A 144,179-nucleotide genomic window follows, 5' to 3' on the forward strand; every position below is an offset into this window, starting at 1 on the left:
GGGTAAGGTGATATCACAGAAATAAAGCAGGGTGTGAAAAGTTGTGAGAGTAGAACTGCTGACCCATTTTTGATCTGACCATGTACTAGTTTGTCCCATCCATGCACTGGCTTATGGTCTCTTTCAGATTCATTCCAAGAACTTGACCCATGAGAATTCAAGGGAGGTCAACTCATTTGGCACCCAGGGCAGAATATTTCTAAAGTTGATTAGCATCATTGATTGACTGAATATACAGTAGTGATTAGTGTTAATACAATTAGAAGTACTCTTCCTAAGGGTAAGAGCAGCCCTGTGAGTTGTGTACAAGCACCTATTCCAACTTTTATATGAATATTTATCCGTTGTTGTGATGTCTTTACATATGGTTATTGATAAGCACATGGGGAATTTCTGAGTTCAGTGATCTTATAAAAACATGAATACATATGAGAATTTTCTAACCCTTTTAAGTCCAGAAATTTGGCAGCTTGCCAAGTAATGCAATTTTCTCAAAAGGAATATGGTAAGGTCAGCTCAAGAACAACTTTTCTCCAAATTATGTAGTCACTCCACCATATGCTGTACATAAAATGTGCTAACTATCAAATTGGTGTCAAGTCTTAGCTTAGATAGATTTTCTCCAGGACAATAAAGAACCAAACAGGTTCTCTAGATCTTCCAGGACAATCTGGCCCCAGCCTGATTCTTTAGATCTTCCAACAGTGCATTCATTCCCACTATAATTGAGTCCATCCATCTTGCTACTGGTCATTCTCTTCTTCTCTTTCCTCCCACTTTTCCTAGCATTATAGAGAAGTAGGTCTTCTCTATAATGTGTCCAAAATCTGATAATTGAATCATGTGTATACACACATATACACAAAAGCAAACTGTTATCTTTGCTATCATTCACTGCCTAAATTTTAACTGATTTTTGCTCTTCAGAAACACATACAACTCAGTAAATGTATCTCTTGAGCCATGCAAGAACATTGTTGAATTCTGCATCAACCTCTTTTCTCCAGGATCTCTTTTCTAATGTTAGACAGACAGAACCCAGGGCATAAAATATTCTATTAGGAAAGAAGTAAGCAAGCAAATATTCCTTGGGGCAAAATTATATTTAGCCTTCAGAATTCCAAATGGCAAGTATGGGTTTGTTCCTGAGATATATAGTTACTTTTGTTCTAGGTATTTAAACAATAGGTCAAATAAATAAGGAGTTGAATCTAGCAATAAAATGCAATATATATATATATATATATATATATATATATATATATATATATATATGAATAAAAATAATAATAATCTCCTTAAAATTCATTGAAGAGCTTCATGCCTGCTTAGGTAAGGATATTTTGGGCAATCCTGTTACAGAAACCATTACTTTTATTCAACTTGGAAATTCATAATAAGCTCTCTAGGGAAAACAGGAATAAACCTAATACATATACAGAACTTTAATTCCAATTTTGTGTGCTTACCTCCTGGAATACCCTATTAAAAATGTAGAAGCCCTTCTTTGATTCTTAGCATCTTAGCAAAGGATCTTTATAAAGCATTACACCAATTACATAACATAGCACCATTGATCAAGACTTTTTGGAACTGCTGAATGCAAGGTCAGAGTAAAGTTCTGTGTATTGCAACCAGCAGCTTTTATGCTGATCTCAGGCAGGCATCTGACAATAATGCTTTTTCTATCCAGTACAGAGGGAGAAGAATCCACCCTTTTATTTTCTACATTGTAATTCTGTTCCGATATTGCTCTTTCCTTCCAAGGATGAAAAAGATGACTGAAATTCTTTAATGAAACACAGTGTCTTTATTTACTTTCTTTTACACTATAGTACAGTATCTTTAGTTTGGTATTTGACCTGTATACACTTTTTCTGTTTTGCTTTGACACCCCTTCCTTATCCTCATATATTTAAAAAAATCATACTATATTTGTGGATAATTCTCAGTGTGAAATTATAGCTTTAGGCTATGGCTAAACTGACAGACTATTTTAATTAGTTCATGTAAATGGGCTGACTCTGGAATTTATTAAGTTTACACACATGCACACACTTCTTCCTGAGTTGTGAAGATACAGGCAACTTTGTCAGAACAAATTCACCACTTTCTGAATTATTTCACCTCACAGAGCCCTAACTATCTTTGCACTGAGCTCTCATTTCATTTGCTTTAATTGGGGGAAAAAACTGGCACAAAAAAATGGAGGCTTATGGGAGGGGCTTTTGATTGGTTTTGACAAGGAGCTTTACACTGGAATAGCAACAGAAGTGGCCCTGTTGAGACTAGGAGGCGATTAGATATGTCAGAGAGTAGATGCTGGGTTGCCTCACAGGCTTCTCTTGCCTCCTTCTCTAGCCCTTGCAAAGAGCCTTTGACCTTGAGCCAGTTCAGCCTAGTGGTTAAGGTGCTGGTCTAGAAACCAGAAGACTGTGAGTTCTAGTCCCACCTGAGGCACAAAAGCCGGCTGGGTGACCTTGGGCCAGTTGCTCTCTCTCAGCCCAACTCACCTCACAGAGTTGTTGTTGTGGAGAAAAGAGGAGGAGGAAGGAGTATGAAGTATGTTCACCGCCTTGTGTTCATTATAAAAAATAATAAAGGCGGGATAAATAAATAAATAAAATAATTGAAGTGTAGCGATTATCTTATTTTCATGCATATGGATAGGCACATGCCAACTTCAGCAAATTTGGGCAATGCATTTCTTCCTCTTGCTCGATACAACGGATTATCCATCTATAGTGATATGTTACAGGAATCAGCTCTGGGTTCAATGTGAGAGTGTGACTGGATCATGTGCATTATATGCTGTCAGGGCATGATTTGAATGAATGACACAAATACAGGCACAAGTGCTTACAGTATATATGCCTTTGCCTTCTAACCCACTACTCTGAGAATGTCTCATAACTCATCTTATTTCACTGTGACAACTGTGTATCTTATGTTAAGGTGTTTTACATGAACAGAATGATATAAGTGCAACCAGATTTAGTGTGACTCTTTGTTCAAGGTGCTCAATAAAAGAGGTTTGTGTTAGGGCTTTGTGATGTAAGAGCTGTACTATCAGATTTGTTACTCTGTTAACTGTTGTGTAACCATGATGTGTCTGATCACTGCTGCTCATATATGTCACAAGCACTGAGAGATATACTTCAAAAGTGTATATAGCCACACTTGAGAAATCTCCTCTCCTTTTCTTTTGCATACCTATACACATCTTAAATTACCCAAATTCCTTTGATGCAAGGATAGGCAGTACAGTCATTGAAAGACTCTCAAGGAAAACAATTCTGTAAGAACTTGCATGCCTGTTAAAATCATTGATGGAAACTCTGTAAAATACACCTAGTTCGAATCAAGAAATAAGTTTGCTCTGTGGGTCCACCCAGTTCTACTATCCCTTCCCTGGGACATGCATTGTCCTTCTCTCGAACAATTTCAGCAGAAAATCTTCCAAGCTATTATCTTTAGATCTGGCCATTTCAAGGTCTTATTGTTTCTGCCTAAACCTGAGCAGACTTAGGGACCATCAAAGGCCATTTTCCAAGTCCCCTCACTTTTTAAAGTTAAGGAAGGATTAAAGAGATGGATGTCTGAGGGTTCTTCCTGTTGTGCGAGATGTACTCCCAAAGAAATTGTTACGTGTTGAAAAAACAACAAAAACACACAAGTGTCCTGGTATTGCTGCCTGAGGCAAAGAAGGAATTGCAACAGTTATTTCATGCAGAAAAGATGACTTGACTGCTTGCTGAATCTTACTTTAATAGCGGGAAGGTGCAGTATATTTCAGCAGACTTGAAAGCAGTAGGCTTTAAGCCAAATGGCAGACAGTTCTCTCCATTTGCTGTATTTCAGTATAGGATTGCAACTTTGATTACTTCTTTAAGAAATATATACTTTAAAACAATCATTAAAATAACTACTGCATTGATTCATACACACATTTTCAGATGCAATATATGCAGCCATGACAAATACATCATACTTATCCAAACACACTAACGTTTTTTTAATTGCATTTATAAGTTTCAAAAATAGCTTGAAAAGAAAGCTTTGAAGCTCTTGTTCAGAAGAGATGTTAAATAATAGTAATTACAACAAGCAAACTCATGTCTATGTAAAGTCATTAGCATTTTATTTTGAGGTTGATATTCAAGACGGTAATCTTTTAGCTTCTAAATTAGCATAGTTCTTCTGGGAGAAATAAAATTGAATGTTCAGAAGTTTAAAAAGACTGGAAAATATTTACAGGGAATGATTTGATATTTCTCGTTAGGAACACTGAGACTTTTTTTTCCCTGATAAATGTTACATCTAGCATTAATTATGTTTAGAATAAGTCCATTGAAATAAAGAGATAGCCTAGTCATGAAACTAAAATAGTCATGACAAATTTGTACCACTGATTCTTATGGGCTTACTCTAATTATTATTAAAGTTGGGAAAAAATACATAGATCAGAGTTGGGGAACTTACATTCCTTCAACTATTGTTGGCCTGCAACTCACAGCAGCCCCACTCAGCATGACCAATGATGACCCCTCCTGGGAATTATAGTTCGACAACATTTGCAAAACCACAGGCTTCGTACATCTTATGTAATTAATTCCTAAGCAGTCATTTAAAGCTACCTTCAGTAAACTCTGTAATTTTGATATATCTGTAGTAAAGGTAAAGATTTCCCTTGACGTAAAGTCCAGTCGAGTCCGACTCTAGGGGGCGGTGCTCATCTCCGTTTCAAAGCCTTGGAGCCGGCGTTGTCCGTAAGGACCCATCCGTGGTCATGTGGCCAGCATGACGACTCGGAACGCCGTTACCTTCCCGCAGAAGCAGTACCTATTGATCTACTCACATTTGCATGTTTTCGAACTGCTAGGTGAGCAGGAGCTGGGATGAGCCACGGGAGCTCACCCCGCCGCGCGGTTTCGAACCGCCGACCTTCCGATCGGCAGCTCAGCGGTTTAACCCGCAGCGCCACCGCGTCCCTGATATATCTGTACATTTTATCTAATTTGAATCTGTGACCACTTACGTAAATAAGCTGACTTCCCTTCCAAGTAATGAGTAACAAAGACAATGAGGCTGCCCTTGGACAGTGCCAGAAAAAAGTAAAAAATATTACTTAAGAATACATACTACAGCTTAGAACACTTCAAATCTGTCTCACTCATCGGTTGGGGACAAGATGAAAACATTATAAGGCCACAGGAAAAGGTGATCTTTACAGAGCACGTATCTGCCATGATTAGGTGCAAGTCAGGATCCACCGAGAGTTTTCTTAATGTCACCCTACTGTTTGAGATGTTTGCTACAACCTATCTGTATAGTTTGCATAAAATGAGAAAGCATTTATAAATGGTACTATAGTATCCCTTCCATGTGATTTGCATGGGACACTATTTTATATTGAGTGACTCAGATCCAAAATTCTTTTGTAGGGATAGAAATTCTTAATGATGTGAAAGGTGAAAGGTCCCCTGTGCAAGCACTGAGTCATGTCTGACCCTTTGGAGGGACGCAGCTTTTGTGACATTTTCTTGACAGACTATAGCGGGGTGGTTTGCCATTGCCTTCCCAAGTCGTCACCTTCCCCAGCAAGCTGGGTACTCATTTTACTGACCTCGGAAGGATGGAAGGCTGAGTAGATCTGCGCCGGCTACCCGAGAGAGAATCCAGCTTCCACTGGGATCAAACCTGGGTCGTGGGGAGAGTTTCGGCTGCAATACTGCTGCCTACCACTCTGTGCCACTTAATGATAGTGAAGCCAAATAAAATACTGAGATAATTTAAAACAAAATAAACTACCAATAAATCAGTTAAATCAAGTATATCACACATATGTTACCACTTTAATTAATAAATTAAAGCAGTGTTTCTCAACCTTGGCAACTTTAGGTTGTGTAGCTGGCTGGGGAATTCTGGAAGTTGAAGTCCACACATCTTAAAGTTGCCAAGGTTGAGAAACACTGCATTAAATAATACATGGTTGTTGTCATGAGTAAGGATGGCGAGCAGGGGGCTCCCATCCAGACTGTCAAGCGCATGCGTAGCACTGAGGAATTGTTCAGCCATTCAAAGAGACACAGATCGGAACCGCCTTAACCCTTGGGGGTTATATGTCTGGGTTTTTCCCACGTTTCTTCAGTTTGTTAGGATTCCTGTTAAGTACTAGCAATAAATATTAGAGACCAGTTCATTGTCTCAGTGTGTTTCCTGGTTGTTAGGACAGTTGTGCTGAATATATAATTGGACATTGTCTATTTGGGAAGTTTTCACTCAGAAGAAGGAAAATTCAGGAGCTGAGTATATTTGGGAGCACTGTCCTAATGTTTCAAGGGATCTGCTGCACACCATATAAGACAAAAGGGTTGTTTTTGTCCATGTAATCCTGCTTGCCAGTAACATAATGACTTCCAACATCAAAGATATGATAGATGTTTTGTCAAATTATCATTCTTAAACTGTTGAATTATGTAACTTGGTAAACTTTTTTTGGTCCTTATTTATTTATTTGTTTGTTTATTTCTCTATTCAATTTTGTTTGACTGCCCATTTCAACAAGTGACTTTGGGCGGCAAACAAAATTAAAAATAAATAAAAACAATTGGAATAATACAAAAATTAGAATACTGTACATAGCGGTTGAGAAAATATCATATCTATATTCACTAATACATCCACGAAATGGGTCCCTGCACACAGTTGGGGGGACAGGTCCAGGCACAGAGGCAGGTCTTTAAGGACTTATGAAAAGCCAGCAAGGTCAGGCCCATTCTGATCTCTGGAGGGAGAATGTTCCATAAGGCAGGTGCTACGGCAGAAAAGGTACATCTTCTAGATCCCTCCAACTGGCATTTCTTAGCTGACGGGACCCAAAGCATGCCCCTCCTGCTTGACCGCATCAGATAGGTAGAAAAAACTGGGGAGAGATGGTCCCTCAAGTAACCTGGTCCCAAGCCATGAAGGGATTTAAAGGTGACAACCTGCACCTTCAATTGCACCTGGAAGCAAACTGGCAACCAATGCAGCTCACGGAGTAGAGGTGTTACATGTGCCGAATAACTGGCACCATTTACTACCCATGCTGCCACATTCTGCACCAACTGAAGCTTCTGAATACTCTTCAAGGGCAGCCCCATGTAGAGCTGATAGCAGTGGTCCAGATGGGAGGTCACAATGGCATGAGTTGTCAGTGAGCAGGGCATCCCGGTCCAAGAATAGGTGCAACTGGTGCACAACCCAAAGGGGCACAAAGGCTCTCCAAGCCATGGCTGCCACCTACTGTTCAAGCAGGAGCTGTGAATCCAGGAGAACCCCTGGATTGCACACCTGGTCTGTCTGAGGCAGTGCCACCTCATCCTTCTGTTAACATTTGAATGTCTTCTAAATCCTTTGTTGTTCTATTTTGCCTTTCTCAGGGATAAGTTTCTAGTCATATTGCTATTCCAGTTTGTATGTTACTCTAGTGTTTAGCCTATTTTTAATGTTAATTTTTAATTAGGTATTTTCTTTTTAATAATGTTGCTTGTATTTTTATTGTTAATATTGTTTCTTCGAAGCTTTTTTTAATGCAAAAATAAATACGTCAAGCCAGCTTTCTTCCTACTTGGTATCCTCCTGATAGGCTGGGATTGGAGACTTCAATGACTGGTTTATTCTGAAAGGTTGACAGAATTAGTGAAGAACATAAGGGTGATGACAGGTTCCTTTTCTTTGCAGTCTCTTGAAACAATGACCATACTTTTACCCACTTTGTTATATGGAAGTGAGAGTTAAATATGTCAGGAGAAACATACAATGGGAATTGATTATTTAAAAAGTATGTGTGTGTGGTGAAAGGAGAATAAATTGGTCCTTAATTAATGTGAATATGAAAGTGAATGGGACAGAAGTATATTGTGCTAGTCTGATCATACAGAGGGAATGAAGGAGGACCAGGTCACAAACACATACCTATATTTGGAAGTAGAGTGAAGGGACAGATATGAAGGGGAAGATTGTGGTTGGATGGAGTAGATGAGCTCCCAAGAACAGAGCAGTGAGAAATCTGAAGAACAAAAAGCAATGTATGGATCAGTCAACAGATATGGTTGAGGCAAGGATGGTTTGCAAGGAAGGACAGAGAAGTAGGGCCTGGTATAATGAATGTTTTTGGTGTAAATTAGGTGTAGCTACATTTCATTCTTTTGTCATACTGTACTTGTAATTTTCTTTGTCCACAATTTCTTCTGTTTTTGCATTTTACATAGCACTGCTTACCCCAAAAGGGAATAACTTATCTGCATTTGATTTCATGTGATTCTGAATAATGAAGGAACTAGTCCAAACGTAATATAAACAGACTGTAGTTTATTAAGGTAGATTCTTTAAGAGCAGTTTTAAGACCTATAGTTCTCTCCTTATGACACAGCCACCCCGGTCTCTTCCTTGTTTTCTCTTCCTACTTCAAAGTTCCCTTCCTTTGCAAGGTCCCTTCCTGATCTTCTGAGCTCATTATATATTGTTACACACCCAGATGGCACGCTCACACAACATGCTAGACCTGGCTTGGGATAATTACTGGGTAACAGGTTTACCCATGGAGTGCTTACTGGATGACACTTTTTGCTAGCTGTCTTTCCTCTCAGATGGTCTCCTAGACCATTTTGCAGTGACTGGCGGATAAAATTTCTTTTTTTATCCCAAGTAACTCAATTATGGCTACAGCAATTAAACAGAGCAGAAAGCTGAGTCGCCCAGCACTCCATATTGCCTTTGCTTATCCAGTATGGACAGACGATAAAACTCAATTCAAGAAAATGGAAGGCACTGCAGTTGGATAGACCGTACGTTTGGATCAATTACAGATTATCTTCCTCACTCCCCAGTGCTTGTGTTAGGACAACACAGGGCACCATTCTTAAAAGCAAGTATATTAAACACAAGGATGGGTCCAAATTGTGGTTAAGTTGTTCTACCTGAATCAAAATTTAATCCATGGTCTGGGTTTTGATGTCAAACTAAGATTAACAACTTCAAGGCCTAGCATGGCATGCAAAGCAGGTTCAGAGAGGAAGGAACATGACCTTGATGGAAATATACAAAAACTGTTATTTAGGCAAAAGGGGCTGAAACATTTTTTTTATGCTCAGAGAAACAACACTGTACTGGGAAGTGGCTCAGGCAGATTCTTCCCTGATTCGTTGGAGTATAAGAAGGGGAAGGCAACTGGGAAGGTACAACACAATCAGACTTGCAAGATTCTGTTATTTTAGCCAAGTAATTTTAGTTGTCCTCTGGAGCTGATTTCCTGGTCTGGTCTACCTAGTGGGGCTGACATCTAAATATGCTCCTAGGTCAGGAATTAGAGCAGTGTTTCTCAATCTCAGCCACTTTAAGCATGCTGGCTGGAGGAATTCTGGGAGTTGAAGTCCACCCGTCTTAAAGTGGCTGAGGTTGAGAAACATTGGATTAGAGTGTTTGTGGAGCCCGTCAAGTCTTTTTGAATGTCACTGTTGCGGTTTTTCACTATGTTCTTAAATTCTGTATTTGAAATATTGTAAGCCACCCAGAGGCTTTTTAGAGTTGGGCAGCCTTAAAAATCCAGTAGGTAAATAAATATGGCTTGATTGACTTGGGTTTAGTACACTGTGTGAACCCACACCCATACGTTTATTCAGTAAGCTATGATTAAATGATCCATGATGCAGTAAAATATCTAAAGGGTTCACATACAGAATCAAACTGAAACTGGGCAAACCAAACTAAATCTTATGCTACATAAGCTAAAGATGAAGATACATTCTAAGTAACATAATACTGTAGATAATAAATAGTGAATTATCCACTTCTGCTACCCATTAACTCCAGTAGAGAGTAGACAGCCATTCCTGAATAGAGGCAGCTTAGTTCAGAAATATTCCACTGTTGCGTACTTTCCTTGTTCACTACACTGGTAACATAATGATAGACTTGTAACTACATTTGAACATGGAAGGAATTTCTTAGCCATGTGAACTTTCAGATTAATGGGCTGCGGAAAAGTCAAAAGGTTTCTTTTTTCAATTTTGTACAAATACTAGTTGTTAACAGAGCAGGAAATAAAACTTTTCACGTGAAACAAAAACCACTGGAGGAGGCAAGAGAAGTAAAATGTACATATTAATTCCTAAGTAAAATAATGTCTGTGAAAAAAGCGAAGTTGATGCCCAGAGAGTTAAAAATAAATTGGTTAATCACATGTATTTAGTGATATAGTCCTTTGAAACAATGAAGAGTTTTCACAGGATACCACAGTAATATCCATCCCTGTTATGGTAATATGGTAACACGGGAATACAGATGGAGAAAACATCATCTTTAAGTCAAGCTCAACTTTTGCTGACTTAATCTGACACAACTATGCAATTTGCTTGGGAATGGTTTGTTCTTACCTTGTTCTGAAACATTTTACTGACTCTCTAATCTGGCCTTCAGCCCTGGGGTTACATGGTGATTTCCTTTCCAGGTACAGACTAGCCCACCCACTTCTGTGCTTTCTAGATCAGCCAAGGATAGCTACACATCCAATTTTCCCCCTCTAATGAATAAAAATTCATTTCCAAAATGTGATTAAAAATGGAAGAGACATCCCTACAAACACCACTGTGCATTCAACACAGACTGACAGAAATTAAATGAGACATATATTGTTTGAACTCTTTTAAAAAATAAAAGCCAACAAGAAAAAAGTTGGTATGTTCCATTCAAAATTGAACACACACACACACACACACACAGAGTATATACTGTACATACCTGGTTGAAACTAAATAACCCTAGCTGAAGATTAATATAGAACTGGTGACTTAAATAGTTGTAACCAAGACTATCAACTATACTTCTCCAGTGCCTTAGCAGCCTTCATCTGGGATTAGCCCTATCTCTATTCCCCAAACTCTTCTGACAAAAAAACCCTTCCATTTTCATCTTGTTCCAAACTAACCTTTCCAGTTAGGGTGGCCACAATTTGTTCAACTTTCGCTCTCTGACTGATAGAGACATTTTCTGGCATAGCTATAACTGGTTAACATTACACCAATTTAATTTCTGCAAAAATGAAAAACAATGTAAATTCTGAACCTTCTAACCTCTAAATTATGGTGAAAGTGGCAATATGATTACTGTATCTGGTTATCATGCCATGTTTCTACATCTAGAACAGGTAGAAGACCAAAGCTGTGAATAAATACATTTGTGAATAAAGTACTGGGGTGGGGAAGGAAATGATGCATAAAACCAGCTTGAATTTCTAATCAAAAACATCAAGAACACTTGATTTTTTCTGCTTTCACAGATGTTGTTTCAGTCAAGTTTGACAAGAGAGCTCAATGAGTTTTTTTTAAAAAACTCTTTTTCTACCTTTACAGAAGCTGTAAACTGTCTGTGTTATCTCACACAGCAAAATAAATATCTCATTGAATTTTCCAAAATTTGACTTCAACTCAAAATCTATGTGTTTCTAAGAAACAACATCAGGAAATAAAATATGCACCACACATTGTACACCTTCCAAATTTATTGTCACTAATTCTGTGGCAATTCTCTACTTCCTACAATGGCACCGTCACTTACAGCAAGCGTTATACACACAGACTGAAGACATACCTTTATTGTAGAAAATACTGTAAAAAGAAACTAACAGACTCACAAGTGATACACTCAAAATGAGTGGGAATCCCCATTGGAACAGACAGAATACATGTCTTTGTATACAAAAATCTGTTAAAAAGAAACAATCTTCAGCCTGTGTATTGTGTTCTGCAGAATAAAGGGATTTGTTTAATGAATTTTTTGAAAGGTATACAATATTGGGAACCTGTTATGTGGATATGTCCTGACTTCCAATTCAATGTGTTAACATACAACTGGATCTCATACTTAGAAGCCACCCATATAATTGCATATCCTATGCTAATCTAGAAATGGTTATTGTTGGTCATACTGGCAGAAGGAACAGGCTTTATACCTTTATGCACATGAGTGCATAGGATGTATGCTTTTGATCCTGGAACTGCATATTATGAAAACCATCTTAGTTATTTTATTATAAGTCAATGTAAAAAATGATTGCTTTCCCTATGGAAATTTTCTTATATTACTTGGTAAAATTGTTTATATTGCTGGTTAACAATACAGGGAAAATAATAAAAATACTATTCTTTCCATGTCAAACAATCTCCTAATTATTTACATCAAACAAATTTAAAACTATTCTCAAACACTTCAAATCACAAAGTTTCATAAAACATTGGGGGGGGGGTAAGGAATACAGTGAGCTTGGTTAAGCAATTTAAAACCCCATTAATTTAGTAAAATACGTAGGCATGTACTTCACACTCCTTAAAATAAGTTGACTAATATTTTTTTCCATCTTTTAAAAAGTTCCAACGAAGAGTGGAATCCTTTGCATATTTATGCAGAAGTCTGAATTTAAGACTTACTCTCAAGTACAGTATGTGTATTTAGGATTTCAGCTTAGAAATGCTTGTTATAAAGTGGACATTATCAAGGTAGTTGCAGTAATCACTTCCCAAACCCAAATCTGTATTAGCTGAAATAAAAGGAGAGAGCAGCAAAAATTACTTCAGCCTTCCCTTAATACAGAAGCGCTAGCACCATCAAGGTAATGATTCTAAAATTCCCTGTTAAGTCTGTCCTTTTTAGTAACTAAAATTATTTCTCAAAGCAAACATGTTATATACAAACCAGCGTATTGTAGATTTTACAGAATTTACTTTTCCTTTTGCAACATGGGGGAAAAAAAATTAGGACCCAACTGACGTTAGCCTAAAACTCGAACAAATTTTATTGTAAGTTGGGCAAGAGTTCTGATCAAAGGACAAATCAACAATGAGTTCCCACAGAGGCAAATGTGGACATTTCACGACGTATAGTACTAAACGGGGACAGTTCAAGCTCTGTAGTATATTCATTGTCATTATCGTCACTCGTTACTGTAGAAGACTTCTGAATGCACTCATCACAACAGCAGCAGCAGCACTCCAGGACAGCTCGGCTGAAAGGTTTACAAAGACAGAAGAGGAGGACCGGAGTTACGCATGATTTAAAGAACAAAAGAAACTGACTAATCAGATGGAGAAGGTCCATAGTCTGCTGAGAAACCCCTGTGGACATGTAGGCAGTGACAATATTGCAAATGTTTTCTGGAATGGTGCAAAAACCATACAAAATGGTCAGTGCCACCACTGTGCAGTTCATTTGGCTTTCCAGCTGAATCTGCCGCTTGTTCCCCCGGGTGCAAGCTTTTTCCACCTTTCGGATTTTCCGGGCAGTCACCAATGAGCAAGTGATGGTAAAAAGGGTCGGCAAGCAAAAGTAACAGCCAAAGTACCACCAGAGCCTTGCACCATCATATGTCAGTGCTAACACATATATTGTGTCAGGCAAGTGGGGAGAGATCTTGACCACACATCGTTCCACAGGGGGGTTCCCACTGATTTCTGAGTTTTCTTTAGTCAATTGGCGCAGCACCACTTCAGGAAGAGCCAGCAGTAAAGCCCCAATCCATATCACTGCCAGTTTGGCTGTTGTAGATGTACAGTTTTCAATCATCTCATAATACATTTGCACGTTAGTGGCAGCACGGAATCGGTCTATGCAGAGGGCACACAATGTGAAGGTTGTTACTCCAAGAGATGCTACCTGGATAAGGAGGAAAGAATAAATCAGAATTTAGATATGAAGGTGGTGGGAAATGCACAATTTGATACAGAACACAAAGTATCCAGATTTTCAGAAAATTCCCAGCCTAACCTATGAACCTGTTATTTTTCATTACTGGAACGTCTATTTATTAGTGGAGCACTTCCTTGAAATGGCATGCACATTTCCCCTTCCTCTCAATACCAAAATAATTAAAATACAAATGGAAACTTCTTAAATATATTAGAAATTCAACGGAGGAATAAAAAAAATTCAGATGGAATAAAAGCTTAATAGTATTCTGTTAAGATTTGTTTTAAACCTGACACCATGATAATTGGGGTATGTAACTAGCATCTAAAATTGAATAGGGAGCCAGCCACTTGTCACAGATTGTATGGGAAGTATCTTGGACCAATGAAAAGGCATTACCTGAATTGAATTTAAAGCTGATTCTCGTCTGCCAGCAGCAGAAAGTCAGTGTAATTGCATTTTTTTTAAAAAAAAAATCATGCTATGCTGCTATGGTATATTATCCTGTCTCTGTTAAAAGATGTCCTAAAACAAACATCTACCATCAGGTGAAAGCAAATTCCAGCCATGAGCTATTTAAGGAATAAAATGCTACCTTTTCCCCAGTCAGATCATTAGTCCATTCGGCAGAATGTCATCTGTTCCCAAAGTGGATGACCTTTTGGAATGCAGGGTCTGAACAGAACAAGGGGGGTGAGAGTAGGAATTGGGGACTGTAAAGTGAGTAGAACCAATCGCATATGCAGCTGGGTGGGTTTGGGGAGAAAAAATATTTTTCTTGGTTTTGTGTTTGCGGTTACGTGCCTCTTTTAGGGCAAATGCTGTAATTTTCATCTCTTCCACCAAGAAAGGGCAGGAAATTGCTGTCAGCTTCATGGTCAGAAGGTTGTGAAGGATGCAAAATAAGGCTTTGGGGACTCAGGCTGCCACTGAGTCTGCAGTAATTAGCAGATCTCCAGTGTTTACAATCCAGATTTTTCCCAGCGTTGCTTGGAAATACCAGCGACTGAACCCTGAACCCTCTATGGTTAGAGCATATGCCGCATCATAAAGCATTAGACCCAATGATGTCCATTTCTTTCAACCTCAACATTTATGCTGATTTTCACTGAGGCTGGTTGTTCTTCCCAAAGCTTGCTTTTAAACCTGTCTCCATCATGGTACTCTGGAGCTCTGAAAGAAAGGAGTAAGAACTAGAATAGGGAAAAACATTTCTAATGTTCATGTTTCTTCGTGACTTGACTTTATGATCTATAAACTCAGTATTTGCTTATTATACTGTGTGTGCATTTGTGAAACCCAGAAATATTAAGCAATTGACTGTAATTTTTGCATATTTCAAATTCAACTTGTTTCCCATCACAGTTCTGAAATAGTTGTAAATGTCTCACATAAAATGTTCCGCAAAGACATGGGGTGAAATTATATGCAGTTATATACATAGTGACCTTTGGCCTTAAATGATCATATTTGATTGCTAAAAATCAGTATCTGAACTTTACAGAAAAACTGGTAAGCCTGGTTTGACTGAGTGATTCTCTGAAACATCTTCTTGTCAATCTTAGGAGGCCTATTTAGTAATAACACAGCAGGTTGAAGTGGATTAAAATTCTAGCCTACTGCTCATAACCATAATGCTAGTAAAGTGATACCACACTGTGAAGCTATTCTGTGCTAATTATTACTGCCCAGATTAAGATTTGATTTTAATAATTTCTTGATTCAGAAACTCTTTTAAATATTTATTAATATTGTTCCTTCATCATCACTTGTTTATTTATATAGGTGTATATCCAACTTTTCTGTTTATGCAACACTCAAGTTGGCTTATGGCCATTAAAAATAGAAATTGTAAGATGTAAGATTAAAAATCAAGATGAAATAAATATCAGTATTATTAAAATCAAGATGAATTCAACTAACTATTAAAAGCTTGATGAAAGAGATGGGTTTCTTCCATTTTCCTAAATATTTGGAGAATGGGGATCAAAGCCATCTCCTTGGAGAACGCATTCCACAGCCTAGGGGCCACACAGGAGAAGACTCTTTCTTGTATCAGATTATGGCAGCAGGAGGACCTCTAAAAGGGTCTATCCCGCTGAACTAAGTAACCTGGCAGGTTTATAGTAAGAGAGGTGGTCCTTCAGATAGTCTGGCCCTAAGCTGCTTAGGTCTTGAAAGGTCAACAACAGCTCCTTAAATTGTTCCCAGGAGGCAGCTTGCATTTTGAGCAGATCTTTCAGTTCATCTAATTGCATGATTCCTTGTGCCAGTCAGCACCATAGACACTTACAAAGGCAACTCCTAGTAAAGCACATTGCACTTGTCATAACAGGTTGAAATCAAACAGTGGCTAACAGTCTGAATGGTTCAAGAATTACTGTAGTGGGCATATTAACTGTAGTTGCCTGAATATCCTCTCTGCTACAGCCATCCTAAGTGCAACTTTCAACAGGGAACAAAAGAACTGGATTTCATCAGCATAATAATAGCACTCAATCTGAAAGGTCCAGAAGATTATCCGCAGCAATTCCATACAGATGTAGGGCACATAAAGAACCCCACAGGTCAATGACATGTGTCAAACAGGAGTTTGGTAGTACCATCTTCTAGGTGCATCCCTACAGGAAGGAATCTGAAACAGTGCCCACAGGATCCAACCCTACCATAGGGCCCAGAAGAATACCATGGCTAATGCTACTGAAAGCCAGAGAGGAGATGACACAAGCAGTGTCATATTCCCTGCATTTAGTTTCTTGTGTAGTCATCCATCAAGGTGAACAAAGCATTCTCAGATGTCCCAGATGAAACTCAAGTTGAAATAGGTCAGATATTTTATCTAGACGTATCTGGCACATTAAGGCTATCACCTTCTCTAGGAATCAAAGACTGGAGACTGGCTTATAATTATAAAGACCTTCCAAGGCTAGGGATGGTGTTTTCAGTAAAAACCACATGGCTGCCTCCTCAAAGAAGTGGGAACACATCCTTCACTCAAGGAAGCAACAACTACCATCTGCAATTATGGGCACAGCACCAACCTAGCCGATTTAACCAGCCAGGTAAGATAAGACTCAAGCAAACAGATGATAAGACTCAAGCAAATCACCTCTAAACACAGCTTGTCTATGTTAAGATCTACAATATGAAAATAATCCATATGAACAGGACAACCTGTTTCCAAGGTTATCTCCCTGTGACCTGTCCCAATACTAGAATCAATGTCAAGACAAAGCCAGTCAACCTTGCCTGCTTCTCTGATACAATAATGCAGGTAAACGTATTCCTTCTGACTGAAGGATCCTGTTGGAATATGAAATACACATACATATCTGGATCTACAAAACTGTTTCAAATGTGCTGTTAATATTATTTGAATCATAAGCTACTGAAGTACAACAGTCTTTTTCAATTTGGCACCCTCCGTCCTTTCTAAATATCAGAAGGAGTTCGGTGGCACCTTTTCGGACTTACACATTTAATGAAAAATGAATAGCTTTTGTGAGCTACAGCTACAATTCACGAAAGCTCATGCCTTTTAATTAAATTTATTAGTCTGGAAAGATGCTACCAGACTCCTTTTGATTTTTGGCTACCACAGCCTAACACATCTCTCCTCCTACAATCCATACTTTCTAGGAATTCTAAAACTTACAGTCGCAAGACATATGGAGGGCATCAGATTGGGGATGAATCAAAATTGTCAGCACTGTTGCCTTTTCATATTTAACAATAATGTCTGTCACCATTTATTGTGTAAACTCAGAAGGGAGTTGTACCCAAGGAAGAATGGCCAGAACTAATTTTTATAGCAGCAAGATAACAAATGTAGCTTTTGTTATCCTCAAAACACTGCTGAACTCTGTTTTCTGCCAAGTCAAAGACAAATTCCTTTCTGTTTTGAAACCTCACAGTCAGGATTTAGGGCAGATACAAATGTTTGTGGACCATTTTTGCCAACTCCAATGTTACCTTTTCTCACTTGCATGTAGAGGCAACTGGGAAGTGACCAACAAGACAAGCATTTCTAATTCTAATTCTAATTCTAATCCCAATGGGAGGAGACGGGCGGGGACAAATTGGATAAATAAATAAAAATAATTCCAGGATGACCAGAAACAAGGCTGACCATTTGACCAAAGTCTGATTGGCAAAACGTCTGTATGCCTGTTGAGAAGCATATGTGGGTCCCAAAGCTTTTAAAGGAAAAGAAAAAAAGAGGGATGTAGAATGAGCAAGTTTTATTGGTAGGGCAATTGTCAATGCTTTAATTTCATGGCTTTCTGATGTGCAGACCTGCACTGGAAGCTCAACCTGCTTTCAAGTTCACTTTGACATTTCCAAGACATACTCAATTCTTTTGTAGATTTGTTCCACTGGGAAAGAAAGTTTAATTACTGTGAGGAAAAAAAAAAGGTGAATCTAAACAAGGAAATTTCATTGCTTATATTGGTACGGTGTTTGTTCCACAGCACGTATATACTGCCCAAATCATCAACTCTGGGCAGCTCACAATAATATAGGCAAGAACAATCATGCCTCAGTTATTTTTTTTATTATTGAAATGCCCGTGCTCATAATGGATGAAATTGAAGTGTGTCGAGGAAAGAACATTCTCTGCAAAAATTTGATCGGATCACTCAGGGCTACAAAAATCTTGCTGAGCACAAGTCGGCAGCAAAGGGATACAGAAAACTCTCTTTGTTGCCACTGATTGGTCAATCAGACCTTTACAGTCCAGATACGGTAGCCCTTGTTCATCTAAAATCCCTTTCTCTAGACCAGTGTTGCTGGCTGGGGGAAGTCTGGGAGTTGAAGTCCACACATCCCAAAGTTGCTGAGGTTGAGAAACACGGGTCTAGACAACCTTTAGTTCTAGCATTATAAAGGAAGGGAGCAGGGTCGGAGGAAAGCTATTCGCCACCAGTCCTCTCATTGCTATTAATCGCCTATGGTTATATGCAGTGGCATCACACTTTCTCTGTGAGGAACGGCTTTCAGGCTAAAATAACACTTTTAATATGAATAGGTTGCTACAGTTACAATTGATAACAATGTCAGTATAAGAATGTACAGCTCAATTGGAATCTATTTCCTTTTCGGTTTATATGTGCTTGATCATAAATGCATCCCAAGCACTTGCAACATTAGGCATTTTTTTAATGCAAACATGTTTACTTTATTTCTATATCCAAATGGCTCTTGATAGTTGGCTTTTGTTAGTCAATGCATATTTATATACTGTTTTGAACTGAAAACTATTGCAAAGTCCACAGAATGGGATCTGAAGTATAGCCTTGCTGACTGACATTGTAGTCTGTATGGGGGCAGGGGGTCAAAAGGAGTATCATTACCACACTGCTGTTTAACACTGCAGAGCGAAAAGTGTGATGTACATTTACACACAAGAAAAATGTGGTTTAAAAAAAACATACTCAGAGCACATTGTTAAGTTACGTCACAAAGAATTTTATGAGATTTTAACATTGTTTCTTTTAAATCTGTTACTGATTTGTGGCATCATTTACTTCAAATCAGTTGTATAAATAGATAAGAAAAATGCAAATCACTGCCTTAAGAATATTAAACAATGTTAAATTGGATTAGTGAAGTTCTAAGCTAAATACACGCTTGTAGTGTAATAGGCTGATTAACCTGCAGGTTTATAAGCTGACCCTGATGATGAAGCAGTCTATCTGTAAACAAGAATTGCCATGTATTTATTGTCAGTAAGATATTATATACCATAGATGTGAGCCAATAACTGTACTAATATGCCATTAAATAACTAACCAAATAACTAACTTGTCACTTTAACACTACTGTTAGTTTAACACACATGCTGCTGTATGGCTATAGTACCAGCTAAGTAAGAACTTGTCACATCAGACTTTACTTGTTTGAGGTTACAATCCATAACGTATTTACTGTGGAGATTTCAATGGGTTTATTCTATAAAATGCATGCAGTAAAGCACATCGCCTTAAACATCACAAATATTATCTCTATTTAATCCATGGGAGCAGTTCTATTAAAATCAAGAGCACTAATACAAAGAAAATGTATTTCAGAATAAACGAAAGAAAATGCAATTTCTTCCAACTTCTAATTTACAATATATGCTTTCTGAATTACTACATAGTAATATAAATAATATTTCAATCAGGATGGCCATTTTACTATATAGCTTTAAATTGCTGATTAAAAGCCAATTCGCAAACACAGTAGAAAAGAAGAGGTTCCAAATTAGAAATGAAGATGCAGCAAATGAATATAATTGTTTTAACAGCAAATTAAAATTCTGCAATGCATCTGGAAGGTATGACTAGAAATTAAATTGCTGTTACATAATTCCTTTATGTTTTATGGTAGCTATGTGCAAATTAACACAAAACTGGGTTTTAAGTCTTTAAAGAGACTCAACAAAATGCTTTCCTTCTTCAATAGAGAAACTTAGATTTTAATACAAATATTCCTAACAGATTAGCCAAGATGGTGTGAAAAGATTCATACTGAGCATAAGCCACAAGCCACGGGCCATAATAAATCTTTATAAGTTAATAGCATGCAATTAAGATGAAAGCCATATTTTCCTCTTTATAAAAGGCTAAACTGAGCCTGGACCTTCAGGGTTCTTTGCTTTGATTTACAAGACCATGGTTTCAACGTCATGTGCAGTGTTGTTTTAGTTTCCTCCTCATGTATTAAGATCTAGCTCAGTAGATATGTACACTTGAATATGTTTCTCATCCTATTACAATTCCATTGAGCAGCACCATGGGCATAAGGTACCAGATTAGGACTGGAGGAGTACTTAGCTTTGAAAGCTCATTCTCTCTCACTGAAACCTACCTCACACAGATGTTGTTGTGGGTATTAAAATGAAGGGCGGTTCCCTGGTAAGCTACTTTTACCTCATGGAGGAAAGGCAAGGTATAAATTGAACAAATAAAACAAACAGAAATAAAATAATTAATGCATGAATGCTTTGATCAGGTGGACAAGAAAAAGGTCACCTGAGAACTTTCTATATCAGCATTCTTCTTGCATAAGGACCACTGATGATGCTCACAGAAAGCATTCATGTTACAATCCTATCCACTTGATAAAAACTTCCATATATTACTGTGAGTGTGAGAAATGATACTTCCTGAAGATGGAGAATACATCTACTAAGCAACTAATACTAGGATCAGATTTTATTTATTTATTTATTTGATTTCTATAGCCACCCATCTCAGTGAGATACTTGTTGCTGTCATCTGATGAGTTACAATGCTTTGCAAAAAATGCAGATGTTCAAAAAAGGCAGGCATTATGTTCAGTTCCATAATCTTTTGACATCTAGATATGGGCTGGCAATGCTACATGCTTCAGAATTCCCTCTAAATTAGATTATAACAGAATAATAAATATAATAAACACAACAGAGTAAACCTGTGAACTTATAATTGTCATCTATAAAAGATAATTAGAATACACTAAGTTAGACATCATTTATTTAACAATATTTCTACCTCAGTCCTTTTCTTTGGGTGGAGTACAAGGCAAACAATATTTTTAAAAAATCCATCATGCAATAGTAAAATGAGCACCCATAAAACTAAACAAATTGAATTAAGGGCCGAATGCATGCTGGAATAAGATTGCTTTAGCTTGCTTATAAAATGCCATCTGTACTTGCAGGCCCATGCCCCGTGAATCTCATGAGAAAGGGGGACTGGCACAGGTCTTCTCTTGATGACTGGATCAGATGGACAGATTTAGTTCTCATAAGGGACAAGTACTCTACAAAGCGGGGCTGCCATTAAGGCCTTCTTCAACTCATTAATGTTTTTATAAAATTTGCTCCAGAAAAGAACTACACCTTCCTTTTGAGTTTTGTCGCATAGATTTATCCCTTGTCTTACCTAATAAACATTGTTATGATGTTAAATTCACCAAATTTCTTAGATTAAGCAGCAATTTTTAAATTAGCAATTTTTTATTTCAGTTTATAACATAATTTGAGTAACACTGGTTATACTTGTTAATAACTTTATGACTTGATTTTAACCTAGCCTTATTTTAATATTGCCTTAAAAATTTAAATTGATGTAAATTATTTCAGTGTACACATTTAGATAAATGTTATTTTGAAATTTTAGATAATCTCACATCTTATATCTACTTTTTGTTATTTTTATTTTTCTCTTGTTTTTCCTTTGACTGTACAACTAGACATAATAAATAAAAAAGAAAAGAAACCACCTCTAGAAGAAAATTAAGAGTTTTATTCCATTCTGTATGCTGCTGAAGTCAGACTGCTATGCTATACCTGGAAATAAGTACCATTGGGCTTACTTCTAAGTTAGTTTTAAACTTCCTGGAGCAAAGTACATATTGTAAAATAACACATACACTGCTAGCATTATAGCAAGGGAATGGAGAGTTGAGATGGCTCCACAGTTTGTAATATCTAATGCTATCTCCTTGCCTTTTAATCATAATATTGTTTTTAATTGCATTTTTTTTAATATTGCTATTTTATAGTTTTTATTATATACCGCCCAGAGTCACATTTTCTGAGATGGGTGGCCATATAAATATGACAAATCAATCAATCAATCAATCAACAGGACCACTTGAATGATGCCTTTACAACAGACTTGCCATCAGCTTTTTGTATGGGAATGCTTACTTAATAAGCGCCTATTTTCAAAGAACTTATATTTAGGCTATAAGGTAGTTCTTTAAGTTGACTGTTTGGCAATATCAGATTTAATAGATTTCTCAGTATCATGAGAACATAGTAAGTAATATCGGAAGATGGCAAAAATTGCCTTTTTTCCCCTCCAACATGGAAAAAAAAAATCTCCGCTGGTTTGGAAAAACAGAAGACTAACAGCATTACCATATTCACTCTTAGTTCAAAGAAGTAATCAATGGCAAACCATTCTGAACAGCTGTCAAGAAAACTCCACCAACAGGTCCATAAACTCACCAGGACTTGACTTGAAGAAGACTTTTTCCTGAGGAACTATGGGGCCCTCCAGAGATTACTGAGCTACAATTCTCAGCAGCTTTCACCATTGCTGATGCAGGTTAAGGCTTCTAATGCTTGTAGTTCCACAACCTCTAGAAGAGCACTATTATCCTGCTTTACAAGGGATTAGGTGAACATATGACAGATACATCAACTAAGGCTTATTTACCTTCAAAAGTTCAGAGATAACACACCTCTGAGCGGTACGCTTGGTTTAAAAATAAGGAAGAATCACTGCTTTCATATAGTGTTCTAGGGCTCTACAGAATGTTTTGATGATGAAATGTTCTGAGCTCAAAATGGCCATTGTCAGTGTTCTGAATGTGAAACAAAAGGCATGTTATGAGAGGTTTGTTCCAAGTGCGAAACAAAAGGTGGCTGTTTTGAGAGGCATAGTTTTGAGCAGAAACACACAAATCGTTCCTTCTTTGAATTGTTCCAACCACAAAATAGTTTGGAGTTTTCCAAGCTTGGAACAAAATTTATTTATTTATTTATCCAATTTGTCCCCACCCATCTCCTCCCGTCGGGGGACTCTGGGCGGTTTACAACAATTGATTAGAAACAATAACCATAAAATACACAGAATAAAATACAATAATAAATCATATAAATAAAGGTAAACATAAAGAATCCAGGTGGTGAAGAATCTAAAACAGTCCAAGGGTGGGAGGAGTGGTCTATAGCAACCATCCCCATGTAGATCTATTCCCCTCTCCACCCCAAGCGAGGCGGCAGAAAATACATCTTCTAATTTACTGAACACTACTGAACATGATGCTGCAATTGAAGACATCCAGCAATACTTGTTTTAATACATTCTCAGTATCACACCTGTACTTTAAAAGTTCTTGATCCAACCTCTAAGTCACAGAAAAGAATTCTAAGTTTACATGTTAATGTAAGGCAGCCTTTCTCAACCTTTTGACCCTGGAGGAACCCTTGAAATATTTTTCAGGCCCTGGGGGAACCCCTGCACATTCAGGCTCAAATATAGGCCAGAAGTGACAAAATTATTATATTCGTTTCATGGGTAGGCCTGTATAGATCCATTAACAGTCTTCTTAAACTAAAAATAAACTTACCTCTTTAAAGTTGCCTGAATTTGAAACAATTTTTTTAAAATAAATCGTGATTCCCCAGGGAACCCCTAGTGACCTCTCACGGAACCCTAGGGTTCCACAGAACATGGTTGAGAAACCCTGATCTAAGGTGACGCTGCAAGCTCTGTGGTGAGGGATTCTGGGAGCTGTAGTTCATTGAGAGTGACAAGTTCCCCATCCCTGCTTTAACCCCATTATTGTCTGTTAACATAGTAAACCTCCAATACAAACTGACAGGTTGTTACACTGACATCTAAAATTTATAATTGGCTCTAGGTCTGTCATGTGTTTTATGGGAAGTTCTATAGTTAAGGGTCATACCTTACAGGCACGCTTTTAAACTTACAAATCAAAGTGATTTATTTGGGCAATGTATTTCCATGCCATTGCACTTTCCACTGTAAGAGAACCTTCTTCTCCATTCCCTGGCATGAATGTAATTTAAATACAATTCAAGAAATAATTTTCTTGCCTGACAGATTGTCCTTTCCTACTGACTATGAGCATCCCTTTTCCTTCAATCATCCCTCTGCTGTTAATTAAATGAATATCAAGCATACTGTCACACACAGAGTTACTCCACACTATCAACCCGGTTTAATCCCCCTGCCCCCCAGGAAATAATAAAAAAAAAAACAATCTGAAGAGTGGAAAGGATTCTGTCCAAGCTGGCTGAATGTTTGGGTAGCAAAATATCTGTTTCCTTGCCAAAAGGCAAGGATTTAATCAGAACCTGGAATATTTCAAGGAGTAAAAAAACAAAGCAAGGGACTCAAAACTAAGTTAATATTAATATTAACACTATTGTTAATATTGCTCATGTTTGTGGCTTTCAGGCTATAACACCACATCTTTCACTCTATCATCTTTCAGCTATAGAAAGAAATGAGGTATTTTCTTCTGTAGTAAATCTGATAAGACATGTAAAAATGCAATTTTTCCTCCATCCTTTTCTGTGACATTTATAAAACACAAAACAGAGCACCCTGTACTATACATTATGCATACAAGCTTGGATGCAAACAAAGATTTAACTTCACCAATTAGCCTAGAATACTTGGATACAAGCCAGTTGACAGTTTCTAAGCCCCAGTAAGTTAAAAGCTGGAAGCAAATATTACAGCTTTTAATGCAACTTATTTCATAAAATAAAGACAAATGGTTTATATCAGTTATGCCTAATTATTTCTCATTCGTAAATCAAAATGCAGCAGGAAATGTAGAAACACCATTTTTAATTTCAAATGCAACTCTTCAGTTCTGAAAATGTTATCCGCCTATTGAAGGTTGCACAACCCTTTTAACTGAATACTTAAGGGATAGGCAACCTAGTTCCTTCCAGATGTTTAAGATTCCAGCCACCATCAGCTGCAGCCAGCATAGCCAATGGCAAGGGAGAGTAACAGATTGCATGCCCTTGGAATAAACTAATGGAGTTTGTAGAACAAGAATGGACAACGCCTATGCCTGAGATCTGAATATCTAAAAGTAAATCTGGCATCTTTCAACCGACTGATAGTCACACTGCATACTTCAAGTGGAACTAGTCAGCAGATTAAGAATTGTATATGCTCTTAATTTGTACCACAATCAAATAAATAAGCTGAAATAGTTCATGTCCTGAACTTAACACAATAAATCCCAGCCATATCAAGGAGAAGATGCAAAAAGCAGACACACCAGATGTAAGGAAAGGGAGCACCCCCAACTTCTGATGATCTGGCAGAGTCAAAAGATCTTAAGTAATTATCTGTAAATGCGAAAGCCCTGAGAAAGCAATGGGATTTTGATCCCAATTCATTAGGAAAGTATTGGGCCCATGAACCCAATTTCGTGATCCTCTTTGAAACTAAAGGAATGTGGCATTTATTATACTTACCTCAATGTAAGGTACAATTTTGCAAGAGAAATCCTCCAATAGCCACTTTTTAGTGAGTTCTTGAAAGATCACCAGAGGCAGGCAGAAAAAAATGATAAGGAAATCCCAAAAGGCTAAGTTGGCTAGCAAAGAGTTGGAGATGCTCCTCATATAATAGTTATGGCAGACAATGCACATCACTGCCATATTCCCCATTATCCCAATACCAAAGATTACTATTGACAAACACATGACTGCATAGGCACCATAGGACTCCTCAGTCAGTGGGTAAAAAGGGTTCTTTACATGAGGTGGTTGGAATGTCCCATTCCTGAGGGCCCCAGGTTCTCTTCCGGCCAAGTGACTTGCTGAGCCATTCAAGGGTAATGCCTGGGGGACAGCATTCCCTACAACTCCATGAAAGAGAGTTGTTGGACTATCCACTGAGTTATTGAAGACACTTATGTAGTGTCTGTTCTTGAAAGTTTTAGCTTTTCCTGCTCCTCCTGAATCCTGGCGCTCACGAGTCCCTCGCCTGCTTCTTGTATGTTTCCTCTGGCCAATTCTTGCTCTGCTCTTCTCCTGTTCTTCAGCCTGAAGAGCACTTCTGGACCTCAGGGCAACAGAAAAATCTTTCTCCAAATGGCTTTTGCCATTTCTTTCCAAACGACCACCAGCCTGATGCACGTCTTCTCCCTGCCTGACAGTCTGAGCGACACCCCAGTCCTTGCTGGCATGACTGTAATCCTTCAGTGGAGACCAGCCCTCCTGAGCTCCAACTGTAGCCTTGAATCTGACTAGACGCTCTTTCTGTGAGGAAATCCCAGGAATGCCGCCCAAATGACCCACAACCCAAGCTGCTTCTTGCTTGTGGGCCACTTGGAGTACTGGAGAAGCTGGCTGGCACCACAATTCACACTCCGGACCTTTTCTGCCAACACCATCACCGTTCAATGTTGCTTGGGAGAATGTTACCTGGGCAAAGGCAGACAGCACACCCATAAGCCAAAGCCAGCCATATATTGTTTGGAGAAGATGCATGGTTAGCGAAGGACCTGGGGCCCTCCAACTGCAACCCGTATTAACAGTTTTTGCCCAAGCCAGTACGGCTGCCACTTAAACACATTTCACCAACTTACTCCCAAGCAGAAGAAAGGTGAGAAGTCATCCAGAGTACCTTTTGTCGATAAATAACACTGCTTATTTCCTCGATAGGCATCAAGTTCGAGTCATGCCCTCAGCATACTGATCCACTACCGTTTCAAGAAGGTGCAAGCAAATATGAGGAACTAAACCACTCCGAGGAAAACAGTAACAACACGAAATAAGAAATTCCCTTGCCGGGCGGGAGTTTTCTTCTGCACCCAAGTTAACCTTTGGGGAGAAATCGGGAAAAGTTGCATCAATTGCGACTTCGGGATCGCGCTCTATTACTGAGAGAGGAACGTGCCGCTGGAGATACACCCCCACCTAGCACGGCGAGCGCTCCGCCTTTCCCAGCGCCCGTTGCCTTGGGGTGCCCCGCTTCGCCGTCCTCTCGAGGCTGCCACTAGCCACTAGCCGCTCGCCGGCGGGCGAGGGACGATTCCTCGGGCAAAGGCAGGCAATCGCGCCATCGCCTCGCCAAATCGTCCGGAGGCGCCACGGAGCTCTCTTAGGCACTTTCCCGGAGGCAGGTGGAGCCGAAGGGCCGGCTCTGCGAAACCGACCAGGTGCTTGAGGCTGGTCCTTGTGGCTGGGGGTCGCCGGCAGTCCCCGAAAGGGCAAGAAGGGGGCGGGTTGTTTTTTAAGGAGCAGCTCTCCCCCCGCAAAGGGGGAGCCTGCAAAGTTGCTTCCAGCGCCAGTTGCGAGCGGGCTGGGGGCAGCGCCGCTCGGGAGCCAACAACGTGTTGCTCCTTCCTTCCACCCTACCTACGCCCGCCAGCTGGGCACGAAAGAGCAGCCTCCGAGTCTGAGGAACGCAGGCAGCCGGAGAAGCAGCGCGCGGGGGCTGAAGTGCGGGGGGACACGAGGCGGCGGCTGCTGTTCTACCGCCGCTGGGGGAGATTCTGGTCTCCTCCCTTCCCTTTCTCTCGCCCTTTTCCTCGGGCTCCAGAGGCTGGCGAACGGCTTCCCCTGGCGGCTGTCGCTCCGCTAAGCCGCACGCAACACCCACTCGCGCCGGGTAGTGGCATCGAGTAAAGGTGGGGAAGGGAGGGGACGGGAGAAGAGGTTGGAGGTCTCAGAGTGCGCACGCGCACCGCTTCGGGCAGCCTAGCGCTCCTCTTTCTCTGAACCTGCCCAGGCTCCGGAATGAAGCCAGGGTGGGGGTCGCGGGGACCCTTGTTGCGCCTTTCCTTGCCTCTAAGACAAAAGCAGGACCTTTTTTCTTTCTAGCTGACATTTTCAGAGGCGGTGACCCCCCCATCATCCCGCCTGGTAATAGAGGAACAAAGCGCAGGCCCCGGCGAGCCCACCCCGGGGCGTAACTGTTCGAGCCAAGGCGCAGCGGGGCGAACTCCCCGGAACCTGAAGCGCGCGCTCTCGCAGCCAGGAGCGCGTGAAGCCCTTACGTTGACTCAGGCAAGCCCAGAAAGTGGGGCGGGCGAGTCCCCTCGACGTAGCGGGAATTCCTGATCCTTATCTACACCACACTTGCCGTACTCTCTGCCTGGCGCTGGGCGTAACTGGCTGGAGTAAGTTCGTGGAAATCTGGGCGTGTGAGAAGTACATCGGCGAGGAATTATAACAGCAGCTGAGTTCACACAAGTGAACGTTCGCAAGTCTCGCTGTTGCATGCTAAACTCGGTTAGTGTTAATTTCGCTTAGGGGTTTTCTTTACGTCGGGAGGCTGCACCCGCTCATGACCGAAATCGCGATAGCTGTAATAATACAAGAGTTACCCAAATCAGACAAGACCCAGTAGCTGCATTTGTTCAACACGTATGCTAAGCTTGGTCTTTGTTTCTTCACGGAATGAGTTGAAAGACACTAATATTAGGTCGTGTCACCTCCACCCCTTTTGACTCCTTCATGTAACGATCTTTCAGATATTTGCAGACCACTATTACATTTCCCCCTAGTCGTCTTTTTTGCAAGCTAAATGAGCGCTGCTCCTTTCTCGGTTCTTCACAGGGTTTTGGTATTAGCCTAATAGCTGTCCTTTGAACCTTGATGCCCCTGTGGGGCCTAGAACTGGACACAGTACAATCTACCTAATGGAATATTTAGTGGAATCACAGAAGAATGTGACCTTCCCTGGTTTGATCCGTGTTTTTATTAATGCAGCCCTCCTCTTACTCAGCTAGTGGTTCACTAGTACCCCCAGATTCTTCTCATATGCTCTGCCACCCAGCCACAGCTTCCCAGTCCTGTACCGGTGCACCTGATTTTTCCTCCCAAGAAGCAGGATATTACATTTGACATGAGCGAACAGCAGCCTGTTGAATTGGGTGTGGTGTTCAAGCACATTGAGATCATTTTGAATTGTTCTTTTGTCCTGTCAAGGATTAGCCAATCCCTGTATTACTGACAAATTGGAAAAAGATCCCTTCCGTTCCACCCTGTAAGCCACCCATAAAGAAGTTGGGTAATCCTGGGCTGAGCCTGGAGCCCTTGGGACCCCACCCGTGCTTCCGTGCAGAACCATTTATGAGTACATTTGGGATGAATTTGCTCAAGTTGCAAATCCAACTGACCAGTCCACTTGATCCTTCTTGGCCACAATCTAATGGGAGGTCTTGCTTCATGCTTCACTGAGGTCAAGGTGCACTAAATCCACAGTATTCTCTTTGTCTACCAAACCAGTATCTCTGCCATAACTGATTCTGGAAACCTAAATTTGTTTATAAATTTCTTTAAGGTTGCAAGAGGGCTCCCTTCCTATACCTTTATCAGTTCTTAGCTACCTTTCTCTTTTCTCGATTATGCTAATCACAGCATGGCATGGCATGTTTTGTTTCTGAGTTTAGCATATTGTGCAAACCCTAGCCTGTTTGGTTAGTTTTTGATTCAGCATAGTGTGGGAACTTGAAAAAGTTGTTAAGTGTAATTTTCTCATCCCCTTTTTCTTCCATTCTCACATTACAGCTGTCATTCTCCCGTGGGTCTTCTCCTGGAGTTTGCTATTGCTTTTTTAATATAACAAACAAAGATACCTAATAAATAATGAATCCAATAAGGGATGAATAACCTTTGGAACTATTATTTCAGCTACCGTTTGCCCTCTTTGCACCGTCATTCCTTTTTTCTTTTTGGGGTAGAGGGAGAAAATTCTCCAATGTTTTATCAGTTCTTATAATCTTTTTTTCTTGAATTTATTCTAATGCTTTCCAGTTATACAAAGCTTAAGAAACCTGTAGCCTATCCATTTTATTTATTCCAAAGTAAATCCTATTGAGTTAAATAGACTTGCTTCTAAAATAGGTGTAAAAGTTCTTCAGAATTGAACACAGCTTCTTAGGGAAGCCACAGAGGGTTGATAAATTTATTGAAATTTCCATTTCAAGGGCTTCCAACACCCCCTTTCTGCAGTTTGAAAATGCACCTCAATGAGTTTCAATATGAATGTCCTTAAACACAATCACAATTTTGCTTTTCTTTTGCCAACAACATGCAGCCCTTCCCCATCTCTACTGGCATGTTCTGGCTGTTGAGCATCCCTAAAACTATAGTTCACCCTGCTGTCAGATGACCCCAAAGTGCCATTTCCATTTCCTCTCATCAGGACCATGTTTTGACTGTACAGCAAGTGCATGACTTGCCTACAGCAGAGTCCCTGAGCTATGCTGTTAGGAGGAGGGGATCAATGATGAAAACTGACTGCATTCTGCCATCACATTACATTCTAATACTCTGTAGTCCTTAGTTATCTCTTGCAAATAGTGGTTTGAATCTACGGTGGAGGTGATGAAATAGGCATCGTTCACCATGTAGTTTGTTTCTTAGAGAAGAGTAGCCCATACTTTCTTAACACAAACAAACTTGGTGTTTGCATAAGAAAGGCCAGCAAGGGAAAAGGGGGAGACAGAAATACATCCAATATAGCCTCTGCTCAGCTGCTGTGAAAAGAGGTAATGAGCATAATGAGCTTACCCTGGTGAGACTACTCTTCCTTCAACCTCCCAGAGGGAGTTCACAAGAAGATAAGAGAAGCGTATGTCTCCGGGTTCAGCATCTAACAAGCTTTGTATTGTCAGTGTGCCGGGACGGCTGCACCTCCACTGTGATATTCAACCCATTGGGCTGGGGTGTATCTTTGGCAATGAAAGGAGAAACACCTCTGGGCCAACTATTTGCAATGCATGAATGGTTTCCTGCTGCTATGACAGAATTGGAGCTACTGATCAACAGTCAATGGCGATTCACATTTTGCAGGGTACATCCAACTTCCTTGACTGTAACAAAGAGATGTACTTCTATTTCCCATTCAGTTACATTTGTGCTAGGGTTATTATAATCACAGCTTATTGAATTTGGCTGAATTTACATACACGCTGAACCATAAACCATAGTTTAGCTACCAGAGTGGGTTTGTACAACATGCTAAACAGTGGGTGCAGAATCTCAGTCCCCAGGGCATTAGGTTTCCATCATATGTTGTCACCAGCTTGTATTTAATTAATTACATTTTAATTAAATTTAACTTTAAATCAATTTGAATTCCCTGGCCCTGCCTCCTTTTTCCTGGCTCTATCTGGTTTTTGCAGTGTGGTCTCTGGTATACTATGCAAAAGCCAGTTGTGGGCCTAAGTAAAAGAAGGTGCATCCCTGTGCTATAGTAAAATCAGGCAAACCAGGACTTCCAGTTCATGCATTCCTATGTTGGTCTCCACCTATTACTATGATTCTTTTTGCAGAACTAATGTGACCTAAGAAATCAGCATTGCAGGGAGAGGAAGGAGGGAAGCCCTTAAACCATCTGAATAGCTGAAATCTGGAGCTAAGCATGGTCAGCAGCTTGGCCCAAACTTGGAATAATGAGATTGCTGCTTGCTTGCTTGCTCATCCATCCATCCATCCATCCATCCATCCCATTTCTAAACTGCTGCATACTCAACCGATTCCCAGCAGTGTGCAGTGTAAGAGCAATAAGCATCATTAACAACTTAAAATGTCCATGGTAGAATACAAATATTGCACTATCCTATTCAGGTTCCACTAGAGCAACCAAAGCTGTTCCAGTGCCATGTCCAGGCCTGAATCATGACTGAAAAGAGTCCAGATAATCTGCTTCCTCAAGTGCACTTTGCAGTTGGTTCCCTACTACTTTCTCAACATAAAGTAAGATTGAGACTAGGTTATACTTGATTCGTGGAGGGCCTTTTAGGAAGGAGACATACTACCATCTCTATGAAGGCTACCAGTAATACCTTACAGCAAGGAGGCATTGATCAACTCTTAAGATCCAGCTAGGAGGGGCAAGGATTAAGCCCATAGGTGAAAAGATCATGCTGGAAAGCTCCCTGTCTACTATCATCAGTCCACAGGCCAAAATGAATCCCTGATAAAATGAGACTCTATCCATAAACAGTCAAGACTCTGACAAGACTCTGAGTGGGTAAGTTACTGGAAACTGTTGTTCTGCAAACTGATCCACATTCTGATCACACCTAATCTGCTCTGACAAAGATCTAGTGTAAGAACTGCATGTGTTGGCCAGAGATAACTGGAGACAATATAACTCCCAAGCTTTCCCAGAATCAGCCCCTGGTGCATGAAATAAGTCAACCAACACAAAAAGGTAAGAGTACTCCAACAGCATCCCAAAGAATAGATCTAGGACCTCAAGAAGGGACCCTGCCAGTCAGGAGGGTAACCAGTACCTCAGTAGGATTTTAGCTTGTTCCTATAGCCCAACATAAGCAACATACAAGCATTTCCCTATCATGTCATAGAAAGGATGTCTCTGGTCACAGGAAGGGTGTCTCTTAGGATCAGTGGCACCAATCAGGTACCAGTAAATCATACCAGGTCTGCCTGCTCATTCATTTCAACATCAGTGATAAACGAACCTGGTGTTTACCAAAAGCAGCTTGAGACAATGGTCACGAAGGATTTGGCCACTAGGACAAAGGAATGGAGCAACTGGGCTGGAAAAGAAGATAATCACTAACCTGTTGATCTCCTTTCCCATATAACACATGCTGGAGGCTTTACTATTACCTTAATACCACCTATGGGGAAAATAAACCCCTAGAGTTCAATACAACACCTACACAGACATTTAGTATTTAATTGACACTGAAAGTCTAAACCTTATAAAGTTTTTTAGTCTTCACAGGTGCTCTTCATCAAAAGTAGACTTGAATAAACTGCAACAAGCTGCAAAAAGAGTATTTTCCATAGAACTGGCAAGAAGATAAAGGTGAGAAAGGACTCTTATCTAATATAATCCTTGTACTTTGGTTTCAAATTCTGACAGGCAGATCTTGCTAGCTGTTTACCAGAACCCTTCTTGTTAACACCTCTCACCTGTCATATTTTCCCGTAATGCATACATCAAATTATTACAGAATTTGTCCTCATTGCCAGAATAGAAATACCATGCCTCAAGTCCTCTAGAGTGATTCATTCGATAGGGCTGATGAACAAATGGCTGTTTGCATTGTCCAAAATTTAATTCATACAATTTAATTTAATACAAGTTGGTTGACAAAATAACTTCCAAGTGTTTTGGAGTATCTTTTTCAGAGGAAAATTCTTGATACAAGAATCTAAAAAACTTTAATTTTTGTTGCTTCTCTATGGTATGGCAAAAAATTGTCTGAGATATTTATCTGAAAGTTATTTAAAAAATCCTATCCATTAGAACAGTTTCACAATGGAACAAATTATCCAGAAAGGTGATAAGCTCCTCTTCACCAGATGTGTTCAGATGGAGATTGAAACTGATTTCCTGCACTGAACAAGGAGTTGGAATTGATGGCCGAAATGTCCCTTCCATCTCTGTGATTCTGTGTTTTGAATAGTACTTGGACTGGAGACTACCAGGAAATACCAGGTTTGTTGGCTACACTGAGAAATCCAAAAATATCCCTGAAAAAGACAATGGCAATTTATACTGATGCCAAAAAACTTGCATGGATGTGTCCACAAAACCACCAGGAATCCGGCTTGACTGAAATGAGATCTTATTTTTTTGGTCAATGACCATATCTGAACCTAAAATCCCCTTTTGTATTGGATGAAAGATACTGTATTTCATAAAGAAGATCTGTGAGAAAGATATAGATTGCACGAATTTATTGTAAGGCACTTGTCTGCTACTACTGAAAATTCAGATTTTTCTGATAAAGTCATTTTTTGTTTCTTTAATCTAATTTGAGGAATTTGCCATTGATACAGAGTAGATCTTCTTGCTTTCATCCAAAGGGGAAGTCAAACAAGCATGACCTTTTCTGTTACAGGATTGGTGCACAAACTGGAAATGCCTACAACACTCAAGGCTTACTGTACCAACACATGCAGGAGTCTCCTCAGATACTCAGAGTATCAGTGATTTAACACTAAACTTAATTAATTTAAGACCGGATAACATAGGAGATAGGGTATGAGGGGAAATATCCTTATGAAAAATAGATTCATCCACCTTTGAATTAATGAAAGCATATAAAGCTCAAGAAAAATGTTCTTAATAGACACTTAATTCTGGACACTTACTTTCTCACTTGATTGTATTCATTTTTCCTCTGTAGTTGTCAACCCATCAGATGTGGGCATTCATGAGTAATAATCTCAATTTCTGCTGCTGATAATTTGATGTCAGTTTTAAATTTTAAATAGTGTGGATTTCTCCTTTAGTTCTTCTCTGGTTCGAAGTACAAATAAAGTTGCTATATGCCAGCTCACAAATCCTATCCAGCTAATCTAATTTGGTCTTATACAAAACAAAGACATAAAATGATAATCTTTATAAATTGCTTTACATTTTGCACTATCTGTAGGAACACAATTGGTGAAAGTTCTTTAGGAAGATTATTTTCCTTATTTGCCAAATCACATAGATTTAATGCATTAATTTAAACTAATTTCATTGGTAAACTATACATCAGTCAAGACAATGGGGTGTCCAGCTTATGGGTCCTTCCAATGCATTTGTTAAATCAATCGGAAGGGTTGCATATGATAATGCTGAATTATCATACCCATTATATTTACATGCCATCCCCATTATTCACTTCCATCCACTCATCCAGGGTATCTAGATATATTCTGCAGCTCTTCCATACAAGAACCAACCCTGGAAAACTCATTTCCTGTTACTCAAGGGACCTCTAAGATAATGCATTTGCATGCACATTGAAGCTTTTCACATTCCTTACAAATATCCCCCACTACATTTTAATGATGCGGGGGGAGAGGCAGGGATAATTTGGACCTCTTGGATGGCTTTTAATTCAGAATGCTTAATAACCAAAGCAGGTCTACTTATTTATTGAACTAGTGATCAAGATACTGCCCACATCTTTTCCAGTATCTCTGGAACCGCAAAAGCTAGAAAGGAAAAAAGAGCTAAGAAATCAGGCCAACTAACACTCCAAAAATAATACTGGCTGGGAATTATGAGAACTGAAGTGCTACACATCCTGGGACCAGATTGGAAAGGCTGATTACAGGTAGTATGGTAACCATGGTATTGAAAATATGGCTCATTTCGATTTAAAGTCTTTTGATTAGGTATTACACCATGTTTCCACACATGTCAATTCATCTTATGTCAAATCTATTTGGTAGCAGGTTTCCAAGATGTAGATTATTCATCTCCAGCTGTCTTCAATTTTTTTTCCCCCAGACTACATGGAATATTTTGTTCTCATTTCCTGCCTGTTACTAATCTGTTACAAGGTGACATTTTAGCACTGTTTTAGCTGATGCCTTTTGAAAGCTGTCTTTTTCACTTTACTGTGGAGTTTTCATTCTCTCTTCCCTTCCTTTCATCCTTTTTTTCCCTCTCTTACAGGTCTATCTTGGAACTGCAACCATAAAAATGTTCTCAAAATTGTTCATATAGTATTCTCATTTACTCATATTTGTTCTGATATTCCTTTTCTGCTTACGTCTCTCATGTGCAGTTTGATTTCACCATTAAAATCACAGTTCTTTTCTCATGTTCCTGAAATGTTACCCATTTTAAAGCAATCACATGTGTTTCCTATGATATATATTTGATAAAGCCCTGCTGCTGACTGCTAATACTTCCATTGCCCTCTGGATGAATAAAGGCAATTTCACTGCCTTCCTAGCTTTCCCCATTAATTCCCAAGACAATCAAAACAGATCGTGGTCTTAAAGAAGGAACACCTCTGAACCGCTTCAGAAACCACACTGATTTCTTCACAGCATTTCCTGCTCCTCAGCTCTTCAAAATCAGCAAATGGTTCAGTATCTCTGTATACAACTGAGCAACATGCAAGGATGTGTAGAGAGGCACATCCACCAGGAAGATATCCCCACCCCAGCCTGCATTTAGCCAGCGGTGTGTTTACTGGAGCAGAACTGGTTCTTGGGTTATTAACCTGTTCGGGGCATTAGGGATCTAGTACAGCAGGGGTCCCAGCTTTTCTAAGCATATCTGGAAACGCTGAGAATACGACACAATATGGCTGCCACAGACCGTTCTTGTCCATTTTCAAAATGACTGGCATAGTCCATACACCCAGAACACCTTTTCCAGAACTGTATCCCTCGTTGTTTTTGACAGTTGGGCAGAAAGCCAATTATTTTCCAAAATACCTATGAGAAACATTGTAAATAAAAATGATTTAAGAGTCCAGAGATGGGCTAAATGTTTGTACTCACAAATATTATCACAACATGGTTGCTAACAGCAAGTATGTCGGCATTCTGAGAGCCATCCCTACAGAAAAGCTTTTTGTTGGGGACTGAACATTTTATTTTCCTCCTAATCTGCCATCAAGATTATCCCCTGCATGCTAGGTATTTTTCTGTCCTGATATTTAAAGAAAAAATAAAAATCCTCTTCTGCCAGATGGAAAAAAAAAAGTATCAGAAATTGTATATGTGCATTTTCCCTATCCCTCTTCAACTCATCACTTGTGTCTTGCAGGAATGTGAAACACACTAAGGTGAATAGAATTGCCAGAACACTTTCTTCTGAGGATTGTTTATACTGAAAGAAAAGCTACAATAAGAACTGAAGTTGGAATAAAAGAGTTCCAAATAAGAGTGAGATAGGACATTACCACTATCCTCTTATTTGTTAAATTATAATAGCAAATGACAAGACTAGAAGAGATGACTGTTGGAATCAAGTTAGAGGTTCGAATGTTAAAAATGTGAGACAGGAAAAGAACATCACTTTGTTAGCCAGAACTAAAGCAGCTTAGAAGAGCTCATTATGAAAGTGAAAATAGGAATGTTAATGTTAAATATTAAGATTAAAAAATGTTGATTTGTATGTGTTACTGTCATGAGTACTGATGGCGAGCAGGAGGGGGGCCTCTACCCGGGGGGGGGGGGAACACATGCGTAGTACTGAGGAATTAAGCAGCCATTCAAAGAGACACAGATCAGACCCGCCTTAACTTTTGGGGTTTATCTGTCTGGGTTTTTCCCACACTTCTTCAGTTTGTTAGGATTTTCTGTCTTATGTAGCAGTAATAAACACTAGAGACCTATGCCACGTCTCAGCGTGATCCCTGACTGTTAGGACAGTTACTGAACTTATAGCTGATAGAAAAGAACTGAAGGTAGTAGTTTTTTTCTTGGGCCCAGGAATAAAGATGCACTGTGTTTTGGAAAAGTAGAGATTAATTTTAGTGGAAAATATAATGTCAAGCTTAGAAGATGTTATGAAGGGTAAGGCCAATTCAATGACAATAAGGATCCAATTTTTTATAATAATAATAATAATAATCATCATCATCATCATCATCTGCTGAAGCTGGATGCTGAGAAAGAGTGATAGCTTTGAGTTATGGAACCGAAGATGGTTACTAAGTACCATGGGCCACAAGACAATCAGTCCTGGGCCAAATAAAAGCTACTTTGAATATGTAACATAAGTAGATGGACTAAAAAAAAATGATTATACTTGGCAAAGTTGAGGGAAGAAGGGGAAAACAATGGGTAAAGTGGAGAGGCAAGATTCACAGGAATCTTGTGAACATTCCCAAACACTGCTACTAAGAAACTAGGAGAACAAACTGTAGAAAAAAGTCCTTTCATCCCTTCCTTCCTTCTTCCATCTATTTATAAGAAATTATCTGCTTTAGGATGAGACAGACCTACAGTCCCTCTCCTAGCTGACAATGCTTTTCCCAATCTCATATTTTTCCAATGTAAAAGTGAGCTTGGACAGTGGGGACCAAAAAGGAGTTCTGGTCACCACATTTTCTATGTTGAAGGTGCAACATGTCTGATCTTGAAGATGTTGGCCCTTTTAGGTAGGAAACAGACTCTACAAGGTCAACACTATTGATGTAGGATATAATAACAGAATCTTGAAAGCCTGAGAAAGATTCTCTCTCCTCTCTCTTATACCAATATGAACGGTGTGCATTCTAAAAGACACAATTAATAAAACTACAATTAAAGCAACAAGAAACAACCTATCAATGGGGGAAAAGGGATAGAGCAGATTTAACAATAATCCCAAGTAGAGTAATTAATCTATCATTAATTCTAAATGTATGTGTCTCACACATCTGCTTCATGAAGAACATGTAATTCTGTATATTCTGTAGATCTGGTGTGAAATAATGACACAAAAATATACATTTTCATAATTAATTATACTATTAGTTCTTTCTGTTTCAAATGGTCCTGAAAAATGTTGACATTCTGATACGTTATTTCAAGTGCTTCCATCATCCCACAGCCTCTGTTGAACATTTGGAACTTTCAAGAAACTGGAGAAGCCAGGAACTCTGAAGGAAAGGATCACTTGCTTTGGGATGGTAGAAATGGGTTAAAAGTATAGGTGGGAATTTGTGTGAGGTTTTTAATTGCTGTTTTCTGTGTTATGCTAAGTCTCATGTTCTTTATCTCTCTGAAAGATAGTGGTGGCAGGAGGAACTACTAAGCTGCTACTCCAAAGGAGGGAAGTAAAACTAGGGTGTGAAGACCCAAAGGCTTCAGAGAGAGGGCATCTGGGACATCCAGCATTTCACTCTATGGGCCTGAGCATTTAATATACAGTTCCTGTAAATGCCTTAGTTTCTGTAGTTCATCTCTGTTCTATAATTATAGCAAAGCATGGGATAATCATAATCAAAGATTCTAAATAGATTCCATATGGTGAAAGGTCCCTTGTGCAAGCACTGAGTCATGTCTGACCCTTTGGGGGGACATTGCTGCTTTCACGATGTTTTCTTGGTAGACTATGGCGGGGTGCTTTGCCATTGCCTTCCCCAATTGTCACCTTCCCCAGCAAGCTGGGTACTCATTTTATTGACCTCGGAAGGATGGAAGGCTGAGTCGACCTGGCTACCTGAGAATCCATCTTCCGTTGGGATAGAACTTGGGTCGTGGGGAGAGTTTTTGGCTGCAATACTGCTGCCTACCACTCTAAGCCACATGAGGCTGTTCCAGGTTCCATATAGTCCCCCTTTAATATATAATATTAGGAAAGTCATCAAAAGATATGCTAGCAGGAACATTAACCTGGTCTAACTTAGGTTGTACGTACTTTTCCATTGAGAGATATTTTGCACTTTTAAAAATATATTATGTGGGTCAGCATGGGGTTGGTAGCTGCAGAAACATCTCTTTGTATGGGAAAGGTAAATCATAATACAAATCCTGCTGGGTCCTTCTAGAGATATTAGCAATATTACCAGAAAACACATTTTCAGTTTATGGAGAAGATTAGAGCAATTCGGTTTAATTCATTGCTGTCTCCTGGAGGACAGATCAGCAGTGGTACTAAAACAAAAAATCCAACCTGCCATTAAATACTCGAATAAATAATTAGGGAGATAGTTATGGAAAGCAAAGTCAATGGGGAAGCTGGCAGGAGGTCGCAAATGGCAACCGTGTGACGTTGTGCTTAATGACATTGTAGAATTAGCTTAATGGCAACCAGAAGTGCTGGAACTGCCATTGCTAAGTGGTGCAGTCATGTGACATCACACTTTATGACCAGTTAGCGATGAAAACTCTGGTCCCGATTACCACTGTTAAGTGAGGACTACCTGTAATACCCAATACATTTGTTTAATCAACCATTTGAAAAAAATGTATTTATCCAGCCATTTGTCAATCTTCACATAGCTCGCAAACTCAAGAAGAAAGATCCACACAGATTTCATCTTCCTTCTTCCCAGGAAGACTTATAGCAAGCCAACTGAAACACAACTTTTTGAACCTATTCTTTCCCATGCGCACACCTGCCCCCACAATCTGGACTGTGTTGCTTCTTCCCAGACCACCTGCCTCTCATAGTCCCCCATACCCTTACATAATTTGCATTTTGAGAAACTGCAAACGAAATGAACCTATCAGTAGATGAAACATTAAAATGAAAAAAGGGATGTAGAATTATATGCTGTTTATAAATTTTTAAAGAGTGATTAAAATAGATTTTGCATGAAAGGCAGTTGGATACTTAAGCAGTTTATCTGCAGTTGACCACAAATATATTTTTTAAAAAAACTCAATTTAACATTGATGATGACACGGATGTTATCTAATGTTTTGTTTTATCTTATCATGCTACCTTTACTAGTGTTTAACATGCATGGCCCTGGGATGTAATAATGGTTGATAGTTTACAGTAAGGTGGGAAGAATCAATCTTTAGAGAGAATGCTGTAACTAGATTATTGACACCCAAGACACCCTACTCATAGTCACCACACTAAGAATTAATATGGGATCTTCCTTATATAATACATCCTTATATGAGAATGGACTGTGTATTGTCTTCACTGAACATTGACACAATCAACCCCATTAACCTTAAAATATGGGAAGGACCAAGCCAAACATATTGTGTGGTTGGAAAATTAGTACCCCATAACATTTATCAGTTAATTACAAAACTTGTTGACCAGAAACATTTATGTGCTTGCTATGGAATTCCTGAATTCTATGAGCCTCATAGCTTTAGGAGCAAATTCTAGGCAATATAACTGAAACAGAAGATTCTTCTTCATGTCTTATAAATTACAGTTAATAACCACAGAATACAATTATGGCAAAATGCACTATGTCTTCAGTTATAGTCTTCTTCTTCCTTTGCTCCTATAACCTTTATTTCCTAGATAAAGTGATAAAGCCTCTCTTGGGGAACCAAACATTCTAAAAATCTCAAATGTAGCTCCCTGCTTCTTTTTGCCAGCAGGATTATTGATTTGCAACATCAACAAAAGCTTTTTCAACATTTTCGGTGCCTGCCCAGTCAAATTTTAAGAAAAGCCATCAACCCTTCCTGTTGTAGATACTTAGTATGCAGGGTTGTGATTCTGCAATGTATAATAATGTCTTCTATGCAAGCAATTTGGGCAAACTATGACGCTAAAGCCTTCATTTTAAAGGGCCAGGATGTTTTTGCTGTCAGATTTATTTTTATGAATGAAATAAAGTTGAAATTGGCATTATTCTATGATTTTGCCATGGCCAATAGGTTATACAAGGCTATGAAAAGAAAAAGTTACGTTGTTTCAGTGGACTGAACATAAGCTCTTGTCACAATAGGGCAAAGTAAATTGGCTTGCTTACATATTTAAATAAAATTCTTTGTAAGACTACATTGCAATGTAGGAGAATCTAAATATCGGCATCAAACATTTCTCATAAAATTCAATGAATTAGAGCAATACTAATTTGTTTTAAAAATCTAGAACAACACATAAATATTTTACAGTGAGAAAGACTAAGTATCTTGTTCCACAAGGCCATAACACTCTTTTCTCAGTCAGTAAATATTTTCAGTCTGTAACATAATCTCAAAGATAATAAATCATATTTGCTTGCACATAATATACGGCATCTTGGGAAGAACAGAAAAAGGAAGTAGTATTTCTAGTTTAGAAACACTAACAGTTGTGATGTATCAGTGTTCACCATGCTCAGTAGAAAACTAAACTGAGATTTAACAAGGGTTTTGAAGACAGGTGCTCAGATATAATAGGAAATAATTGCTCTGAGTTAGATAGAAAGATAGACTGACTTTCTGACTTCACACCAGTTTACTGTAAGGAAGTATCTTATATATTTTAATCAGTCACATATCCAAGCATTTGCCATCAACCAGTTTCTGTCTCCCCAACAAACACATGACTGAAAAACAAAATGGCAACCTGTAAATCCTTTTCAAAATCCATTCTTCTCTTTCCAGGATTGTGCTAGCTCAAAACAAATAATACTTGGGACCCGCTAGTTTCAACTAGAAATTGACTACTGGCTGGAAATGGGATCATTTCCCCAAAATAACACACAAAGAAGAACTATTTACAAAACAATATGAAAGAACTGCCTCTAGGGAGGAAGGAAGGAAAACATGATCTTAATATTTAACTGAAATTACATTTTCCTACTCACTTCTCCCTAATTTGCAGTTTAATAGTACATTTTTCATTCAGTTTTATGAGCTTCAACATGCAAATGGAACTGATTTCTCAGTTCCAAGTTTGCTCAAAGAGTTAAATGTTATAAAATTTGGACAACTTATGACTAGATGCTCTTTATCTGTATCTTCCTCTGTATCTATGTATTCATCTACGTCTATCAACATCTATCTCAAAATAGATATACTACACACGTCTGGTGAAAATTGCTAAAATTGTCTGTGTTCTATAGCTGGTGAAAAGCTTGCATTATTCATTAAGAAAGCATGGGCAATTTTCAGCACTGCAGACAAACACAGATAAAAATACAGATATGTCTAGGAAATTAGACCTGCAAGGGAGGGAAGGATATTTTTTCTTTACTCGGGCGATTTAATTTATCGGAAATTTGTAAGTAATGATCTGAAAAAATTTACAGAATTAGATTTTGGTTTGCTGAAATAGTCATTTGAGCACAGTAGCTGTGAGGAAGTAGATAGTAAGGCAGTTCCTAGTTGTTTCATAACAAGGCTGGGCACATGACATAACTTTCAGAGAATTACTCACTTCGTGATAATTAGAGGAAAAACAGAATTTTGAGCAGAAGTATTTATTTAAATCACTGAAGTGGCATAAATTGAAGAATCTTGTCCATTTAGGAAATCAATCATTTCAGTTTTACTTTAATAAGTGGTTTATTATGACATCACTGCAATATGGTCCATTGGATTGTAGGAGCTTTGCATTCTCACAAAAGCTGTAAAATACTCGAGGAAAGCCATGTGAGATTCAGTGATTCTTTGCCTCTAATACTGTACGAGTTTTGTGGTGATTTGAATCTCCACATTTTGAATCTCATGAGAACATTTAGAGTTTGGGAAGCCACAATGCAAGTTGTGGGGGACATAGCTGTACTTTAACATAGCCGAAATCTATGTATTTCCTTTTTACTCTTGTTGGGGTCTATGTCTGGGTGTGGCATAACAATCCACAATTTGCAACCACTTGCTACCTCCATTTCTTTGGAATTTTGTGGGTCTGACATGAGGCCTCAAACATTCTGTTGCAGTGAGGGTGGTGGCAACTGGAAGTTAGACCTTTGCTTCAGGCTGAGGGGAAAATGTGAATGAAAAATAATAAAAAGGCAGCTGACTTTAGCTTTATAGAATTAATTTTATTTGTGGTGTACTTCCAGTTTCTAGATTTTTGGAGCTCGAAGACAAAACACCATCAGAAATAGAAATAAATTCTATAGAATTTGAAGAATTCCATAGTAATTGAATGAATGAATGAATGAATAAATAAATAAATAATCTTGCCATCGTTTCCACTACTGTGGAATGGCATGCTGGCTGGGGAATTCTGGGAGTTGAAGTCCACACAACTTAAAGTTGCCAAGGTTGGAAAACACTGATTTTCCCAGTTGGGGAAAGCACAGAGATAGGCAGCAATAGGGCTAGGGAGGGAGGAAGAGGGTTTTTATTACATATACACACAGCCCAGAACAACTTATATAATAAAACTTCCACAGTACAAAAAGTTAATTAGCAAAATCAAAATCAACATTACCACTAAAACAACTGGAACAACATACAGTATAAGCATAAGTAATCCACATAAGTGCAAAAGCTAGCCTGCAGCTAAACCTCAAATAAACCAAGATTATGGCAACCAACCTGATTGATAACTGGCAAATAGAGAGAGAAAATGTAGAAGCAGTGAAAGACTTTGTATTTCTAGGTGCGAAGATTACTGCAGATGCTGACTGCAGTCAGGAAATCAGAAGACGCTTAATCCTTGGGAGAAGAGCAATGACAAATCTCGATAAAATAGTTAAGAGCAGAGACATCACACTCACAACAAAGGTCCACATAGTTAAAGCAATGGTGTTCCCCGTAGTAACATATGGCTGCGAGAGCTGGACCATAAGGAAGGCTGAGAGAAGGAAGATAGATGCTTTGGAATTGTGGTGTTGGAGGAAAATTCTGAGAGTGCCTTGGACTGCAAGAAGATCAAACCAGTCCATCCTCCAGGAAATAAAGCCAGACTGCTCACTTGAAGGAATGATATTAAAGGCAAAACTGAAATACTTTGGCCACATAATGAGAAGACAGGACACCCTGGAGAAGATGCTGATGCTAGAGAGAGTGGAAGGCAAAAGGAAGAGGGGCCGACCAAGGGCAAGATGGATGGATGATATTCTAGAGGTGACGGACTCGTCCCTGGGGGAGCTGGGGGTGTTGACGACTGACAGGAAGCTCTGGCGTGGGCTGGTCCATGAAGTCACGAAGAGTCGGAAGCGACTGAACGAATAAACAACAATCCACATGATAGCATCAGCTATTTAAACCATAAAAACTCTCCAGAAGAACTCCTATTGGACAACTTCTGGGAAGTAATCTATGTTTCACCTCTAGCAGAAGGCTATTCCATAGCATGGGGGCCATACCAGAAAAACACTCCTTCCTGGCTTCACTTCCCTCCCCTCAACTTCATGGTAAAGTGAATCATCATTGGCTTTTCTCAGAACCCATGAATCAGACTGATTGATTCTGGTTGGAGAAGATGGTCCTGGAAGTACTTCAGTGCCAAACCATGTAAGGCTTTATAGTTAAAAACAGCATTTTAAATTGGACCCATGGATCTGTTTGCAGCCAATGCAGGGCTCGAAGCTCAGTATGTGTGGTATATCTATTTTGAAAAAGGCAATATTCTCCACTAATCAAAGGACAAAGCAATATGCATTACGAGGGCACAGATGTTATTTTACAATAATATTTTATATTTATTAGTAAATCAGGGACTACTGATTAGTATAATATATATATATATATATATATATATATATATAAATATAAATATAAATATAAATATAAATATAAATATAATATATATCTCTTGGTTTGTTTGCTTTTTTTCCTAATTTTATTTCCTTTGGTTTCTTCTGTTTTAAGTTTAAAGATTGCTTTGTTAATCATATAGGTTTTTAGTGTATTTAGGTGTTTTGTCAACCCTAACTTGTAAATCAAATTTGAAAAAGATGTCAGCCCTTTGAGGTAGTCCAGACAAGAAACCAAAACCATGAGTACTAACACTACCATTATTGTACGGTTATAACAACAGAATCTTGCAAGTCTGAAAGTGCTTCTCCCCTCCCTTGCCTTTACAATCCAGAGAACTAGGGAGGGTCCCTTCTGAGATGCTTCCCATACCCCTTGTCCTTCTGTGGACCAAGATGCCTCTTATTTGACCGTTGCCCTGGCTTCAGCAATTCCTCCTCCTGTTTCTCAAGGATGTTCTCACAGACCATTACAGTATCTGACTCAGCATTTCTCAACCTTTTGACCCCCATTGTGCTAGAATCTGTACTTCCAGACTGGGACTGCAAAGCCACCTCCTGCACAATAGAGTGTCTTCTTTGAACCCAAAGGACTACCAGCCATTCTACTGAATGTTGGGAACCCTTCCATTGTATTCAACTGAATCTACTTTTGCACCATAGAGCTCAACTGGAGTGCATGTATTAGAAGTAGGACTTTTTGTCAAGTCCTTTGAGGGCAGAACTGCTTGGAGGCAACTTTGAGGAAGATAGGTAAAGTTGAAAGTTTTATCTGAAGAGTTTTAGGAGCTTTTCTTTGCTCAGAGTCCTTAAAACTCCAAGTTTAGAATCAAATTGTTAGCTTAAAACTAAAATCTGAAAAACAGGACTCTAGGGTACTTGTTTTTGTGTGATCACACGCTATTGTGCAGGAGGTGGCTTTGCAGTCCCAGTCTAGAAGTACAGATTCTAGCACAATGGGGGCACTGGAAGTCCATTGTAATAACTGTGGGTGTTATTCTGTGACACTGCTCACAGTATTCTATCAGGTTTTGGTGGCATCTGTCTTCAAAGCTGGTGGAGGCTTCATAGCACAGGGCTCGCCGGCAACTTCTGTCAGCAGCCGCAGGTTCTAGTTCCCTTGGTGGATGTCAGAGTGATGTATGGTTTGTTTCACAGAGTATTTATAGTGCTTGCAAAGGTCTCTTCCCAGACTCCAGTACACTCTAGAGCAACTGATGAGGCACACAGTGGTCATCCATTCTGATGATGTATCCCGCCCACATCTGGGCTCTGGGCTCTGATAATCAGGGACTCAGTGCTGGTGGACTTTGTGCAATCCAAGACCTCCAGATTGGAGACATGGTCTTGCCAACAAATGCATGGTGGTCACTTGGGCCAGTCACTCTCTCTCAGCCCCAGGAAGTAGGCAATGGCAAACCACTTCTGAAATCTTGTCAAGAAAACTGCAGGGGCTAGCCCAGGCAGTTGCCAGGAGTCAAGACTGACTCAAAGGCACCCAAAAAAAAAAAAAATTCTGGTGGTATTTTGCTTCTAATAGTGGCCATCCAGACAAGTATGCATCTGGTACAGTTGTGTTTTGTTTTTAAATAATTTCACTGTGCTAAACTAACACAATGAAAATATAAATACATGTAAGAGTATTAATGAAATAATGTAAACTCAAACTTAATCATTTTTTCAGAAAATGGAAGATTGGAAAACCGAGTTCTAAGCAGAACTTCAAAAGCTTTTTTGCCCCTTCTCCCAGTCCAATTTCCCCAAAACCAAAAGCCTAATTCAAATATTGATAGACAACAATCTATTGATACAAACCCAGGATTTCTTTTTCCAGCGTTGAATGATAATTCTTTTAGCCAACTTTCTCTGTTCCAAAACAGTTCTTAAGATTCCAAATACTAGGGATATAGCCCCAGTTAGGTGAAATGATGTACAATTATTTAAAGGAATAATATGGCCTTAAGCTTTCAGTAAAATGCTTCAAAGCTCATTAAAATATTGTTTAGATCTGTTGGACGTATTCATAATATACAGCATCTAAGGAGTCAAACTATATGGACTGAGCTCAAAAATTCTGTCCTGAAAGCCTCAAACTTAAGTAAGCCAGTCTCTGGGCTGTAAAAGACTAACTGAGGTATAACAAATGGAAGTTAAACCAGTATTAGATGGAGATGCTGCTGATTTGAACAGTTGGATTTCAGGAAATGGCAGATACACCTGGTCAGAGTGGGGTCGCACTCCTTAAGGATCAAGTTTGCAGCTTGGGGGTTCTCCTAGATCCAGTACTGATATAGGAAAGCACATTACAGTGATAGCAAGATAGGAGATGTTTAGAGCTGATATATCAATTCTGTCCAGTCCTTGAGGGGAAAATAACCAGGTGATACATGCATTATTAACTTCAGGGTAGGATTACTGCAATATGCTCTTCTTGAGAGTTATAGGTCAAAGTGGTAGAACTTTATAAGTAAACTGCTCCCTTATTCTCTCTTTCTGAACATCTATCAATCGTAGAATGAGAAAAGGCTAAAGATGTTACAAAGCAGTGGATTTGGGACATAGTCTAAGAAGAATTTAAGATGAATCTCAAAGGTTTATTGACCTCTTAGAGAATACCAGAAATATCTATCCCAAGTACCAATGAGCATTTTCTACAGCTTCTTGAATGCTTTCCCCATGTCAGTCTTCTGGAAGATTGACAATGTAACATCCCAACTCCCCAAAGATTATGCAAATTAGGTGAGATTGAGTCAATTGTAGATGTTCTGTTATGCTGAAAATTGTATTATGAATCTTGTCTGTGGTTAATCTAGCCTTTATTTAAAAAAAAATCTAGGCCACCCAAATTAATTGTATATTCAATATCTATTAGCTGACAGATAAGGGAAATACTGAAAAATTATCATAACTACCAAAAGTGTTGATGAATCCTTTAATGAAGGACTGTACTTGTAGAGAGTGAGGGAGGTGACCTTGACAGAAATATGAAAGGGGGCTGAAACATTCCTTAGGTCCCCGGAAATAATATTTGGAAGTGACTCAGGCAAACATCTCCCTGATTCACTGGAGTATAAGAAGGAGGGGAAGTACAGCACATTCAGACTTTCAAAATTCTGTTATTAGAGCCTATCTCAGTAAGGGTAATTCTAGTTTACCTGTGCAATTGATCTTTTGGTCTGGTCTACCAATTAGGGTTGACAGTATTATACAAATATCTTTTGTGGTATAAATACTGAATGTGAATGTTTAAAACATCGTATCTCTATTTTAATATATTAGCTACACTTATATTTGCTTCCAAATTGTGCTTCTTTTTTTCTTTTCTTTTCATATTTAATATTTGGTCAGTGTATTGTCAAATCTTTATTACATTAAAAAAATAAATTGTCTATAAATTGTTAATGTAATTTGTCAGGACTTTATAAACAAACTTGTCCCAACAGAATAGTACATTTTGTTGAATACTATATTGATATTTCAGGTTTCAATTGTTTTAGTACCCTGCATCTTTCAAAAGACTTGCATTGTAAGATATTTCTCCTTAATGTATATATACTGTATGCTAAATCTCCCTGATCACTTACAAATTTATATTCAAATATTATTCATAAGCATGAGCACAATCATATTAATGAAATTGGGGAAAAAAGTAGTGAAGGTTTCTTGAAATACTGACTGAGGCTTCAGTGGAAAACAAATGCTCTGCGAAAGCCCACCAGTTGTTCTGAAGCCCCTCCTGGCCTCTGAATCCAACTTATTGCACAGCCCCAAATCTCCTAATGCAGTGCTTCTCAACCTTGGCATCTTGAAGATGTGTGGACTTCAACTCCCAGAACTCCCCAGCCAACCTTGCTGGCTGGGGAATTCTGGAAGTTGAAGTCCACACATCTTCAAGTTGCCAAGGCTGAGAAACACTGCCCTAATGACTAATCAGTGGCCTGAAAGAAAAGTTGTCTATCATTTTCAAAATGTCTCCTCAGTGGCCAAGAAATTACAAATACGTGGTAAAAAAATTAGATCACAAATATACTAAATAAATAAAAAATATTTTAAACATTTATTGAATATACAATCCTAGCTATCCCAATAACTCTTACTTTTGCATTGCAGTCATACATGTACCCTACTACACACCTTATCATACAGCAGGAAGCCTGTTGTTTACACTGAAATTCTAACCCCTTCATGGAGTTCCTATAAAACAGTGCCAACAACATTTCCTTCAACTTACGAGAATGGTGAACATGACTTTATTTAGGAACATTAGGAGTGGTCAACAGGTAATGCAAGGCAATCGGTGGGAATGTCTGGCTGTAACAGTGCTGTATTGTAACCAAGACTTGATCGAATATTAAACTCACTATTTTAATATTTCAATGAACTCAGTATGCTTTAAAATCATGTAGCTAAAAACAACAGGCTTCCAAATTACTGTCACAGTAATCTGCTCCTTGCAAGACAATGACCCAATCAATTTCAGAAAATAGTTACATTTGCTCCACAGTTGAATTGATAGATTCTGATGACAATTTGCCCTCATAAATGACAAAGCACATCCACTGGGTTTACAGTGAAAAGCATCTATAGATCAGAATAATGTAAAATACCAGAAGGCGGTCCACTGATAATTATAAGAGGCTATACTTATATTTATATACTATATTTATATTTATTCCATGCTTTTAATGATTTTTTAATATATAAATACACAAGTCAGTGTATATACAAAGCCAACCATTAGTAAATTGTTTCACTCTTGAGAATCAGTTAGTACAGTTGCCTACTGGCCTGAAAATCTTTGTATCTGAAACTAGTATCAAAACCAGATTATACAAAAGAGGAAAGTGGATTAGCAGGAATGTAACCCAAGACCAAATTTAGCTGCTTAAATTACATGCAACCTGAGCTCTTAGGAAATGCATTAAAACACAACCACATGCATCACTTAATGAAAGGATTTAGTATTAAATTCTTTCATAATTTAATCATCCCCTAATATATGCCCATTTGACATATTTGATTCAAATACTATTACTTTAATGCATGTGTTTTATATGCACAATCAGGAGCATTCTAGTGGAGTGGACATTATAGGTTTAGCTCCTGATTTTTTTTTCCTTTACATAAAAGAGATTATTTCATTGCTATGGAAACATAAAATACTGTCATGAGTACTGATGGCAAGCAGGAGGGGGCCTCTATCTAGGGGAGAAAACGCATGCGTAGTACTGAGGAATTAAGCGTTCAAAGAGACACAGATCAGACCCACCTTAACTTTTGGGGTTTATCTGTCTGGGTTTTCCCACGCTTCTTCAGTTTGTTAGGATTCTGTTTTATGTTGCAGTAATAAACTCTAGAGATCTACTCCTCGTCTCAGCGTGACTTCTGACTGTTAGGACAAATATAAAGCTAACTGTATTGTGCGCACTGCAAACTAATTTGTAAATGGAGCTACTGCACTGTAATAACTCAACCGATTATATGGAAGCCATGTAAGTTACTAGCACTGATGCAGAACCCAAGGATGCAACTCCTTGGGGTAGAAAAGCTATACCTCTTTTAAGAATAGGTCTGCTTCAATGAACTTCAATTTATACTTCATAGTTCTTGCCCTTCTTATATCAAAGTCCTCTGAGATGACAGCAGTTAAGCTAGGCTCAGAATCAGCTGGTTTATGAACCAAATACAGGTGGTCCTGGTTTAATGACTACTCATTCAGTGACCATTTGAACTTTTGATGGCACTGAATGAGTGGTAGTCATCACTGGTCCTCGTCCTTGCTGCTGTTGCAGCATCCCCACGGTCACATGATTATGATTTGTGACCTTCCACACTGGCTTCCGACAAGCAAAATCAATAGGGAAGCTGGCAGGAAGATGCAAGTCACAGTCATGTGAGTTCCTCGCTTAATGATGGCAACTGGGACTGCTGGAACTGTCATTGCTAAGGAGCATGGTCACATTGTTCTTGGACTTACAACAATGTCTCTTAACAATGGAGTTTCCAGTCCCATATAGCATAATTAAGCATATGTTGTGCTTACTTCATGCACAAGAAAAAAGTTAGATGACTGTTGTTTAAAGGGTTTCAGCTCTGAAACATTAGTCATACTCTCTTTATTAGTGTCATTTTGTGTGGTTATACATTAAGAACTTTGGATACACTAGTAGTTTAGTAATTTAATGCTCATTAAATTATCCTGGGAGAGCCAGTTTGGTGAAGTGGTTAAGATACCAGGCTAGAAACTGGGAGACCATGAGTTCTGTTTTAGGCACATAGCCAGCTGGGTGTCCTTGGGCCAGTCACTTTCTCTCAGCCCTAGGAAGGAGGCAATGGCAAACCACTTCTGAAAAACCTTGCCAAGAAAACTGCAGGGACTTGTCCAGGCAGTCTCTGAGAATTGGACATGATTGAATGGATTTAAAATAAAAAAGTTATCCTGAAGAAATGCAAAGAAGTTTCAATGAGCAGGGATGGATTTTCTATATAGAAAAAACAGAACATACCATATTTAAATGGTATAATATTCTGGGATACGTTCCTTATATATGTGCATGGCAGAACTAGTAGAAAAATACATTACTAAGAAAACCATCTGCTGCTTATTTATTCAAATGAAAGTTTTAAAAAATTGTAACCTTTGAATCTTCTCAGCAGTTAGATATCAGACATCTTCAGCAACTGTAGTATCAAAAATTTGATAGCAAAGTAGTTTTTCTGTTCCATCTCTGACATAGTAAGACTTGATGAAGCATTCAAGCCATGGCAAGTCATCTATAAATGAAAAGCAAATGAACAGGTTTTTTTTTTTGGTATACTTCTGTATTTCATCAATATGAACTATTTCAAAAAGGTTTTACAGGGCTGGCAGCATTAATGCAATGGTCAAACTACTTCACTGGATGGTCACTTTGTGAAATAAATATAAAAAATAACTCAGAAAACTCAGCATAAAATTCATAAATCTCAAAAGGCAGTTGTGATTCCATCAGACATTTGTACTTCTGAAGAAGAAAATCTATTTCTTAGAATTCTATTCTATTTCAATTGTTGTCCTTGCTCTTACAGAGATAACTTGTCCACGACACAAAACTATACAGAAGCTACCTTTTCCTCTTAATTCTCTGTCCTCTTCCTCAAAAAGCAAAAACATCAAACATATTTAATTCACAAATACCAAATACATAGTGAGGCACATAAACTACTTTTGCAGCAAACATGACTAATCCAGCTGGCAAATGCACAGATGCACTTAGGTTTATAGATCTTTTTGTGAGGCTTATGGGAAGATAAGCATTTATAGATTAAAAAGGACAACTTACACCATCTGTAACTTTTGTTTGAAGGACAGCATATCACGAATGTGTGATTTCTGTCTGACATAGTTAATTGCTGGATACCTACATAAGAGTATCTCATAATACAAGGTGGCTCTTACACTGAACATAATGGAAGTAAGTGTCATGTAAAAAAGAATTGGACCCCACTATTGAGAATACTCCTGTTTTCCAACGCAACGTATATCTTCTCTTGCATGTTACACTTTTCTACATATTCACTCTTCAAGAGTGTGCTACAAATTCATCAACTTCACTGCAAAGCAAAGCATATCTTTTGCTGTCCTAATGGCCCCTTCTATCCAATTAGACTTAATTTGCCATGTCTTAATCTAGTTTCAAGTACAGAAGTTCTTTTCAATAATTAGATTTATGGAATTAAGCCCAATGGCCAGATGGACTGCCATCACATTCCACAGTCATCTCTACCAGTCCTTCCCAGATCATAGGTCAATGATCTCACACACATAGTGAATATCACATCTTCAGATCTGAGGGAGAAATGACAATTTGAAGGAGAGCTCTCATATAGCTGTGAACAGGGACTTCAAGGAAAAAAAAAATGGCCAAATTGCCCTAATAAATTTGTGGGGGCGGGGAGACATGTGGAAAGGAAGGGCTCTACTATCATTCCCAAGCACAGAGAGACAATGCAATTATTGTCCTGAAAATATTCTACCTTTGAAGGCAATTCCTTTCAGGAATTTAATTGCTTGATATGACCCAAACATTTTTGTTAGGCACTGCTGAACTGGATGTACTGGAAGACAAAATAACAAACCAACATAAAAGCATAGCTTTTGCAAATATTTTGTTTCAGTGTGAGAGAGAAAGAGAGAGAGAGAGAGATTAAAAGATTTTATTTCCTGTCAAAGAAAGTTTACTAAATAGCAAAATATTTCAGGCAGAACATTTCAGTAAACTTTAATGCATCAACAAATCTGAAGGCAAATTACTGCCATATTTCTGATCTACAATTCTTGGACAAAGGTCACTGAGAGAATGGTGATTTATTTCTAGACTATAATGGATGAATGTAATTGTTTAAGTTCACTCCAGTTGGCTTCTGACCTTGGTCTGGTAGAAAAATTGCCAACATAGTGGACATCCTATTTATGTTTTTAATAATTAGCCTGAGAGTAATCAGATTTATATTGTATCTTTATACACACAGAAACAGGAATTTGGCAGTACTCTATGTTGGTTTTCCTGTTAGGACTTGGCAAGATGATTCCAAAATATGTTAATAGGCATCCTTTATTAATACTTGATAGCAGCTGTTTTGTGACATGCTATAATGGCATCTCTCTTTTCCTTATCACAACTGGAAAAGATCATCTAGAGTTATACAACTGAAAATATGCCAGGGTACCAGCACCAGGTCCCAATGGTTTACCTGCATGATATTATTGATGTTCTGAAGATCAGATTCTCAACCTTTTAAAAGACTGATGAAATCTATTTTGTTAGGTTCCGCAATGCCAGATTCATGGAAAGAATCTAACACTGCACTTTTACCAAAGGAAGGACAAGACCCTTCTTTAATTAAGAATTAGGTAAAGGTAAAGGTTTCCCTTGACATTAAGTCCAGTCGTGTCCGACTCTAGGGGGCGGTGCTCATCTCCGTTTCAAGGCCGAAGAGCCGGCGTTTGTCCATAGACACTTCCGTGGTCATGTGGCCGGCCTGACTACACGGAACGCCGTTACCTGCCCGCCGAAGCGGTACCTATTAATCTACTCACATTTGCATGTTTTCGAACTGCTAGGTTGGCAGGAGCTGGGACTAGCAACAGGAGCTCACCCCGTCACGCGGATTCGAACTGCTGACCTTCTGATCAGCAAGCTCAGCAGCTCAGCGGTTTAACCTGCAGCGCCACCACGTCCCTTGTAATTAAGAATCACAGACCAATTTTATGGCTGAAAAATGACTATAAAATATTTGCCTCAATATTAGCTGAAAGAATGAAGAAAATTCTACAGGAATTTATTCACCATGATCAAAAGGCAGCTAAAAGATAATGTAAGAATTGTTTTGGGCATTATAGAATACTTGCAATTTCATAATGAGTGTCAAGTGGCTCTTATTTTCCTAGATGCAGAGGAAGCTTTTGACAGTTTGAACTGGAGTTTTATGTTTAAAGTCTTGGAAAATATGGACTTTGGAGAGTATTTTATTCAGGAATTAAGTCAATTTATACACCTCAAAAGGCAAGCATCATTGTGAATTATGAGTTAACTGAACCACGTCATATACAAAGAGGGACAAGACAAGGATGTCCTTTGTTGCCTTTGCTCTTTATTTTGGTGTTGGAAGTTTTTAATAGAGATATTAGAAGAGACGAACAAATAAAGGGATTAAAGATTTAAAAAGAGGTCTTTAAACTGAGGGCTTTTGCCGATGATTTAGTTTTGATACAGCAAGACCCTCTGGATATTGTGGAGCATCCGGTGAAGACTTTGGGAGAATTTGGGTCTTTGGCAGGACTTAAAGTAAATAAACAAAAAACAAAGATGCTGACCAAAAATATGACTTTGTCAAATCAAGAATTGTTGATGGGTGAGACTGGTTTTAAGATTGAAAAAAAGGTTAGATATTTGGGGGTGATTTTATCAACCAAGAACAGTATGTTGTTTCAGAATAATTAAAATTTGGAATGACGTGAATAAAGATCTGCTAAGATGGGAAAAATTACAATTGTCTCTTATAGGGAGAATATCTATGATTAAGATGAATGTTTTGCCTAGGATGTCATTTCTTTTTCACACTATACTGATTTTGTCAACAGATTTACCATTTAAACAATGGCAGAAGGATATCTCTAAGTTCATTTGGAAAGGCAAGAAACCAAGCATTAAATATAAATTGTGACAAGATGCCAAAGAATGAGGAGGTTTGGGTTTACCTATTTAAAATTGTATTTTGATGCCTGTTCTTTCCTTTGGATGAAGGAATGGATAACTTTGAAGAACAGGAAGTTACTGCAACTTGAAGGACATGAATTGAGATTTTGGTGGCACGCCTGTTTGTGGTATGATAAAATTAAAGTTAATAAAGATTTTAAAAACCATTTTGTTAGGAGTGCCATAATGAGAGTTTGGAACAAATATAAAGCAAGACTGTCTCCTAATGTACCATTGTGGTTGTCACCTCATGAAGCATTTGTTAGAAGAGAAAATGTGGGGGGAATAAGTTGGTTAAATTATAAAGATTTGTTAAAATTTGAAGAGGGTGAACCAAAGCTTAAAACAAGGGAACTGTTAATAGTTGGAAGATTTTACACGTCATTGGTTTACATATCTACAATTGTTAGAACATTTTAAAGTGGATAAAAATAATTTCAGATTTGTTAATGAAACAACTCAAGTTGAAATGGAACTCTGTATAAATGATGAGCATGTTATTACAAAGATGTATACAATGTTGTTACAGATGAATTTAGAAGATGAACAAGTTAAAGAATGTATAATTAAATGGGCTATGAATTTGGATACAATATTATGTTGGAGCAATGGGAGAACATGTGGAACAAAGGTTTGAAATTTACTTTGAATTATAACTTAAAAGAGAATTTTTATAAAATGATGTATCATTGGTATTTAACTCCTGATTAGTTGTCAAAAATGTATAATGGAGTAATGAATGTCTGTTGGAAATGTTCTCTTGGTGAAGGAACTTTTTATCATCTTTGGTGGACTTGTGAGAAGGCTAAAAAATTTTGGGATCAAATATGTGCCAATATTCAAAAGATCCTTAAAGCAGATTTACACAAAAAAACCTGGAACTGTTCCTCTTGGGTCTGATGGAGAAGCAGCTTGAGAAACAACATGGGACTTTGTTTCTATATATGATTACAGCAGCAAGAATTTTATATGCGCAAAGATAGAAAGATCCACAAATACCTTCAGTGGAGGACTGGATTATCAAACTGATGGAGCTGGCCCAAATGGCCAAATTAACACCGCTTAGAAGAGAAAATACTGTTCTTGTTACACTTTTAGACTACTTGCTTGTGTCAGAAAAAATGAAGTTTTGATTTTGGGTTTTAACGGTTAAATGGTTTGATTTGATAGATAATAATGTTACTAAGGTTTAACTAAGGGTAAGACATTATATTTGTAAATGTATTCATATCTGTATTGGAGAAGGTCGGAAGTTACTTTCTGTTTCTGTTCTCTCTCTCTGTTCCACACTTTTAGTTTTTTTTCTTTTTTCTTTAGTCTTGTTCTACATTCTATATTTTGTATTTTAATTATATTCTGAAAACTAATAAAGTTCTTTAGAAAAAAAATATTGCCAGGATACCAATAATGACCCTTTTCAACTGATACTTTCTTTTTCAGATATAAATGCCTGCAACTAAAGAGAGGCTTTAGATGTAGTCATATTTTTTATTCAGTCCAACTGTTTGACAGCTAATGCCTGCATTTATACATTTGTTGTATCTTCCAATTACGTTTTAGATGCAGTTCAACATCCTGGCTATGATCTTAGCTGGAGTACCTGAAAGACTTAATCTTCATATTAAGGTTCTACATTCTCATTCTTCAGAAGTTAGAAGCAGTACCTCCCTAGTGTAGAAAAGAGGTTACATTGACTCCTTTGCTCATCTTGTCAGAGATAGGCAAAATCTGTTCTCTGTATGGAGCCCCTTGTGCCTCTGTTACTCTAGATTAGAGAATTCTAGCCGGTGCTGCTGTATTTTGCTTGCTCAGAAATAATACCTAAGAATATGACTGCAACATATCTGGTGCTGGATTGTTTTCTTCCAATTTTCCCCTGCTGTCTTATTTCATCCAAACACATTTTTCTCTATTCACTTCATGTTTCCCCATTCCAAACATTCCATTAGAATACTCCGTTTTGTGGCTGTTTCTTCTCCTGCAACTACTAATAACCAAGTTATTATTATTTATTAAATTTATAGGCTGCCTGACTCCCAGCGACTTTGGATGGTTTACAAATGATTTAAAACATGAAAAACATGACAATTAAAAACCAAAAACAGTAGGGATGGAAGAATAGCAAACCAGGTAGAAACAAAAGAAAACAACCTAAGTTAAAAGGAAGCTTCAGTCATCCATGCCAAAGGCCTAGGCAAAGAAACAGGTCTTCAAGGCCTTTCAAAACAGCAGGGTGGGGGCCATTTGGATCTTGGGGGGAACCTCATTCCAGAGGGCAGGCACTGCAACAGAGAAGGCACTCTTCCAGGGTCCCAACAGATAACATTAGATGACATTGCTTAATTGAAGGAACCTGGAGTGCACCAACCCTGCCAGACTGAATCGGCTGGACAGATACTGTGAGAGATAGTTCAACACCTTCCTTCTTTTGTACCTCAACCTACAACTTTCAAGCCTCTTTTGCAGTTCTAGTAGACACCTAGAACCCCATTTAACCTGCATTCTGACCAAAAACATAAACCTGCAACCAGAGCCCTTTTAGGATGTTATTAATCAGAAAGATGTCAATTATATTCTCATGGACAAAATTCAACTAATCTACTGATTAGATATGAGCCTACGGGTGAGTTATCGTCAATGAAATGTTTAGCATTGGAAGTCTGTTTTTACAGAATGTAACTAAAGGGACTTATTGTACAATTAGAAAATATGTAAATTAATTCATTTTTCATTTTTCTAACCTTAGGATTAGGACAAATTGCAGTATAAAACATAGACATAACAGACAAATATAACAGATAAATGAATAATAAAATGTGCATAATAAGAGTAACATCTGCACAGCTTCATCCATGTAAATTCCTTACCTAGGGTTTTGCCTGCAGGACAAAGTCTATTCATGATCCTCTCCATACTCTCTTGAAATATATTATTGATTAAGACTTCAGAAGCTGGAATTTGGAAGAATTTTTTCTGGAAGAAGCAAGAAAAATAATGTTGATATTATTAAATTGCCTGTTTTTTCCCCTCCCAAGGATTTCATTTTGGAATGAGAACTTAAAAGTAACAAAATAGAAAATAATTTCGTGTTTTAATAAAAACCTTTTATTAAAGAAATTGTTTATTTACAAAAGTGTTCCAGTGATTTAAGGATACATTTAAAATAGAAACAAATCCAGAAGGATGTTCCAGAAGGATTGGAAAATAAGTAAAAAAGGTTGATGCCAACTCCAATTCATGTACCCTTCCTGCCATATTTACGAAGGCATTTGGATATGGTTATTTTTCAACCAACTATACATGGAATTGACCAATGCTTCTTTAAATTATTATGTAGTGCTTGCTAACTTCACTTTGCTACAAAAATAGCGTTGGCCAAATATAACTTTAGATTTAATCCACTTAAGTCAAGAGTACAACAATCTAGTCTCTTACACTGTCCAGTAGAAATACGTCCAATCTTCCTGTTCCATCATCCAATGTAAACTTCATCACAAAGACATATTGGAGAGGTACAATTCCTAACACTAAGCAGAAGCAGACCAAAAACTCTATTTAAAAATTACTCAAGGCAAGAGTAGCAATAATAATATTTATTATTAGTATTTATTAATTAATTATTTTTTAAAAGTCTCATGAAGTCTAAGGCTATCGGTTGAAATCTATAGAAAGGTTGAACAAGGATATCCCAACTACAATGCTCTTGTGGACAAACATACACAGACATCCTGGGTGTCTAGAATACAAACATAGCATAATTGATCTCAATATTTCTGCTTGCTCACTGAAACAGAGCCAACTCATTTCTTTGTAACACCTTCACCAAACATGATTGATATTGCACTGAAAGGTGCTCAAAAGCATTTATGCACTAGAAGGCAGCTAACATAGTGATTTTAAATTTAGTGTAAGGCTAAAGAAATACTTCAACAGCTTTCTTATTTCGGCATATTAAACCTTGTTGCCATTGTTATAGAATCATTTTGTTTTCCCAGCATTATTCCTAATCAAGGCAGTGGGGAAAATGCTATAGATTTTTCAGAAGAAAGGCTTCCTGCAGAAATCCCCTGAAGGATTCAGGATATTCTACTAACTATTTTGCATAATATTTTGCACAATTCCTAATGCAGTATCCAATGAAATATATTGCAGTTGAATTTCTTATATTTTGGGGTGGGGGAAGTTAGATAAAAGTACACCACTAAATAATCCACAGTGGATAGGCTATTTTTAAAATGTTTGCTTTAGCACAGCTTTTCTTTCCTTGAAGTTCTCCAGATGTATTGAATTTTAACCTGTTGGTAGATTATGGGAATTGAAATCCATCACATGGGGGAGCCCAGGTTATGGAAGGTTGTTTTCTCTTGATTCTCGATCGATCTCAATCTTGATATGAATTTTGGAACATCTATAATTGTTTCTGTTTCTCACAAGACTTTTCTTGCTGGTCTAAGGGTGGACTGACTATATGAAAAGGTGAATGGTTCCCTGTGCAAGCACTGAGTCATGTCTGACCCTTTGGAGGGATGTTGCTGCTTTCGCGACATTTTCTTGGCAGACTATAGAGTGGGGTGAGCGGGGTGGTTTGCCATGGCCTTCCCCAGTTGTCACCTTCCCCAGCAAGCTGGGTACTCATTTTATCAACCTCAGAAGGATGGAAGGCTGAGTTGACCTGAGCTGGCTACCTGAGAATCCAGCTTCCGCTGGGATCAAACTTGGGTCATGGGAAGAGTCTCAGTATGTACTCCAAGGAAATTTCTGTTACAGCAATGCTGTCCAATATACTGCTGTTTGTAGAGTTCTTCTCATTACACTTTCACTTGAACCAACATCAAGCCTTATCTCAAAATAAGCAACATTTGAAGAGCTGGGGCTGCAATTCAGTTTCTCAACCTTTCAGAGGGCTGCAAGAAGCCATCTGGGGACATGGTCATGTCACTAAAAAGGCAAAGCCAATTATTTTTGGTGTAATGTTTTATTTTGGGTTCAAAGTTAACAATGGGAATGGGAGTTAAACATCCTCCATTTCCTTTCCCATCTTTAATTGTATCCAAACCAGCCTAAATCACCTTCTTAAAGGGCTGGTTTCAGGCCATTTGGGGGTGGCTTTATGGGTAGGAATAGGTGCAGGATATCTCAGAGAACTCCTTCCTCCTGTCAGCCCTTCTAGGTAGTCCAGGCCAGGAAACAAAAGTTATGAATGCTAATACTTTTATTATAATGTTACAGTAACAGAATTGTGCAAGTCTGAATGTGCCTCTCCCCTTCTTGCCTTTACGTTCAAGAGAACTAGGGAAGATCAAGTCTGACATGCTTTCTCAAATTACATTCCTGCTTTGGACTCAGATTCTTCTTATATGACCACTGTCGTAGTTGCAGCTCTTTTTTTGGTTCCTCAACGTTATTCTCACAGCCTATTACACCTCCATTTCTACCCTTGATTTTGAAAACAAGATAAAGTAGCATACTACCAAAATTTTCCCATTTTGTTGCAATTAGCAGTAGAATTATAGAGTGCTGGGTGCTGCATGTCAGTTGTGGGTGGGCCATGGCAGTCTTATTGTTAATTGTGGAAGAAAGAGGAAATGAAAAAAAGAAAAAAAAACTACCTACTTCTATGGAAAAGTAAATTTATGACATTACGCATCCAATAAATAACTGCGTCAAAACACTTTCATGGACAATGAATGTTGCCTAAGGAATTGAGATTACTCATCTGCGCTTACATTTCTAGTTTCACTTTTATTGTCTATGCAAAAATTACAACTGATAGAAGAAAAACTGACAGATGAAAATTTGTAATACATTCCTTGCCAGGACGCAATGCCTGCAAGTGATAAAAGCAAATGCATAGATAGGCAAGGGTTGTATTGTTGGTTAAAGCTCACATTTATTGAGGTATCTGGAAGGGTCAGTATTTTGTCCTATCATTTCTGCATTTCCCACTCTTTGGGATTTAAAAGTTTCCATCAGCAATGTAATCAAGAAAAACTATTTCTGCTTTCCAGAATGGAAGGTGTGATACATGTTGCATAAAACCTGGTGCTTTAAAGTCTAGCAAGTATAATGCACATTGGAATGTAATGCACAAAAGCATGTGCTATAAAGACTTAGCCGATAAGCTTTCACAAGCCTATTCACTGATTTTGACAGAATAATGTAATTATTTGCAAATCACTGACTCTGTTTTGGGTTATATCTACTTCGTATTTCTCTCTGGACTATATAAGCCCCATCTAAATACTACTGGAATAAACATTTTAAAATATAAAATGCTGCATGTTTATATTTCCTGTCCCATACTTGCTTTATTTGTATCATATTATTTAGTTTAGCTAAAGATGTCTTCTCCTTTTTTCACTTGTAGATGTTCTATATGTTCAACTTAACCACCTTGTAGAATCTATCATATAATTCACCTTATGAGCAAGACAGATTTAGGCACTTCCTTCCACACTGAAATAATTTGGCTACTTTAAGTTCCACGTAACGTGCTGAATGAAAGTACAGTATTATTGAATAGCAGAAAAACATCATGTAACCTTGTGCTACAGAAGTGTGTTCCCATGATGGATTTTCCTGTGCAGCAAGACAGCTCAGACTTGCCACTGCCTTAGGATCTGAACAGTGCTTGCACCTAGCATTTGGAACAAAACATTAGTGTAAAAAGTCATTTTAAATCATATAGATTAATCTGGTCTCAACGACATACTGGTTGACAGGAAATTTCCTGCTGCTTTCTAGGTTTTTTTTTTAAAAACAAAATACTGGAAATTATTAGTTAATGCCTTTTATAAATCAGTGTCCACAAAAATAAATCACTTGGCCACACAATTTGAAGGAACATGTAGAGAGTTGTACATCAGGGTATTCCTAAAAATCTATTTGCTAAACTAAAAATCTATTTGCTGATCACTCGTTTTGTCGCTTAATTATAAAACTGTTTTATAGTATAACTTGTACTATACCATGTAAAAATGTGATAAAAAGTATAAAGGAATGTTTTTTGCCATATATTCTGATATGTTCCTTAAGATTGTCTTCAGAGGGTCTTCCAGGTGCCCTCATGCTGAAGTCATTTCTGTGTGTGTGTATGTGTGTGTGTGTGTAGATTGTTTTTTTTTTTTTACTATTTCCTATTAAAAATGATCTCAGTAGTTTAAAATTAAAAATTGTAATTACAAGTAATAGGTGTAAACAATTACTAAAATTTTCATTAGCAGCATTTATAAAAACAGAATACAAAAAATACAAAATAAAATCAGCAAGACGAACCTTAAAGCAGTAACAGAAAGTAAAAGCAGCAATTAAAAAGTTTAAGAATTACAGCAGAACTAACACATTATAAGGCCTGGAAGAACAAAAGTGTCTTTGCCTGGTGCTGAAAAGACAATAAGGATAGTGCCAGATGTATCTGAGAGCCAGTTTGGTGTAGTGGTTAAGGCACTAGGCTCAAAACCGTGAGTTCTCGTCCTGCCTTAGACACAAAGCCAACTGGGTGATCATGGGCCAGTCCTGCTCTCTCAGTCCTAGGAAGCAGGCAATGGCAAACCACTTCTGAAAAACCTTGCCAAGAAAACTGCAGGGACTAGTCCAGGCAGTCACCAGGAGTCAACAGTGACTTGAAGCATGAATAAATCTTACAGACTAACCTTACCACATGTTTTAATAGAATAATTTTCTTAGTCGATTGCTAGAATGCTGTGATCAACATATCTTGATTTAGCAAAGCAAAGGCACCCATGACATTCATATTCAGGAGAGGTAACATTATTAGGTAAAGACTGGATTGTGTTAGGGATACTGGCTAGTATACACTCAGTGAATGACACTAGAACAGTCAATTCCTTTTGAAAGTCTACCAACGTGGTAGAGATAAAATTGGTTTGACTACCACGTGGGTCACACTAAGCCACTTGGAAGGACTACAGCCCCAAATGGGTAAATCACTGTCTTTATCATTTTTTTTAAATATGTATTCCTAAATTATTATATAACCTTTTCTATGGCTAACAAAAATTGGATGACAAGACTGTAATAGGTGGAACACCATGATACATACAGTTTAAGCTACAGTCTTTTGATTTGCTCATTTGATTATATGTCATCAAGTCACTGTTGACTCTTAGTGACCATCTAGATAGATTTTCTCCATTATCGATTTATTCAACTATAGATAAATTAAACAGAACCACATAGCCTAAGCTATCTGTTATAGCTAAAAATTTGCTCAATTTATTCATAACTTCCCAAACACTTTGTACTTACAGATCAGAGGTTTAACCATCAACACTTGAATAAGTGAACAAAGCTGAATATGCGTGAACATAATAATTTACACATGTTTGCATTTACCCATAATACTGCATGTTTCCTTGCCAAAGATATGGAGCTGAAAGGTCCAATAGCACAAGGCAGTCTTCTTTGGATGTCACTGGTATAATCCCTTTAAATTTTTTAGAGAACTTCAAGATTTCATTCAGAGTACCTCCTATTAAAAAAAAAAGTAAGGAAATCTTGATTATTTAAATAACAGTATTGTATTCACTGGACTACCACATTAACCCCTGGCCATCAATGCATGTGTAGTTTGTGGAAACAAACATATATTTCACATGATAAATAGAATATAAGGCCAGATTTGCAAACATTTCAAGATAAATTTGTCAAATGTTAAAATACAGGTTGCTTGTTTAGAACCCAACTCAGATTGTTACTTTTTTTAAAAATAAAAATTCTCAGCTGACCGTGCAAAATGTTCCTACCCAAAACCATAACCTACAATCCTCCACAGTGGAATAATTCAGAGCTTCCAGATATTGAAATGGACAAAAGAAACTGTGCTACGTGCAATTGACTTAAACCCCCAAATTCCAAATGATCTCTCCTAGAAGTTCATGAAATATGGAACACTGTGAGAAACTGAATGGTAATGGCTACAGGATATATATTCTTGCTGAGAATTCTGGGAGTTAATTAATATTGCTGGAGAGTGTCCAGCCTGGGAATGGCTGCATTAGAAATTTCAGCAGAATTCAAATGGGCATATTCCCCTGTCTAGCTTCCAATATATAATAATGTGTTCCTATCAGATCTGTTTATACTACAACATACTTGAGTTTTCCACAAATGTTAGTCACTTCTGTTAATGTTAAATATGACATTTAAAAAGCTGTCATAAAAGTTGAATGACACATTTCAGCAGGAAGTTCTCTTCCATCAGCATACTTAATGACTGGGAACTGAGCAACCAATCTACTTGGATAGTTGCTATTCCTTTTAATGATCATTACCTTTATTTATATGTTTATTTACTCCAGTTTATATGCTGGAAGCTCTGAGCAGGTTGCAGAGAAACCAATGCCAAATAGGATTAAAAACAATAAAAAGTCAAATACAGAAGCAACTAAATGCTACCCAAGCCAATACATCTACACCTCAGAGGTGGTATGACCTTCCAGCCTGTACCTAAATGCCCTTCAGAAGTGTCAGGTTTTATATGCTTCTACAAAAAAAGAAATATATTGCAAGACCTTTGCTGTTAAGTATGAATACAATTTTATCTATGTGAAAATACTGACATCCAGAGGATGGTCAAGTGAAAAGTACGCTTGCAGTAAGAAAGGCATTGCATCCCACATTTTAACCAGCTAGAATACTTTTTTTAAAAAAGAGAACAAAATGCAGATTCTAATTAAAAATATTTATAATATAGATATAACTGATTTTGCATATATTTATAATTATATACAATATAGATATAACTAAAAAAGTTTTAAAAGTTTCTGATTGTACTGGTTACATGGCAAATACCTCCTCAGATCCTTATGGTCCTTGTCCTAATTCTTGTTATTACCTTCCTTCCCCAAAGATTCAGCTCAAAAAGAACTGCATCTGAGCACATCTTTTACTTCCCCTTTCTTTCTTTTTGCGTTTATTCTTATTTACAGCAATAAGAATTTTATAGGAATATGTGAAGGCATGGCTTCCAGAGGAAGAAATGGCAGGCTGAAGATGGCTCCACAAAAAGTGGAGCTGACAACCATGGCGGACCGAAGACCCTCTTTGATAACTCGTCTCCAGACAAGGAGAGGACTTCAGATCATCCACAAGTACTCCAGACAGCTTCTCCTCATGAGAAGACCACAAGATAGTGGTCTCTGGCAGGTTTAGAGCTGTGGGAGACAAGGGAATTGCCATCTTGCTCAATCCACAGTCAGTGCCTTTGAAAAGACACTGGATTTGCATACTCCCTTGTCTAACCACTTTTGGAAATTGCTTGTCAACTGCCTTTCAGCTATTAGAAACCTTTGGATTGACAAGTTTCACTGCAGTGGGTGAGCTTCCTTCAATCCTTAGTGAATGGAAGTTTTAACTACAGGTTTAAGAACTTCAAAAAAGTTGCTTGGAATAAACAACAAAAGGGTGATTAAAACTTTTAGAAAGTTACGAATGGACTAAGGATCCAGATAAATTTGAAATAAGATTCTTGAATTAATTATAAAGAATCCTTCCCATGGGAAAATGCAGGAATTTTTTGTTTTGAATTTTTTTGAAAAAACACAGTAAGATACGATTACAAAAATTGGACACTAGAGAGAACTAGATGGAAGATGACATTAAAGGAGAAGAACACATAAACTCAACTTACAATTACAGAATGAAGCAAAATATTCTAACATTGGACATACTGAAGAATATTTTTGTACAATGGACTCAGAAGTTAATTTTAATAGTGTCAACAAAGACATCTGCTTCTATGGAGAGACTGTGTCTAGAAGACGTTACGAAAGAGGAACAGGTTTTACCTGACAAGACAGACTGAGTTGAAAGTGGATTTACAAATGACAGGCTACAAGAATGACATGAAAAAGACATTACACTGGACATACAAAAAAAACAAAACAAAAAAACAGCTGATGTCTTAATAATTAAAAGGGATATACAAACAATAAACCTGGATAATTTTCCTATACTGGATTTACAAAAAAAGGCTTGTTAAAGTTTTGAAGAATCTCATGAGAAGGGACAATGAAGAAATGAAAAGAAATCAAGTTCTAGGACATTATTTGAATGGACTAAAGATTAAGATTGTTAGAAGTAAAAGGCAGGAATATAAAGTTGGTTTACTTGATCAAGGTTAAAATAGATATGTTGTTATCTTTGTAACCCTCAATGGACTTTTGCTGACAGCAGAACTGAAATGCTGATGCTTTATGGATTTCTTTATAGATAAAAGATGGGATATGGGAAGAAGAGATCATTTGTTGTATTTTAAGAGGAGGTGATAAGTTACTAAAATTGTTTATACTTGCTGTGATGAAGGTGGGAAGTAGCTTCTTTATATATTTCTTTTATTTTTCTTTACTATATTCTTTTCTTTTCTTTCTTTTCTATTTCTATTTTTTCCTTTTTTTCTTTCTTCTCTGCACCTTTTTATTTTTCTATCTTTTTTTAGTTTGCGTTAGATTTATTGTTGCAATTATATTCTTTAATAAAATTACTATTAAAAAAGGAAGATGTGAAAGGATATACAGGTAGTCCTTAGTCTTCGGTCAGCAACTGCCTCATTTAGCAACTGTTTGCAGTTACAACAGTGATGAAAAAGTAACTCTGACCATTCGTCGCATTTACAACTATCACAGGACTGTAAAACAAAAGACAGCTGAAGTAAGATTATAAGCACAGTTGCTGTTTAACTTAATGATCACTTCACTTTACAACCAAGTTGCCAGTCCAATTGTACTCACTAAACAAGGACTACCTGCATAGGATAGTATCACAAGTATACTGAATTCTAGTTTTAATGGACCAGTGGGGAGGAAGGGGATGTCCATTATTCCCAAATCTGTTAAATATTCTCAAGTCTCTGTTAAATAATCACAGCTGTTTATATAATTTGCATAATACCATTATGCAAAAAAAAAAGGCACTGGGTATATTCATATTATTTGTATAATTGAATTAAGCCAATGATATGAATTATCATGGCTGTAATAAAATTAACATAAATTAATCTGCCTCATCTGCACTACTTTAGATGCAATGGACTTGTTGGTTATTTTGAGGGTATGTCAGTAGAGAATGTGGTCCATTGCATCTGAAATATGCTAAATAGGGATCCATTATATCAAGGTTTCACTGTACAACATTAGTTTTGGACACAGTTGAAGAGATTTTCTTAAAGTTTTATTTTTATTTATCAGATTTTTCTGCTACCCATATCGTACCCAACGACTCTGAGAGAAAGAGAGACACAATAGGGACATCGACATACAAGCTTAGAGATCTGACATATTCAATTTTCCATATTTTCAAGGATCTCTATAAAGTTTATATCCCAAAAACAACACGGAAAAAAAGATGGGGACCCTGCATGCTCATTTACTGAAAACTAAAAGTGTGAGGGTGTGTGTGTATTGCTAATGTATAGAACAATTATCTTTTTAAATTTTGTTGGTTTATTAAAAGTATATAAGGGTAACAGCTGACATGCAAACACTTTTAGGATTAGAGATTATTATAATGAGCAATCAAATATATACAGTTAATTAACTAACCTTCTAGGAAAACTAAACTGTCTTCTGGGCTTTGAAGGAGCTCATTGTGTTCCACAAAATGAACAGCTACGTGCCGTTGTCCCTGGTTTTCAGTATCCCACACAACAGATTTGCAGAACAAGGTATTTTGCAAGTTTGGCTCTGAACTAGTAGCTGAAGCTTCTCGTAAAATTGAATCAAGTTCAGTCCCATCTGGAATTTCTTGCCTGAAACAATTACATCTTGAAGTGAACACCAGAAATCTCCTCAAAACAACTCTTCAATAAATACAATATGGAAAAATTGTAACTCAGATAACTCAACATTTCCACGTGCATGTTGGATAGGCTGAAGCATTTTAAGACCTTGATGTGTTACCTTGTATCAAGGAATACATGCCCCCTCTTCCTTAGGGGGGAGATAGGTGGTGGTAAATTTGACAAATAAATAAATAAAATAAATATAAAACATAAAAAAGACCAGTAGGACTAAATCTCCATAAAGCATACAAGGTTCAGACTCACCTAATGAGACAGTATATTAATACAAGTGGACTGGTTAACGTCATGCTGAGCATAATGAGTAACACCACACTATTTCTATCCATAAAGCATTCCCTGATACCAGATAGGGCCATTGCACAGCTGGATCCCTGCCTGGCTATTTCACTGCCCTTACACAGCTCCCAGAAATACTATAAGTAGAAGCAATTCCCTCTACCTGGTGGATTTTCTGAATAGGGAGCTGTGCAGCTGCTTAGATCCATTTCAGGTGGCTGCCATTTTATTAGCCCCCAGTTGAAAACGGAAGAACACATTTAGACTTCACCTGTCAGATTGCTGAATCTGCAAATACCATCACTCATAGGAATTTCCACAAATGTGTGTATTTGTGAATTTTTTAAACAAAAGAATGTTAAAGGTATATTCAAAGATAACGTCTCCTTCAAGCGAAACTCAGCTCTTCATGACTTCAATGGATTCATCCACGCAGTTTTCTGGGACAGTATGATTTTGCAAAACATTTAAAACCTGGATTTTTTTTTTTCCCCCCTTACTTCCCAGTCTGGACTACAGTCCTGGTATTCTCTGGTATTATCGCATTCAAGTATTAAGTAGGCCTAATCTTCTTAGCTTTTGAGGCTAGACCAGGTCAGACAGATGCACCTAGAAGTTGGCAATCCACAGTTAATGTCAAAAAATAAGATGAATCTGGCCAAGTTATTGCCTGGAAGGGAGACGACCTGGAAATTTCAGGGTTGTAAGGTGGATGAGAAAGTCAAAAGCATCTAGGAAAAAGGCAATGGCAAACTTCTTCACTAACATTACCAAGAAAACTGCATGCTGAGCTTAACTGGAGGGTGCAGGACCCTTACTTACAAACATTCATATTGTTTTAGATTTTGAATTACCCCCTTGTCACTACCTAGTGGGTATGGTGTTTTCCTTTTTTCCTTTTGATTTTACTGTATATGTTTTTATTCAAATGGTGTCTTTTAGTATGTGTTTTTTTATTGTAAAGCACCAAGAAAGCTTTGGCTGCTGGGCAAGCTTAAATTTTTTTAATAAATAAATAAAAAGAAAAACATTAACAGTCAAATACCGAATATAAAAATAAATGACTAATCTCATTGTACATGTTAAGTTGCAGGGGATTAAATATATAATTCTACTTTACCCTGTAAGCAATAATTGCAAAGGCACCACAACTCTATACCAACACCCCTAGTCACTTGGACACCTACAATGAATTGCACTGAGGGCAATGAAGTTTAACAGACTGATGGAGTTTCTCAGGTTCAAATTTAAGCAGCTTAGCTCTGATGCGATAGTGCTGGGGGATCTTGCTCATTCTGATGGTGTTCAGTGTAGTTACGTCAAAATGCTGGTGATCTGTTAGCACTATAAAACAAGGAAACATAAAAAGCATTTGGATTAACATGAACAAATACAAGCATGAAGGACACCATCAGTGATCCGTTAAAAAGCATTTGATAATTTGTCCTACTTTCTCCAATTTCTCATTTATTCAATAGCATTTAAATAGCATATTAATTAGTATTTTAAATATTTAAGTTTATATCTTGCTGTTTACCAGACAAACTATATAGTATGTGCCCTCTTCAACTATTGGTTAATGTACAATAACAACAATAACATCTTGGATTAAGGCTGGACAAACTTATTTCCAGTCTATTACACATTTGTTTGTGTTCATAAATTCTCCTATGTAATTTCTAAACTCTTCTGTTTCTTTTAACATATGGATATATCCCACATTTAAATAAATACTTATAATTTCTCTTGAAATGTTCATGTGTTTTGTTTTTTATATATTAGCAGAGTATCACCACATCCAAGAATTTTGAAAACTGATGGATAACTAGGCTTTGTTTCACAATTTTGTTGGTGGATCAGATCAAGTTTACATTAAGATTTGCAACACATTAAATTATTCAAATATTACGAACTTGGATAAAATGTTTTCCTAGCCAAGCAGAAAAGTATTTTTTCTCCTCTAAGACCCTCCCTCCACATCCTGCCCTATTACAGTTCCTTCATATACATCCCATGCTTTTCTAAAATATTCCAGAGCCACAGGGAAAAATAGGCAGGAAATCCTACTGTAAGAGAAATGCCCCTCTGAATCCAAAATACACAGAATACCAAACGTGAAATTCCTACCTGTAACAGATAACTGCTGACATCTCTCTACACAGGATCCTACTTGGAAACAAGGAAAGGAGAAATTCATTTTCTTTTTTCTACCACTGTTTTACATGAACAACAATGAAGAAAGAGAAGTATAACACAGAGAGACTGAAATGTACCGCTGTAAGGTAACAGAGTTCAACTCTAACTAATAACATGCATGTTATTACTGATCCTGTGGATCTCTTTTCAGATGTGATTAGCAATACTGTGTATCTGGATTACCTATTCCGATTTACAGAGAATGTAACACAGTGTGAAATAAGTGATTCTAAGTTTAAAATTCTACTAATGTAGAGCTTTGCATACATTCTTGGAATTCTGTTTTATTTTCAAGACAGCAGTACCACACAGAAATTCACAATCCATTTAGTACTTCATAGTAATATATCATTACAACATTAAAAGCTATTCCGCTGTGAATAAACGTACAGTAGAGTGCAGTTCTTGCCAAAATGTTCTAGCTTTTATTAATACTTTTACCATGCATTAAGGAAAGAAACAGTAGTGGGTTTAACCACATTACAAAGATATGAATCTGTGGTTTTCCAGGTGTTGTTGAATTATATTTCCCAGTATCTTTTATACTGCTGAACATGCTGGCTAGGACTGCTAGAAATCGTTGCTCAGCAAAATTGAGAAGCCACAGGTTTCTCATTCCTGTCCTATAAATATATAAAAATGCTCTATTTTTATTTTTAAAGACTTACATAAACTATAAGAATTTTCAGGCTCTGGAGAAGCTCTTTCTGCACCCTCACTTTCTGCCAAGTCTACAGTGTCCATGAATCTGAAAATGAAAGAAAAAAAAAATTAAATACTCAAAAAAAAAAAAAGTTTACCAGACTATTAAAAAGGGAAATTAGATTTCAGCTAATCCCAGGTAATATCACTGCCTGATGATAAGTATGACAAACTTTAATATTAGCAGATGTTGATTGCACCATAACATTTTTCACAGCTCTAGAGTTACATGCTATTATTTCCAGAATGTTAGGCTCAGATCTAAAATGTTAAAATACAAGGTATTTTAGAAGTGTGATGTTGTATGAAAGCCAATATTGTCTTAACATGTGTTATTTGGCATCTAACAAATTACCCATCTGGAGGCATTTCCTACTAACTAAATGTTGAGATATACTCTAACATATTAACGCAACAAGCATAGTGCTTAAATTCAAATATAACTGTGGATAAGATATCCTTTTATTATAGGTCAACAAATTACAAATGTACACACACACACACACACATACACACAGGGGAGGGGAGAGAGAGAAGGAGAGGAAGAGGGAGAGAAGCCTTGGGATATTTACTTACAAGTAATGTACAACAGAACTTACCACAGAGTAGCATGAGCAGAAAGCAGCTCTGGACTCATCTTTCTCTTTTGTCCTCTGCAGCCACTGTGCTAACCAGAAGCCCACCCCAGAATGGGAGAACTAATCTTATCCTACTTGCCCACTTCCCAGAGGTTATGTCCCAGAACCCCACAGCATATCTAGCACTGAACATTCGGGGAGCAGAAATTCACACAACAGCATCCAGACTGGAAGAGGTCAGTGTAGGTTATATCACAAGGGCTGAAACAGGAAAGCAGACCCCATGTTGAACAGAAACCAGTAAGTTATATTCACTCAGGCATGTTCACGGTTGATATTTTGTACAATCACACAAGTCTAAAATAATAGCATCATCCTCAAAGAGATATCTGAATCCTGTCATTTTGCTGTATGGAAATTATCCTGAACTCTGGGTCATTCCGATTCCTGGGCTAGTGATTTTCTTACAGTATGACATGGTATAGAAGGTCTACACCAGAATTCATAAGCCAGTGTAACTCTTAGAATTCTAGTCTCTGGTCAGAGAATGGTCGGATGTTAATTTGAGAATTTTAAGAATTTGGGGATGGAATTAAAATTGCAAGGCATGATTCTTAAATTGACCAAGGCTGCTCCATTAAGGCCAGGCTGAACAAATCAATGTGTTTCATTCCCCACATTGTTCTTCCCAACTGACAGACTCTTAAATGTTATTTACTTACGACTTTAGTTCTTTGATATCCGGGTGGTTTTCTGGCAGGACGCCAATCCCACGACCATGGCCAGTGCCTCCATGAAGAAGAAATTGTACAACATTGGGCTTTTCAGAACTTTGGGTTTTGACGTGCAAGTTGTACATTGTAATGAATTCTCCAGTCTTAAAACACACACACACAAATAAATAAATAAATAACTGGACTATTGTTATCTATAAAACAAATAAGTATGACAATGGTGTTCCATACATAAGAGTACGTTCAAGCTGTCTATTTAATTCACATTCTGTATTCAACTTTCCTCCAGCATGAAATAAACTTTCAACAATTCTTATAATTCAGTGGTAATTTCTAGCATAATCCTAGAATATAAAATAGTGGTGATTGCATGTAGATCTGGATATAATGGTAAGCTTTCCTACCTGCCTGAAATTACACTGGTAAAATAAAGACATACTGTACTTAGTAACTAAGCATATAGAATAGCAAAATCTGATGCAATTCTGGATACAAAGAAAGCAAATTCTTGGGCTCAAAATTCTTTAGTGGATATCTTTTACATGAGACTCCAGTCAGTGGATTTCAGGAATGTTTCTCAGTCAGTGAAGAAACTGAAGGTGAAAGAAAGTTGGATATTTCAGCAAAGTAACAATCCAAAACACACCTTCAAATCAACCATGAAGAATTTACGGGAAAGAAAGATAAAGATTTTGGAATGGCCTTCGCTGTCCCCAACTTGAATATTATTGAAACTATATGGGGAGACTTCGGATACACAGTGCATGAAAGGAAACCTAAGAATATTTCTAAGCTATAAGAGTTCTGCAAGGAAAAGATTAAAAAAAAAAACCTTAAAAAACAAAAAGACTGTTAACTGGCTAAAAGAAATGGTTGGAAGCTGTTGTTTCTGCCAAAGAAAGTGTTATAAAGTACTGATTGAAAGGGCATCTAAACTTTTGTACCTGCCATACTTATGATTTTTTTTAAAAAATAAATCTACAAACAAGTGTATATAAACAGTAAATATGCACTGCAATTTTCAGAAAGATCTTGAACTTTATGCCATGTAGAGGTTGTGTCAGCTGCTGTTCACTTATGAAATATGCAGTATGACCGGGGTGCTCAACGATGGCACCCAAGTGTAGTTTAGGAAATGATCAATGCTTCTCAGTAGTGAAATCATAAAAAAAGAACGAATGCCCCATTCTTTAACCTCACTTACCAGAAAAAAATGTGTGCGCACTACCAGTAGTTTCCAATGGGTGGCAGCATTGCAATACTTTTACCTTTCTAGCTTGTGAACAGGAAATCCTAAGCAAGAGTCTGCACAAACTGGTATCAAAATACTTCCATATTTAAAAATTCATAACTGCTGACTACAGCCAGAAAGCCATGAATAGAAAGAAACCCTGCACTGGAAATACCTGACAAGTGTGCTCAGAATGTTCTTAGTACCAAACGGTATGGTCCGGTGCACTTTTTAGCATCAACGCCCTTGTCCAGGCTACTTCTTCAATTCCTCCCCCTCCATAGTCAGTATTTCTACTCAATCTTCATCTCGTTCCTTTTGTTAGTCTCCTGTCTTGCCAGTAAAGCAACTGGCTGTGCAGGGGCAAACATACGCCAAAAGCCTTTGAAGCAGCTGGGTGACCTTCTGGCACTTGTAGCAGCTTTAATGCTTTGAGAAGAGATTCCCCTACTTGCACAAACACACTCTGTGAACTGCCCCATATCAATGCTTTGTACAGTCCTATTATCTATCTCTGCTGGGCATGGATTTCACAATGCATATTCCTGAACAACAAAATCTGACATGGTGAGCACAAGAACAGTTCCCACATTTGCACGAATGGATCAACGTATTAGGAATTGGGCTTTTTTGTCATAAAATGCACCAGCAAAAAGGCGAACTCTACCTTCCAGAGGTAAAAATAAATAAATATTGCTGCATTTTAATCAGTAAGATGACTGCACATTTATAAGAATCCCAAGCAAACTGAGGCAGAATGGAAAATAAGCAGCATGTTATAGAGAACCCTAACTTTGATTTATCTTCAGTGAACAAGGGCAAGACAATTATCTCTCTCCCTCCAAATACTGATTTAACTTAAGTGCTACTTAATGAAAATGGCTTAAAACAAATGAACCTACAAATGCAAATTCTCAAACAACTGTAGCTCATTTTCCATATGGCAGGTTAGAATGGAAGACATGGTTGGCATTGATTGGTAGGTGACTGCACTGCATGTTCAACATTGCATGTTCATGTTCAACAGTGCAAGTGAGAATGTGAACGGCTGAAAACGAACATGCAATGTTGTCCAGCTACATTAGACACATACTATAAACTGTATGTTGGAGAACTCTTATGTTGCTTTGTAGGTCTCTAGCTAACCATGGCTGATCTTGAAAAGTTAAGCAGGGTTGGACCTGGCTAGTACTTGGACTGGAGACCACTAGGAAGTCAGAAAAGCATCCTAGAATAAGGGAGTGAGTGGTAAACAGTTCTGGACTGCTGACATCAGAAGTTAAACTAAATTCAAAGGACACACCTTTACTTTTATAAACTCCCTTCAACAATTCTGTGTTTCCTTCAAAAAAATATGCATTGTATATTTGCCCACGGTATGTATGAAGAGAATATTAGGCACTTCTGTATTATACAACTGAGCTTTTGATAGTCAAGTCTTTGCTTTTTTTTTTTTGGTTTAGATTTTTTATCCTGCCTTTATTATTTTTATAAACAGCTCAAGGCGGTGAACATACCTAGTACTCCTTCCTCCTCCTATTCTCCCCACAATAAACAACCCTGTGAGGTGAGTTGGACTGAGAGAGAGGGACTGACCCAAGGTCACCCAGCCAGCTTTCATGCCTAAGGCGGGGCTAGAACTCTCCTGCTACACCTGATTGGCTCTTGGGCTGAGAGAGGGGGACTGGCCCAAGGTCACCCAGCTGGCTTTCATGCCTAAGGTGGGACTAGAACTCTCCTGCTACACCTGATTGGCTCTTGGGCTGAGAGAGAGGGACTGGCCCAAGGTCACCCAACCAGCTTTCATGCCTAAGGCGGGGCTAGAACTCTCCTGTTACATCTGATTGGCTCTTGGGCTGAGAGAGAGGGACTGGCCCAAGGTCACCCAGCTGGCTTTCATGCCTAAGGTGCGACTAGAACTCTCAGTTTCCTGGTTTCTAGCCCGTTGCCTTAACCAGTAGTATGGGAAACAAATATCATCAGCAGCAAATGTATTTTCTATGTAATTTGAAGGGCAGCTAAGAAAAAGTACAAATAATTATTATTCTAGTTACCAGCATATGCTGAAGTCATTATGACTCCATTACCTGGAATGCAACAATTGTCTTTTTAAAAAATCATACCAAAAACTTTGCTACTGTACTTATTTTACCTTAGGGTAGACTTGTACACTAACCACCATTCCAAAAGTCCAGGGGTTACTGTAAGAAGCCACTGAAAAAAGTCACCTGGTCTGATCAGTAATTTACATAGCAAAAACATGCTGAAGAAATCTCAGAAAGAAAAATTTTTAAAAAGCAGCATTTGAATGTAGCCCTATAGTTTTATTCATCTTCCAAAGGACAAGTTTAATATATTAAATTTATTTATTGGAAAGTTACTACAATGCATGCTGTCTTCACTCTGGCAGGTACTATACTGCATGGGTCTAGAGGAAACTGCTGACAATCTAACACAGTATTCCTCAACCTTGGCAAGTTTAAGAGGTGTGGACTTCAACTCCCAGAATTCCTCAGCCAGCATGCTGGCTTGGGAATTCTGGGAGTTGAAGTCCACATCTCTTAAAGTTGCCAAGGTTGAGAAACAATGATCTAACCTCTCAATAGAAAGACCATGGTCCATTATCCTTCTGTAAAGATGATCTCACTGGAAGGGCCTAACCCCACAAAATACATACACAGCCTTAGTAATAAAACAAGAAGAGGCAATTTTAAAAGGTAACCAGTGGTTCTTTTTTCTTTGTGGAAATACCATTTCTGTTCTTTCCAGCTCTCTCTGCTTGTTGGGGTATGGTGGGGAGGGAGAGTATATACATACTGGTTAAGATGTTGCTCTAGGATGGGGTTCAAGTCTACCCTCAGCCAAGGAATCCCACTGGTGTTTTTCTGCCAAGCACCAGCTCTTAGTTCAGTCTAACTTACATGATTGTTAATGTGGGGATATTTTGAAGGGAAATCCTATTGGAAAAAAGGCAGGATATGTATCTAACAGATACAGATCATTTAGAATGTTGACTGTTTTGTTACATGATAAACATAAGGTGAAGCCAGACTCTAAAGAATATGTACAAACATTTTAGATAATACAGAAGGTTCTTTGTGAGCAGCAAATATTTACAAAAACATATGCAGAAGGTTCCAGAATACTACGCAGTGAAATACAATTTGATCCACTTCATTTAATCTAAGCCTGTTTTATTGAGCAGAGAAGTTGTCTGTTTCTCACTTCATATTTACTACCAAGATCTACTTATGTCAGACCAACCTCAGCCATGCACTTAACAGTAAAGTGGGATTATATTGTAATCTTAAGAATTTAATAGTTCTAGATACTGTATACCCTTATTGAAGAACTGTTTGCAATAATAATTCTTAGGTTACAAATAGCCTTCCTGGAAGCAAGATGGCACTCTTCAATAAGGAATAAATATTACTTAAACTAGTTTCTTTCTATTTCTAAAACTGTACATTGTAGAACTCTGAGAAAAAGTGTATGTATTCCAAAATGAAGTATTCAGAAATTAGCATTTGTGAACAAATCACAAATGAGTTATTTCTTAGGCTTTCACAGAAGACCATATTCATTTTTTTCAAAATATAAACCAGTATAATTTACAAGAGAGGACTGCAATTAAAGAAAAAGTTTATCTGAATTATAGGAAAGAAACTCTTTTCCGTATGTTCACACTTGTACTCCAAAAACTGGAATATACAGTAATTCTTTAATTAAAATACCCGTTTTCATAATAAATTAAATTAAATTGGTCTATATTTTTCCCCAGGAGATTTGGTTTGTTGGGACTAATCAGGGGCCACTGCACAATTTATATTAATTCAATTCATTTAATTTAAATAAATGTATATCTAGAGTGTTAACTTTTAGCAAGAGCATAAATGAACAGTTAAAGTAAAACTAGCAAAAAATGAAGTTATAATTGTCAAGGAGTGTCTTTACCTTTAGTAGCTTTGCCACCTGCACATGATTATCATAAGCTACAACATCCACTGTCAGATGTTTTAATCGATGGATGAGACTGCCATCTCCCTCTAGATCTTCTTCTTTAACAAGCACTTTACAAGACGGGAAAGGGCATTTTGTGCCATCCCACACCTGCAGTGAAACAAAATTCACTCTTTTTGGAAACAGACAAAATTGTACAAACAATATTCCAGATTAAGGCTGATACGACAATAAAGGATGGAAAACCTGGGCTTTCAAGGTGTTGTTAAAATTATAATTTCCCAAAGCTGCTTCTTCAAATACATTATTTGATTTCTTTGAGACAATATTTCTCTAAAAAAAAAACTTTTGCAGTCTTCCTGAAGAACAATTTAAGCTTCTAAAAGAACAAGGCAGAATACTCCTAAAAATGCTAGTGGCAACGTTTTGGATAAAAAGTTTGCTTTATTCATCCTCCTGAACATGTAAGAAGGCCATGCAAAATATTTCAACCATCTAACTAAGCTGAGAGTTTGGAACCTAAAACAAAATTCAAGTTTGGAATAAAATATGCCGTTTTTAATGGCTACAAAATTCAAAATGCTTTACCCAATGGAAGACAGAAACTCAAAATGAATCAGGGCAATATTCTAATTCTAAACTCATAACAAAACATGTTTCTTTTTGTGCAAACTCCATTACTCCGTTAATCGTTATCTGCTTGAAGGTTATGGGAAGTTCTGAATCTGAATTCTCCATGCCTGTCTTCAATTTTCTATCTTGATCAATAAAACATCATTGGTACAACAGAAGAAATCAGAGGTTTGTTGATAAACATCTATTTTAAGCATAGGCACATACTCTCAGTGTATTTTGTATTGACTTGATTGTTCTGGACCATACCGATGTTATGATTTGGAAGAATACCTCAAAACATTTTTCCAGTCTGAAACAAAAAAGCCGACTATAAATGGTTTAATGAATGCATTAAATACATTTCTAAAACACCCCAAGACTTTAAAGGCATTAATATACCTGGCTAAAATTTTCAGAACAGGAATGAGTATTGCCTAAAGACAGTGGTAGTGTTAATGCAGGTCTATTACTTTAACTTATGGCATGTCTCTATCTACTGTACTCAGAAAGATGGTGAAAGAAATAACAAAGAATCAGAATAATACAATTAAAATGTCAACCTGAAGATTTTGCCAGAATATAACATCCCTAAAATATGTTGTTCATGCACATGTGCAAAACTTTTTCCTATTTTCCTTATTAATGATAGGATCCCATAACCAATGTTTCAGATAAACTGTAGATCCAGATAATCAATGTCCAAATCTGAGAGATATCAGTATGCATCTGACAGAGAAAACACTCAGGCCATCTAGTGAAGTAAACATATAGCTTCCTGAAAATGAAGTCAAAGAACTAGAATATGGAGAATATTTTTAAGACGGTAAAATTATTTACAAACCACTTTTATTGTAGTTTTCTATTGACAAGTCTAGTTATAGTAGGCTCCATTTCAAAGGAAAAGTTATCTTTGACTTAAGCAGTATAATTATTCAATTTATTAACTGCAAGTATGATAAAGCTAAAGCTTACTGAGGTGAAGAAAGCAAACTGCTATTCACACTGTGAATTATAGACTAGTCATGTGGGTTCTTCTTCCTTATTACTTCTTTGAGACGATACTAGTATTTCTTTATTTACTGCTGCTTGCTCCTGTGGATTTAATTCTTAAAAAAAAAAATCACAGCAGTTGGCAAACACCTGCCAGCTGCAGCTGCTTTTTCACTCTCCTGCCTGGTTTTGCAGATCTCTTTGAATGGCCATTTGTGTATTTCAGAATAGAAAACCATTATCACAAATGGCATAGAAGCTTAGCAGTAATGTAAACAATTTCTTTGTTAATAACAGAATTCCATGGTTCTTCCTGTATTGTAAATGACATTGCATGGCTGCAAGAGCTGAAAGTTTTTAAAGAAATCCTTGTGAGGTTCTTATTCATCATAAGCCAATGCTGACAGTTCTGTATACATGTCAGAAAGAAGTCCGCTGTTAGTCCACAGTTAGTCACCTGGATATAAAAATGATGATGATGATGGGATCTTTTAAAGAATAAGGTTAATACTTAATATTTTACTATTCTAAATTCTAAATATTTTAAACTGTAAGCCTCCTTGAGTGGTCATTTTATACAGAAAAGTGGCATATAAATTAAGTAAAATACTAATCTGAATATAAGCATATTGGCCCTAAAAAGATTAAACCAGATTATTGCCTTCTACTATTTATGATGAACTAAACAATGCAAGTGATGAATGTCATCATTTTTCAAACATGGATGCTTATCTTCTGTATATAAAACAGGAATTTCACTTTCATCCTACAAAACTAAATGGATTTAATTTGCCCAGTGATTTTCAGACCTTATTTATGGTATTTCATTTCAGTTGCATAGAGTTTTTATAGGGCAGAACTAAGCCAGCACAAAGCAAAGCAGAAAAGAACAAGCTTGGAAGAAAACAAAGATAATAACATGTTCTAATATGGAGGCTCCTGGTCATGGTCCCTTTAGTTACAAGACACTATCAGTGGCTTTATTTTTTTAAAAAAACAACTCTCTCAAGGCAGAAAGACCAAACAAATACCTAAGGGACCGTCTCATCCCTATCACATCAACCTGTCCCACCCGGTAATGCAGAGAGGGCATGCTACGGACCCCGTCTGTAAGACAACTCCATCTGACAGGGTCCAGGAGGCGGGCCTTCTGTGAGAGCTCAGGGAGCGGGGACAGAGAGTGCGAGATGGAACCCTGGCTCAACACTACAGAGTTGGAAAGTGCCCTCCATTCCCTCAATTTCATGAGAGAGCGTCAGACGCCAAGCATTATCATAGAAGAACCACAGATAGGTCCTTCCCAGCCCGGTGCCAGAGAGGAAGAGGGAAGAGCCCCACCACCCGTGGAGGCAAAAGTAAGGGTGCAGAGTCCGGGGTCGCATGGGACCATACCAGACCCCAATGGAACTCCACAAGAAATGCGGAGCCTGGAGGCGAGGATGTCTGCTATGGAAGTGGTGTTGCAGCAGGTATTGAGAACCCTGGAGACAATGGCATATCCCTTGGCAGAAATCTCAACTCAGCTATCCAGAGTGGTGTTGCCGGACTCACAAGGAAGACAGTGTACCCTAACCCCAACCCAGGATTTCGAATCCCCAGTGAGGCGCCGGCAGAGTGGAGGCCACCCAGAGAGCCAAGGTGACTGGGGGAGAGCTCTGCTCAGCGGGGTGACACTGGCTGCGACCCCGAAGGACATGCAAGTTAAGTTCGATGGACACCCACGACAGTTGGCATTCTTCTTGACCGTGTCCATATACATGAAGGAATATGGGTCTTGCTTTCCCACTGAGTACAAGAAAGAGAGCCAAGTAGGAGCCAGACTCCGGGGACCTGCGGTGGGGTGGTTTGTGCAACTGCACGATGCCATGGCCCTGGAGCTGAACAGCCTGCATGACTTCATGAGGGCACTGAGAGACCGGTTCGAGGACCCACTCAACAAGATGAGGGTGAAGACACGTATCCAGCAACTTAGGCAAGGGGGAAGGACCGTGGCGGAGTATGCCATGGAGTTCAAAGCTCTTGCTGGAAAAGTTATGGACTGGTCGGAAACCACTAAGTTTGATTACTTCAAAGGTGGCTTGCAGCCAGAAATCCTGAGATGGGCGCTCTGCCACGGAGACCCCCCCACTTTGAAAGAATAGATCTGCCTAGCAGGGGAGGTGGAGAATACCCAATACCAATTCCGTCGGCAACTCCGAGCGCAAACGATGGGGAAAAATAACGTAGCCCCAGGTCAATTTCCCTTCACCCAGCGAAAACTCTTCCATGACAAGGAGGACCAGAAAGACTGGCCAGGGAAAAGAGGCAGCTGTTTCAAATGCGGGAAGGACACCCACGGAGCAGCAGAATGCCCATGCGGGGAATCAGACGCACTGAAAGGAGCAACCAAACCGGCTAAAACCCCACCAACTAGACGCAAGGCAGCCACTGCAACAGCGCTGGCCCAGAAGGATCCAGAGGTGAAGACCCTGATTGACTCCAGTGAAGACTCCAAACAGGAGGAACTGGAGCTGGCAGGAAACGAATTTCACCTGTTCTAAATCGCGCCCACGAGCAGGTGGAAACTCCAGGGCACAACATGCCTACTTCAGAGATAGACGACAAGGAAGACCCTTTGGTGAGTGATGATTGCCCCACCTTGCTGGTGAAAGTAGAACTAAAAAACTTAAGAACCCAGCACAAAGCCAATTTGACAGCTATGTTAGACTCGGGGTGCACAAAATGCTTGATACACTCTGCCCTAATTGACACACTGAGTCTTAAAACCAAAAGACTTAAAAATCCAATTATTTTCACTCAGATGGACGGTTCAGTTGCCCACAGGGGAGCCGTGGAATTCCGGAATGAGACTTTGGCCATGAGGTTGGGGGGGGGGCATAAAGAAACCTTGCAATTTATTGTAGCCCCTATTGCCAACTATTCTATCATCCTGGGGCTCCCGTGGCTAAAGAGTAGAAAAACACAAATCAACTGGGACTCAGGTGCTTTATTGTTTAAAAATGGGGCTAGCAACCTCTTTACTGTACCACAACCCCGGCGGAATGTAGCCGGCACCCTCCTCAACCACACCCCTGTGGCAGAATCTGTGGCACAGCCCGACATTCCACCTGAGTATACAGACTTTCTTGATGTGTTCGATGATAAAGAGTGTGACCAATTGCCTCCTCACAGAAAAACTGACTCTGCCGTTGAAATTGACCCAAAGGCTAAACTACCTAAGCCAAAAATGTATGCTATGTCAGAAACTGAGAAACAAGTTCTCAGGGAATTCATTGACAAAAACTTAAGAGAGGGGGTTCATTGAGCCTGCCAATTCACCTTTGGCAGCCCCGGTGCTCTTCTGGGCGAAAAAAGATGGCTGAGACTCTGCACGGATCACCGTAGAATAAATGCCATCTCAATAAACAATCAATACCCTCTCCCCTTAATGAAAGACATCCTATCACACCTATTGAAGGGAAAAGTATTCACCAAACTTGACTGCAGAGAAGCCTACTTTAGAATTCGAATTCGGGAGGGGGATGAATGGAAAACAGCATTTAACTACCCTCTAGGTTCCTATCAATACAAAGTCCTCCCATCTGGGTTAGTGGGGGGCCCTGGAGTGTTTATGCAATATATCAATGAGGTCCTCCATGAGCATTTGTACAAAGGGGTCCTGGTTTACTTAGATGACATTTTAATCTATTCTGACAACTTCAAAGACCATGTTCAGCTTGTCAAGAAAGTCTTGCGCAAACTGAGAGGTACTAAGCTGTATGCCAAGCTCTCTAAATGCGAGTTCCACAAGTCCCAGCTGGACTATTTGGGCTATCGTATTTCTTCCAAGGGGGTCGAAATGGATCCTGCCAAAGTACAAGATATCATGGGGTGGGGACCCCCTCGCACCAGGCGTCAACTTCAAAGATTTCTAGGCTTCGTGAATTTCTACATAAATGTTATCCCCCAATTTGCTCAAATTGCTTTGCCTCTGACTGACTTGTTGAAAACTAGAGGGAGGGGGGAAACCCAGAAAGTTTCCTCCCCAGGGGCTAGACTTACTTGGACTTTTGATCGTCAAACAACTTTTGACCGTTTAAAGCTTCTTTTTACTAGAGAACCCATTCTGGCTCACTCAGACCCAACTTGCCCCTTTATTGCGCAAGCAGATGCTTCTGACTCAGCTATTGGGGCAGTTTTGGTTCAAAAAGATGAAACAGGTTTCCCCCACCCCTGCACGTGCCTCTCATGCAAATTTTCTGACTCTGAGCGCAACTGGCCCATTTGGGAAAAAGAAGCTTTTGCTGTAAAGACTGCTCTCACACATTGGAGGCATTTGCTAGAGGGTACTTGCTATCCCTTTGAGGTTTGGACTTATCACAAAAACCTCCAAGCTTTACAAACCCCCAGGAAATTGAACGGCAAACAAATTCGTTGGGCTCAATTTTTTAGCCGTTTTAATTTTACCCTAAATTTCTTTCCTGGCAAGAGGAACTTCCTTGCTGATGCACTTTCTCGCCTCCCGCAATATCACACTGCTGAAACTCAAATTGTAGACACAGCTTTCTCTCAAAAGCAGCTTGGAATGGCTTGCGTAACACACAAACAAGCAGTAGCCGGGAAAGTGAAAGTGCAGGCTGACCTAAAAGAGGAACTGCTTCAGGCGCTCCCTAATGATCCCTGGCTGCAATGTAACAAAGCCCAATTAACTGAAATTGACAACGTCTGGTATTGTAATGGCAAAATCCATGTGCCTGAGTCTCTTCACCAGACAATTTTGCACCATTCCCATGATCTGCAGGTCATTTTGCCCTTGCAAAAACTCTCCACTTGGTGAGGTGCCAATTTTGGTGGCCCTCCCTTTGTGCTGATGTACACTCCTATGTCACATCATGTCACGTCTGTGCCCAAGCGAAGAGAAAGGGGGGAAACCACAAGGACTTTTACAACCCATAGCCTCCCCCAAGGCTCCATGGAAAGAAATTGCCATGGATTTTATTGTGAATTTACCTGAGAGTAAAAACAAGACTGTTATTTGGACTGTAATTGATTTGTTTTCCAAGCAGGCTCATTTTATACTTTGTGCTAAAATCCCAACTGTTCAGCAATTAGCCAAGCTATTTCTCATGCATATCTATAAAATTCACGGGTGTTCCACGCGTGTAATTTCTGGCAGAGGCGTCCAATTTACTTCCAAATTTTTGAAATTAATTGGTGTCCAGCAATCCCTCAGCTCCTCAAGCCATCCGGAGACTGACGGAGCAACTGAACGAGCTCAGTCTACTCTAGAGCAATTCTTACGCTGCTACATTAGCTTCCAACAGGATTGGATGGACCTCCTCCTTTTCGCTGAGGTTGCTTATAATAATGCAGTTCACCAAAGCACTGGATTTTCCCCTTTTCATATTGTTTATGGCCAGGACTTCATTCCAATACCTGAACTTCAATTACAATCCTTGCCTGACTCCTCAGTAGCTGACTGGGCTGCACAGATTGCCACTAATTTGCCAGTCATCCGCCAGGCATTAGATCACACCCATGAAACATGCTGACAGTGTGGCATGTGATATATGTATTCTAGTTGATGCAATGATGCTTCTACTTCAGACCTCCGAGTTGATGACATGGAGATTGGTGTGTTGGTGATCCTGTTCTATGCAGTTTCAGGCCCTCAAGCCTTAATTCAGATGAACGCCTGACAATTTACAACAGGCATATAACTTGTGTTATATTCTGGGACCCACACATATAACACAGCGCTTAGAAGATGCAGTCTTGGTATAAATAAACAGCAGAAGGAGAAGGTAGACATCCAATGGAGTAGAATGAATTGCTCAAGAGCAGATTGTATGGGATTATTGTTTATTGTACATTCATGCCTTGGATTTGCATTTTAATATAAGCAACAGCTACAATGTAGGAAATGGTTTCAACAGATTTTCTTTTCATGTAGTATAAACATCAATTGGTGTGAGAAGCTTCATCACTGCATCACGGAAGGAATAAAATACAATTTTGCACTGTACCTTAACGTATGAAAATATGTTCTTGTAATAACTCTAAAATGCAAATACAGAGTATGAACATAGGAGTCATTTAAATTTCTGTCATTATTTCAAAGCAAGGAATCTTTGGTTCATCAATAAGCGTCTGAGAAATTTAAGAACAGAAAGGAAAGAAGCAATTACCACTCTAAGCAAGTCTTTACTAAAGGTATTACAAATGTATCTAAACAGATGCAAAAGTAATGTATATCTATATGCCAAACATTAAGTCTCTCACAAACACAGAATTATCACAATGCATATCTTTATTTTGATATATTTTATGCTTTTAAACTTTCAGAATTTCAAATAGTTGCAAGAGAGGTTAACTGAGAGGCTCTTGCATTCCACAAATATATTTCAACCATATTTTCTTAATTTATTTCCAAGGCACATAAAAAGCAATCATAGTTGCATTGGTTCATGGGAAAAAATCCAAAATCCATAGCTGGGTAATACCAAAAGATTCATAAAATATTTAACAGGACAACAGAAATATGGATGATGACCATATTTGAATTCTGAATTCAAACAGGGATGTTTACAATTACATAGCATTGTCTCCTTCCCAAGCTACTATTAATGATTTGAATAACTATCAGAGCTATCAAAAGTCAGTCTAGCTAGATGCCACCATAAATTGATGCAAAACATGGCCAGTGAAAAACAGAAGATGATTAACTTGCTTGAATGAATCCTCTGGCACCCAAAAGTTTAACACTTTTTAAAAAAGTGGGTACTCCAAGACATTCAGGAACCATGAAATGCAGCATTTCTAAAAGAAGAGTTAAGATTTATTTTTATTGTGACACTGCTGATGATATATGTATATGTATATAATATAACCTATTATATTCTTCCTCAGGGCTAATGTGTAATTACTGTTGAATTAAAACATAATGAGGGCAGGAATAATAATAATAATAATAATAATAATAATAATAATAATAATAATATCCAGACCTTGAGAAGATAAGAAGATCCATCCACTTTAGCTTTTCCTACTAGCTGGCAGGTGAATTCAAAAAACATTGGTGGCTGGATGTCCCTTAATTTTTTCGTGGGAGCTGGATTAGAAAGATTACTTGCCACCCAAATACGCAAGTCTTCTACAGTTTTTCTGTCTTCATCAGTAAATGAAAACGTTTTGCTAGATGTTCGGGGAATCACTGGGGCTCCGATAGTACCATCAAATGTAAGTGCAGAAAATGCAATGCCTGAAATCCCCTGCATCTGATTATTGAATTCTTTGATCTAAAACAGTAAGAATAAAAATGATGTATCATGTAGAAAAAAGTTCATCCTAAGAAGTCACCGTAAGACTTGATACAGGCCTGCAATTTATTTATTTTTTGTATTTATTTTTATCCTGCCTTTTTTTTATAAATAACTCAAGGCGGGGAACATACCTAATACTCCTTCCTCTTCCTATTTTCCCATGCAATAACCCTGTGAGGTGAGTTGGGCTGAGAGAGAGTGACTGGCCCAAGGTCACCCAGCCGGCTTTCATGCGTAAGGCAGGACTAGAACTCACAGTCTCCTGGTTTCTAGCCCAGCACCTTAACCACTAGATCAAACTAAAATTATGAAATAAAATAACAAAATGTTTAGAAAGTGTAAATTACAGTTAATAATTGGTTAACCTTACAGTTTCAGAACATTTCCTGTGTTTGATAAGTTTTTAACTTTCAACTGATGGAACTGACAAAGTCCTTCATTCTTCTATACGTTCTGGGGTCATTATCTGAAATCCAACACATATAAACTGAGTACATATGGCCATTTTATTTGTAGTAAAACATACTGTGATGCCTTCAAGAATCAGAAGCACAACGTGGCTAATAATGCATTTGTTTTTATTTATATTTTAATGGTAATTTTAGGTGATTATGTTTTTAGTGTTATTTTATTGTAAACCACCCAGAGTCCCCCACTGGGGGAGATGGGCGGTGATATAAATTAAATGAATGAATGAATGTAGGGCTAAAGACTCAGTACTGTAGATTGCCTTCCTGTTTCTGAAAGAAGACATTAGATTGCAAAAATGTTGAAATTAAGTGTGTTCCAACTAGAAGCAATGCAAGCCTGCGCTGCTGATGCTTGATGTAAACAGCTGTATTGCTATAATAAACATCTGATACAACATTTTCATTTGCAGTTGGTTGCTAAAAGAATTATCAACATCTGGGAGGCATAAGAGTTTCAAAATTAAGTACTTTCCAGATAATAAATCTTCCTAGATAAAAATAAAACCCGACTCTGGTGCGATAAGTCAACTTCTGTAATCAGTTTTCTTTATTTAGCTGGTCACCAATATAAGCTCTTATGAGAATGCATGGTCAAAGAGCGTGTCTCATACACTGTCTTGCTCAAATGGCTCATTCTTTCAAATGCTACTCTCTCCCAATAACACCTGGGAGAATGCATTCCTCTCACCCTTCCCTCAAATGAATCCTCAAAATGTGGCAAATTAGCAAATGCTTTCATGTTAATAAATATCTAAAAATAAGCCTACCTAAATTAAAAAAAAAAAGTGGACTCTACCACCATAGGAAATAGTGTGCTTAATTTAAATCAGGTATACAGGCAGTCCTCGTTTAGCTACCACAATTGGGACCAGCAACTTAATCATTAAGCGAAGTGGTCGCTAAGTGAAATCGCAACTGTGTTTATGATCTTCAGTTTTCCTTTGCTTTACAGACCTGCGAAGGCCGTAAATGCAAGGATTGGTTGCAAAGTTACTTTTTCGTCACTGCTGTAACTGTGAACGATCACTGTATGAGGCAGTTGCTAAACAAGGACTACCTGTACATTAAAAGAATAAGCTCACCTAAGGTACAGTAGTGAACTAAATGAAATATAATCCTTAAACAGCATAATCACACATTCTAACAGGATCTAAATCAGTGCCCAAGTTTGCATATGTTTCATTCTCTAGTGAACAAATATTCTGTGATATTTGAGAATTCAAAAAATCCACCAGAACAGCATTCTCGGAGTTGAACAAACATAAATATGCTATATACCAAATATTTACCTTGCTATATATTGTTAACATCCCCTAATCCTAACCCACTGAACAAAGCAAACATTCACAATTTTCGCCAGTAAATCGTACTTTGCAACCACCTCACTTACTAAATTTGCAAAACTATACCCAAAATATCTCTCTTCCATCAAGATTAAAACATACTGAAAAGTGAGAAAGGAGGAGAGTTACAAGTTCAAGGACGGTTACATTTCTGCTAAAAGAATAGCAAAAAAAAAAAAAAAAAGAAAAGAAATGAGAATAGAGTAATGACCAAGAAGAGGCAGCAAAAGAGCATCTCTAATCAGTGTTTGTGAATGTTTCTTTTTCTTTAATATATAAAAACATTTTTAAAGTGCAGAATATCTAACAGGAACAAGCATATTTTCACGGATCACAGTCCAAGACCCACCTACCATCAAGCTGTAGATCACATACAAAAACACACCCTTATCATAAGACGAAGACAGAATGCAAATATTCTAAGAAAGCTTCAGTTCCGCTTGTCTACAAGAATGATATGGTTAGTCTTCTGACTATGGCAGAGAACTTAAAGACTTTCTGCAGCCCATTAAAGTCCAGAAAGTGTCTAAGAATTTCTCTTGAAGTATGGTAGAAAGGAACATTCCTAAATAGTTACCCAATTAACTATAATTAATTTAATCCAATTGTAACTGAATTACAATTAAATTCAGATTTTTTTCCTTAGACCACATCCCCCAGCATGCCACCGAAAGGCCAAGTGCAGCCCTCTAGTGCAGTTTAGGGGGTGGGAGTGACCTATTGCATCAGCAACCTCATAAATGGATGGAATTCTGTCACAGGTTAATGCCAAGAAGTATCTGCTCAGTTTACTTTTAACAGACACCAAAACGTTCTTACCACATAGCACAAAGTGTGTTCAAATTACCTTTATTCTGTGAAATCGAACAATATCGCCAGTTCTGTAAATGTGTGGAAGGGCACCTCTGACTGCATTAAAAAATGAACACACCAACTTCACATTGGACTGATCTACAATGGTCACCACTGAACAATAATCTGTAAAGATTGAGAAAGAGAATTAAAAAGAAGAACAGAAAGATTATCATGCAAAGGAATCCAGGTTTATTTCTTTGTTTTTTATTTTCCTGACACAAATGACATACATTGGAATATAAGGACTAAACTGTAAGATTTCATATGATTTCACCACTAATTCTTCGTCCATCTTCCACAGTGCCAATACAAATGGATGAAAGTAATGTTTATGAAGTTGATATAACGAACAGCAAAATCTGGTTAATTAGTAGCAGACTGACTATCAATACCTTATTTTTCACACAAATTTTTATCTTCCAAAAGTTGTCAGCTACCATAGCAAACAAACTGTATTCTTTTCCTTTCAGGACAATCAATTAGACCCATCCAACTGATTTGAAACCAAGAAACTACATGAATGGATGAGTGGATCAATAAAATACAATCTATTTAACAATCGTTCTCAGACAAATATTCTGTTCCATGAGTGTTTTTAAATGGATTTTTTTTAAAAAAATCTGTAAATACAGGTAAATGTACCTATACATGCAACTTTTTCTAGCTAGAGCTTTTGAATGCAGCTAGTTTATATGCATGTAATTTCTTGAGACAGTTTTACAAAAACAAACAAAAAATAAAAATAAATCTTTGCATGCTTATTTTCCCACTATGAACTATGAACTTTGAACTATGGTGTTATCAAGGAGATGAAAAGACAAGATAGGAAAAACAAATTACACCAACAGTGTCAAACTGACATCTAATTCTAAGCTTATGCATTATATACATGGGGCTACCCTTGAAGAGTATCTGGAAGCTTCAGCTGGTCCAGAATGCAGCTGCGTGGGCTATTTTTGGCACCCCTAGGTTGGCACATATAACACCGTTGCTGTGTGAGCTGCACTGGGTGCCAGTTTGCTTCCAGGTCCAATTCAAGGTGTTGATTATCACCTTTAAAGCTCTACATGGCATGGGGCCAGGACACCTGAGGGACCGTCTTATCCCCATTACATCGGCTCACCCCACCCGATCATCCAGAGAGGGCATGTTGCAGACCTCGTCCATAAGAGAATTTCATCTGGTGGGGTCCAGGAAATGGGCCTTCTCTGTGGTGGCCCCTGCTCTCTGGAACATCTTGCCCCCGGAGGTGAGGCAGGCCCCTTCACTCCTGACCTTCTGGAAGGCCCTGAAGACCTGGTTCTGCCGTCTCGCCTGGGACAGGAAAGTGAATAACCATTCTTGAAGGTGGCTCGCACCCTAGAGTCCCTCCCACCAGCCTGGATTTTATACCTTTCTTGGATTTTATATTTATTTACTGTATTTTATAATAACTGTTTTTATGAGATTTTAATGTTTATATTTCGAGCCTGATTTTATTGTAAACTGCCCAGAGTCCCTCTTTTGGGGGAGATGGGCGGTGGCTAAATTTGAATAATAAATGAATGAACTTATTTTAATTTTAAAAAATGGTCAAGAAATTACATGCTGGTAAAATATACAAGATCTAAGGTAACAGCCTGAAAAGGAATCTCTTTTTCAAACCTGGACAAATATTCTGGTTGCTAAGATTTACAATTCTGCATCTTTATGGGTTATCTCAGTTCAGTAAACAACACAGGATATATAGAGTTAAAATTCTTTTGTAGACAGAAGTTACGTTAGTTACAGTGCAAAACAAATGTCAACATATCCTTATGGATTTACTAGACTCTGGTATTAAAGTACAACTAACATTTATAAAAACCATTTTTTTTAATAACATGTTGAATTGCAGGCATCCTACGGAGACTTAATATAGCCTCAAGATTCTTCCTTGGTTCTTACTCTGCTTTGTTTTAAAACACATGGCACCTTGGGATTGCAGATATACTCTCTTAAAACAAGTTCCGTGTGATTCCCAGACTGAAATCAAACAAAAGCTCCACATTTGAGAGGTATTTTAGTATGTCCCGAAGTATTACAATCTCCATGGAAAATGGAAACTACTACCGTGAGACTTGGTAAGCAGTTTATTGGAATGGACCCTCCATATGTGTGGTGGACAGCAACGATGACTGATTGCTCTTTCATTCATTACTTGATTTATGACTTTATATATTCTGCATTTCATCAACAGAAAAACAAAACTCAATGTGACATAAATAATTCCCCCACCTGCTTTACAATATATACTCACAATAACACTGTGAGAAAGGTTACAGTTACTAAATTCTGACAAAAGATTGACAAGGCAATCTTTGGCCAATTTAAGCACCCAACTGTTTTAGGTAAGACTGAAATGTTAGAAGCACTGAATTAACTGAAGCATTTTGTTAAATAAATTATTTTATGTGAAGTTTGCAAAGTGTGCCTTAAACAAACAAACAAAACTGAAGATGAAATCCAATGCTGTGCTACCAGACTTCCACTAATGCAAGAGGATTTTCTTCACCTTTGTTCTAGAGCATCTCATGTGGTCCCAAAGTGTCCTTTAAGGGACTGGAGGACCCTGTGCATGAATTTTAGGTAGCTTTTGCAAGGTGGGAGAAAAAGGATCCCTCCTTTTACATTCTGTCTGTGGAATCTGCTTCTGTTGATTGCAAATATACCACTGAATACCACTACAAAGATCTTTACAGTAACCACACATTTCATTTATTTGAAAGCATATTTCAGATAAAAGAAATATTTATTTGCAAATATTAACAGAAAAATAAGATGAGGAAAAAGTGATCAAAATGCTCAGGAAGCCAGCAAATCCTCCAAGAAGATATGGCAGGGAAAGAGAAACAGGCAATAAGCCTTTTAGATAAAGCTGTAGAAATTGACTTCTTTAGATGGGGATTGTACATTAGATGGGTGGTGATAGAATGCTTTTTGGAAAAGAAAAAGGGTAGCGATTATTTTAGTTTCTATATTTTAAGTTTATTGTATATTCTGTTTCTAACAGAGTTTTTATATTCATAGGAGTGACATCAACATCATTGAAATAAATAGTTAAAACTAGAAAGAATACCCTTCAACCGATCAATCCAGAATTCAGGTCAGAAGAAAGAGTTAATTGTGAAGAACTGCTATTGTCCTGACAAGTCCATGAGTTCAGCATGGCACACCATTTTATCCTATTTTTTGTCAAAGAGATCTAATTAAAAATCTAAATCATCCCAATGTTTCTTTCATAAGATAAACTTTTTATAAGCTATAAAAATTCTGGTTCTTAGTATAAGATTTTTTATCAGTATCCAAGTGTTAATATCTGATGTCTTCAGAATACAGCCTCCCATCACAGATATTTGTCCAGAGTACTTCATAAGTGAAATTAAATTGTAGTAACGATGCATTGTAATTGCTATTATAATATGAGGTAACATTTTACAATATTACAGTACATGAAAATCATTTTATAATATTTAAAAAGGGGTTTTTTTATGGTGAGGCATCTATAACAGTCCAAATTAAATTACTGCAAAAACTAATATTCCATTGGCATAAAGATGTATAAACATACTATTTCCTAGGATTATTTTCTATACCCCAATGGTTTTATGCTTAAAAGCAATTAAAAGAATACTTTTGGTTTGAGCATTCATATTTTATCACTGCACATTTCTTTATTTAAACAGCTAAATCTCTTTTAAAACAACAAATCTATTTTATTACAGTGGCTAAGGTCACTGTTAATTTAAGTTTTAATTATTTCAATGGGCCTATTATAAACATCACCAAATTTGGATTCAACCAATTATTTACAAGGACTTTGTTTTACCATTAGTCCATCGCAAATAACAACAAAATCTTTCTTAAGTTTCTCATTGTTGCATAACTCACATTACACACACACACACAATGTTTTTATAAATAGTTTACAGGAATAGAAAAACTCTATGAATTATACTGGATGAAGAAATTATACTTCTTTCTCCAAATTATCTAAACTTCCAACCCTTTCATATGCTTCATTTTCTTCTTCAAAGCTCAGTATGATTATGGTCACATTTGCAGTGGAATTTTAATTAGCTAAATAGTAGTTTATGGGCATATTTGAATAAAGTTTGCAGACCAAAATGGGTGTGTAAATTGTTTGGAAAGGAACCATAATAACCACCCCAATGCACATAACCCTAACTGTGACTAATCTGAGAAAGACGGGGGAAATTTAAATGAGAAAAGAAGCAGAACAGCTCATAATGTATTCTTCATCATTTTGTTAGAACATAAGAATCACTACAACTATCTGGAGTCTCACAGCAGCATCACATTCTTCTGAAAATTCTGTATGGCTTTCCATATTTGAACTTCTTTTCTGGTGGTATAATTTAATTTGGGATGTTTTAATATAGTTATTCTTGGAAAAATGTAATTGCACAATTAGTACAGAGAACACTGCAAATTTCAGATACAATCCTAAATACATTTATGCGGAAACAAATTCAAATGAAATTACGCTTTTGTTAGCAATTAAAAGGGTTGGCTGACTTCAATATTGCATATTTTACTTCCCTATTCCAAGAACACTCACCCCAATGTGGTCACTTAATACAGTAGTGTTAAATTTACAAAGAGAGAATGCAAGTCAATATCTCTTAAAAATTAATGCACAGGAAACTGCCTTATACTAGCTGTGTTTTTGTATCTCTTATTAAACCAAGTTCCACGATGAGAAAACAGCCTATGGCCAACTTGGTTCCCCAATCCAGAGACTTCTTTTTGGTGGTGGGTGCCTCTAAGTCAGTGTTTCTCTACCTTGGCAACTTTAAGATGTGTGGACTTCAACTCCAGTCACTCATACCCTTGTTATCTCTCATATAGACTATTGCAATGCGCTCTACATGGGGATACCCTTGAAAATATCTGGAAGCTTCAGCTGGTCCAGAATGCAGCCACACGAGCTGTTTTTTGTGCCCCCAGAAGGGCACATGTAACACTGCTGCTGCACGAGCTGCACTGGGTACCAGTTTGCTTCCGGGTCCAATTCAAGGTGTTGGCTATTACCTTTAAAGCCCTACATGGCATGGGGCCAGGTTACCAGAGGGACCGCCTCTTCCCCATTATATCAACCCGTCCCACCCGATCGTGCAGAGAGGGCATGCTGCGGACCCCGTCTTTAAGACAACTTCATTTGGCGGGGTCCAGGAAGCGGGCCTTCTCTGCAGTAGCTCCCACCCTGTGGAACATGCTGCCCCCGGAGGTGAGATTGGCCGCATTGCTCCTGGCCTTTCAGAAGAGTCTGAAGACCCGGTTCTGCTGCCTCGCTTAGGGTGGAGAGGGGAATAGATCTACATGGGGATGGCTGCTATAGACCACTCCTCCCACACTTGAACTGTTTTTAGATTCTTTCGCCACTTGTACTTTTTATCTTTACTCTTATTTATATTATTTATTATTGTAATTTTATACTGTATATTTTATTATTGTTGTTTTAATTGATTGTTGTAAACCGCCCAGAGTCCCCCAATGGGAGGAGCTGGGCAGGGACAAATTGGATAAATAAATAAACAAACTCCCAGAATTCCCCAGCCAGCAAGGAATTCTGGGAGTTGAAGTCCATACGTCTTAAAGTTGCCAAGGTGGAGAAACACTGCTCTAAGTCCTTTGTTTTCCTGTCTCCCTATTGATTACTTTCTCATCTATCTTTTCTTCTGAAGTTTAGCACTGCATTGACAAATGAGAATAATCAAAATCAGCAGCAGAGGAGACAGCTGCTGAACTTCTCTTCCTGCTCCATAGTGGGCATACCGCAACATCCACTTAATTCTACATTCAGAAAGCCTACTACTGTTAGAAGGCCTTCAGTGATAAACATGGAGTACAAAAAACAAAACAAAAACTAGAGCTGGTAATTTTAATGTAAGATAAAAATTAAACTCAGTATGATTTAAGACCAGATAAAATGAGAGAAAGGGGTGATGGTGAAATCTACGTAAGAGAACAAAATTAATAGGGCTTAAGCAAAATATGGTGAAAGAGGTTTGGGCACATCCAGGTTTTATTCTGGACCACTGTCTGCTATGATCATGCCTACTTCCCCCTTGACCTGGTAATATGCACATTCCTGCCCATTCTGCAAGACCACATTTTATTTATTGATTTATTTAAACTTACTGGTCGCCCAACTCCAGTGGACTGTGCAGTACGCGAAACTAAAAAAGACATGAAAAACAGCTAAAGATATGAAATCAAAGGCAGTCTGGACTAAAATGCTCTAATAACAAAATCCACAAAACAAAACAGGGGCCATTAAACAAATAACAAACATCAACCCCAGGCCTGGGACCAAACCTAGGTTTTCAGAGCTTTCCAGAATCCTAGGAGAAAGGGTGTCATCCTTATCTCTGGGAAGATGCTGTTCCAGAGGCTGGCTGCAACAGAGAAGGCACGCTTCCTCAGCCCCACATGATGGCAACATTTAATGGAGGGTACCTGGAGCACACTTACTCCGCTAGAACATACTGGGAGCCAGAAATGATTGGAGACAAGTGTTCTCTCAGGTATCCAGGCCCTATGGCATACAGGGCTTTATAGGTTAATAACCACCACCCTGAATTTCACTTGGAAGCCAACTGGCAGCCAACACAGCTCACATAGCAATGGAGAGGCACCTGTTACTGCTCGCACCGCTGCATTTTGAACCAGCTGTAGCTTCCAGGTGGTCTTCACAAGCAGCCCCATGTAGAGCACATTGCAATAATCCAATCATGAGGTGACCAGGGCATGAGTGACTGTCTGAAGGGCCTCCCGATCGAGGAAAGGGCACAACTGGCACAAAGGATGAACTGTGTAAAGGCCCACTTGGCCACAGCTGCCACCTGCTCTTTGGACAGTAGCCGCAAGCCCAGAAGAACCCCAAATCACACACCAGTCTTGACTGGGGAAGTTCAGCCCCTTCCAAGACCAAAGATGGTGACATCCCCAACCCAGGGGGTCCAAACAGCCACAGCCATTTAGTCTTGTTAGGATTCTGCCCCATCAAGACCCAAACAGCTTCCAGACAGTGGGTCAATACAGTGACAGCTTCACTTGTACTGCTTGGGGTTGAGATGTAGAGCTGGATGTACAGCATACTGATACCGCACCCCGAACTGGCAGATGACCTAATCCAGTGGTTTCAAGTAGATGTTGAACAGAAGAGGGGAGATCGTCGAGCCCTGAGGCAACCCACACAACGGGCCACAGATGTGATCTCTCTCCATCTGTCAATACCAACAGGAACCGACCGCTGAGGAAGGAGGTAAACCACTGGAGCACAGTGCCTCACACCCCTAACCGCCGCAGCTGGTCCAGAAAGATACTGTGGTCGACAGTATCAAAAGCTGCTGAGAGATTAAGGAGCATTAGGATGGATACACTCCCTTCATCCCAGCTCTGCCAAAGGTCATCAGCAAGCATGACCAATGCTATCTCTGTGCTGTACCCTGGCCTGAAGCCAGACTGAAATGGGTCCAGATAATCTGTTTCCTCCAGATCCTCTGTCGCTGTCATCCAACCACCTTTTCCACATCCCTCTCCAGAAAGGGCTGATAATTCTCCAATAGGGAAGGGTCCAGCGATGACCTCTTGAGGCAGTGGCATACCACCACCTCCTTCAAGGCTCTTGGTACCCCCTCTCTCAAAGAGGCTGAAACCACCACATGAACCCATCCTGTGGTCAACCCCCGGGCTGCTTTAATAACCCAGGTGGGGCCAGGATCTAACAAACAGGTAGCTGGACTAACAGACAAAAGGAGTTTGTCCACTTCCTCAAGTGTAACAGAATCGAACTCAGTCCAGATAACATCACATTACTGTTCCCTGGGCAACTCATTAGAACTTGCCCAGTCAGATTCCAACTCCAAGCGATTAAACCTCTCCTGAAAAATAAAGTTGTACACCATAGTTTATTGTAACTAAAGGCAATTTCTAGGATATTGTTATGAACTGTCTATCAAAGGCAATGACAATTGAATGTTTACTTGATTAGCTATGGCAGTTTATCAGGAATTGGCCATTAGTCCACAATCTACTTTGGTACTCATTTGCTTAAAAAAGGCATATACTGCAACACATTACAATTTTAATGTCTATATTCAATCATACATACCAGTTCCTTTGCTTAAATATGGAGGCTTGAAGAATTTCACAGCCCCGTACAGGTTGACAACAGTTCCATTTTTAAGTTGATTCAAAGGAGTATATGTGTATTGGGGAGCAACATGCTAGCAAGACAAAAAACAAAATGATCCTATGAGAAAAAGATCTATGGCAAGCTAGTCAAAAATTCTCTATTTTTTTCTTGCTAAGCTTTAAAATAGTAGAAACTATTATGAAAAAAGAGATCTTTCCCATATAAACTAGAGGTCAGTAACTTTTTCAAGTAGTGGGTATCACCATGCAAATTCACATGATGCCATGATTATTTTTTTATTAAATACAGAAGTAGCTCTTAAGAGATCTATTCTGTGAATTCTGCCACTACAAAAATAAGAAAGAACAAAAATTAAAACAAGTACTTCAGAGAACCAACAAAAAGATCAGTGGATGCCATCTAGGTCGTGGTGTTATGATACCCATAGTGCCCACATTCTAACCTAAACTATGATCCTTATTTATCTTACACTCAATTATCAGGACGTCAATGAACTCAATGAAACTTACTGATGTACATTTGTATAGAATCACACTGCCAAGTTACGTATAATTTATAATTTATTTATTTTATGAAGATGTCACTTTATGGGAAGACAGTACTTGACTAGGTTGGAAACAATTGTAATTCCACCAATGTATTTTAAAAAAACTATTTGCAGGACATTTTATAATGTGAATGGTATAAGCTACTTGGATGGGAAGATAAAGATACAATACAGGTAGTCCTTGTTTAATGACCATAATTGGGACTGGCAACTCCATCACTGAGTGACGTGGTTGTTAAGCGAGACATCAGATGATTGCAATGGACTTACAACCTCACTTCCTCTGTTGCCGTTAAGGAAATCACCCGTGGTCGTCAAGCGTGACATCACATGGCTGCAACTTCTGATTTTACTGCCAGCTTCTCCACTGACTCTGCTTATTGGAAGATGGCTCTGAAGCACGCAAATGGCAATCATGTGACCATGGGATGCGGCAGCCATCATAAATATGCACTGGTTGCGAAGCGCCTGAATCTCAATCATGTGACTGCAGGAATGCTGTGATGGCTGCAAGTGTGAAGACTGATCATAAGTTACTTTTTCAGTTACTGGCTCTCTAGTCCAGTGAAAGCGGTTCTAAATATACACAAACATGCTTGGAACACTTTAGATGGCCCCAAAGAAGCTGTACTGAATCTCTGAGCAGCTCTTTCACAGCTCTGAGAAGTGAATCCAGAGGGGTTCTTCACTTGCAAGCAAAGTGTCTTTTCAAATTATTTCACAAGCATAAGAGCTAATTCTCCTCTCATCTTATGAGAAAAGAAATATACCCTTAGTTTGAGAATCACTCAGAAAGACTTTATATGTACAACTATTCTGTTTCCTTGGCAACAGTATAGTAGTTACCTTCTTCCAGGATATTTTTGGACATTACATTGAGCCTGCCAACCTCTTCCCAGTCCGGATAAGGTTGGTCCTGGCCCAGCCACCAAATGACCCACTATCCATCTTGTGAGCAGAGAAAACTTATTTTAGATATTGAGCCCACAATTTTTATTGATTCAAAACTTACCATGGCTACAGTTTCAGTCCCAGTCATAATTCGTGATGATCTAGTACAAACCTGGAAAAAAAAAGAATTAAAGACTGTTAGCACTGTAAAACAAACTAAAGTAATTTCAGACTCTTCATGCCAATATTTCAACAAGACTTTCATTAATTAATTAAAATTAAACAATAAATTAGGTATTATGTCAGAAATGAACATTTCTTTGATGTGCTATGAAGCTGGCTAATCTAAAAGAATAATGATCTCCTGTTCGTTCTCTAAAAGAAAGCCATTACTTCGCAAATAGATTCACTGCATATTTATTATTTCAAAAACATAATAGTAAGCCAATTAGGGACATCTTCAACTCTTCAAGCCAATTATTATTACAATCCTACCTAGGAGTTTTATTTCTCCTGTAACACTTGATTAAATCTATAAGGGACACTGTGAAATTCAGATTTTATAACTTGGACAATTAGATTTAAAGATCTAATATAGCATTGTCTGATAATTTTAATTGAATTTTCTCTCTCTGCATATGATATTGCTTTTAGTGTCTGCAAATAATTGGTTTTAATGTTTTTAACTTTTTGTTTAGTTACGTATTTATTTTATTTGTATGCTGCTTCAAAAACTCCCAGCAGCCATCATAAAATAGACAATATAAAACAAACACCATATAGAAATTAAAAAACATTCTTTCTGCATTCTGTGTTTTATCTATTATTAATGACCATGAGCGTTCATATTCACTAGAAAGGAAAAATATAAAACAGGGAGGTAGCTTTGAAATTCCGTTAAGCATCAGAACTGCTTTTCTACCTGGCAGTTTCTAAGGTACAAAAACAACAAGTTTATGTATCATTTAAAAAGTTCTTAATTTTAATATGTCATAGTCTATTAAAATGTCCTACAAATTACTGTCTAATTCAACCGCAGGTTATGTGAGTATGGAGAGAATGAGAAAAAATAAGAACTTGCTCTATGTACATAAATGGTTGAGCCGGCTTCATCAGATACTTCCACCTGAGAGCAATGCCTATTATGTTCGTTAGCAGACTTTGCCAAACTGAATCCAGCCACTACGATGATATCCTATTGAAAGCAAAAATATATATCCAGTTAGCATGTTATTATTTATGTCATCATCGTTATACTATTTACAGCACATCATTTTATCCCTATCTTTTAAAGACAATAAATGATGGTAATTTTGAAGAACACTAAAATGAATAAAATGACCCAGAACAGAACTACCCATTTTAATATGAATGGTACCTCCGTATATTACAGTCTTTAACAAAGACAAAATGTACATTAAAAACAGAGACGCCTTTAAGTAAACACAATGCCAGAAACAATAAAAATAGAAATGAAGGAGAGCAGACTGCATACAATCAAGATGCACTTTGCAGATTATCATTGGTTAAGAAATCTTGAGATTACTAAATGACTTAGTATAAATATGGTAGAATTGGGTAACAGAAAAACCCAAGAGCAGAGATTTGAAATGCAAGAATCACTGACTGAATGCTATATATATATAATTGTAACTAAGCATGTTATATATGCTTCAGCAAAGGATCGTTACCTTGTCGTGGTGCTGGAGCTTGAGCACCTCAATGATGCCATGAGCTAAACCGTGAAGGGCCACCCAAGATGGGAAGATCATGACAGAGAGGTCAGACTAAATGCGATCCCTGGGGAAGGTAATGGCAACCCACCCCAGTATTCTTACCGTGAAAACTAAATGGATCCATAAACCAGAGATATGTCGGTATACCATCGGAAGATGAGACCCCCAGGTTGGAAGATGGTCAAAATGCTACTGGGGAGGAACAGAGGATGAGTTCCACTAGCCCCAGACGTGATGACGCAGCTAGCTCAAAGCCGAAAGGATGGCTAGCGGCCGACGGTGCTGGTGGTGAACGGCGAATCCGATGTTCTAAGGATCAACACACCATTGGAACCTGGAATGTAAGATCTATGAGCCAGGGCAAATTGGATGTGGTTATTGGTCAGATGTCAAGATTAAAGATAGACATTTTGGGCGTCAGTGAACTGAAATGGACTGATATGGGCCACTTCACATCAAAGGACCACCAGATCTACTAGTGTGGACAAGAGGACCACAGAAGAAATGGAGTAGCCTTCATAATTAATAATCAAGTGGCTAAAGCAGTGCTTGGATACAATCCAAAAAACGATAGAATGATCTCAATTCGAATTCAGGGCAAGCCATCTAACATCACAGTGATCCAAATATACACCCCAACCACAGATGCTGAAGAAGCTGAAGTCGAGCGGTTCTATGAGGATCTGCAGCACCTACTGGATGACACGCCTAAAAGAGATGTTATTTTCATCACGGGAGACTGGAATGCTAAGGTGGGCAGTCATATGACACCTGGAATTACAGGTAAGCATGGCCTGGGTGAACAAAACGAAGCAGGACATAGGCTGATAGAATTTTGCCAAGACAACTCACTCTGCATAACAAACACTCTCTTCCAACAACCTAAGAGACAGCTTTATACATGGACTTCACCAGATGGACAACACCGAAATCAGATTGACTGCATCCTTTGCAGCCAAAGGTGGCAGACATCTATACAGTCACTAAAAACAAGACCTGGAGCTGACTGTAGTTCAGATCACGAACTTTATTGCACAATTTAGGATCAGACTAAAGAGATTAGGGAAGACCCACAGATCAGCTAGATATGAACTCACTAATATTCCTAGGGAATATGCAGCGGAGGTGAAGAATCGATTTAAGGGACTGGACTTAGTAGATAGGGTCCCGGAAGAACTATAGACAGAAGTTCGCAACTGTCATGAGTGCCGTTGAGCTAAAGTCATCAGCGCAATGGCACACATGACAATGACAAGGAAATAGGTGAAGGGGTACAAGTTAAGTAGCCATCAACCCACAACGACTAACGGCTAACAAACAATAGCTAAACGGATCACGGAGCCACCCAAGCCATCAGCGGCAATACAACGGGGATCGCCCAGCTGAAAGCAATCAGCAGAAGAATGGAAACCTGATGATGGGCGATCCCGGAAACCCTCACCCACCGGCAGGGCAACGCATGGGACAAAGGGGGGTGACGTGACCGTGAGCGAGGGGGCGCTGACCGGCGCGGGGTATTTAAACCCCGCACCGGCGCGCTCCTGTCACTCTCAGCTTTTTTCTACCAACGCTGTACCTGCCCTGCAATAAACCAGAGCCTGATTCGCAAACCAGTGTCTGAATGTTATTCAGAGGGAGGCAGCGCATGACATAAAGCTGAGAGTCATAAACTCAGCCTCGCCGAGCCCCACCGGACGACAACGAGCCGCGGGAGGAGTAGACGGCGAGAAGACCAGCAAGATGAGGCCGGAACGACGCGGGCAAGGAGGGCGAGCCGCGCGGCAAGAGACAGAGGAGGACCGACCAAGGCCAGAGGCACCGCGGACTCCCGGAGCCATGGACGCCCACCCCACCCGACCCGAGCCTCAGCTCCAACCCCAAGGGGAGATGGCGACGGAGGCAACCCGACCGCGGGAGGGAGCAGCACGACTTCCGAAACCAGCGGAGGACCCCGCGCCCCACATCGCACCCCAGCAACGGGCGTGGAGCGACAGCCCCACGGCGCTCAACACGGAGGAGGACGACGGAGACACCCATCAGACGGCGGAGGAAGCGGACCCGCGGCAGAGGGACGATGAACCCCGCCGGCAACCCACCCCCGAGGACGCGCCAACGGAACCGGCCCCAGCGGCGGCGCGGGCTGTGGACGAGGAGGCACGAGCTGAACTCGCGGCCATGCGGGCTCAGCTGACGGAACTCCGGACCATGCTCCAGGCGCTTATGCCCCCCGCGCCACCCAACGACGTCCCCGCACAAGCCCACACCCCGAGCGAAGCATCGAACCCACACGGGCCAGCGGAGGGCCAGCAGACGGCACAGGCGGCCGACACCACACCCCGAGAAGCGAGAGGCGGGGCCGCACAAAACGCCCGGGCCCCAAAGGACTTCCCCATCTTCTTCGATGGGACCCCCACAAAACTCTCGTTTTTTGTGACCAACGCTAGGGAGTTCATGGGGAGGCACGGACACTCCTATGACTCCGAGGCCGACAAGATCGCCGCCGTGGCGATCAAACTCCAAGACAGGGCGGCGGACTGGTACGTCCAACTGTACGAGTCCAGCTCCCCCGCCCTCGCCACCTTCCCTGCTTTCATCAAAGAGATGAAAAACTACTTCGAAGACCCCCTAGCCAAAGTACGGGCGAAAAGCGCACTCCAAAGACTTAAACAGGGCACCCGCACGGTCCCTGACTACGCCCTGGAGTTCAAAGCCCTCGCGGGGAAGGTCAGCGACTGGTCCGAGACCACCCTGCTGGAAATCTTCAAAAGGGGGCTCAACCGCGACGTTCTCCAATGGGCCCTCTACCGCGACGACCCAGAAACGTTACACGGGTGGATCCACCTCGCGGGGAAAGCCGAACACGCGCACCGCACCTTCCTCATGACAACCACGGAAGACACAAACGATGCCGGGAAAAAGGTACCCGCACCACACGGGGGGATGGCCGGCCCCATATACCCAAAAAAGAAGTTCAACCGGGAGCCCTGCGGGAGGTGTGGCAAATTAGGGCACAAGACGGCGGATTGCTTCGCCAACCGACCGCCGACCAGCGCGCCCAAGCCCACCCCGAAAATTAGCCCCAAACCACCCAACCCGGGGCCGCCGCCTCACCGCCGAATGACCGTGGCCACAGCGACACCGAAAGAGGGCTGGGACGCTTACTGGGGGGAAGAGGACAATACCGACCCCGACCAGCCGGCGGGAAACGCTCCCCGCCTGCTCTGAGACGCGTGGCGAGGCAGGCGGTGGGACAGCAACGCGGACCACCTCAACGAAACGACAAAAGCTCCGTAATATTGGCAGCAATTCAACTCTCTACCGGCAACGGAGCCACCACGGCCGCGGCACTAGTGGACTCGGGGTGCTCAAAAAACCTCATCCACCCCGACCTAGTCGCCAAACTCGACCTCCGCTGCTTCCCCCTCCCCACACCGCTGGCATTCCACCAGCTGGACGGCTCTACAGCGGGAGGGAAACCAGCCACGCTCCAAACCGAGCCGGTCACCCTGCAAATGGGCACTCACACCGAGCGCACATCGTTCGTAGTCACGCACATCGGACGGCCCATTGCAGTCCTGGGGATGCCATGGCTCGCGACAAACAACCCGCGGATCAACTGGGCGACCCGCACCTTCACATTCGGCGACGGCGAGTATCGAGCACCAGTTCCAGCTGGCAAAAGCAACCCCACGGTAGGACGAGCGGAGGCGACCACACAAGACAACGCCGCTACCACAGCAGACCTACCAGAACAATACGCCGACTTCTCCGAGGTCTTCGGAGAGGCAGAGGCTGACCAACTACCCCCCCACCGCAAGACGGATTGCCGGATCGACCTACTGCCCGACGTCCCCTTACCTCGACCAAAAATCTATTCGATGACCCCGAAGGAGATGGCAACCCTCCGGGAGTTCATCGATAAAAACCTAGACAGGGGATTCATAGAGCCAGCATGCTCACCGGTCGGAGCCCCCGTCTTATTCCGGGAGAAGAAAGACGGGACCCTACGGCTCTGCACCGACTACCGGGGCCTAAACGCGGCTTCCCTGTCCAACAAATACCCCTTACCCCTGGTGAAGGACATGCTCGCCCACCTGTCCACGGGCAAAGTCTTTTCCAAATTGGACCTTCGCGAGGCGTACTATCGCATCCGAATCAGGGAGGGGGACGAATGGAAGACGGCGTTTAACTGCCCCCTAGGCGCTTTCCAGTACAAGGTACTGCCCTTCGGACTCGCGGGGGCCCCTGGGGTGTTCATGCAGCTCATCAATGAGGTACTGCATGAACATCTGTTTAAAGGGGTCCTGGTCTACATCGACGACGTCCTTATTTACACAAAAACGCACGAGGAACATGTAACCCTAGTCAGGCAAGTCCTCGACAAGCTCAGAAGGGCGCAGCTCTATGCAAAGCCTACAAAGTGCGAGTTTCACAAAGAGCGCCTAGACTATCTGGGGTATCGAATCTCCGGGGACGGCATCGAAATGGACCCCGCAAAAGTCGAAGCGGTGCTAAACTGGGAGCGGCCCCGCAACAGACGGCAACTACAGAGCTTCCTGGGATTCGCGAATTTCTACAGGTCATTCGCCCGGGGGTTCGCTGAGATAGCCCTCCCCTTAACGGACCTCCTCAAAACCAAAGGGGTGGGGGACACCCGACGCGCCAAGAACCCAGGCACAGTGCTGAATTGGACTCCCGCGTGCCAGACCACATTCGACAAGCTGAAAGCGCTGTTCACTACGGAGCCAATCCTCGCGCACCCGGACCCAGAACGGCAGTTCGTGGTCCAAGCCGACACCTCAGACTTCTCCCTGGGAGCCATCCTGCTACAGAAAGACCCCACGGGACTCCTGAAACCATGCGCCTACCTGTCAAGGAAGTTCTCCGAGACAGAGAGGCGATGGCACGTCTGGGAGAAAGAAGCCTTCGCGGTGAAATCGGCACTAGAGACTTGGCGACACCTACTCGAGGGAGCTACCCAACCATTCGAGGTCTGGACGGACCACCGGAACCTCGAGGCCCTACGAACGCCTAGACGCCTTAGCCCAAAACAGGTCCGATGGGCCCAATTCTTCAGCCGCTTTGATTTCCAGCTGAAGTTCATGCCGGGCAAGAAGAACTTCCTGGCCGACGCCCTCTCCCGACTGCCCCAAGACGAAGAGCCCGCCCCAGACACCATTGGGACGGTCCTATCCGCCTCGCAACTGGGGATGGCCGTGACCACCCGAAGCGGCGCACGGAGGCAGCTCGACTCTACGGCGCAGCCGACGGCGGGACAACCGGCGACGGAAAGAAGCCAACCGCAACTACCAGGGGGAATGCGCACGGACCTCGCTGCCGCCCTCAAAACCGACCCCTGGTTCCTGGCGAACCCCAACAAGGTAACAATGGCGCAAGACCTGGCATGGGGGGAAGGCAGAATCTACGTCCCGGACTCGCAACGCCAGGCGATCTTGCATAGGTCACACGACGCGAAGCAAGCGGGACACTTTGGGTTCCTCAAGACCCTACACCTAACACGGCGTCAATTCTGGTGGCCCGCGCTCAGGCGAGACGTAAAAACCTACGTGGCGTCCTGCCCAACGTGCGCTAGGGCCAAACGGGCACCAGGCAAACCCGCGGGGCTATTGCAACGGGTGGCAGAACCCTCCCGGCCATGGGAGGAAATCTCTATGGATTTTATAGTGGACCTCCCACCCAGCCAGAAGAAAACGGCCATTTGGGTGGTGAAGGACTACTTCTCAAAGCAGGCCCACTTCATCCCCTGCACGTCGGTCCCATCCTCACAACAGCTAGCCAAACTCTTCCTCATCCACGTGTACAGGCTACACGGATGTCCCGCACGTGTGGTGACCGACAGGGGCACACAGTTCACCTCCAAATTCTGGCGGGCCTTCCTGAAGCTGACGGGGACCCAACAGGCCCTATCTACGGCTTGGCACCCTCAGACGGACGGAGCCACTGAGGTTCTTAATGCCACCTTAGAGCAATTTATACGATCTTATACCAACTACCACCAAGACGACTGGGCTGAACTGCTCCCGTTCGCCGAAGTCGCATACAACAACGCCGTCCACACGAGCACGGGGAAAACTCCGTTCGAAGTAGTCTCGGGGCGCGACTTCGTCCCCATACCGGAGCTACCTCAACCCCCGGAACCCCAGGTGGACGCTAGCGACTGGGGACGGAAGATCGCAGAAGCATGGCCAGTAATCACGGCGGCGCTGAAGGAGGCACAGGCTGCCTACAAAGAGCAGGCCGACAAGCACCGGCGTCAACAACCGACGTTCCAGGCGGGGGATATGGCCTATCTATCCACCAAGTTCCTAAAGTCAACCCAACCCTCGAAAAAACTGGGGCCTAAGTACATCGGGCCGTTCCGAGTCACGCAAATAGTGAACCCGGTAGCAATACGCCTGGACCTGCCACACAACCTCCGGAGACTCCACCCGGTGTTCCACACCAGCCTCCTAAAACCGGCAACCACCTCCCGATGGCACCCAAGCACGCCACAGCCCGCACCGCTAATGATCGACGGGCAACACCACTTCGAGATAAGGGACATTCTCGACTCCCGCAAGCAACGAGGAACTCTACACTATCTGGTCAGGTGGAAACACTTCCCCCACCCGGAATGGGTGGCGGCGCACAACGTTAACGCGCCTGACCTGACCAGAGAATTTCACCGGGCATACCCCGACAAACCGCAATCAAGGTCAGCAAAACTAACCCCCCCCGCAGGCCCCCCCCGCCTCCCGTGCCCCAAGGGAAAGGGCCCCCCCCAAGCCCGCGACTTGGGTGGACCTTCCCCCCCCCGGGACTCACTCCCCCCGCCCCGGGCCCACGGGGTGGTGACAAACGATCGGCAGCACCCTCCCCCCGCCCCCCGGCCGCGGGGGAGTGGCAAGCAAGTCAACAGGGCAACCTGGGGGCAACGCCCAGGAGCCACAACAAAGGCGACGCACTCTAAATAAGAAAAGAAGGGCCCTACCTGGAGCTGAGAAGCACCCGACCAGCCACGCCTCTCGCCTCACCGAACTGAGCCAAACAAACAGGGTGTGGCTGGAGCATGCGCACGCCAGGTCAGGACCCGAGCATGCGCAGCATGGACACACCCTGGGAAGGCACGTGGCAGAGGGAGGAGCGAAGGGAGGGGCGACAACTACTCCGGCGGGAACTTTGAAAAAAAAAAAAAAAAAAATGTGGCGTTTTGACAGCTCCACGGGGAAAACCCAGAAAACCGGGGGAGAACACTATTCGAAAAGGGGGCAGTATGTCATGAGTGCCGTTGAGCTAAAGTCATCAGCGCAATGGCACACATGACAATGACAAGGAAATAGGTGAAGGGGTACAAGTTAAGTAGCCATCAACCCACAACGACTAACGGCTAACAAACAATAGCTAAACGGATCACGGAGCCACCCAAGCCATCAGCGGCAATACAACGGGGATTGCCCAGCTGAAAGCAATCAGCAGAAGAATGGAAACCTGATGATGGGCGATCCCGGAAACCCTCACCCACCGGCAGGGCAACGCATGGGACAAAGGGGGGTGACGTGACCGTGAGGGCGCTGACCGGCGCGGGGTATTTAAACCCCGCACCGGCGCGCTCCTGTCACTCTCAGCTTTTTTCTACCAACGCTGTACCTGCCCTGCAATAAACCAGAGCCTGATTCGCAAACCAGTGTCTGAATGTTATTCAGAGGGAGGCAGCGCATGACAGCAACATTGTTCAGGAGGCGGCAACAAAATACATCCCAAAGAAAGAGAAAACCAAGAAGGCAAAATGGCTGTCTGCTGAGACATTAGAAGTAGCCCAAGAAAGAAGGAAAGCAAAAGGCAACAGTGATAGGGGAAGATATGCCCAATTAAATGCAAAATTCCAGAGGTTAGCCAGAAGATAAGGAATTATTTGTAAACAAGCAATGCGTGGAAGTGGAAGAAGACAATAGAATAGGAAGGACAAGAGACCTCTTCCAGAAAATTAGAAACATTGGAGGTAAATTCCAGGCCAAAATGGGTATGATCAAAAACAAAGATGGCAAGGACCTAACAGAAGAAGAAGAGATCAAGAAAAGGTGGCAAGAATATACGGAAGACCTGTATAGGAAGGATAACAATATCGGGGATAGCTTTGACGGTGTGGTCAGTGAGCTAGAGCCAGACATCCTGAAGAGTGACATTGAATGGGCCTTAAGAAGCATTGCTAATAACAAGGCAGCAGGAGACGACGGCATCTCAGCTGAACTGTTCAAAATCTTGCAAGGTGATGCTGTCAAGGTAATGCATGCTATATGCCAGCAAATTTGGAAAACACAAGAATGGCCATCAGATTGGAAAAAATCAACTTATATCCCCATACCAAAAAAGGGAAACACTAAAGAATGTTCAAACTATCAAACAGTGGCACTCATCTCACATGCCAGTAAGGTAATGCTCAAGATCCTGCAAGGTAGACTTCAGCAATTCATGGAGCGAGAATTGCCAGATGTACAAGCTGGGTTTAGAAAAGGCAGAGGAACTCGGGACCAAATTGCCAATATCCTCTGGATAATGGAAAAAGCCAGGGAGTTTCAGAAAAACATCTATTTCTGTTTTATTGCCTATTCTAAAGCCTTTGACTGTGTGGACGATAATAATTTGTGGCAAGTTCTTAGTGGTATGGGGATACCAAGTCATCTTGTATGCCTCCTGAAGAATCTGTATAACGACCAAGTAGCAACAGTAAGAACAGACCACGGAACAACGGACTGGCTTAAGATTGGGAAAGGAGTACGGCAGGGCTGTATACTCTCACCCTACCTATTCAACTTGTACGCGGAACACATCATGCGACATGCTGAGCTTGAGGAATCCAAGGCTGGAGTTAAAATCCCTGGAAGAAACATTAACAATCTCAGATATGCAGATGATACCACTTTGATGGCTGAAAGTGAAGAGGAACTGAGGAGCCTTATGATGAAGGTGAAAGAAGAAAGTGCAAAAGCTGGCTTGCAGCTAAACCTCAAAAAAACCAAGATTATGGCAACCAGCTTGATTGATAACTGGCAAATAGAGGGAGAAAATGTAGAAGCAGCGAAAGACTTTGTATTTCTAGGTGCAAAGATTACTGCAGATGCTGACTGCAGTCAGGAAGTCAGAAGACGCTTAATCCTTGGGAGAAGAGCAATGACCAATCTCGATAAAATAGTTAAGAGCAGAGACATCACACTGACAACAAAGGTCCGCATAGTTAAAGCAATGGTGTTCCCCGTAGTAACATATGGCTGCGAGAGCTGGACCATAAGGAAGGCTGAGAGAAGGAAGATAGATGCTTTTGAACTGTGGTGTTGGAGGAAAATTCTGAGAGTGGCTTGGACTGCAAGAAGATCCAACCAGTCCATCCTCCAGGAAATAAAGCCAGACTGCTCACTTGAGGGAATGATATTAAAGGCAAAACTGAAATACTTTGGCCACATAATGAGAAGACAGGACACCCTGGAGAAGATGCTGATGCTAGGGAGAGTGGAGGGCAAAAGGAAGAGGGGCCGACCAAGGGCAAGGTGGATGGATGATATTCTAGAGGTGATGGACTCGTCCCTGGGGGAGCTGGGGCTGTTGACGACTGACAGGAAGCTCTGGCGTGGGCTGGTCCATGAAGTCACGAAGAGTCGGAAGCGACTAAATGAATAAACATGTTATATATGAAAAATATAAAACAAAACCCACTTAAACCAAGTAACAGATGTGATTTTTTTCACACTAGGAAAGATATTTAAGTGTTTATTTCAGGTATTTGTTTCTGATTGCTATGGTGAACGTAATAGGAATGAAGGAGAGCAGACCTTTAAATTAATGAGGAAATAAGACTAAGATTAATAATTTAACAAAACAAGACTACTGAGCTGAAAAAAAATCAGATGTAGAAATGTGCAATTATCAAAGTGATGAATGGGTGAAATATAGGTTACTTAAGATGGTATTTAGAAATAGGAAGAGGAAGGAGTATTAGGTATGTTCACTGCCTTGAGTTATTTATAAAAAATAAGAAAGGTGGGATAACAAAAATAGTATATGTCTATAGAGTTTCTTGAAAAAGTTAATTCTTTTTTTAGAATAATTTCATTCAAGATTACATCGTACAGATAAAACTAATATAAAGTATAAAAAGAAAAAAGTGCAAAGAAAAAATAAAAAAATACTAAGTTTCCTGAAAAAGTCTACTCTTACAAAAAGGCCCCTTCACCAATGTATTTTATAAATCAGAATATGAACACACACACACACACACACACACACACAGCACCTATATAAATATGGTATTAGCTCAACAGCCAAATAGTCATAAAGCCAAAAATGTCATTTTATGAAGAGTGACTTTTGTAATGGAGCTTTCCATTACACTCTTTCTAAACGGTATTTTAAATGTCAATAACCCGAAAACTGCATTGGAGCAATAATGCAATAATACTTGCATGAAGTATATGCCTATGAAATGAAGCCAATCCAAACCAGACTATACTGGCTTGTCAGAATAAGTAACCCAGAAATTTCTTAAATCTCTCTCTCTCTCTCTCACACACACAAAGCAGAGAAAGAAAAATAGGAATTATTTTCTGATATCTCCAGGGTAGTGACAGAGCTTATGTCTGTGTAAGTACAAATCATTTCTGATGTTTGACATTAAAAGAGGTTGTAGGTCTGATGGAGTTAGAAACAGTTCTGTAAAAAAGTATTCACTCCCTTTCAGCTTTTCGGTGTACCTCTGCCACGGAACGTGATCAGAACATCAGAAAAGAACGTTTTACAGTTCTTGCGGCCAAAGTTGGTGCAACCAGATACTGAACCTAAAGGGCCAATTACTTTTTCACCCTGGCGTATTGCTTGCAGGATGACTCTGTTTATGACACCAGTGGGCCGAGCACCACACTTTGAGGTTGCTTGTTCATTCAGACTGACTTTCAGTATCCATAGCTTTCAGTGGAAACGATAAGCAAACATTCAGAAAACCCAACAGAGGTGAATGCTTTTTCACGAAATTGCATATGCACATTCCACTGAAACTGATGGACTTACACAGAAGTGTCACTGATTTCAGTATTACTCAATTAAATTTTATTTTTCTCTCAAGTTGTGCCTGGAACAAGAAAAAGAACCGGCAAATTATTTATGCTTTACAAAAAAAAATTGTGCGGGTGCGCCTCTGAGCCAGACTTGACTCCTGGCAACTTCCTGCAGTGGTCCCTGCAGTTTTTTTGGCAAGATTTCGGAAGTGGCTTGCCATTGCCTTCTTCCTAGGACTGAGAGAGAGGGACTGGGCCAAGGTCACCCAGCTGGCTTTGTGCCTAAGGTGGGACTAGAACCTGTGGTTTCCTGTTTTCCAGCCTGCTGCCTTAACCACTACATCCAACTGGGTCTCTTTACAAATATAGAACTGTGTAATAGGTTGTAGATATTTTTATCAGCGTGCCTTCCGACTCCCTCCTCCCTTTTCCTTTATTCTAGAGGCACTACAGGAAGTTCTGAATCAAGAATTGGAATCCACTGTAGGTGGGAGGAAGATGAAATTAAATATAGATAAGATAGATGATAGACAGACAAGGCAGAGTTACTAGAGCTACTAACCTAGCCTCCCCCAGAGATCCAGATGGTAGGCTCCCTGATGGTATTTAGGAAAGCAATAAAAACAAAGCTCTTCCATAGAACTTTCAATTACTTAAATAGCATTATGGGGTGACAGACCCCAGGATGGGTAAATCATTCAAGTTTTTAAAGTTTAACTCTTTAAAATCTGCTTTTATACATATGATTGCCTATGTTATAAACTAGCTTCAACAGTACTGCAGCAATGAATAATAGGGGTCTGTCAATCCTTTGAAAGAAGTGCTTTGGAAGAACTGGGAAATCTGGGAAATTTTCCAAAGTTGTTTTGCAGTTTCCAAAGCTAAAGCAAGTCTGAAAAAAAAGTAGTATACTTCTAATTTTATACAATCAGATTACCTTCTGCTTAGTTAGTAGATGGGGAAATTTGAGGTAGTTATTGATCTTGTAACTTTCATAAATGTGCACCTGAACAGTACAAGTTATTCTGTCAACTGCCTATTCTGCAAAAGCATCATACGGTTGGATTTCAAGATATTGAGATGATGATATTGCTGCTTGACATACTGCCTTAGATCCTGCTTACAAAATAGTAAAGATAAATTGTGTGAAGAATCTGTCCAGTTATTGGTTAAATATATCCTGTTTTCTTACAGATGGAAAGAAATTCTGTGAGCTGGAGAGCTTCACTACATCTAACATCTTCATTTTTTCAAAGGTGGCCAGCTGCTCACTTAGGGCAAACAGTAGAGATGGTATTGGAATACTGTGGAATGTCTAAAAAACATGTCCGTAAAGTTCATAAATGTTGATAGTTGTAAGACCATTAGAAGCTAAGTGAAAGAGCAAGAAAGAGTAACTGTTAATTGCAGATGGTCTTGTAAAAATTCATCATACTACCATGTAAAATTTCACAAAGGCAGAAGTGGGGAAAAGAAAAAAGTCAGCCAGAAATCTGGGGAAAATGGTAATGAACGTAGAGAATCAGGATAATTTAACCGCTCCTTTACTTTTCCAGTTAATTCTGGCATCCCAAGAGTTTTAAAGTACTATTTCAATTTTGGGGGTGCCATTGAAATATTGTCATATTTTAGCCTCAGAAGCTTTTCCTTTTTATTTAATGGATCCCAACAATATTCACATTTGTTTTTAGAGCCATGGCTTTTTCATGTTTATTCAATCTATTGTGAATAAAAACCATTTTTAGCAAAAGATAGTTCTTTGAATATTGTTTTTGCTATTTCAGCAGTTGGTGACAATGCTCCTTTACGTGATTTAAAATCCTAAATCCCAAACCTTTATATTATTTGTTGTACACTACAGGTAACTGCCATGATAGACAAAAGAAAGAAAGAAAGAGAGGGAGGGAGGGAGGGGATTTTGAATATGCAAAGAAATTACCAGGAAATGATGAAGTATATTAAATATTATAAGGAGAAAACATATTTTACATATCCCACTATTTTATTTATTCTCCCCCACCAAAAAAATCCGAGTAATAGAAACATGATAAGGAAGTGTTTTTGCACCAAACATATTTTTTGGAATTATGTATGGCCAAAAAGTTCAATGAAAAACATCCAAGCCCAGCTACATTTTGCAAAAACCTACATCGAATCTGACAAAAGCATGTGGGAAAATGTGTTATGGTCTGATGAGACCAAGGTTGAACTTTCCGGCCATAATTCCATAAAGTATGTTTGGTGCAAAAATAACACTGTGCATCACCAAAAGTACACCATGTCCACAGTGAAGCATGGTGGCGGCAGCATTATGCTTTGGTGCTGCTTTTCGTCAGATGGAATTGGGGCTTTAGTCAAGGTGGAGGGAATTATGAACAGGTCCAAATATTATCAACTTTGGCACAAAACCTTCAGGCGTCTGCTAAAATGCTGAAAATAAAGAGGAATTTCACCATTCAACATGATGACGACTCAAAGCACACCTCCAGATCAACCAAAGAATGGCTTCAGCAGAAGAAGATCAAAGTTTTGGAATGGCCCAGCCAGAGCCCGGACCTGAATCCAATTGAAAATCTGTGGGGTGACCTGAAGATTGCTGAGCAGAGGAGATGCCCTCGCAATCTGACAGATTTGGAGCACTTCTGCAAGGAAGAGTGGGCAGATTCCCAAGGCAGGATGTGCCACGCTGAAAGACTCCTACCCCAAAAGGCTGAATGCTGCCCATAAATCAAAAGGTGCTTCAACGAAGTATTAGTTTAAGGGTGTGCACACTTATGCAACCACGTTATTCTAGTTTATTTTTATTTTTTCGCCCCAAAAGATTTCAGTTTGTTTCTCAATTGAATTGTACAGCTTGTGTGTTATATTAAAGGTGGAACAAATTCTGAAGTGATTTATCTTGGTCTGATTTTTTACATCTCAAAAAGCTGGCATCTTAACAAGGGTGTCTAGACTTTTTATATCCACTGTAAGTCATAAATCAAAATGTGTGCTGTAGGGTATTTAATGCTTCCTGCAGCATTTTACAAGATAACGCAAGTGATTCTGGCAAGATCAACGTCCATATAGGCCACTGTTGAGAGACAAGGACCACAAGCAAAGTACAGAAAAAAATGGTTCAAAAATAATATGAACAGTTGGTTTTTATTTGATCTGCATTGAAGTAGCATACATTAGGGCTCTGCAATACTTCAGATTCTGTTTGGAAGATTTTCAGAATGTGCAGGAGTACAAAATTTCTGCTGAAATTCATAAAGCCGTTGCATCAGTTTCCAGGATCCATAAAACACTCGCAAGTGGAGTTTTCTATGTCAAACATACCTTTTGACCTATGGTTCTTCTTCTCTTAGTATGAATTTATATATATATATATATATATTGCTGTTGAGACTTTAAAGACCAAATGAACTGAGTACAAATTACTTATTTAATTAACCTCTTAACTCCTTAGGTGGTCTCAGACTGATCTGACTGACAATATACATTGCATTATAGTGGAAATCAAGCATAACGACCTGTTGGACCACGAATGGGCAAATCAGTGGATAAAACCTGATATATTAAATTACTGACATACATATAAAAATTGAATCCCTTCATATTAGAAGAGTTTTTAATCATAGAACAAAACAGTAATTGACATATTTAGGCTGGAAGTAATTTGTGTCAACATAACACTAGAATTATACTCTATGTGAAATCAACATACAACTGAGTTCATCAACCCATTTGAGAGACAGCTGCTATTAAACAAACCTCTGGGGTGGGAGATGAATTGATGTGAACTGAAAGAAAATGTCCCTATTAAGAATTCTGTTCATTGAATTTATTTTGGGTGGGGAGATGCACAGTGAGGAGCTGTGCAAAGTCAAACCCTCCCCTTCCCTCTTCTCCCTTTCAGTGTCTATTATGTACAAAAACTCTTCAATGAATTTTTCTTACCAAGCTGTCATGGAGGAACCGAAAGTATAGGAAGACAGGAATCAGTGGTCTTTCCTTTTATTATTGTGTTTTACACTGATTTTATATCATTTTATATAACCATTATATATACTTTTTTTTTATTATACACGTAGACCTCACTTACCAACGGTACTTGGGATTGGAAACCCCATCACTAAGCAACCCAGTTGTGAGGCATGACATCTCATTGAGACAGCAGCTCCAGCAGTCCCATTTTGCCATTGTTAGGCAAATCCTGCGCAGTCTCAGCATCCTGCGGTCACATGATCACCATATGCAACCTCCTGCCAGCTTCCCCACTGATTTTGCTTGTTGGAAGCTGGCAGTGAAGGTCACAAATGGCAATTATGTGACTGCGGGATGCTGCAACATCATAATTGCGAGCTGACTGCCAAGCGCTTGAATCGCAATCATGTGAATGTGGGGACACTGCAACGGCCCCAACTATGAGGACCCATCATAAATCCCCCTTGTTCAGCACTGCCGTAACTTAACAGTTGCTGAACGAGTGGATATTAAGTGAGGACTACCTGTAACCTGAAGTAATGTAAAGAATTTGGATACTGGTCTGAGGCGCTTAATAATTTATTGATTGTTTAATTACAGGAAATGCCAGGTGGCCACATTTTAATGGACTCTCCTGAGTCTATTATAAAACAGCTCTTTTTGGTCAAGTCACAAAGCTGTTCTATTTGTGTCTTCATCTGGTTGTTTAGGTGATGCCCCAGTGATGCTTCAGTGAATTGTACTAAATAGAGACACAATACTGAAATATAGGCAATGACAAATCTAACAGAGAAAGACACCCAAACATTTAAGCCCAAAGGAACTACAAGTTTAAAGACAAGCTAATTAATAAATCAAAATAAAGCTACACAAGCTGGTCTTGCAATGTCACATACATCAATTGGCTAAATATAGATATACAACCTATATTAATTTTAGTAACAGGAAACATAAAAGCATTTACCCCTTGTTGGACAACTTTGGCACAATCTTCTGCCAGTTTCCCAAATATTAAAGTGTAGATGCTGCTATTCCTGGAAGATGAGTTGTCTGACTCTGAAAAGATGAATATCACAGCCTCATTGTTTGCATATATCTAAATACAACAACAACAACAACTTCTGGTCCTGCATTTTCCAACATTATGACTAAGGGTAACAGATTATTTCTCATAAGAATGTGAAGAAAACCTTGTGACCAGTTGGGAAAAAAAACACCTCTTGGTATACAGTAAGTGACTAGGTTACAGAACATGTTTTACAGGCTAGTTTTAATCCTTAAGGAATCAACTATCCCCAAGTCACTCTAAAATAAAAATTCTGCTCATCTTGTTTCACTTTATGGGTAGGCATGGTGAATGAATGCTAAAACGCAAGGTTCAAACTTTGGAAATATTTCGTTCTCAAATCAATTCTATGCAGCATTATTTCCATTATATTACACTGCAAAATAGAACTCGCATTCATTCTCTCTGGAACTTTATAAGTGTTCACTGCTGTTGTATTCTGTTTGTCACCCACATCATGCATGTTGAATACACACCTAGTTTGACAAACTTGAGAATATAATCATTAGAATATAGTACAGATTGTGCTGAGATACCTTGAAGTACTATCTTGAAGAAAGATGTCCCATTTCCAAGTTTAGTCAATTGATAGGAAGTAACAATGACTCCCTAAAATAGAGAAAAAGACCCTAATTAACAAATCTGAAAATTTACAAATGATTGACCATGTACAGAACTTAATATCATACCTTTAATCAATATTATCTGCCCATATCCCTCTGAAATATTTCTACAATATTAATGACACCATGGGGGTTTTATAGAGGCAGAACAATTAAGAAAATGCTCCTAAAGATATAAATACAAGACAAATACAACCTAGCAAGACGAGATTATTGCTTTCTTGCCACAAGCAATTCTGAGAGGAAGCCAATGTTCACAGTTAGATAGAAATTGAAAATGAATCTCATTCCCTTTTGTTAACCACGCTTTCTTAGATGCCTAGTTTGTTTTCTTCAGACAGAAGGTTTAAGTTACTTCAAATTTTCTTCTCATCGTACGGCAAGTTTGCCTTTAAGAAATTATCCTCTGCAATCAAATGGAATTGTAACCTATATTTTATATTTGTCAAGGAACACATGAAATGTCATCTTTACCAGCCTGAACTGGCTTTCTCTTTTTACCTCAATATTTATTTCATGAAAATAAATTGGCAGATTAAATGTCCCTACCCAAAGGACTTAATAGTGCTAATGTGAATATAAAATGCAAGACCTTAAAGGAAAAGTAGGCTACTTTATTTATTTATTTGTTATTTATTTATTAATCAAATGTATCACCACCCATCTCATCCATGGTTTGGGGGCTTTCTTTTTATGCCCTGCTGGGGAGGGGGTCCTGAAAGTAGGTTTATTTCTAACACATTTATATGGCAGCCCAACTCAAACAATGCAACCCTGGGATGTTTACAAAAAACAACCAAGATAAAAACAACAGTTCAGCAGTGAACAATGAAATCAATAATGGGCAACTCGGCTCACATTCATATCCTCTCCAGATGGGAACTTACTCATCCTGGCCCCAGTGCTCTTGACAGCACTGGACTAATTTTTTTCCTAGGGTGGTTAGAGCCTGAAATTTTCTAGAGAATATAAGCATCTGTTTTGTTCTTCAAAACTCTTCCAAACCAGGAAAATCACCTCAATCTGGGGAATATTCAGAGCTGTTAAGGGGTGCTGGCTGGGGATTCTGGGAGTTGAAGTCCACACAGCTTAAAGTTGCTGAGGTTAAGAAACACTACACTAGAGCCCTGAGAAGATTGACTCTATCACAGCTGATCCTACAGCAACAAGAATAGGGATTACAGTATCCTACTTCTGAACTATGTGAAGTGTTCCAGCAAACTTTTTGCCAAAGAGCAAAAAGCAGTAAAACGACTATAAATAAATTGTAAAAATCAATCAGCAGTTGATTTATTTATTTTTCAAATTTTGCCAATGCCCAGTTGATATGATAATGACCAGTTTGGTCTAATGGTTAAGGTAACAGGCTAGAATCCAGGCGATTGAGAGTTCTAGTCCTGTCTTAGGCACAAAAGCCGGCTGGGAGACTTTGGGCTAGTCACTCTCTCTCAGCCCAGCTCAACTCACAGGATTGTTGTTGTGGGGAATATAGGAGGAGGAAGAAGTATTAGGTATGTTCCCCACCTTGAGTTATTTATAAAAATAATAAAGGCAGGATAGGTAGTTAGTTAATAAATAAAGAAATAAATAATGTGATGTGAAGCCCTCCTGTTAAGGATATTCTGTTCTTACATTACCAGTCCTCCATAGACCGTACTCCAAACTCAATAATCACTACCTTAAGATGCTTTGTACTATTTTAGAGGAAAGACTGTATGGGATTGTTTAGCTGGACCAAATGACAAAGAATAAGTATCATGGCTGGGATGGTGATGATGCTGGTGATGATTCAGGCTACAATCCTAACTTCACTAATCTTGTAATAAATATCAATGAATTTAGTATAATTTATGTTGCTAGCCCTTTTAAAAATGTTTTGTAATATTGACAAAACTGAATTAAAATATTTTCCTTACAAACTTCCTATGGCTCTCCTTAACGCCCCTTTTTCCTTTGCAAGTCTCAGTTCACACATTATCAGCAAAGAGAAACACATAATCTTTGGTTTAATGTCATGTACACTGTATATATGAATACTAATAGAGACTGAATTGCATGTTTTTTCTCAGGTTTTTTTTTTGCCCTGCTGTTCAATCATGTCCGATTCTCGGCGACTGCCTGGACTAGTCCTGTAGTTTTCTTGGCAAGATTTCAGAAGTGGTTTGCCATTGCCTCCTTCCTTGTGTTGAGAGAGAGTGACTGGCCCAAAGTCACCCAGCCAACTTTCATGCCTAAGGTGGGACTCCTGGTTCCTGGTTCCTAGCCTGTTGCTTTAACCACTAGACCAAACTGGCTCTAATTTCTCAGAATAAACAGAATTAAAATGTAGGACATAACCTGTGAACAGTAACTGAAATACTTGTTTATCAACATCAAGTAAAAGCAAAAATCCTACGACAGACCAGCATCTGTACATTAAAAATGTCAACAGCAGGCCTAATATATTGCAGTACCTTGAATAATATAGTATATATTCCAAAGCATAGGTGAAATAACACACCGCACATATTCTTTGTGCTGGAATCACTATGGGACAACAGAAATTACTAGAAATAGAATTCATTTTATATTGAATAAAAAGAAAAAAATACACTGTAATATGGTTTATCCATTAAAAAAAGTCTGGATGTTATAAATTATTTAAAAAGGGGGAAAAAACCCTCTAATAATTTACCAGATAGGAATGTTTTATCCCAGCACTGTTAACTTTATATTCTAAAGGATTCTTCAATTGTGATTCTGTATGAGTAGAATGAAGATGTGTATTACATACCCACATAGAGGTAAATTGCCTAGGATCGTATTGGAAGAGTGTAGCTTTCACATTTTCAGAAAATAAAAAGCAAAAATAAAACAAAATAGTTAAAATTAAAACATGAATGGGTAATATGGATTCCCTTACCTATGGAAAATGTTCACTTAAAAATCCCTGTTTATCTCTAAATTTCTATATACTAGGCCAGTAGTTCTTAAACTGGGATTAATCTGGGCATATCCCGAGGGTAAGAGAGCAATTTGTAAATCCTTGTTTATGCATCAAGGATCTAGTTTGGGACTGCCAACATGCTTGTATAAAATAGTCTGGGTTTGGGTTTTTTGGGGGGGGGTCGGGTACTGACATCATTCGAGATCAGGAAAAGAAGTACTTGGGTCAAACAGTTTTAAGAACCACAAGACAGACACTGTACACAAAAATCTTCACGTTTGTACAAATAAAACACTCATAAGAGAGAGTAACTTTTACTGAATCTGATGCTTCTTGTTATAAGAGTGTGTAGGCTTTCTAGTTACAAAGACTTGGGCCAGAGAGACAGAGAAGGGAAGGGAGGGCAAATTAATTAACCGCCCAGAGTGTCGGGCGGCATATATACTACTACTAGTAGTAGTTCTGAACTGTAGAAAGGATCCACAGAAACCTGTATCGGTCACAATGTATCAGATACTTCGGACCACGTTCAAAAAAGGACAATCCTCCCTGGCGAGTAGGCCGTTTCAGGACAGCAAATTGCATCCACTTATTTGGGAACGCGACCCAATGGATTAAATAAAACCTTTGTTTTAAAATAAAAAGTAAATACGCCCCATCCTCCTTGCGCACGTTTCATGTCGAAAAACGAGAGGCAGGGCAACTTTTCTGCAGTTGGTAACCACACCCGTATTTCAATCCCTGCATTTTGCCAGCCTTTTCCATCTGGAATGCATGAAGTACCTTTACCTGAATATATTGGTTGGTATAATCGACCCCCAGCTGCAAATGCTCGAGACCGACTTTCTGCAGGTGGCTGGGCAGAGAATTTTTTAGCATCCTCAAGGACCCTCGCAACACTTCCAAAGGCATGGCGCTTGATCAAGACCCACATTTAACGGAAAGGATCCGTAAGAGAGATCTTCCCTCGCCGGACCAACGCGCGAATTTACGTTGGAATCCCTAGCCTCCGGCTTTCTCCCACCCAACCGTTCTAGCCCTTCTTACTCTATTATTAACAACCCGGAAATTACTGTACAGGAAAAGGGCGCATGCGCCCTTGAGGAACTGAAGTTCTGCGAGCGATCTCTCCTATAGAAATTGTATTCACTATTGGGCGACTTAAGGAAGAACGTTTCGTAGCTCAGCCTCTCTTCGCCTCGGCAGAAGGTCAATGGGCGCTGAGATAGATAAAAACTTAGTAGAGAGTTGTCGCGCCCCTGCCCTGTTGCAGAGCCTCCCAGCTCAGTAGTTATTACATCTCACCAGTTTTTTCTCCTTTAAACTTGCTGGCTGAGGAATTCTGGGAGTTGAAGTCCACACCTCTTACAGTCGCCAAGGTTGAGAAACGCTGACATAGACCATAGCCTAGCTATCATCAGCCAATAAATTACAGAAACAACGTCTCTACTCTCCGTAGAAGCTAGTAAAACGTTCCTGGCCATTACCCCTTGCTTTCCCATTGGAATTTCTACATAAAGGAAGATTCCAGAACTGCATATATAGCTTTTCAGAAAGATTGCAAAGTCCAGCTGCCAGCTAAATTATTCCATCTCTTACCCATAATGCCTTTCCTTACTGGACTACAGTATCTCGTCTGACAAATCTCCTTGGACAAGTGGCTTAAAAATGAGCACCAGGACTTCATATCATCTGCAGGCTGATGCCATTTCAGTTCAGATCTCTAGCTGACTTCTGATTACATGTAGTTTTTTTTTAAAAGAATGAGGACCGTGTTGGCATCTTGTAGCAGCTTATAATAATCATGGGACGCAGCAGAAATGACAAGTCCCAGACAAGTCTTTTTATCGGCCAACCCTTTTAATTCAACTTAAAAAACACAGCTAGGATTGATCTGGGCCATTTTACTGTTTACAAGTTTACAGAGTTCATACATTACCACCAGCTAAGAAATACTATATGTACATTAGCTGATTCTTGAGAATTGTCAGCCAATTATTGGCAAGTAACTTCATGCCTCCACAAATCCCCTGTTTCATGCCCATAGATACTTTCTTTCCCCCTTAAAGACCAAAAATCCATAATTGCTGCATTTTTGTTTAACACAAAGGTAAGACCCAGTATATTTAAAATTCCTTGTTGTTGCATACAGTTATCATGTAGAAATGTTTGAAACGCAGGAGGTGGTCGCTGAAAGGCAGGGCACACCAGACACCTCTGGCAGTGAGAGCACAGATTGCCCATTTGACTGCCAACAAAAGAAACACTGCAGAAGCAGTCAGTGCAATAAACATAATTTGCTCATTGGGCAGCAGTATGAACAAAAATTGTAACAGTCTTTGACCACTGTAAGATAGCAATGTCAATGCAACCTTAAAAATAGGAATAAAATTTAAATATATAAGAATTCTGGGTCAAAAGGAAGTCTTTAAATGAAAAAAAAACATTTCAAATACAAATTATTATAACTATCAACTATTATACAACAAAAAGAATGTTCTAACAACTACTATACTAATACAAACAAGTCTATTATATCTATAGCAACATAGTATCCTATAAATATTAACAAGTACCTGGAGTAACTATTAATTATTAAATGTGTGTAATATCAGGGGCTTGGAATACACTGTAATTTCTGGTCCTATAACAAACAACAAGTATACAATAGCCTCAATCAGATTTCTGAGCTGGTTTGGGGGATTATATTGAGGACTATTTATATTTATTTCTTGAATGATTTAAGTAACTCCATGATAACATATATAGCACTTTTCTATGCACATGTGTTAAAACCATTCTTAAAACTCCTAAAAATTCTAGGAAATAATGCACAATACATGAGCTAGGTGAGTGAGGATTTGAAACTAGATCTCAGACATGTAGCTCCTGTTTCAACACAGAAACTATTTTGGGGTTAAGCTACTGTTGCTAGCTCAGAGATTATCCAGGCAGGATCCCTTTCAGCTCCTTGATAATTTACTTTAGAAAATCTGACTCCCAAGTCTCCAATTAGTGAAAGCTTTAAGGGGTGGGTTTTTTTTTCTCCCTTCTGGGTGATCAGATGGAAAAAAAAATAACTTTTTAACTTTCCTCTATTAACTTAAACATTTGCATGCTGGGTGGGGAATTCTGGGAGTTGAAGTCTACATGTCTTAAAGTTGTCACTGTTGAGAAACACTGTTCTAAGGTAACCTCTTCCTCCCTTTCCCACTTTTTCCTAGCTATATTGCAGGGCTAAACTTCCTTTTCTTCTCCATGCTCTGCATGTGCTGCATTCATAGCTCCAGACTTTGGATCTTCTGAATTTCACTTCTTGCGTCTCTACTCTTTGGGATAGGCCCCCAGTTCTGATTTCTACCTGCAGCCTGTCTACCTGCAGCCACTTTATCACTTCCCTTAATCTGTACCTTTGTCACACCTGCATGGTTTCTATTTCCTCTGATTCCAGTTTCCTCCAGTTACAGAACTGGGCAACCATATCCCTAGCATTCGAGTTAACATCCTTATTTCTGGCAACCTACTGCCAGTCTAAAGCAGCTTTAACATCTTTGTTACTTCTTAACTCTACTGCGTCCAGCCGGATTTCATATCTCTACAGCTGCAATCTTTTATGAATTGACCCAGAAGTTAATCCTATGAAATATCGTAAAAGTTTTTTCTGAATAGAAATGCCTAAGCTTCTATTGTACGGCTGAAGCGGATAGCAGTTGAAGAGACAGCTGTACATCCAACAATTTATATAATGTTCAAGAAAGCTTTCTTTCAAATGAGAAAATTTGAAAATAATTTTGCAAGCAGGAACTTCGTTCTCATCAAATCACCACAAATGAACAATGGATCAAAATGTATGTTGTTATTCAAAACAGGGACAATAAGACAAAAATTCCTACAATATAATTCTGTTTCATCTGTGGCTACTGTGAAGAGCAGTAGATGGCGCTGTTTGTAAAGAAAGAGTAATATGTGGAAATAAAAGGCAGGATGACAGAAACATTCCATTAAAGGTTAACAGAAATAATTAGTATTTTGAGAGTTAGGTTTTAATGTTACCACCCTTTTTTATAATTTATTCAGTATTAAGAAGACTCTAACTGAATTTATTATTTGAATTTGTGTCTTGATTTCAGAGTAGCATTTGACTTTGGACCATCATTTTTATCTTAATATTTTATTGATTGCAGCAAAATCATTGCTGCAATCTGTTGATTGTACTAAGAGTTAAGAGAAGCCAGCAAAGGTACCTTTCAGTTTTTACAACACCAGTTATGGGCTATGTGTTTAGTCAAAGCATATTCATGATTACATTACACCAATTAAAACAACTGTGAAAAGTAAGTCTGGATCCAATCCAAGATGTTCATCATAATGGTTAAAGGGGTCACTTATTCTTGCCAGTGTGTCTTCCTATAAGCAATGGGATAGGCAGGCTTTAAACAAACACAATGTAATCTTATTTCAGCAAAAAAGGGGAGAGGGAGAGGGAGAGGGAGAGGGAGAGAGAGTTTGGTCTAGTGGTTAAGGCACCAGGCTAGAATCTAGGAGACTGTGACTTCTAGTCCCACCTTAGGCACAAAGCCAGCTGGGTGACCTTGAGCCAGTCACTTTCTCTCAGCCCTAGGAGGAAAGCAATGGCAAACAACTTCTGAAAAACCTTGCCAAGAAAACCGCAGGAACTAGTCTAGGCACTTGCTAGGAGTCAAGACTGACTCAAAGGTGCCAAAAAAGAAAAAGATAAAACAACAAAAACAATAATATAGGGTCAGCTTTCCATGGCAGTCAGAATGATAAAATTAAGGAATGTAGTAAAATTTAAATACATGCATAAAAGTGCATGGTAGCTGATATAAATATCTGCACTTGGAGGAAGAACCACAAGAAAAAGAGATGTGTTTGTAAATAATAATTGAACTGTAACTTGCAGCCACTTTTTTTAGGAACATGGCCATTAAATCAATACTTACCATCTTTGACCACATTCCTATAACTACTATACTATGGCTTAATGATGCATCAAAATATTCTAATGGAGCAGAAAACATTAAAGCAAATGCACCTAACATTTAAGATAGCAAATGAAAAAAATGTTCACCCATATTTCAATATGAATTTTCTTATGAATGATTACAAATATCAGATATTTTTCAATGAGTCATAATTTCCGAGTCAAATTTTATTTATACAATTGCAAAGAAAAAGTGGAATAACACCATATATTCTATAGTGACAGGCAGGCTGACTGCAGAAGAAATTTATAGCATCATCCAGGCATCTGTCTGTGGATGTAAAGTCTGTCTGCATTAAAAATATATCACTGTAATGATGGCTGAATGATGCTATATATTGGTAGTATGGATAGCCTCCTACTTGGAAAAGGGTGGGAAATAGTTCTGACTAATATTTAAAATAGTTTGGGATTATTTTGCTTTAACATTTTATTTCAAATGCATTGTTTTCTTTAGATAATGACTATCATGAATATTTTTCATTGTCTGATAAGAAATGCTGTCAACATTAATAACAGATTAGAACTATCTAGCTAATATGCATGACAGTTGAGAGCCAGTTTGGTGTAGTGGTTAAGACACCATGAGTTCTAGTCCTGCTTTAGGCACAAAGCCAGCTGGGTGATCTTGGGCCAATCATTCTATCTCAGCCCTAGGAAGCAGGCAATGGCAAGCCACTTCCGAAAAACCTTGCCAAGAAAATTGCAGGGACTTGTCCAGGCAGTCACCAGGAGTCAACACTACTCGAAGGAAAACACAGACGCATAAAAAGCATGACAATGGGTTACAAGCAATGACCCAGAAATTAATATGGTGTCCACAGTTGTTTCAGAATAAGGAAAACAAAAATGACTCTCTGCTTAGCTATAGCTGCTTAAAAAAGGACAAATGGCACTGTTTACTCTGTTTACAAATCCACAGTGCTTAATTATGAATTTGAAAGTAGCAAAAAGCAGCTACTGAGGCATCTCTGAGAAGTGGGATATATATATAAAAAGTTTGTTTTTGATCTTTATTTTTGAGGACTCATGGCAAAGATGATGACATTTAAATCTTGTCAGTGACTTGGGAACTGGCTTTCTACATAACTGAAAGTGGTCTAAAATCCATCATTCGTATTTGAAAAGAAATACCCCTGCCAGGCATCAAAAATAGAAAGAGACCGTAGCATGAAACCAATAGTTAGAACCAAAAGGTGTTATATGAAAGAGAAAAAACTTTTTGTCCAAGAGTAAAATACAAATGTCTGAGCCAACATGGCAACAATATGGTTCAAGGAATAAAATATGCTTGTCTTTTCCCTGAAAAGTGAACTAGGAATTCAGGTAGAACAAAAATAGTGCTAAAGGTGAGTCTCAGACATGGTCTTGGTGACCCAGTGAACCTTAGGTTAATCTTAAAGCTGAACTCAAAATCAGATCAGTTTATTACAGCCTTAAGGCCAGATACAATAAAATATCTAGGAGTAAAACTGTTACATACTTCTATATATATAAAACAGAAAAACAATAAGTATAATAGGATCTAAACATTATCAAGAACATATATAATAAAATAAAACAGGATAAAAATAGTATTGTAAAAAGTGATAAATGAGTATCCAGATTTAATTAATGGTGTGGCATATTGTACAGATGGATAAACTGATAAAACTGAGCTAAATGCCACTTTTTGTTGGCTGTCCAAGTGAAAAGAAAGATTTATTTGATACCAAAAGGCAAGGACAGTCATAGATCTTTTTCAAAACAAGGAACGTAGAAACTATGCTTAGAATGGGGTGAGAGAATGAAAGAAATATTATTTGGAAATAAAGGAAGTCTTAGAGATGTTCTGACCACTTGATTAACTTACAGCTGGCTGACTGAACAGTATTAAAACAATGCTATTAAAAATAAATAGATACCAATATTCTAAGAACAAAGAATCATATGGATCCCCAGATGGTATTACAATTAGCTAATTTATCTTGGGATTGGAAATATTTAAAAATTGGATTTTTTGTCCTGCCAGTCAAGTAGAAATTTGCTCAGATTGGCAAAAAGAAAAAAAAAAAAAAAGCAAGTGTTGATGCTAAGTGTTCTTCCTAGCAGAGTGTAGAGGAAACAAGATCTCTACAGCTCCAAACTTTCTGACCAAAGGGTGGGACTTCAACATTATCAAGAAGCTGATAATGGAGGCTTGGAGGCTTGGGGTGATCTTTCCCTCTCCCCTGTGTCTGTGTGTGTATGTGTATAAAATATATATTATTCCAAATTATTCCCACACAAGTTCCACTTAACCCAATAGTATGTTCTAAGTAAGTAAACTTATGGATGGGCATCTTAAATAACGTCACATGAATATGGAGTAGTAGTTAAAATATTGAACTGGAACCAGGAAGATCCCAGTGGCTCTGGGTGACTATCTCTCAGCCCAACCTATCTCACAGTTTGTCGGGATGATAAAACATGAGCAAATGCCACCTTTAACATCTGAGAGATGCTCAGGGACATCTTAGATATGCCACTTTGAAATGGCAGTATATAATTCTTAGCAATTAATAATACACTTTTTAATTTTCATATCCTTTGTTTATGTAATCTTATGTAAACTGTATGGCAAACAGAATGTTCTTTTTTGCTGTTCTAGGATGTTCTGAAGTGCTTATCTTTATCCACAAATTATCTGCAGGTGTTCTGCAGAATCTTAATTTTATAAACAATATTTTCTATAACAGCAGCATATAGATTCTGAATCTTGTATTTTAAAAATGGCAACTATGGGTACAAGCTTAAGCATATTTATTACAGATTGAGCCTTACTGAACGAAACAAGATTTCCTGCTGAGGAGATAAGCACAGGATTATGCTTTAAGCACTCTTTATTTATACCTTATATAATTATGCTAGAAATAGAGGGAACATTGAAGAAACAAAAAACAGGTGATTCATTGTTGGAATTAGCTGCAAAGTTTTATAGGGCATAGAATGCCATTTACTGTATAGAATAAATCAAAATGTTGTATTTAACATTCAGAAAGGAATTAATACAATTTGGCTATGCTGAAAAATTGTGAACTGCTAACCTAATACATAAACACAATCCATATTCTTACAAGAATTAACATCTAGAAAAGCAGAATATATATCTGTGGTCAGCTAAGCACACGGCCGCTGAATTTATTTGAGTTTCCTTAAGAAGATAAGTGAAAAGATTTTAATGTTTAAAAAGATTGTATTTTGGGAGGTATATCAAAAAAGAGAAAGTTAGAACGCCAAAACTTTTTTGTAAATTATAAAATATCTCAGTGAAGGAGGTTAATTTGAGGTGATATTAAGCGTTTGTTCTGGGACATTGTAGTTCTGCAGGGTATTTTGTTCTAAATAATCAGTTGTGGGAATATTTTATTAAACAACTTCATTCAAGGATTTGCCCACAATATCCTCAGCCTATCCATTGTCTTCCTCCATCTAAGTACATATGGCAGAAAATGTTAAGTAGTAAAGGAAATTATCCCTAAGGATATGTATGCTCTTAATGAAAAATAAGCTTTGAAAGGCTGGGTCTGCATGAATAACAATGGAGGTACCATTTGTAGTTAAATATCCTTTTGTATTGTCTACCAGGCCTGAATGAGGAAGTAGTACTTGATTGAGAACTTTATTTTTGATTTGTTTCCTGTGCAAAACAGGATGATGAACTAGACAGTTCTTACTTATGAAGTTCTTAATGTCATACGATATTACCACTGTCATAATATTAGAGCAAATATTCTGCAATATTCTTTAACTTCTCAGCAGATAGAAAATATGGAATTCCTCCTCCTGTTATATTAGCTTCCAGGAAGGTATGGTGTATAATAGCACAACAACTCTGGCTGATCCTTGTTGTTGTTATGGTCCATCAGCTCAGCCCTCATGTCTGGTGACTGCAGAAACAAGTCCATGTAGTTTTCTTGGAACATTTTTGGAAGTGGGTTGCCAGTATCTTCTTCCTAGGCCTGAGAGAGAGTGATTGTCCCTAAATCACTCAGTGGCTTTTGTGATATAAGGCAAGAACAGAAGTCCCAGTCCTCTGGCTTCCAAACCAGAGCTTTTAACTGCTACACCAAACTGGTTCTCAACTGATCCTTATGATTGTATAAATTGGCATTATGGAGGACTCTAAACATGGAAATAACAAGGAAATCTTTTTGTTTTAGAATCTGAGGGGAGTATGCAGTTTATAGCTTAGATCAATTAATAAGATCAGATGATAAATTGTTTTTACTGAAGGAGTTGCAATATATGTATCATTTGCCAAAAAGTGCAGAGTAACGAAGTCATTGCTCAGAAGAGTGTCCAATTATCAAACTGTTGGGTAAGTAACATTTTAGGCTATGTCTACCTTAGCCCATTACCTGCCCATGGGTATAAAAGACATTTGACTGTGATTGATTGATTGAGTGTTCTCTTTCTCTGACATACAAACATTTTCATTCTATTTAAAGTATTCTTGAAACACAAGTGAAAAGATAGAACAGCTTTTTTTCCCCCTTGGAGAAGAGGAAAATAAATTACACTTTGATACTGATGTCAGTTTGTTCTACAGTTATGATCTTGAGTGACACATATCAAAAAAGCAGGTGCACAAATTTATGAACAGACACCTGGACAATAAAATTGGTTTTTCTTTTTAGATGAATATGCATTACTCATTCATGAGCATCACTCAGGCTCAAGGTTTTTTTTTAAAATATATATAAAGCAATTGACATACAATACTTACCAGAGTTGTTGTTTATTCATTTAGTCGCTTCCGACTCTTCGTGACTTCATGGACCAGCCCACGCCAGAGCTTCCTGTCGGTCGTCAACACCCCCAGCTCCCCCAGGGACGAGTCCATCACCTCTAGAATATCATCCATCCACCTTGCCCTTGGTCAGCCCCTCTTCCTTTTGCCCTCCACTATCCCTAGCATCAGCATCTTCTCCAGGGTGTCCTGTCTTCTCATGTGGCCAAAGTATTTCAGTTTTGCCTTTAATATCATTCCCTCAAGTGAGCAGTCTGGCTTTATTTCCTGGAGGATGGACTGGTTGGATCTTCTTGCAGTCCAAGGCACTCTCAGAATTTTCCTCCAGCACCACAGTTCAAAAACATCTATCTTCCTTTGCTCAGCCTTCCTTACGGTCCAGCTCTCGCAGCCATATGTTACTACGGGGAACACCATTGCTTTAACTATGCGGACCTTTGTTGTCAGTGTGATGTCTCTGCTCTTAACTATTTTATCGAGATTGGTCATTGCTCTTCTCCCAAGGATTAAGCGTCTTCTGATTTCCTGACTGCAGTCAGCATCTGCAGTAATCTTTGCACCTAGAAATACAAAGTCTTTCACTGCTTCTACATTTTCTCCCTCTATTTGCCAGTTATCAATCAAGCCGGTTGCCATAATCTTGGTTTTTTTGAGGTTTAGCTGCAAGCCAGCTTTTGCACTTTCTTCTTTCACCTTCATCATAAGGCTCCTCAGTTCCTCTTCACTTTCAGCCATCAAAGTGGTATCATCTGCATATCTGAGATTGTTAATGTTTCTTCCAGCGATTTTAACTCCAGCCTTGGATTCCTCAAGCCCAGCATGTCGCATGATGTGTTCTGCATACAAGTTGAATAGGTAGGGTGAGAGTATACAGCCCTGCCGTACTCCTTTCCCAATCTTAAACCAGTCCGTTGTTCCGTGGTCTGTTCTTACTGTTGCTACTTGGTCGTTATACAGATTCTTCAGGAAGCAGACAAGATGACTTGGTATCCCCATACCACTAAGAACTTGCCACAATTTGTTATGGTCCACACAGTCAAAGGCTTTAGAATAGTCAATAAAACAGAAATAGATGTTTTTCTGAAACTCCCTGGCTTTTTCCATTATCCAGAGGATATTGGCAATTTGGTCCCGAGTTCCTCTGCCTTTTCTAAACCCAGTTTGTACATCTGGCAATTCTCGCTCCATGAATTGCTGAAGTCTGCCTTGCAGGATCTTGAGCATTACCTTACTGGCATGTGAGATGAGTGCCACTGTTCAATAGTTTGAACATTCTTTAGTGTTTCCCTTTTTTGGTATGGGGATATAAGTTGATTTTTTCCAGTCTGATGGCCATTCTTGTGTTTTCCAAATTTGCTGGCATATAGCATGCATTACCTTGACAGCATCACCTTGCAAGATTTTGAACAGTTCAGCTGGGATGCCGTCATCTCCTGCTGCCTTGTTATAAGCAATGCTTCTTAAGGCCCATTCAACCTCACTCTTCAGGATGTCTGGCTCTAGCTCACTGACCACACCGTCAAAGCTATCCCCGATATTGTTATCCTTCCTATACAGGTCTTCCTTATATTCTTGCCACCTTTTCTTGATCTCTTCTTCTTCTGTTAGGTCCTTGCCATCTTTGTTTTTGATCATACCCATTTTTGCCTGGAATTTACCTCCAATGTTTCTAATTTTCTGGAAGAGGTCTCTTGTCCTTCCTATTCTATTGTCTTCTTTTACTTCCACGCATTGCTTGTTTAAAAATAATTCCTTATCTTCTGGCTAACCTCTGGAATTTTGCATTTAATTGGGCATATCTCCCCCTATCACTGTTGCCTTTTGCTTTCCTTCTTTCTTGAGCTACTTCTAGTGTCTCAGCAGACAGCCATTTTGCCTTCTTGGTTTTCTCTTTCTTTGGGATGTATTTTGTTGCCGCCTCCTGAACAATGTTGCGAACTTCTGTCCATAGTTCTTCCGGGACCCTATCTACTAAGTCCAGTCCCTTAAATCTATTCTTCACCTCCACTGCATATTCCTTAGGAATATTAGTGAGCTCATATCTAGCTGATCTGTGGGTCTTCCCTAATCTCTTTAGTCTGATCCTAAATTGTGCAGTAAGAAGTTCATGATCTGAACTACAGTCAGCTCCAGGTCTTGTTTTTACTGACTGTATAGATGTCCGCCACCCTTGGCTGCAAAGAATGCAGTCAATCTGATTTTGGTGTTGTCCATCTGGTGAAGTCCATGTATAAAGCCGTCTCTTAGGTTGTTGGAAGAGAGTGTTTGTTATGCAGAGTGAATTGTCTTGGCAAAATTCTATCAGCCTATGTCCTGCTTCGTTTTGTTCACCCAGGCCATGCTTATCTGTAATTCCAGGTGTCATATGACTGCCCACCTTAGCATTCCAGTCTCCCGTGATGAAGGTAACATCTCTTTTAGGCGTGTTGTCCAGTAGGTGCTGCAGATCCTCATAGAACCGCTCAACTTCAGCTTCTTCAGCATCTGTGGTTGGGGCGTATATTTCGATCACTGTGATGTTAGATGGCTTGCCCTGAATTCGAATTGAGATCATTCTATCGTTTTTTGGATTGTATCCAAGCACTGCTTTAGTCACTTGATTATTAATTATGAAGGCTACTCCATTTCTTCTGTGGTCCTCTTGTCCACAGTAGTAGATCTGGTGGTCCTTTGATGTGAAGTGGCCCATTCCAGTCCATTTCAGTTCACCGATGCCCCAAAGGTCTATCTTTAATCTTGACATCTCACCAATAACCACATCCAATTTGTCCTGGCTCATAGATCTTACATTCCAGGTTCCAATGGTGTGCTGATCCTTAGAACATCGGATTCGCCGTTCACCACCAGCACCGTCGGCCGCTAGCCGTCCTTTCGGCTTTGAGCAGCTGCGTCATCACGTCTAGGGCTAGTGGAACTCATCCTCTGTTTCTCCCCAGTAGCATTTTGACCATCTTCCGACCTGGGGGTCTCATCTTCCGATGGTATACTGACATATCTCTGGTTGTACTGATCCATTTAGTTTTCACGGCAAGAATACTGGGGTGGGTTGCCATTACCTTCCCCAGGGATCGCATTTAGTCTGACCTCTCTGTCATGACCTTTCCGTCTTGGGTGGTCCTTCACGGTTTAGCTCATGGCATCATTGAGGTGCTCAAGCTCCAGCACCACAACAAGGTAACGATCCTTTGCTGAAGACTTACCAGAGTATGGATTTAAAAATTTGGTTTGGTCAAAGTTTATGGGAAAGTAGACCTTATGCTTGCCCACTGTTTATAAAGATGAGAATTCTAAAGGTAATGAATTTGACTTGCTTATATAACCCTTAATAATTAACAGTTGGAAGAGCTGGAAAAGGCTACCATTCTTTCTATCCTATTCGAATTATTGACTGTAAGAGAAGCCCTATTGAGTCTGATCAAATGAATTTTTCTTTAGCGTTCTTTCTTTCAATGGCCAAGCACTTGCCTTCAGGAAGCCCATAAGCAAGATCCAAAGTCAATTCAGTGGACTTTAGTTTCTGAACAATTCGAGCAAGTCAAATCCTGATCACATAACTATAGGATTGTGTTCTATAGGAAGCATTGTACAATGTAGTTTAGAAATGTGCAACAAGGCATGTCATGCATCCTGACTGGATAATAGAATGGACTTCAGAATCAGTGGTGACATGAGAAGGAGATAAACATTTCCATTTCCTAGCATTGTGCTGCCTTAATAAAAAGTGACCTCTCTGCTTAGAGTCCTTTATTGTTTAATTCCAATATAAAGTAATAATAAATAATAAAACAATGCCCAGTTCAGATCATGAACCTTTGGTTCATTGTTGGATCAATATATATATTGATAAGAATTTAAAATCTGGATCATTCATTTGCCACTAGTATATAAACATTATATCTTGCTATTTATCATATAGGATTAAATCCAGACTTGTTGATACTTAGAACCGATCATCAGAATCAATAGGATTTAAGTTATCTTTGACTAATTTATCCTACCAACTTTAATAATTCTTGTTTAAGCATGATCGTCTGGAATCCAATCCATATTTGGACTGCATTAAATGTTTCTAGTCTGGTTAGTTTATCATATATATATATATATATATATACACACACACACACATACACACACACACTCATTCATTCATTCATTCATTCATTCATTCAGAGATTGGATGAAAATTGTCCAGCAACTGATTCTTGAGAAAGGGGTTGAACCATCCCCTCTCTCTGAGACCAATTTACCACCATATGAATCCACTGCTCACTTCCTGGAAGGCCTTAACCAGACAGGTGGGACATGGGTCTAAAACACAGATGGCCAGATTTACAGCCCCAAGGATTTTCTCCCCTTCCTCAGGACTACTAGGCTCAAACTCCCCCAGCATAACTACATTGGAGTGATTTATTCAAACTTGAAAGAATTGCATTACGACTCTGTTATCTGTGGTATGGAGGAAAGAGTTGACTATATTCGGGGGAATGAAAAAAAATCCTCTACTGCAGGGATTATTTGAATTAAGTATTGGATATCCTTCATCAGAAACTATTTTTTTTATGACAGAAAACAAATTAAGTATCTTGTGGAAGAGTTTATAATCTTCTGGAATGTTTGCTTTTTTACACTTAAAGTATTACAAGTTTAGTCCACTGGGGGCAATAAGGGGACATCTGCTGGACTTGTTTTGCTATTAAAATCACGAACTAACCATTTTTTAAAGCTAATAAAGCTGTGTGTGTGGCATAGAAGCAAAGAATTACAAAATTAGATTTCAATGTTCATTTCTCAGCATTTTGCAGTACAAGTCCCCCCCCCCCAAGACTTAAAGATACATGTATTGAGAGAATAAGTACATAATCATTCGTATCTTAGGAAAGAAAAAAGTATTCAAAACAGAATTATACAGTAGAAAGGCAAACTTGCATACACAGATTCACAATATTCATTAAATTGTCATACAGACTTTTTAAAAATCCTGATGTGATGCAAAAGTGGGACAAAAGGAAGGTAAGAAAAACAAGGAGCTAAAAGTAAAAGATTTGTCTAGCATGAATGTTAACAATAAACGTTCTGCAGTTTGGCTACTTAAATATTTTACACATCAAATTGAAATTGGGTCTTGTCATATGGATTAACTAAAACAGCATTGCAGTTATTGAAGTCTGGAGAAAATGCAAAAAGAGCCCAAAAAGATGGTATTTAAAGACCTAGGTCTTCACACTGGGAACCTATCCCATTGAATTCAATGCGATTTATTTCTGAGCAAATAAGGATAGCATTGGGTTGCATGTATTCATTTTAAAAAATCAAACACATAACAGTCAACTACTGTACATCTTAGTTTGCAACCATGTGTAATAGATGGGATGTTTAAACAAACTCTTTATGTATTCAGTAATTATATGAAGGAGAATATGCACATTCTGAAGAGGTTGAATCAATAGAACATGCCCATCTGGACTGTGTGGATAAAATATAGTGTGTTTATAAAATATACAGCAGACTCTTATTGCCCTGTTTTAAGGTTCTCCCAGTATTAACAAAATCTTTGCAATGCTCTCATTTGCTTCTCAACGTAAACCTTATCTAACCATCCATCCATCTTGCGCGCACACACACACACATATATATATACGTACAATTATTACTACACTGGTTCAAAGCAGTTTCATTGATTTCTTTTAACTGTGTTGGGATACAAGTAGTCCTTGGTTCAAAGTTATGATGGCACTGAACAAGTGATACTTACGACCAGTCCTCGAAGTTCTGGTCATCCCCAGCATCCCTGCGGTCGCATGATTGTGATCCAGGCGCTGGGCAACCAGTTGCATTTATGATGATTGCAGCCTTCCACAGTCACATGACTGCCATTTGTGATCTTTCCTGCCAGCTTTCCACAAGCAAAGTCAATGGGAAAGCCAGCAGGGAAAGTTAAAAATTGCTTCTGTAAATCGCTCCTACCACTTTCCCACACATTCTCTTGCCCTCCGCAGAACCCACCCCCCACCTGACCATGCTTGCTACAGGCTGCAGCAGCCACCTACCCACCCAGCCACACTCCATAGCACCCACCCACACACCGGCCTGCTTGCGAGCCTCCCCGGACTTGAAACTTCCTGTTGGCTTTCCCATGAATTTGTGTGTTTGAAACTTGCAGAAAGTCACAAGTCACGGTCACATGAGGTCCTCACTTAACGACCCATGGTCCTTTACAATGGCAACAGGGACTGCCGGGGTTGCTGCTGCTAAGCAATGCAGTCACGTGACATTGTGCTTTACAACCGCATCATATAGCGATAGCAATTCTGGTCCCAATTACTGTCGTTAAGCAAGGACTACTGTATGTTTATTTTAGGTTTTGCGGGTTATTTTATGTCAGTTTATTCTATCTTGATTATGCATTTATGTATGTGCATGTATGATCTAGTCACTGACCAAGCTAAGCTAACTAACTAACCAACCAGACACACTCTGAAAATGATTCAGAAGTGCTTTGGCCCTTGCATGACCATAGCATGTCTCTGCTGTGTATTACAGCAGCTCAACTATTTTCAGGGTTCTGCACAAGTCTGAAAAACAATTGTGGCTGCTTTCAGGGTTCTCTCTGCTTTAAGGAGTGTCTTCTTTCAAGTAGCCAAATAATTCTTTTTCCAGCCTCAGAAGCCAGAAAAACGTTGAGCTAAGTTAATGAACAAAAGAGAGGAGTAGCTGTGCGTGAGGCCCAGAACATGTGCAAATCTTGTTCAAAGCTGAGTCCTGAAAGGGAGGCAGAGCCACATCCAGTGACTGCACTTCCCAAAGTAATGAATATGAGAATGAGACCTTTGAAGTGTACATTATGTATTAGATTGAAGGAGCCGTACGTGAGCTTGGTCTGGTTATGATTTTGCACTATGCATCAGTCCAAACATTGTGCTTCATCTATCATAATTGGTATCTGTAGCACTTTGGATCCCAAGCAGAAAAGATATGTTGGAGTGAGCATGAGTGTGCCTGCTGGACCTGTTGGCACCTTCTTAAAAATGCTGCCTCTTTTCCTGGGCTCACATGGTCATTGCACAATCCTAGGAAAACAGGCATTGGAAGTGAAGGAGACACAGCATGCCCATGAAGCACCTTGTCACACCCTGTTGGTTCCTCTTTACTGTAAAGACTTATTTTCCTAGATGCATATGGAAATTATGTGGGCCCAGGAAAAAATGAGACTTATTTAAAGTTGCCCCAAAATGTGCAGAATGAGTAGAAAAGCCCTCTCTGAAGTACTTTTTCTGCTTCACATCTGCTTCCATCCCAATACCATATTTTATGGTTTTGCAAGATATTTAAAGAGCCAATTGTGGCTTATGCAATAAACTAGGTTAATGACATCACAGTTTAGTGCAATGAGTGAAGCATGCCATTCAGTGAAAGCATATGGATTCAAGACCATATGTTCTTACCCTCTGAAAGCATAATGGCCCTGAATCAACAACAGTTAAACGACTGTGATGATTTCCTCATGTTACCACTATCTATGGAAAACTAAAGAAAATCAGGATTTAAAAAAAAAAAAGTCTTTAGAGTGAATAACTGATCAAATGCTCCTTTTATAAATGTGTCAGAAAGTGAAAGTTGTATGAATAATCATTTTAACTATATTTCAATATAAATAACATTAATATATATATTAAATTTCATCAAATTTAGATTTTGTCCTATTTCCCCCGGACACTATTCAGAGACCATAATTCCTAATAAGTAGCAAAGAATGCCCTCCAAATGAAGGTGTACAGATTTAAGGGATAAATTTGTTTCTGCCTGGTATAGTTTTTTTCCCTTATGTACAGTAAAATCAAAATGTTGCCAAATAAGCACTTAAATAGTACAATATTTGGAATTCAGTGCATTTCAGCAAAGAATTGCTAGTGCAAACAATTGTTCAGTTTTGCAAATACTTGTCTCAGAGACCGACCATCTCTGCCTCAATCCTATTACTGATCCAATTTTCTTCCATTATGATAAAGATCACATTCTCCTAAAGTTGACATGATCTGTTACCCATTTCATTCAGCGTACTTTACAAAAGCCAAAAGCAAATGTTTAATAAAGGCAATGGTTGCAGGAAAATGTTTAATCGTTTTCAGATATTCTCCGAAGATGTGTTTCCATGAGGAATGTCCAGTAAATATGCTGTCTGCATAAATGATAAAATAGGTTTGATGGTGCACCTAAAATCTTATTTAAATTTTGCATTTTTACCTATGCCTCCTAGAGTCTTTAAAGGCTTTATGCTGCTGGTTTTTTAAAAGTCTGCATATATATTGTGTGTTTGTTGTATTGCTGTTCAGTCGTTAAGTTGTGACCTGTCTCAAACACTCAGATATTAAGCCATCCAGAACTGTCAGGGAGTGAGTGACGTATTTGTTTGCTAAACAAACAAACAAATAAATACTGTTTTATACTGCTTATCCTAAACAGCAATAAGAGAAATAGATTTCTATGATATTTGCAAAGCTAGAATTGGACTTTATAACCAGAAAGTCTTTGAAGATACCCAGCTGTGAGTTGGAGGGAAAAAAAACTACCTTCATCTGTATTTTCTCTGCTGAAAGTGGATTTGTATGTACCTGGTAGGAAAATATTCAATGCAGATGGTTTATACATCTGACTCATGCTTCAGAATTCCTTAAAGCAGCAGCAAAAAATCTTGTGGGCCTTCTACCAAATTACCACTGTGTGAGCTTCTGGTCTGCGGACCAGCACACGTGTCTTCAGTTGTAGTGGATTGTGATCCATGAAAGCTTTCGCAATTATAAATTAGTTAGTCTTTAAGGTGACACAAGATTTAATATTATTTTTGCTGCAACTAATTCACAGGGTATTCCTCTTGAAGGTACAAAAGGAGGGCTGCGGTAAATTCGGTATTAAAGTGTATCCTGTGGTATTATTTGTTATTTGTTCTTTTTGAAGGCAATGTTATTAGCAAATAAAACACCCAGTAAGAGGTTAACCTTATTGCACTGCTGCACCTATAAGGTCATTCAGTGATAGTTATAGTTGGATTGGGTTTAAAGGTGAGCTTTCTTACATAAATCTAGGCAAACCAACACAAATACATGGGGATTATCCAAGTTAGTACAACATATTGCCTATATTACATAAAACAGGTTCTGGTTATATGATGATTTAACATGATGGTCTGGTTTACACAACTTTCTAAAAGAATGGCTATGACCTACAACATACTGAATCACAAACAATACTTTTTTAGTCTAGCCTACTATGTTGTGTGAACTTAGCCAATATGTGTGAGTGTAACTGGTGGTGGTAGTAAACTAGTGAATCAGATGAAAATTAAATGTCAATATTATGGGTAGTAATACTGTTTTGAGAATGGGCATTCTATAAATAGGTATGACAATTATTTCTAGGCCACCTACGAGGGTGACTTTGTTGAACATCAGTCTACAAATGAAAATGCAATGATTACATTAAATATTGGTAGTGGATAATCAAAATGGCACTTGAGTTTTTTATGTCATAATTTACTTTGTGTATTTCAGTCACCCTATTTTTTGATGAATAAATGAATTATATGCATGGATTATAGCCAAGGATCTGCCCAGTTTGCAAAAGCATTTTGGTTTATGCTTACTACATGCCTAGCACATGCAAAGTTCTACCTAAAAACTCCCAATATCCAGTTAAACACTGTCAAATCCTATTTAATTCGACAGGAGTTGGACATGAGTTTCAACATCTTTAATTGAAGTCAGTGGAATCTGAAGATGCTTAATGTTGGTTGATCACACCAAATATATTTTGGATGTGTTACTGTGTCCATTAGATCTGGGATCAAGTCCATCAGGAAGGTAAGGAATCATTCATTTAAGAACTAAAGATGTGTTTCTGGCTGTATGCTAGAGCAGTATCAAATGTCTTTGTTTAAAATAAGATCTCTCCTTTGCTAAATTAATACACTCGCTAATTATCCTCTAGTTGCTGTTCTGTATTTGCCTAATTAGTTTAGCTGTGTCATCCTATTGTCAACTTGCAAATGATTCAATTAATCTTATCTTGTCCTCCCAATAGCCTTATGCTAAAATGAACAATGGCCCAGAATTTGTGTGCATCTATCTCTGGGTATAATAACTGGTCTGCATTCTGCTGTATTTTTTTTTCCTTATGAAGATATTTCTGTATATCTTTTTGTACTAAAGCTTCAGCTGTCTCAATAGTGACAACAGTGTTTAAACTCTTCACTAAAATAAAATAGCCTATATTCTTAAATTGAAGCCATAGCTAAAAAGGAAGGAAGGAAGGAGGGAGGGACTGTTTGGATCATTTCACACTGTGCAAATGTTCTAGCATGATGCATATCCTGGAAATTCAATAAAAACAATTTAGAAGAAATGAATTCTTTATCCGTTTACAGATTCTGTAATAAAATGTAGCTTTGCTGTCTACAGGATAATGAAGATCAAAATGGTGCCACATATGTAATAATTAAAATGTCTATGTAATCCAGTGGTGTATTCATTATTATGAAAGAGACTTATGGCATGAGATTTTTAGTAAGAACATTCCAGGAGGAAAATCCAGAAAATCCAATAAATTAAAGCTTGATAATATAACTTAATAGTAGTGCTTTAAAATTTCAGTCCCACCACTCCCCAAAAATATGTAGTTTGTTTTGTGTGTGTGTGTGTGTTTTGGGGGGGATTGGTAATGGAATCACTAGAAGTCTGAAACTGTGTCTGTATCCTTTTCATAACTAAGTTTCTATTTAAATAATCAGTTTGGAAAGTCAGGTTCCTAGGGATGATAGTTCTAATGTGGGAGAACACAGACATCCAGCCGAATTTAAGAACTTCAGGCACCACCAAACATGGGTTTAACTCTCCTGTTGAGATCAATAGAACATAACATGCTTTTACCTCATGTCTGAAGTTTATTTCGGTTTTGGACAGAAATTACAATTAACAATCTTAATTGCTTTTATGGAAGAAAACTCTTATGCCAAGCAGGCTAATATCAGGGACAAGAACATGACTCAAGGTGTGATATATAAAAGGTGTTAATGAAGGGCAATAGAAAAACATGATCTCATGCTGCTCTTCAGAATTTTGGGGAGGGTCTGTGGTTAAAAATTTACCAATCCATACCTTTTCTCATACCTTGAGAAAGTCACAAACTCCAGTGGGGTAAAGATAGAATACCCTGTAAATCCTGGCTTAATAAAACTGAAGGAAGCTCCATAAATGTTGGCCAGCTACACTTTGAGGAAGTTGATGATGGTAAGGATTCTAGTGGTTAATAAATAAACATGCAAATTATGGCTTAGCCTAAAGGCAATCACCATTATGATTCATCTCTGCCTTCATCTTCTGAATGCACAGCATTTGCCTAGAACAGAGCTGTAAAAAATGTGACTTGGAAACTGCATGTAGCAGGGTCTGTTTTGTGGCAACCAGAACTAGGTGTAATTCTGGTTGTTTTTGTTTTTGGGATTTTTTTTGCATTTATTGAGGTTTGGGATTGTTTCAAGTAGCAAAATGGGTATCTTAAGCCTTGCGTATTGATTTCACCGCTTAAAACTCCTGAATCCGTCAGCGGTCTTTCTGAAATATTTTGACTTGATACGCAGATGAATTACACTGGATTACTGTGACAAGCTTTATGCAGGGCTCCCCTGAAAGTGGTTTGGCTACTATTAAGTTACTCATGCGGGCTTCTTACTGCATATTTATAATTTTTTGCATTGAAAGCTCTGCATGAGGTGGCAATCATCATTTTCAGGTCGTTGCTCTAGGCCCTAAACAGCTCAAGGCCATGTTAATCTGAGGAACTGCTTGTGCAGCCACTGACACTATTGCTTACTGGAAACTCAAGGCATGGAATTATTAAACTTAACTTTTCCAGTGGAAAAAAGATCATATATATTCAGATATCATCAAACTCATTCACTGCATGAAACAGTGAATATACCCTGATATTTCAGTAGTTTTGCAACTAGCTTCCTCAGAGTAGGTGTACTAGGTCCAGGTTAAGGCTAATTGATGCCCTGAACACAGCCCAACAATGGTGCCCCTCAGCCTTTCCATTGCTTAACTGACAAAACATTTAGGCTGAAAACTAAAGTTGAGTGTGGCAGTGAAAGAGTTAAGTGCATGATAGCTAGGGGAAAATACTCTGTGGTGCCCCCCATTCCCTCGGTGCCTAAGCATGTGCTTGCTTTGCTTAATGTCTAGTCCAGGGCTGAAGTATACACATATAATTAAGATAGTGTAAGTTTTTTAAAAACTTCCCTCTATCCCAAAGAATCAAAACTGGGAGGATCTTTAACTATTGCAGTCTTCTTGGATTTTGGCAAACACCTGTACATCTTTATTTAAGACATTCATCATTTTTTTGTAAGGGAGGATTGCTCCCTTAAGAATTAACTGGAGGAGGATATGTTGGCTATGACTCTATGGGTTTTCTGTCCTCAAATAGATGGAGTTGTCTTACTCAAGAAGTCCTCATTAGCTTAGATCTAAGTCAGCAAATATATCTTTACTGGGTCAAACCTAATACACTTTTCAACCAGCTTGCTGAATATTCAGTCTTTAACAACATGCTTTAAAGCAACCAGCTAGAAACTTCAACACTTGTAGACTTCTTCAAAGTAGAAGTCATTTGAAAGTTATGCTTGTGGTGGAGAGTCTTCCAAGTGGCTTGACAGCCTCATTGATGTGAATTCTGTGTGGTTCCCACTTCACTATGTTGCTTAGATTGTGTACATATGATTACTATTGATCTTGGCTACCAAGGAGGGTGAGGGAACACTTGCTCATCATGAATTTTGCATAATATAAGTTCATTATGTGTATACAATAGTGTTATTGTAGAATTATATAGCCTTTTGCAAAGATAGTGAACACAAGTAAATACAAGGATGAAAGTACTGTAAGCATTATAAGAACAGGAGATATCACCATGTCAAGTTGACTAACCACAAAGCTAAGGTTTTGCGTAAGTTAACTAGTACCACAAGGTTGTTCAATTTTCTTCCCTACTGTAGATAAAGTGAGAAAACTCATCACAAATTATAGGAAGACAGTAGTTTTATGTTAAATCTCCAAATCATTCTACATTAAAAAAAATATGCCTGAAGACATACTAAGGGAGCCAGTTTGGTGTAGTGTTAAGACATCAGACTAGAAACCAGGAGATCATGATCTAGTCCTGCTTTAGGCACTAAGCCAGCTGGGTGACCTTGGGCCAGTCACTCTATCTCAGCCCTAGAAAGCAGGCAATGGCAAACCACTTCTGAAATCTTGCAAGAAAACTTCAGGGACTTGTCCAGGCAGTCACCAGGAGTTAAGACTGACTTGAAAGCACCCCCCCCCCAAAAAAAAGGCATATTAGCTTTTAGAGTTCTGAAGTGCTTTAAGTTTGATTTGAAAAAGGTATGGCTGCTTTAATGGTCAGAGATAGGTGCTGCATTTGAGATCCCATGTGTTTCAGAGCATCTCATTTAAATGAAATCCAAATTATTGCACAGATCTATTAGTTTTCATATGCAACCTTATTGCAAATTTAGGAGATGTATTCTTTCTGAAGAACAGTTACATTCCAAACAGCGTATTGTTACAAGAAATGCAATTTGGTTACTTTGTTTAAAAATGCAAATCAAATGATATTTTGTAGCAGCTTTCTCTCTCTGTATATAATATTCACACATACTAAAAAATGAAACCAAAACATAAAGTAGGATGATTTATAATTTCAGCAAAAAAGAAATTAACAGTAAAGAATTAGGGGCATTGATCATTTAATAAGCAGAAACCCCATAGTAAACTTTAATATTTTATAAAGCTGGCAAAAAAGCTAAGAAATGTTAACAGCTGGTGGGCCTTGTGAGACATAGGAACTGGCCTAGAAGGCTGACTACAATACTTTTCCTTTAAATCAGTGTTAAACTAATTAAATTGTCCTTAATTACATTTAAAACAGTCTCCTGCAAGACATAAATAAAATGACATCAGTGCTAGCTATGAAACAAGTGAAAGAGATAAAGCAATGGTTTAC

General features: G+C 39.1%; 2 protein-coding genes across 3 annotated transcripts; both read right to left on the bottom strand.

Moving 5' to 3' along the window:
• Positions 1 to 12,870: 12,870 nt before the first annotated feature.
• Positions 12,871 to 26,749, bottom strand: GPR37 (G protein-coupled receptor 37). Its single transcript, XM_063309350.1, has 2 exons — positions 25,730 to 26,749; positions 12,871 to 13,689 (listed from the first exon to the last, which is right to left on the bottom strand). Exons 1-2 carry the CDS (start codon positions 26,747 to 26,749, stop codon positions 12,871 to 12,873), a joined length of 1,839 nt encoding a protein of 612 aa, XP_063165420.1.
• On the bottom strand, positions 13,593 to 121,377 carry POT1 (protection of telomeres 1). 2 transcript variants are annotated; one of them, XM_063309574.1, is made up of 20 exons: positions 121,138 to 121,377; positions 117,336 to 117,408; positions 116,698 to 116,789; positions 100,077 to 100,181; positions 99,108 to 99,158; positions 97,504 to 97,618; positions 89,338 to 89,468; positions 86,363 to 86,653; positions 77,766 to 77,921; positions 72,569 to 72,723; positions 71,235 to 71,314; positions 70,498 to 70,539; positions 69,558 to 69,714; positions 67,835 to 68,040; positions 63,630 to 63,765; positions 61,817 to 61,911; positions 58,710 to 58,801; positions 58,142 to 58,247; positions 51,675 to 51,810; positions 13,593 to 13,689 (listed from the first exon to the last, which is right to left on the bottom strand). In XM_063309574.1, exons 1-19 carry the CDS (start codon positions 121,258 to 121,260, stop codon positions 51,701 to 51,703), a joined length of 2,316 nt encoding a protein of 771 aa, XP_063165644.1. In that variant the 5' UTR covers positions 121,261 to 121,377; the 3' UTR covers positions 13,593 to 13,689; positions 51,675 to 51,700. The 2 variants fall into 2 exon arrangements, with proteins under 2 accessions (XP_063165644.1, XP_063165643.1); XM_063309573.1 differs by lacking the exon at positions 13,593 to 13,689 and having other exon boundaries at positions 49,695 to 51,810.
• Between the last annotated feature and the right edge of the window lie 22,802 nt (positions 121,378 to 144,179).

The sequence above is a fragment of the Candoia aspera genome, chromosome 7, assembly GCF_035149785.1.
Source record: "Candoia aspera isolate rCanAsp1 chromosome 7, rCanAsp1.hap2, whole genome shotgun sequence".
In the NCBI taxonomy this organism is placed as follows: domain Eukaryota; kingdom Metazoa; phylum Chordata; class Lepidosauria; order Squamata; family Boidae; genus Candoia; species Candoia aspera.

Bases quoted from the DNA above. Each gene is read 5' to 3' on its own strand.
- GPR37 (XM_063309350.1), bottom strand. From the start codon at position 26,749: ATGCATCTTCTCCAAACAATATATGGCTGGCTTTGGCTTATGGGTGTG. The intron at 13,690-25,729 runs GTAAGTATAATA...CTCCTTATCCAG, and splicing joins AAATTGTACCTTACATTGAG to GTAGCATCTCTTGGAGTAAC.
- POT1 (XM_063309574.1), bottom strand. From the start codon at position 121,260: ATGCCTTTGGAAGTGTTGCGAGGGTCCTTGAGGATGCTAAAAAATTCT. The intron at 100,182-116,697 runs GTAAATGCTTTT...TGCTTTCAATAG, and splicing joins CCAAAGTTGTCCAACAAGGG to GATATCATCGTAGTGGCTGG. The intron at 58,248-58,709 runs GTAAGAGACTAG...TGCTTCTTCCAG, and splicing joins ACGTATTTCTACTGGACAGT to AAAAAATTCTTCCAAATTCC.